The sequence below is a fragment of the Anguilla anguilla genome, chromosome 2 (genome assembly GCF_013347855.1).
Source record: "Anguilla anguilla isolate fAngAng1 chromosome 2, fAngAng1.pri, whole genome shotgun sequence".
Lineage (NCBI taxonomy): Eukaryota > Metazoa > Chordata > Actinopteri > Anguilliformes > Anguillidae > Anguilla > Anguilla anguilla.
Genome location: NC_049202.1, coordinates 49,091,460 through 49,235,638, shown reverse-complemented (window position 1 = coordinate 49,235,638; position 144,179 = coordinate 49,091,460). Strand labels below are relative to the sequence as shown.

General features: G+C 38.1%; 10 protein-coding genes across 11 annotated transcripts in view; 5 read left to right on the top strand and 5 right to left on the bottom strand.

Annotated features, from left to right (window-relative positions):
- The window catches only part of LOC118219766 (rho GDP-dissociation inhibitor 2-like), a 9,351-nt gene extending 5,715 nt beyond the window's left edge, over window positions 1-3,636 (bottom strand). Inside the window, exon 1 of the mRNA XM_035403156.1 lies at window positions 3,015-3,636. Coding sequence (XP_035259047.1) covers window positions 3,015-3,087 — 73 coding nt within the window. The 5' untranslated portion in view covers window positions 3,088-3,636. The remainder of the gene's footprint in view (window positions 1-3,014) is intronic.
- A 2,594-nt stretch (window positions 3,637-6,230) lies between these two features.
- On the top strand, window positions 6,231-20,198 carry rgs11 (regulator of G protein signaling 11). Its single transcript, XM_035403045.1, has 17 exons — window positions 6,231-6,338; window positions 6,917-7,013; window positions 8,193-8,243; window positions 9,895-10,001; window positions 10,238-10,289; window positions 10,421-10,479; window positions 10,928-11,004; window positions 11,329-11,410; window positions 13,584-13,652; window positions 14,457-14,480; window positions 14,671-14,732; window positions 15,904-16,017; window positions 16,436-16,551; window positions 16,734-16,821; window positions 17,069-17,207; window positions 17,936-18,018; window positions 18,251-20,198. Exons 1-17 carry the CDS (start codon window positions 6,276-6,278, stop codon window positions 18,423-18,425), a joined length of 1,458 nt encoding a protein of 485 aa, XP_035258936.1. The 5' UTR covers window positions 6,231-6,275; the 3' UTR covers window positions 18,426-20,198.
- A 2,772-nt stretch (window positions 20,199-22,970) lies between these two features.
- On the bottom strand, window positions 22,971-31,741 carry pgap6 (post-glycosylphosphatidylinositol attachment to proteins 6). The gene is made up of 13 exons (XM_035406021.1): window positions 31,503-31,741; window positions 30,392-30,569; window positions 30,039-30,243; window positions 29,781-29,914; window positions 29,393-29,664; window positions 28,586-28,920; window positions 28,103-28,196; window positions 27,874-27,997; window positions 27,634-27,770; window positions 26,996-27,174; window positions 26,640-26,786; window positions 26,352-26,468; window positions 22,971-25,218 (listed from the first exon to the last, which is right to left on the bottom strand). Exons 1-13 carry the CDS (start codon window positions 31,564-31,566, stop codon window positions 24,925-24,927), a joined length of 2,280 nt encoding a protein of 759 aa, XP_035261912.1. The 5' UTR covers window positions 31,567-31,741; the 3' UTR covers window positions 22,971-24,924.
- A 4,738-nt stretch (window positions 31,742-36,479) lies between these two features.
- Window positions 36,480-37,370, top strand: LOC118220368 (protein PERCC1). The gene is made up of 2 exons (XM_035404236.1): window positions 36,480-36,912; window positions 36,943-37,370. The coding sequence occupies exons 1-2, from the start codon at window positions 36,480-36,482 to the stop codon at window positions 37,368-37,370; spliced, it is 861 nt and encodes a 286-aa protein (XP_035260127.1).
- Window positions 37,371-43,195: 5,825 nt separating this feature from the next.
- On the bottom strand, window positions 43,196-59,914 carry LOC118221004 (H(+)/Cl(-) exchange transporter 7-like). The gene is made up of 25 exons (XM_035405547.1): window positions 59,672-59,914; window positions 56,803-56,877; window positions 56,263-56,328; window positions 55,464-55,529; window positions 55,114-55,246; window positions 54,890-54,999; window positions 54,483-54,563; window positions 54,136-54,198; window positions 53,960-54,043; window positions 53,747-53,840; window positions 53,191-53,255; window positions 52,896-53,012; window positions 50,712-50,766; window positions 50,311-50,371; window positions 49,546-49,687; window positions 48,911-49,004; window positions 46,998-47,170; window positions 46,847-46,898; window positions 46,612-46,739; window positions 46,128-46,213; window positions 45,829-45,961; window positions 45,372-45,431; window positions 44,892-45,068; window positions 44,527-44,607; window positions 43,196-44,384 (listed from the first exon to the last, which is right to left on the bottom strand). Exons 1-25 carry the CDS (start codon window positions 59,783-59,785, stop codon window positions 44,298-44,300), a joined length of 2,397 nt encoding a protein of 798 aa, XP_035261438.1. The 5' UTR covers window positions 59,786-59,914; the 3' UTR covers window positions 43,196-44,297.
- An 860-nt stretch (window positions 59,915-60,774) lies between these two features.
- On the bottom strand, window positions 60,775-67,284 carry LOC118221007 (pentraxin-4-like). The gene is made up of 4 exons (XM_035405549.1): window positions 66,852-67,284; window positions 65,968-66,042; window positions 64,508-65,315; window positions 60,775-61,565 (listed from the first exon to the last, which is right to left on the bottom strand). Exons 1-4 carry the CDS (start codon window positions 66,975-66,977, stop codon window positions 60,928-60,930), a joined length of 1,647 nt encoding a protein of 548 aa, XP_035261440.1. The 5' UTR covers window positions 66,978-67,284; the 3' UTR covers window positions 60,775-60,927.
- Window positions 66,594-74,531, top strand: pdia2 (protein disulfide isomerase family A, member 2). The gene is made up of 12 exons (XM_035405548.1): window positions 66,594-66,784; window positions 67,671-67,844; window positions 68,481-68,687; window positions 69,409-69,542; window positions 69,919-70,056; window positions 70,187-70,303; window positions 70,419-70,544; window positions 71,674-71,871; window positions 72,574-72,694; window positions 72,996-73,177; window positions 73,287-73,427; window positions 74,364-74,531. The coding sequence occupies exons 1-12, from the start codon at window positions 66,607-66,609 to the stop codon at window positions 74,427-74,429; spliced, it is 1,782 nt and encodes a 593-aa protein (XP_035261439.1). The 5' UTR covers window positions 66,594-66,606; the 3' UTR covers window positions 74,430-74,531.
- Window positions 74,532-76,810: 2,279 nt separating this feature from the next.
- zgc:136472 (uncharacterized protein LOC678514 homolog) lies at window positions 76,811-82,532 on the top strand. Its single transcript, XM_035402797.1, has 11 exons — window positions 76,811-77,056; window positions 77,826-78,032; window positions 78,153-78,286; window positions 78,612-78,749; window positions 79,193-79,300; window positions 79,420-79,545; window positions 80,023-80,217; window positions 80,468-80,588; window positions 81,057-81,238; window positions 81,625-81,714; window positions 81,872-82,532. Exons 1-11 carry the CDS (start codon window positions 76,855-76,857, stop codon window positions 81,938-81,940), a joined length of 1,572 nt encoding a protein of 523 aa, XP_035258688.1. The 5' UTR covers window positions 76,811-76,854; the 3' UTR covers window positions 81,941-82,532.
- Window positions 82,533-85,789: 3,257 nt separating this feature from the next.
- Window positions 85,790-107,046, bottom strand: LOC118220914 (ubiquitin carboxyl-terminal hydrolase 7-like). 2 transcript variants are annotated; one of them, XM_035405370.1, is made up of 31 exons: window positions 106,568-107,046; window positions 103,745-103,846; window positions 102,031-102,229; window positions 101,177-101,315; window positions 100,822-100,910; window positions 100,037-100,145; window positions 99,700-99,830; window positions 98,975-99,029; window positions 98,667-98,747; window positions 98,482-98,572; window positions 97,911-97,993; window positions 97,605-97,714; window positions 96,963-97,140; window positions 95,980-96,124; window positions 95,487-95,617; window positions 94,301-94,435; window positions 94,055-94,156; window positions 93,348-93,453; window positions 93,023-93,115; window positions 92,418-92,485; window positions 92,128-92,228; window positions 91,873-92,026; window positions 90,854-90,921; window positions 89,410-89,518; window positions 89,201-89,278; window positions 88,919-89,019; window positions 88,198-88,297; window positions 87,921-88,040; window positions 87,765-87,836; window positions 87,562-87,652; window positions 85,790-87,319 (listed from the first exon to the last, which is right to left on the bottom strand). In XM_035405370.1, exons 1-31 carry the CDS (start codon window positions 106,647-106,649, stop codon window positions 87,213-87,215), a joined length of 3,330 nt encoding a protein of 1,109 aa, XP_035261261.1. In that variant the 5' UTR covers window positions 106,650-107,046; the 3' UTR covers window positions 85,790-87,212. The 2 variants fall into 2 exon arrangements, with proteins under 2 accessions (XP_035261261.1, XP_035261259.1); XM_035405368.1 differs by having other exon boundaries at window positions 96,984-97,140; window positions 106,568-106,798.
- A 4,780-nt stretch (window positions 107,047-111,826) lies between these two features.
- On the top strand, window positions 111,827-116,812 carry LOC118221256 (UPF0472 protein C16orf72 homolog). Its single transcript, XM_035406147.1, has 4 exons — window positions 111,827-112,244; window positions 113,235-113,315; window positions 113,969-114,244; window positions 114,874-116,812. The coding sequence occupies exons 1-4, from the start codon at window positions 112,049-112,051 to the stop codon at window positions 115,116-115,118; spliced, it is 798 nt and encodes a 265-aa protein (XP_035262038.1). The 5' UTR covers window positions 111,827-112,048; the 3' UTR covers window positions 115,119-116,812.
- The last annotated feature ends 27,367 nt before the right edge of the window (window positions 116,813-144,179 follow it).

The following is a 144,179-nucleotide window of genomic DNA, read 5'->3' as shown; positions in this document are numbered from 1 at the left end:
GTGCAACCAGGAGCACACCTGTTTCTATTAAAGGCAATTTTCATGGACTGAAGCAGGCATTAGACTTGTTTTCAGCGCACAACATAGAAACACCATCTCATCTTGCCATGTACCTAAACAAGAGTTCTCCACTAGTACCATGTGTCTGAAGATACACCCAGAGCTAATTTAAAAGTGCCAATGGACTGTGAGATACTAAACAATGACATCATGCCTAAACAGGGACATTTCAATTCCCAGTGTGAATGATGGATATCCATGGTTACTGGGATGAGGTGAATGCACATGAACACATCCAGCTGTGGCAATCAATTTACAGGCTGTTTGAACAGAATTAGTGGCATATACAACATGAAATGCATGGTCACTGAACAATGTTATCATAATCTAGAATGACCTGGTTCATTAATAATGCATCCGTATCAAATAAGACTTCAATTGCAATCTGAAGACAAATAGGGTGCTTAAAAATGTCTTGAGCAATATCTTTTTTTGCAGTTAGGACTTTTTGAGGACATCCTAAATAAATAATATCTTCAACTGCCATCTGCATCAAAACATTAATTACAATTTGTGCTATAATGAAAAACCTAAGAATCTGGTGTAATGTATGCACAGCCAGATGACATTTTAGCTGCTGATATTCTGTACAAAGGATCATTCAGCACCATGACATTCCCTTTGAAAATGAATATTTAATGCTGGGGAATATACTAATCATATATAGCATGACACAGCTGAGCTTGCAGTTTCTGTCCTTGACCTACATAAACCCTTCATAAATTATTCCCTAACTATGTTCAAATTTAAAATTCAATTTAAGCAGCAGGTATTGGAGAAGACAGCTGCATTCCTGCTATCTTCATAATAGAGATAATTTTTAAAGGTTGATCCAAGAGTTGTGTTGCTTCAATGTATGATAGAACAACATCAAAATCAACCACTGCATGTTTTATCTTGGATTTAAGAGACACAACTTTTGTATTTTTATCATAAGAGCTGAAGATACATGTTTAGATGTGATATGTTTCAGGATTTCTACTGACCTCAAATATGACAAAATCATGATTTGCTGGAATAATTGTAGGTAAGAAACATTTTTTGCAAGCCTACATAGCTATGGGGTTGTAACTGTCTTTTATTCAGCAGATCTGTACATAATTACAAGTAATTTCTATTATCTCTTTTTCTTATGATGTTATTGTTTATTATTTTATTGTCCTTTTGTCTTTTAAACTGGTCTTTGTGTTTTTATTGTGTTGTTTTAGGGTTTTGCTATTTCTGATTGTACAGTACTTTGGTCAGCTGTTGTTTTTAAAGTGCTTTATAAATAAATGTGGATTGGATCTCTGGTTTGTTAGTTATGTACTATCAAAGTAGTACATAACTATCAAAGTAATACTAGCTATTCTAGCTAAAATTACTTTGATAATACGTAACTAACAAACAAAAGATAATAGAGCATCATGTAAGAATTAATTACAGAAAAAAACAAAAAAATAATGCAGAATCCAGTAAATTCATCATTTGTTCTGTCTTTTGCATTATGTTTACAAGGAATGTGGAATACAATCTATTAATTACCCTGCATAATGTAATTATAAATGCATTCAAATGTACATCCAAATGTGACAATTCCAATTTCAGTTATGTAACAATACAAACAAAAACATATTTTAAAAATATGATACAACATGCAATGTTGAGATGTTTACAGAAGTTTACAATTTTCCTGGTTTGTAAGGGGAACAAGCAACATGTCTGTCTTGCTAACAACCTTGTGCTTTAGCTACTAAGGTAGCTGTTAGGCCACTACAATACTTTCTACATTTTTTCAATGTAACAACACAGAATTGGTAACCACAAAAATGCTAAATTTTGATGAAATAATTAGTACTCAAGTGGTTACCATGCTAGCATGACATGGTTTAGAAATATCTGATCGTACTCTTTGTTTAGGATTGTGTTATTTACATTAAATCATTGCATTGATAAATATGACACAGAATACTCAGTTATATAGTTTTTAGACAGTGTGTTTGTGTTAGGAAAAACTTAATCCTAGAGTTCTACACTTAAATATTGATAGTTTTATCAGTGTGATTTTCACTGTAGCTTAGAAATGAAGTTTGTCAATGTTGAGGAATGCCCATACCACAAGGACATTAGATAATCAACAGTTGCTCTCCAAAAGCACTGGAAAGAAAATCTTAGGTACAGACTGTCTCCCGGACCTCAGACCTTGGGAATACTGAGAAACAGGCCAACCAATTATTAACACTCCTGCAATATTCATGGCTGTTCCCCAGCATCAGGTACCCCCAATTCCCTGACCTTTTCTGATACTAAGAATGACATCTTCATTTAACCACAGAGCATAGGCTGAGCAATGTAGAGGGGAACCTATGGATCCACCAACACCAACATCTCATCACATTTACTTCTTATTATGTCCCATGACACTGGCTCGGAGAAAGTCAGTGGTTTGTTCCAACAGAGACAACGGTGCAGGAAGCATCTGATGTACTGAAGCATGTGATTGTGCTGAATGTATAATTGGGGTAACATGAGAATTTGTGGAGTGCCGCCCTGATTCAAGAAGATACAAAGGCAAGCTAATACAATCCACAAGAAGAGAGCATACAGTCAGAAAACTGCCAAGACATAATTTCTAGCCTACTGAATTATATGCCTTCAGTTATTTTAATCATATTTTGAAATAAAACAGCTATACCATACTATCCAAAGAAATAAAATAGCTCTGAAAGTGTTTCAGTAGATATAAAACCATGCTGTCTGATAAATTCAAATTATACTGAAGTAGCTTTCAATTTAATGATGCAGTAAAGAAAGAAATGCAATAAAACAATTTAAAGGATTTAACTTACCAATTAGGTGAAAATTTCCAACATTTCAACTAAAATTGCCACTTTGTTAATAGAAACTGACAAGCGAATGTTACGAGTAAAATATTCATGTCAGTTACTGGTATCAGTTGGTTATGAGGTTCTCACCTTTGTAGCAAACTGTCAGCCAAAGCAGCTCAAGGATTTGGCCACCCAACTCACATACATCCAAGCCTAACATTCTGTTGTTCCTATCCAAACAGTGTCAGCAATTCCAAGGAAAAAACACTCCCAAGGGAAAAAAGAAAAAAACTTCTGTGGGAATAAAAAGCGTCACTTTCCAAGAAGAAGGCATACACTTGTTAGATGGAATCAGTCATGCATCACTGTTCATGCTAGAAAATAGTAGACAGAGAATCCTGGGTGGTGGTGGCTGCAATGGTGGGGGAGGAGAAAGGGTAGCCACAGTAAATGAACTAATGATCTGCTGGTAATCTATGCTGGGTAATTGCTACAAGCTAAAGCTCCTGCTGCAGTAAGACGCAGTAATGTGAAAACTGTATTCCTGTCTGCAGATGCTATTGATTGCCAAGCTAAAGAAGCGAACCCCCCCTTTCACATCCATGCGCTGCTCACAGCTCCATCATTCATTAGCCGGGAGACTGCGATGATCTCATCCTTTCTTCCGCTCTCTCTCTCTCTCTCTCTCTCTCTCGCTCTGTTTCACTCACTCACTCTCTCAGGCAGCAGCAGCATGCTCTGGAATACAAAAAGGAGCTACCATGCCAACTGCAGGTTCATCACATCATCAGCCCCCAGCCATCCCCCAAAATGCTTGTGGGGGGCTACCTTGGATTTCTGTCCCTGGTGGGTACCTCCTCCCTCTCTGATGAGGGAGGTCCTGGCTTAGGTTTTCCATTTAATCCACAGTTGTTTCTTATAAGCTCATTGTTAAATTATGTGTGCTGCACAAATACAGTATAGTCTTCTGAATTACTGAGGACCCTGCCCTTCAAAAATATGAATTTTCATTGACTGTCATGAGCAATTATCTTAGCATGGTTAGCTTAAAGCTCATTAATGATAAAGATGAAGGGTCCACACAACAAGAAACCTCAGAGTGCATTAGACTACATATCAACAAAAGTCTGTTTGTCAATCTGTTTGTTAGTGCATACATGAAAAATGCTGTATGTAGCCTACTGGATAAATGAGACATCACTGAGAAGTAATTAATGACAGTATGAAATATAATTAGTGTGTGCTCCTGTAATGTAACGTAATTCAGTGGCGATCTATTAGCTCTATAACTAAAATAATTCCATCTCCATTTATCTGTATTATCTGAAAAAATGCATTGATGAAAACATATTATAACATTTTATCAGTAAAAGTTATTCGGAAACAATTCTAGAAAATCTGAAAATAAAGCACTCAAACTAAAATACACTAGGTTATGCATTAAAATTTATTTTAAAATATCCCTTGCAGTTCATGGCTTCAGAACTGGAAATTGTAAACATTATGAAATACCATTTATCTCAATTCTTTCCAGTGGTAGTCACCTGCTCTAACAACTTTGTGGCCAAAAGTGGGATAATTCTGAATTAGCTGTGATACCCTGAAAGCTAGCAAAGCAACGTAGTTACTGCATTCTTCCACAGAAGCATGGATATCACATCTCTGTAACACATCCACCTCACAAATTGGCTGATGACACAAATGCTATCCAACAATGACCACTGAGCAATTATGTTGAACTTGAATAAATTTAACACCACTCTTTTACACATTTGCATTGTACAGCCTGAAACTTCAATAGATATCTAAAATATCCTTCATCTCACAGAAAAACTGTCAACTGTCAAACTGCTCAATCAAAAACATACACTAAAATAGAACTAAATTCTGAAATATCCCAAAAAGTGAACTACGCCTTTAAAGTCACACATCTTCATGGTCCACCCACTGCCACCTAGTGGTGGCCTAAAGCATAATTGGCTATGATGAATTATTCATTAATTATAATAAAATACTGAATTATATTAATCATAAGTTCTAATAGTAAAAATACTGATTAATTATTTTATTTTGGGTTCTTGGTGTCTTATTGAGGAAATAAAAATATCATTTAATTTATGTTTGGTGCATTAACACACATTTCAGTTACGTATGAAAGTAATAAAAATCATTATTAAATATTTCAATTGTCAAGTTTTCACACGTGTAGTCATCCCTGTTTTTAAAGACTTTACACAGGCTGTGATAAGTTGTGGGGAGTATAGGTATAGGTGTATTTTTCACTTTAGTTTTTGAGATATGGAGATAAGATGAGATAATTAAGCATTATTTTGTGTTATATTTCCCTCACTAAACAAGTGTTCTAAATGTCAGCAATAGGGGGGTTTGATCCATTTATACCAGATCCTCTGGACCACACCTGCTGACGTTTCTGCAGATGCCCGTTCTGCAGTGCCTGTCCAAGACAACTGCTCAGCATGCCCACATGAGAACTCTAGTCCTGGCACACCACTCTGCACTGCCCTGCCCCTTTTTTGCACCACTTTCCCTCATTACAGCCTTGCTCTTCTGTCTATAAAGGAGATCTATTGAAAATGTAAACAAAATTCTACAGTATGTTGGTCTAGTTATGATTGTCATTTACCAAGGGCAGAGCAGGTTAAATAGGCAAGGTTTTGTAGGCTCTATGTTGTAAATACAATCTATTGCATTATTCATTGAAACAACCTATAAAAGGAATCATAGTATGGTTGGAGTTTGCAATGAAGGGATAATCTGATAAAGCTGGTTATGGTTGGTGTATTACAGTAAAGATTGCTACAGTAATGTGTCTGAAAATTTGGAGTCCAAAGGAAAAAGCAACATCTGACATGACTACTATAGCCTAAAACTATGCACCTGCAGATAACCCCTCTGCTGCAGCAGGAATAATAAATAAGTGTGATTAAATTAAACAAAACCAAAAGGTTCCAATTACTGCTTTTCGTTAGACTGGTATCTTGCCACATTGTAATAGCTGACATTTGACAGGACTCCTCATAGAGGGTTACCTCCGTTTCACTCACGGATTCATTTAAGAGTCATTCACACCGAGTTAGTCACACATACTATCACCATTATCAACTTTAGTTTTTAGTCAACAAGTTTTCAGTTGGTGCAATTTTGGCATCAAGGAGATTTTATGACTTATTTTTTGGGAGATTACTTTAAACAGTGTATAATTGTGCAGGCTACGTCCCACCGACCATGCTGTTAAATTCTACACTGGGTACCTCGTACTTCAATGTCATTCCGCAGTGGGGCGGTAACAGCGCCTATTCGTTCAAAGATTCACGTAACTCTATGAAATCAGTCAGTCCCAACTTCAGAACGGAGTGCACTCGCACTGGATGGATCTATCCCGTGAGCATGACAATAAACACGCTCAATCAAGCCGGGAGCTACAAAGTACAGATGCCGTGCTTAACAAAGGTAGGTTTCTCATCGACACATATTGTGTTTTTGTTGATATAATTAACGTTTCTTAATGATAGTTTCGTACTCACGTCATTGGCATTTTAATCAGTGGATAGCTATTCGTCGCTGACTCGATTTGAACTATTATGTTCCTATTTAGCCCGGGACAAAAACGCACACTATTATCTTATATTTCAGATACTTTTGTTTTTCATCATTTGATTAGTACGTTAATACAACGTTATTGTGTCTAGTGAGTTTGTTTGCAAAACTGGAATTGCTGTGGGAAGAAGCAATATTAGCTTTAGCAATAGTAATTGCGCTTGTGCTTCAGGATTGTTACACATTTCAAAAGGTTCTCATTACAGTGGATCTCAAGACGATCTTCAAGTGTGGACAAGCATTCTGAAAGGGATGGATGTCATGTCGATAATAAGAGTTTTTTAGAGCACATTTTTAAACTACTGGCTGTACTGGACTGTACTAGACTGTCCACTTGCAGCAAGTCTGTGGATATGACACTCAGCTCTTAAGGCAGACGGTTTAAAATGTATTATTATTATTATTATTATTATTATTATTATTATTTCCAGATGGAGCGAGTTATTGTAGCTATGCAAGATCCTGATATGGGGATGAAGATGAGGAACCAGAGGCTTCTTATTACAGTCATTCCTCATGCTATGACAGGTGAGGCACATAGCCACTCAACTGGTTTTGTTTTTAACAGTGAATATATCAGATATTGAGAGACTGTGAGTAAATGCAACAGTCTGTTTCACAGACATTTTTGTGTGTGTTCTCTGCATCTCTGTCTCAGTTCAGCTATAAGCTACATTTCCAACAGCTACTGGAAAACTTAATCTAAGTTGTCTTTATGCTTAATCGGGTCTTAATAAATTAATTGTTCTCTGTTTTTTTAAACTATATTTTTACATATTAAATGATGAAATACACTATGCTCCAAACTATAAAATGTGTAATTCTTCAGGTTAATTCTTGCTGTGGTGGAGGAGGATGGATACATTTTAATCCTCATTTACCTATCGCTGAGTACTGAGTGCTAACAATATATCAGTGTGATTAAGTGAAATACCTTTGAGAAAGGATGATATGATCAAAGTATTTATAACTAGGGATCACATGGTAATGGGACAATGCTATAGGAAGGAAGAAGACAACACATTTCACACAGAGAGAATATGTCTTGAGTGTTTATTCAGGCAATAATAGAAGGACCTGCTATTTAGAAGGCGTGTGAGATGTGCTGAGGGAGATGTAGGGAAGGAAAGATGACTTGCTCAGCGTCTTTCTCCATGCTTCATTAATTACCTTTAGGAATAATGGCTGAGTCAGTCCATTTTGGGGGCCCTCTTATAGGCCTTAATGTAGCCGGGCCCCAGGGCATTTGGCTGCTTTTTATAGTGCTTTTTTTCTCAGAAATCATTTCTGCTATTAGAACACACGAGAGTCTATGTCGGGTGATCTTGTGCAGCTGAAAACTCAAATATTCTTCCAGATTGTATAAGCGGATGATGAAGCGGATTAATTCTTTACTGTGTTTTGGATTTCAACATGTACAGCACTACATATTTATCTAAGTACGCAGGTGTTTGACGGATACTCACACTGAGAGACAAAATGAAATGAATGGATTGGATGATGAACTTTGTCTCAGTGGCTTAATGCTGTAATGGTCATTTGGAAATGTAATACCTCACCAGTCCTGGGAAATGATGTGCATTAGGACTTCTATTGATTCTCTTATGCTCATTTATTTCCCAGTCTGCTTGTCTCTCCTTGATTTATGCTTCATTAGTGAGTTGTGCAAACTTAAATGGATTTTTTTTTCTTTTCGTCTCTCCATAGGAAATGATATTGTGGAGTGGCTGATTCAGAAATATTCCATCACGGAGGAAGGTAGGAGGGAATCTGCGCTATAATTTAGTATCTTATGAGGGAGATTAACATAAGATATGCGTCAGTGAGCCTGAGAGCTGACTCTGTAGTGCTTTTAGAGGCCGGGATAGCCAGATGTGAATTATACCGCTGGTTAATTCTGAATATAGGAATTAAAACACATTCATTGCTCACATAGATTAACAAGGGAGAGACTGAAGAAGAAAACAAAAAACATCTAAAGGGATGAACATCAATATGTTGATATTGACTGAACTCATGCGGCGTTGTGACACATGCTTTTATCTTCTAAATTTCCAAACCTAGTAAATTCAGAAAATGTGTTTATTTAGTGATGGAATTAAAGAGCTTTTAAAAATGATCTGTGGAATATGGGAGATATGGAATTGTATTTGTTTACATATCTATACTTTTACACAATTTCAAGTAGTCGTTTACAATTGTTAGAAGATTCTTACAAGGATCCCCTGTCCACATATCTTTTTCAAGAAGTCAGATGAATGCCTAATACTGTATTTTTGTGTTCTTAATCATTTAAAAAACACCCCGAAGTTTGCCTTTGTAACCCTGAATTGATTGATGTGATCTTTCTAATGTTTTGAAATTATCCAAAAATTGTGATTATGTGCAGATCTGGTCTAGCACTGATTTAGATGCGATGAATACAGTACATGATTGCAGGCATTACCTTCACTGACATTGTTTTTACCACTGCACCTATTTATCTGTAGAATGACTGAAATATTTCGTAATTAGTCCATTTGATTCATAGAGAGAGCTCTTTCATAATGGGTGAGGACTATTATATTTGGTAATGCCTTTTTTGGTCTGCCTGTAATAATAATAATAATAATAATAATACAACAACAACAACGACAATAATAATAATAATAATAATAATTATTATTATTATTATTATTATTATTATTGATGTGAGTGAGATATTAATGGCACAAGGTTTAGGATTCCAATTCGGAGAAGACTGAGAAGACTTTTATAGATGCACAAGGCAGAAAGACACGTCACAGGATTCAGAGGTTAGGTTCACAGTGAAAATAGCCACAGGCCCTGAGGTTAGCAAGTGCTTTACTCACAAAGTTCCTGGCTGTTTTCACCGATTGCTGCTTCACTGAGCGGTTTATTTCCTTGTAAACACCACGCAACCCCCAGCAGCCCTGTTGCTGTGCCAATGGGAAATCCCTCTGGGGAGACCTGCGTGACTGTGGCACAGGCTGTGTCCCCTCTTGGGAGTCGGGCCACACCCTCAAATGATCTCTCTCAGCCAATCGAACCACAGCCTGGCACCAGGTGGTGATTCCCCCATTATTTGGAATTAATACAAGCCCAGACTTGGGATGCTCTTCCACTGCCACCGTGGGTGTATGTCGACATATTTACCATGTGACCTAATAAGAGGCCCAAGGCAGACAGTATGGGAAAACATTTCAGAGGAAAAATATTTTTGTGTGTACAATATGTCCACATATTCGGATGGGATGTCATTTACATGAGCTTCCTCTAAAATCATCCATAGCTGTCACCCTCTGCCTTTCATAGTATTTCTAAAACAACCACATGGAAATACTGTGTTTTTACTTCAAACTCAAAATGTTGTTTATAAGACAGCTGTACATATGTAATCTATTTGCAGAGGCATTACATGTGGGTAACCTTATTGTGAAGTATGGCTACATTTACCCACTGAAGGACCCTAGGACGCTGGTCCTCACACCAGACGACTCCCCCTACCGCTTTCAGGTAATTCATAGTCCAGAACCCCTTTGTAAACAACTTTGACTGAAATATTGTACTGTGCTCAAGATGTCCATTGCCACAGCATAATGGTTCTTTTTCAAGAACAAAATGAGTGTTGTACTGGTGAAATGCATATATACAAAAAGACAAAACCTCCTTCTCCTTATTTAGTGATATCTTTTTAAATATCCTGATATATCTAGCTTTTTCTTTGCATTTCCTTAATTTTACTTGTTAAGACTCCATACTTCTGGACTACGAACAAATGGCCTGCTTCAGAGTTAGACTATGGTGAGTCCCTCCTTAAATGCACTTAATACATTTAATAGACATACATATATTCTTTGTAGTGAAATACTGTAATCTGATTTGGAGAAAGGCATTTCTAATTTTGCTGATCTGTTTTCTTGTGTGTTATGAAGCTATTTATTTGGCAAAGAAGAACATTCGGAAACAAGGAGAACTGATAGACTACGAAAAGGTAGAAGTTCTTATTTAGAATTTTTTGAGAGTTACCATTGCGAGGCACACAATGTTTCTACTCTAATGGAAACACCAATTTCTCACTTTTTCCTCTAAGGGTCAGACAACCCCTTGCACTTTCTTAGACTAGAAAGGTCAACTGATGTCAGAATTGTTTTATAATTATTATGAGACTAGGATGCCAGGAGTTTTTGTAACATTGTGAGACTGGATGTGCATGACTTCCAGGCGCCTTTCAGTGGTGCTGTGAGATCTCTATAGATTATCATGAATACGACTGTTTTCTACTTTGTAAGTGACTGCAAGTTGTTTCGTACACAAATTGGAATACTAGATGGAAGACATTTTCATAGACTGCTGGGTGAATCATTCTGCTCAGGTCCATTCATCACAGTGCAATCCTACTCATCTTAAAACTCAGATTGCTTTCCTTCTTTCTCATTTAGGACAATTACAATCTGTTGCACAAGAAGATTAACCATACCTGGGACTTTGTGGTTATGCAAGCAAGGGAGCAGCTGAGGTAAATGCTTTATATTTATTTATTTATTTTGCATTTATGATGCTCAGAATCAGTCCCATGGAAAAAGAATCTTGACTTTTTCAGTCAATGTTGACCTCTAGTAATTGCTGTAGTTCTGACATGTTAAACTCACATTTTTTATATTTATTTATTCAGACTCCACAATGAGTAGGCAAAGGTTATAGATAATGTGAATTGATATTGAAGTAATTTGTAGGATATTGTATTCACACAATAACAATTTCATGACAGGAAAAGAAAGTGACCCCAGTATGAGTTCATGCTCTAACAGACATGGAAAACCATGTGTTTATTTTCAACCAGGGCAGCTAAGCAGAGGCGAAAGGCGGATCGCATTGTTCTCGAATGCCAGGAGCAAGCATACTGGCTTGTCAACAGACCCCCGGTAAGTCCTACATCTTTACCTCTCCATCTGTCAACAGAGTCTGAGGGTGAATTTGAAACTTGTGGTTTTAGAAGAACTGATCATTACTGGCATGCAACTGAAATGTAAAACTATTTCTTTCTAGAAACTGCTGTTTTGATAAGAATTAGATTATATCATTCCACTGTCAAATGAGAAATCAGACAGTGGAACTTTTAGTGATAACTATCCGACTGCAATATCAGATTCTCTCCAATGCATTATTATGTGTACAGTATGCATTACCATCTCACTGCAGAGGTGGGAGCCTGTCCAGCTGGGTTCAGGAATAGTGTTCACTTTACCCCTGCAGTCTCCATTCAGCCTCTGCATTGACCCAGTACCCGTAAAAGGTTATCTCACTCTCTGTTTTAACTTCAAATTAAGAAAACATGCCAGATTCTTAACATTCTAAGGGTATGGCGCCACCTTTTTTGCCTTGTGTCATACCATAGTTATGAAATATTCAGTTTTTCAGTTAAAAGCATAACACACAACATCTGGCTTGGAAAAAATGAGGAGCAGGAGGGGGATGGGGGTGGGCAGAGAGTGGAATGAAAAAGTGTGCTGTGTCTCTCATACTCTCTCTCTGTATGGAGGCTCATAAATAAAGCAGGAGGATTGTATGAAATGAAAGGATGGTGGAGACAGTATAATGCTGGAGAAAGCTTGGCTCCGGGGCAAAGCACAATGCAGCCACTGCCTCCACCGTACTCTTTAGCCACCTTTCACTTCGGCACATGGAGACAGGCAGTGACCAGCTGGACCCCTGCCCGTGTGTGACATTTTTCATCCATATGTCCAAAATATTTGTTCTCAAATGCCCCAAGAAGGAAGCTGTGAGGACAGAGGATGCCAGCCTCCGTTGTGAAGTGAAGAAAGCCTGTCTCCAAGCTTAGGCATGGAATGGGTATCAGACAACCCTCTCTGTGTGCGTCTAGTATATCATAAGTACATGAAATTAAGGAGTCTATATTTAGCACCCAATCATTATATACATCAAGCTGAAAAATCTATCTTGCTCTTGTTTCTTGGCATGCTGAAAGGGAGGATATCACGTGAACTTAAAGGTTAAGAACTAATCAAGCCATTCTAGAGCAGGTTAAATTGATTTAAACAGCATTCATGTGACATTACCCATATCACATAATGGCTTTTGTCTTTCTGTTGCTCTTTAGAGTATGCATCTGTATGCAGGCCCTGCAGCAGTGACTCTGTTTATCAGCATCTGTTTTAAGTCAGTATAATTTCAGATGCAAAGCGAGCTTTTTTCAGTGGATGGGTCAGGCTGCAGACTGCGGGAGGAAAGAGGTTGTGGAGCGGACATACATCCATCCTGCCGCTGTAAGCCGGGCCACCACACAGCCCATTAAGCTTTTAGTGATCCCCGGGAAATATTAACCGTAAATCCAGATAAAGAGTGCCGGTTTTAAGCTCTCTCCTGCAAATCAGTCTGCATTTTATTTTCTTAACAATGTTTGGATGGTTTTGCTGAACGCATCAAACAGACAAAATGAGTTGGGAAAGATCTTACAAGATGAATATGGAGCGTGGTATACAAACCGCTTTGACAACTTATGTCTTCACATCAAGAAAAATCACTCTATGTGAGGCCAGCTTTCAGGCTTCCGTTGCACCTACTTTCTGCATTAGTTTAATTCAATAGGAAATCAGCTTAATATCAGATCAAACCAATTTTTTCTACAGCTAAATGCTGGAAGTGAATGGACATGATGAGCATAATTGCAAGACAAGGCATCATATACAGCAATTCAGCATTTTTCAGTGCTATTGTTGACTTTTGCGCAACATTAATTTAGCTGCATGTATCCAAGGGCTTCTCTAGAATAACATAAAGTGCATTATTTTTTTGTTGTGAGTAAGTACTGTTGGTTTCCATTTTGAATTGTCTAATTAAAATGCATTACAAGGTGGTCTGGGATTGTCATGAGTGATAAAGGTTCATGAGCGCCCATCCATCTCATTTTTTTTATAATGCTCTTGCTATTGCAGTAACAGCAGAATTTCCACAACCAGAAGTGATGATATTAATACTGCATTATTTACATCACTTAACAATAATCAATTAGAGATCACATTATTGTAAATATGTTTCGTGATTTGAGTTGGTTTGATATCATACATCTCTTTGTAGCCGGGGGCATTTGACGTCCTTGAACATGGCCCAGAAAGACGGAACTGCTCCAACTCACGAGTACAGCTGGTCAGTAAGAGTTCATTTATGATTCCATTTCAATGAATCACACCAGGATCAATCTACCATACTCATCTATGTCATATATTTCTGTCAAATATTGATATGAATTTAATTGAATTGAACCACACTATGGATGTGCTGATGTACACTGAGCTCTGTGTTCCTGGTTGCTTTACTCTGAGCAAGTATGATGCAAAACAAAGCCACATTATGACATGGTTGTTATGTAGAACATCTGACTATGAAGGTCCTTTAAGCTTGAGACTCAAACAATTTGAGGCAAGCACTGGTTATTCTGGTTATTTTGCCAAACATTGTTGTTGCTGATTACAATTCAGCAGTAAGTGAGGATCTCGGGTATCCCATATCGATGTACCATGATTGGTAGCTGAGGTGGAGAATTTGTGATTTTATAGCAAGGAGCCCCTGATAGCTCTTCCTCTTTGCTTACACATAGCTATATATAGCCCAGCACTCACAAAACAACCAAACATGCTGGAAAGTGCTACTTTGAATCTACATTACTGTTGTCTTACAGATTAAATTTAAAAAAATTTTTCAAAGAATATAGAGTACGAATAAGTAAAGTTTCATTTTGAAATGTACTCATTGGTAAAACTACTGAGTTTTATTTCTGTTTCTTTTCTGCATCCTAATTCCTTCAAATGTAAGTATACCATCATTAGATTCTGTTGGTATCATACGAGGAGAACGGGTGTTTTCATGTTGTGTTTTGACTATGACACTTAATTTTAAATATATAAAGATGTAAAAATATTTCTCTTTTGTTTGCTTCCTCTGGCAGAAAAGAACACTGAGTACTACAAAAAAGAGGTAAATGCCTAAATTTTGGTAGCAGTTTTAAGTTAAACAAGAAAAAGTTAATTGATTTTTGTAATTTAAATGGTTATATGATCATGCCTATAACTAAAAAATAAGTATATAACGACAAATATTTGACATGAGATCTAATTGCATGCAATTTATGTGTTTTTGTTTTGGCCTCTGTGACGGATGGCTCCAGATCGAACGCAACAAAAAATTCCTGTCACGAACTCGGGTTAAGTCCTCAATTTGCCTGGAAAGGTATGTCAGGCTCCCAAAAGCTAGCTGTCAGTATCACTACTATTAATTTTTTAATAGTCACTGACAGTGGCACTGCATATGAGGGTAGAAAGTTTTTCATTTGGGGAATTATACTGCAATTCCATTTCTTGTGTTTGTGTACTAATGCAACTAATGCTTATTCCAGGAGAATGTGTGTTGATGGCCTAGATTCTCTCTGCAACTCAAAGAGCTGCTCAGGCATGTTAATAGTATAGCAAATGGGCTTTCACTGACATTCACTTCCATAAAGCTTCCACAAAGGTCTTTCTGTTATTCACTTTGACCTTATTTGGCCTAAGTGCTTTTAGTATATTGATGCAGTAGCTTATAGCGCATGTACAATAGAAATCCCTAGAATGATTTTGTTCTATTCTACAATATGTTATGAAACAAAACAGTGAAAAAGTGCCAGAGGTTACATGACAGTTTTTTCACTGCTGTTTTTCCAGGGTATATGAACGGAACAGTGGACTTAGTTAGAATGCTTATGCATATTAAAACAAACATCAAAACTGCAGTGTACGCTATTACAATAGCAAAAAGAACGCTAATTCGATTTTATTTCTTTTTTTACTCAGCTGGTACCACATTGCTTGTGAAACAGTACATACTGTAGTCCACTAAATTTGCATCCACTTTGCAGATGGATTTGAGCAAAAAGCATAAATTATGTGTTGTATAATGAAGGTAGCCATAGCTATATGCTATTCCAAGTGCTTTATTTAAGATTTATGAAGCTTTTCAAACCTTGATAGGGGAATGATTCACCTCGAACAATGGTGACTTGATTTTGGCGTTGATTTGTTAATATTCTGCTGGTAGCAGGAAAAATCATTTGCAAACATGTATGGATCAAAGTTCAAAGGTTATTAACACACCACTACTGAGCAATCAATATATATTGCTCTGTAGTATTATTTTAAGAAGGCTGAGGATACTACTGTGTTAAATGTTTGTGTTGCTAATCATAATTAAATATTCTTAATAGCCTTGCTATCTTCAGCATATAGACAATATACATTTCTTTTAAATTTTTTTCGGAAACATTAACATCACTGCACACACTAAGAGGAGAAAAAAGCTTGAATATGTTTGCAGCAAATGAAACATGCAATGTGATTGTTGTTGGTGCTTCTGGTGTCTCTTTCAGCTATGTCAAATTCAGTGAGCAGTATCAGTCCCATGACCCCATCATGCAAGGCTGCCTTCCCAGCAACCCATGGATAACAGATGACACCATGCACTGGTCAATGAATTCAGATATGTGAGGGTCCTAATCATACCAATGAAAGAAATAAGGCAGATTTCTCTTATTGTGTTTTGTGTATTTTTGCTATACTAGACATGGCTGTATTCTTCAGCATGGCTCATTAGAGAATAACAGTGTAAGTTAACCCTTTTCATGAGCAAAGTTAATTAACACTCACTCCATTCCTTGCCATTTTTGAATAATGATTTTGAATTGCAGACACTCAGGGAGACTTGTGATGGCTTACAGTTTAACATTTTATACATTCTACCATCTGGACCAACACTAAAGCTGCAGAAAATTAAGTAGCCTTCTTAAAAGCTATGACAACCATGCTACCATTCTCGTATTCAAACCTACAACATTCAGGAAACAAATGTGCTTTGCAGTGGAAAGCATTTTCTGCTAATGGCTCGTCTGTGTTTCGGTGCAGGGTCGGCACCCCAACCAAGCTAAGGGTGGAGCGTTGGAGCTTTAGCTTCATGGAGCTGCTGAATGACCCTATGGGAAGACATGAGCTAATGCAGTACCTGATGAAAGAGTTTAGTGGTGAGCCCATACTGTACACAAACAACATCAAGGTCGGTTTGCATGACTCTCCTTATGGGTTGAGAACTCTTGCAGATTTGGGTTGCTGTGGTTACTGTAGCACCAATTGATGTTTTTTTTTTTCAATCTAAAGAGTTATTTCCACATTAATAATTGAAGTGTGCACATTTATTTTTTATCAGCGGAGAACCTCTGTTTTTGGCAAGCATGTGAAGACGTCAGACATGGAGAGAGCTCTAAAATTCAACAGAAAATTGAAGAAATTTACAAGTAAGCATGCTAAAAAAAACTAAAGAAAAGCAATATAACCATTATGAACCACTATGCTCTTGAACACAAGCTTGGGCTTGTATTATCTCAAATATGCTTGCATATGGCATAAGCATAAAGGCATTTCTTCTGCCATATTATTCCTTACTTTTATAAACGATTGTGTAGCACAGTTTTTGCTCACTAAACAATTAATCGTTCTAGCTCTCAAATATTAGCGTTCTTATGTGTCTTGGCTGTTCTGCAGGCAATTCCTCGCTCCAGGGGCCAGCAAATGGGTTAATATTGACAGCAAGACCATGGAGAAGACTCTACTGGGCATCCAGAACCCACATCGCTTTGTCATGGATGATGCCCAAATGCACATCTACTTCCTTATGAAAAAGGTATGAGAATTTCCTAACTCAGATTTGTGAGCTTTGGTCCATTCAAAGCCTGTTTATTTAATCACCTCGGAAACTTGCTTTTGATGCTTGAAAAAAAAAAAAAAAAAAAAAAACAGTATTTTTTTCACGAGTGTTAAAGGGACAGTTCAACCAAAAAAGAAATTAATGTATGTTTCCACTTACCCAGAGTACTATCATGGTCATTACCACCAGATGGTCATCACCACTCAAATTTAATACTAGTCTGCCAGCACGAGTCTCTGCTCAGATATACACCGTTAATAGAAGTAGTAGTTCTCGATGAGAGTGAATTATCATCAAGATCAAATTAAGCTCTGTGGACTTTTGTGAGTACTTATGGCATTATGTTTGGAAAGAGATGTTACTGTTGAGTTTTTCACATTTTTTCAGATTTTTGGCACATTGAGTGCAACAAAAATATGGGTCTATAGAGGTCAGTTGTATCAAGCTGAACTGTATCTAGAAAACTTTCAAAATATCTGGATGGACAGATAGTACTCTGGGCAAGTAGAAACATACTTTAATTTAATTTTTTAGGAGAACTGCCCCTTTAAATGAGAGAGCAGAGAGTTTTTATTCTGGTAGAGAATTGTTATTATGCTGCAGTATGCTTACCACAGAGGTGTTCCTTTTTAATGGCAGATTTCCAATTGATCCAATAGATGGCCTATCTCCTGTGCTGATCTAAGTCTTATGCCCACCTGCAGGACTCCTATCCTAGATACCTAAAGTCTGAGCTGTACAAGAACATGCTTGCCAAAGCCATTGTGCCACAGGAGACAAAGAAAAGGTAAAAATATATTTTTTAAATTCTTTTTCATCTTTCGTATGAAAAATACAATCAGTTACCAAAAATATAAATGTATCCATCCATTTCCCTGGGAATTGATGTACATTATTTGCAGGAAAAGTTTTCTTTGGCTTGCTGAAAAGCAACTGTTAGTTCTATTCAGTTATTAGTGGTGTTGAGAATTACTTGTGAGCAAGCGTGCGCATGTGAACGAATGCCCTGCTTGTCCCAGTGTCTTCCCCTTCATGAGGCGCCAACGTCATTCAAGCCCTAGTCCAGCACTGGCCTCTCACGCCACCACAGAAGAAGATGGGAAAGCAAAGCCCACTGGGACTTCTGGGGGTGCCGGTGCTACAGCACCAGCAGCACAAGCAGCAACCTGCTCTGGAACTGTTTCTCAGGTGTGAGAACACCCGGCTGCCCTCCCTGACTTGGTTTGTGGAGAATGCTTTTCTGATCTTTGTGTGGAGTGTCCCAGATCTTACCATACTCAACAGTTCTGTTCTTCGCTTCATGCACCACTGCATTCATTTAGCTCAATTTAAATTCAGTCATTTTCAGCAACGCATTTTGGGAAAAATAATATTGGTTGAGTGTGAGCGATAACTTCACCAAGTTACTTCATTTTGTACATACTGTATGCAAGGAGGTGTTTTTTCCTGTAGTTAGTTACAGTTTGTTTTTCATGCCTGTGATGTACTGTAGGGGCAAGCAGATCTTAATTTGTGGACTCACTGAAATTTAATTACCCCAGTACGCAGGTATATACACCACACAATGAAACCTCAAATATTTGCTTGAGAGTTAACGCTATTTTATTTTGTACTGGTGTATTTATCTCTAAACATGTTTCTATTGAACTGGGAATCACTGAGAATTATTTGGTGATATTTTTTTAAACAATCAATTAGACCAAATTACCATAGGCTTTTTCTCCCATTACAATGTTTCCATGTACATATTTGGATGCATGGATGGACTCATTGTTTATTGTTCATCTGCATGTGTATCACTTTATAATTCAGGCAATGCTTTGAGTTGTAAATGCACTGTCATCCAACTGATTACAATAAACCAAGCAACTTTGTGCTGCATGGAATTTTCACTCTCAGACACTTTCAGCATGCGTAATGCACTACTGGATCGACAAAAGGTATGTATTGTTTCTTCTCCTTCACCTAAATGACAAATAATAGCAGTGGAATGCATGACGTCTGAAGGTAAGCTTTTTTCAGCTTTTGTGCCAGAGAAGCATCTGTGAAGCTGTGTCACATATCTTACCCCACTCTCAACAGCGAGGCCCTAGTTACACAGCAGAGGGAGCCAAGCAGTCAGTAGCAGTCAGTCATTTTGTCAGGCTTTTCATGTTATAGATAGGTGCTTAGACCAGACTTCTTACTCAGAGCTCATGAACCCTCATGAGTTGTAACCTTTGTATTCCTCTCTGCCTCTTCTCCCTGTGTTTCTTTCTCTCCTCCGTAACAGCTTTGTATTTTTTCCCACCCTCTGGTCATGTTATCGGCCTCCTCCTTCCCTCCGGCCTCCTCAGACTCACCTTAGACTCCCGCACAGCTTCTGCAGCACTGAGAGGTTCTTCTTCCTTTCCCCTGTGTTTCTGTGCCATGCTTCATTTCTTTGCTGCAACCTTTTTACACAGAGGGATTGTGTCTTCTTACTTTTTCCAATACGTACTTTACAGCAATGCGCACAATATTCCAATGGGAGCTTTCTTATTAAAATAAATCACAGGGGGAATCAATAGCGCCTTTATTTGTAATTAATTGGCTGAACATCGCTTGTAACTGAACGAAATGAAATAATAGGTGTTTTGTTGATAAGTGTGGATGATCTCAGGATGATTTTTTTCTGCCAATCATTTTTGTCTTTGGTCCCTTGGAAAGTTTAACTAAGCTAAACTAAGCCTTCTATTGTGTGTTTATCTGGAATTAGTCTGTTGGGTAGGCATCTGTCACATACAAGTACAGTTTAAAAAACAAATCACCTGGGCAACAATAATTTTAAAGAATCAATAAGAACTAAGGGCAACATCCATGAAATGACTGGGAAGTTGGGGCAATCCAAACAGGGTGAATGTTAATTGTGTTGCTGGCACACATTCCAGAGCATCTGTTCTCTCATTATGTAAACTGAAAAAAAGAGTCTTTGGTCCTGATGTAACACTGAAGCCCTTAACCTCGACCACAAGGATAAATACTGCACCTTGTGTTGAAACTTAAGGAGGTGGCTGCAGAAACACTGGAAGTTTATGAAGCTAACACATTCAACTTTGCACTAATTACCAAATCAAACCTCTGGTTGGCTCCTCTGACACTGCCTTTATGTCTATCCACATAATTAATATCTGGGCACTTAATTTCATGAACGTGGATCACATCTTTTAACTTTATAAAAAATAAAAAAAACGCATTTTGCAGTTGACTTTGATTACACGGAAAATGAGCACATTTAAAATGTATGAATCTGTAAATGCAACAATCGCTAACTGGTAAACAATGCATTGACCTGCTTTGGAGCGTTGAAATATTAATGCTTCTTACCATGATAAATACCTCAGAATGTGGGTTGTGCTTTTACACACGCCATTGTGTAATCCCTCAGACAAAATGCACTTTAGCTGCAATAGTGTTGCTTATTTGATACCATCATTAAAGCTATTTGCACTGTTTTAACAAATCATGATCCATTTGATCCTTTTTAATATAGGCTACCAAGTAATCTCACATAATATTGTAAATATTTTTATGAAAACCAAATTGCAACAGTATTACATAATTATATGTGCTTTCAGAAACACACTGAGGATACATTTTCCAACTATGCATTTCTCCATTGCTTTATGACAACCTACACAGCTAAATTGTTAGCTTCCAGTTATTAAATTGTTTCAAACTAAGAAACCATTAATACAGCTTGTGAAAATGTTTTGATCAGGATAAGTATATAGTGATGTCAGTAGTATAATGAGAAAAATTATTTACATTATAACATATTACTTGACTATTTTGAAGACCACAGGCTGTGTCAAAGCTATTTAACCCCTCTAACATGGTGACACATGCCAGTGTGGCACCCCTGGGAGGGAGACGCAGCAGTGCTGGGGAACACCGTTGTCTGTCGCAAGGAGAGAGCGAGAGAGCGCACCTACACAAACATGAAATAAAATAAACGGACACCTTCACCCTTCCCCCTCAACAAGCTAAAATAACGAAGACAAAAGAAAGTAAAACAGAGCGACAACTATTTCAGTTTTCCGCTCTGTAGCTGGACTGCTTTCCAGCAGCAGATCTTACGACTTTTCAGTGGGGGTTCACTGTTCCTCGTCTTATTAAAAGAAACAAAACTGAAATTAAACAAAACTCAAATAAAGAAACTCGCTCTCAGTCTTAGCTCCTGGTCTCGCCCCCAAACTGTTGAGAGAAGCACACCTTTAGGCACCTGGGCTGATTAGGTAACGCAGCCCAGGTGCGTGTGCTCTCTCCACCAGCCAGCGCAGCCGAGACCAATCCGCCTCACCGGCGGACAGAATGCCACACATGGGCTGTTAGTTTGGCCAGACAAAATGTGACGGTGGCACTGTGCCAGAAAAGCACTCTGACTCATTGCATGGGTCCCTTTGCTGAGGATTAAATATAATCTGCAATATTATATTAAACCTGGCCTGACAGTCTTCACTAAACGCTCTATTAAGCAATACTTCATTTGAGGGATGGAAGCCATATGTGTAGGGAGTGAAGGATTTTGATATATTTTGGTCACATCACTGGAGCTTCAACTAGAGCAGCAAACTAAAATACTGGCTACAGTTTAGACTAGGCATATGTTTTCCTAATGTAAAGTAAAACTATTCATGGTCTTCGACCCCTCAACAAAATGGAGGCTAGGTAATGCAGTGAAGGAATTGAAAGGATTGGTAATATTAAGATGTAAGACTATATTATATAATAAAAACTACTAATTTCAAGGTATGTTTGTTGTCCATTTACCTGCTGGCTCTGATTGAAGTCAGCTCACAGCATGCTGTTCATTTCAGCCGTTGAACACTCACAGTGAATATAATTTATGTTAAAATAAAGCAAAGGTTATCGCATTCATGTGTAGTGCTATAACAGACTGAAGCTGAAAACTGCTGAAATGGTTTAAACAGCACAGCGAATAAACCTGTTATAGAATAAAAAACATGCTGATTATTCTAATACTGGATGCCTCATAATTGTTCTTGTACTGCATGCAGACTGCATTCTGTGTTTTATATATTAATAGTCGATCAATAAAAACACTCAGAGGGCTGCCAGGTGGCTCATCCGGTTAAAGTGCTGTTCTGGTGCTGAACCTTCGAATCCTGACTGTGCCACTGCCAACTGTGGCTGACAGTTCTGCAGGTCGAAATGAAAACACAAACTTTTCCAATTTCAATAATGTAATAAGTTGTTTGTCATCTATTGTTTAGCATGAATAATTTATTATTATACATTATTTATTTGACAATATGTGGCTGTAGTTGTGGTTAGAACCTAAATTGGATAACTGATATTTATCATTATCATGTTGTGTAGTACAACACAGGTAAAATTGAAAATTTGTGTCATCAACTTGCATTTTGTCTGATAAAAAGAGAAAATCAATTCAAATTAAAACAGTATGAGAACTGTATTAGGTGAAGATATGAATTTTAACTGCATAATAGTCATAACAAGATGAGTAAAAGGTTGCACGTGCATCAGAATTCAGTTTCAGGGTTGCAACTAGATTAAGCAGCCAATGAGCAAGGGACCAATATCACCAGGGACAGATAGTGCTCAAAACCCCTCTGCAGAGCACAGACATTCAAGCCACAGCTTACAAACTCCCACGCGTGCAGGCACGCACATGCGCACACGCACACACATACACAATTGCGCACGCATGCACACACACAACACAGAACATAATAATTCAGAAGTATTTATGTATTTATTACTAGTGATTGAAACAGGATGAACAAACAATGACACACAAAAAAAATCAACAAGTAATGAATTAGTAGTCTTTATGCAAAGCAGAATCAGAAACATCTTTCCACATTGTTTGCACCGAAATTTAAAAAACATATAAATGAAACCAATCACAAATGCTAGGTAGACTCCACAGGACAGTGACAATCTCCTAAATACATAATGAAGCCACCTTTAGTAATGCCAGAACATCAATGTTGGTGAGTACAATTAAATGAAAGCTAAACGTAGCTTTGTTTGGCCTTCAAAATTGAAACTGAAACATTTTGTCATAACACAACAACAAAGATGTTGCAAAAACAAAAATACATACACTGCTTCCATTAACATGTTACACATTCAAGGTCAAACTTTTTCACCCTTTCATTAACTTGGCCCCTTTATTTGCTTAAAGGAATTGACCAGCAGACAAGCAGGTCATTTACACACCTTAACATGTATATGTATAGTGACAATGTTAAATCAAACCAAAGCACAATGATTCATTTTAAACTTACAAGTGCTTCATGTTTAGAAAATACACTTATCAGGATACAATAATTTAAACCAGTAGTGTGCAATATTATACTGCAAGAATAGAAGCTCCTATTGAAACCATGCAAGATACCACAGCCCCAGAAAAACAAAGAGCCATTTCTTTATTGCTTGTGCAGAAATGAGGTCCTCAGAGATGACTGATCACTTTTTATTACAAGGGAATACATATACTTAGAGACATTACATTCTTTCCCATTATGGTTTAAAGGCTCTTAGAAACTAATAAAATGTTTCAGCTTTTGCATTCTGAAAAACTGACAAGAAGATAAAATGTGTGTGATAAAAACTACAGACCGTGAAATCGGTCAGCAATCGCTACAGCAGTACTGTATCAGAATAATGTAAAAAGGATGAACGTAGCCTTGTGGACAGACCCTTCAGCAGGAAATGTTGTTCAACAGTGTAAGTTAGCAATAGTGTACATTCCTTTTGAAACACAAGTGCAAAATCTACAACAGAGAAAAACAAGTACAGTCGTCAAAATAGTTTAATATCAGCCTGTGGCGTAGTAAATGTTTAAACACAGAACCTATGTCTACTAACAGAGTTTCCTCAATATGAATGTACCTCAAAAGTGACGTAAAATGTATCCCTTGTATTTCATGACCCATGAAACAGGTCTATAAAAGTGCTTAAAGATATTCAAGTCTTGACAGTTCTCTTCCCAAAGAAAAATGAAAAACATTAAAAATGATTATAAATCTTGTAGATACATTGCGCTGCTAAGTCTAAAATATATACACATATTGTTCTGACTGTGAGATGCAACTTTCCTTTCCTGTGAATCGCAGCTGGCCTTATTTATAAAAAAGACTCCTTGTAAATACACAATTTGTGAGTCAAGTGCTTTACAGAAAAAAGGGAAACCTTTGTCTGACATAAGGACAACAGAATAAGTAATACATTGATTCATCAAAGACAATTAACGTGGTAAAGTAGTGATTTGGCAGAGTGTATTGCACATAAATTACCTGTACGAAGTACTGGAATTTTGCATAGTAAAACAGCGAATTATTTTAGCATTGTCTTATCACATCTCTTATTATTCTCTGAAGTGTAAGTTATAGTCGAAGTGCTAATAACGATCTAACAACAACACAGCTTTTAAATCTGAAACAGGAATTGTGTGCTTGACTCAAAAGAACAGCATGCACCTTTCAGATCAGTCATGGCTACTGCACTTTAGAGTATCAATTAATCTCAGGGACAAAATATAAAGACCAGAACATACAGTACGCTATAAACAAAAAGCTAAGTGCACAAAATAAACCCTGTGTGATAAAAAGCTCCCTGAAAGAAGGATAAAGACAGGGCCTTACTGGTGATTCAGGAAAAGGGAGGCTGCATCTCGGAGGCTCTAAGTGACCGTGTAGAGCTCCTCCTTCTCGTTCTTGCAGATCTGGTAGCCGCACAGCTTCTGAGACCAGCCCCAGGGCTCCTGGTGCCGGTCTCTGGGCGGCAGCAGGAAGACCACGCTGCTGGCCACCATGATGTGCCAGATGCTGTGCGTGTAGTAGTAGTTGTCGTCCGTCTCCGTGAAGACGTAGACGCACAGGCCGACGATGGCGGTGGCCAGACCAGGGATCAGGTAGAACACCCAGCGCTTCCAGGTGGTGGGGTAACATTGCCTCCGCTTCACCCCTCTGTATACCTGCAGCACGCACACACACACGCACACATGCACGCACGCACAGGCACACACGCACACACACACACAGTACAGGGGTTTGAAATTAATACTGTGCAAAACTGTAGTCCTTTCTAGAGCTTTTGACACCTCCAGTTTGGTGTAAGGTTGCAAGCATCTCTTCAAACAATTAATCTAAAATGTAATATAACATCTTTTTTAAATTACCATTATCATTTTTATATCTCATTAGTTTAATGCAATGCAAAACTACAACTATTGTGAAAAACACCATGTTTAGTTTGACTCAAAGTCCAGTTTGACTGCTAGCTACCAGCAAAGATGGAATCCAAGTCAGAGCCAGCTTCAAAGAAACCAAAGAGACTAAGTAACAAGAAATGTGGGAAAAATCATAGATCCACACTTCATGTGACTGCAAAACAAAAGCTTTTTGTAATGTCTGAAGAAAACAAATCAGTGTGTTCCATGGCGGCAAAACAGAACAAAACCACCATGCTGGTGGGAATCTGCTCGTAATGCATTTTTAAAAGTCAGAAAACAAATACCCTTGTCACTGAAATTTCCCACTGAATACATTAAATTACAAAATAGAAATGGTTCAGAGATGACCCAAATTGGTTTCATAAAAGACATGTTTCATTGAAATTTCCTGATAAATGAACTGGTTCATGCAGTACCACTGCTAAAGGTACCAATACCACAAATATCTGTGCTATGACTGCATGGAGCTACTTTATGTATCTTATATATATTGGTGAATGCAAAAATGAAAATTTTTGCATTCACCAATACACAAAATGTATTAATTTTGTTTTAAGCAGACAGAGTATATGTATTGTACATCTAACTTTTTGCTTTGAAATGTTTTGTATGGAGATATGTTATTTTAAGAAAACATGCCATATGATAGTTTTTTGGCAAAGTGATCAGAGGGAACTCTTACTGACAGTTAAAAACCTCAATGCTTTAAAGGCTTTCAGTCAGCCAATTTGTCTAGCCTGAGATTTGTAACATGTGACAAGTTTAACTGTGGAGGACTTGCCCCGATCTCACACTAGCAGCCTTATTAGCTACATACAAACTCTGGGGTATGTCATGACAACATAACATAAAAAACAAAAGAGGATGACTCTTACCCAGGCTGCTACCAGTGCCAGCACTGCACACAGTATGGGGCCCAGCATGTTCCACAGCCCTCTGCGATCCAGCTGCATCGACATGGCGATGATCAGCGTCCCGAGCATGAACAGCATCTGCACACACACAAAGTCGGTTTAGCGAGGGCCCGCTCAAGACCCGCCACCGTAAACACGGGAGCAAAATCACACCAACGGCCAGGTCTTTCATAATCCCGCCGGAACTGCAAAACAGGAAGGCCTGGTTTGTCCTCCCGCTGATGCAAATGGCCATGTTTGGAGCCTCACATATTTAAAGGTTTCCTTGACCCGGGACATGCAGAGGATGGTGACCCATATGGAGGAGACGGAGCCCAGGAAGTCGCAGTACTGGAGGGTGTCGTAGTCCATGATGCATAGTACCGTAATGCCCGGCTGGTCACAGGCGTGGTAGAACTGGCACGCAGAAAGGTGGAGGATGACACAAAAGAGAGGTTTGTGAGACAAAGGTCACCTCTGCACGGCTTAAAAAATAGATTTAGGTAATGCGATACATTTTTAGACCATCTGAGGCAGGAACAGGCAAATATAATCCAGGTGTCACAGGCAAACTTATTTTAACTCAAAACCAGGTCAGGAAGAGAGAGGAAGAGAAAGATATGTACCGTGGAGAAGAACATAGTGAAGAGATAGACGGAGGCCTCCACGATGTAGCAGCGGTATACAGCCACCACGATGGGCGGGATGAACAGCAGGTTACTGAGGGTGAGCAGGAGGGCGGCTGCCATTTGGCGAGCGTACGTCTGCGCGGTCCCGTTATCTGTGCAGCTCCAGCCACGCCAGCCTGTATGCGCAGATGGAAAACCTTCATTCAAGGATCCTCAGTTCAAATGGTGTTTCATTTTGATAGTAGGCTAACATTCATCAATCTGTACTGCACATTATGAAGAGCTACAAGCAACCAGCTATGTCAAACTACCATTCTGAGCCTTGAAAGTCTGCACTCAATCTTAAGACGCCACTGCTAAATATACATATGTACATAACATACTAAATCCAAATGAACAGTCACAATACTGGTCTAACTGCATTAACTGTTGATCATTACATGTACACGTACACAGAGATCTCAATGTAATTGGTCCTGCATTCACTATACTGCATGTTCATGAAACAAAATTCAAATTTACCATTCAAAACACAAAGTGCTGAAGGTCAACCATTATTTGAGGACCCTCAACTGACAGCGTAATCTTTTATAAATTTCATTTTAATGGACGTGAATGCAGCTCCCCCCACATACCGGCTTTGCAGACACAGGCGGCATAGAGGTAGCTGTAAGAGCGGAGCAGCCTGCACTCTCCGTACGTGCCGCAGTCGTCAATGCAGGCGCTCAGGTAGACCGACGTCGTCACCGTGGCGGTCACGTTGCACAAGTCACTTACAAAGAGCAAAAACACGTCATCGTCCGTATTCAAACAGGCAGGAAGTGGAAGTCTAATTTCCCTCCACTCATTTCCTTCCTCAAATCTCACAGTCTCACCTGGTGTTTGCAGGACACACCGTCTGCAGGGTGAGGTACCACATGGCAGCCTCGGGGAAGGGGATACGCAGAATGGCCTGAGGCAACGTCAGATTCAGGGTGAGGTCATAGCCCTGAGACAGCCCTGTGCGGGAGGAGGAGGAACACGCTTTCATCAAGCTGCGCGAGATCAGCACACTGCTGTTCCAACAGTATGCGATATCTCATTCATCATGCGGTCACAGTGTACCTGTAGCACAAGTCTGTGTCCTGTTCAGTGCCAGCACAGGGGTCCTGGCTGTCAGGCAAGCAAACACACTGGCATTCCCATTAGTTAGATTTGTCTAAAACAGAGAACACAAAATGCTGAAGTAATATATCAGTAGAAAGAGATGTTTTAAACCACATATGGCATAAAACATAATTTTCAAAATACCCATATAGACATCATATGGAAAACCGATATCTTATGCTTGTAACTTTTGAGCATACACACATAATGCTATACATACAGAACACTTGCCACGGAAGTTCCTGAATGAAGCAAATACTAGTAATTCTTAGGTGATGTAAATCATTATGAAACATCAGCAGTAACATTTCAGGTTTGACTTGTTTGGTGGGAAGTTTTAAATGTTTTTCCCTCCAGTTATATAGAGCACCACAGTGAACTTTAGTTCTATTATGCCCTGTTTGCATACATGACATAGTGCATTTTTTGGCAGTTACCCACTTGATTGAGCTTGAGGTCAAGATTGAGTGTTCCACCACTGTCGGTGAAGGAGTTAAGGTTGAGAAGGAGTAGTGTTGGGGCCATGGAAGAGACGGTGACATTGGCCCCATTGATCACTGCAAAGCGCACAGAGACCACGTCCAGCTCCTCTTTAAACACTGGCTGGGTGTGCACACAGGCATTGTCAAGGGTGTCCAGGCTCAAAGAAATGTTCCCCAGGGTACCGGCGTCCCCTGTAGGCACTGAGGAGTTGCCTCCCAGCATGCTGCTGCCATTGACACTGGCCCGGGTGAAGAAGTCTCCCGTCAAGCCAACGCTTTTAGGTTTACAGCCCACTATAGGGAGGAAAAAAGACTTTTCATCCTAGACAATTATCAAACAATACGAATGAACACTATTAAAACAATATGCTTGTGAGTGAAATACAATGTGGAAATAATACACGTCCACACTGTTGCAAAAGCATTCTTTGTAGGCCTATTTGTTTAAGTGTATATGTCTTTATTGTATTAATATGAACCCAAGCCCAGATTTTCCTCAGTTTCGTATTCTAATCCTAAAATCAATCACTGCATGCCATCCTGGATTTGTGTGTATGCTGAACAAAAATAACAGTAGTGGTGATCATTTTTAGAATTGCAATTCAAACATCAAAAGCAGTTCAGGAAAAGCACTTTTGACACATCTCCAGTCACTGTCATCAATACTTGAGAGTATATTGCAGTTTACTGACTATTACTGAATCCAGCGATAAATGTCTGTTCTGGTTAATCATGCTTTTGAATCACGTTTTAATAAGGCACTCACCTGTGATATTGGCTAAGATGGTGAAGGCTGTGGTCAGGTTGACGTAGGTACTCTCCACAGTGACTCGGACCCACGTCTCCCATGGCGGGGTGTGCAGCGGGATGGCGCAGGTCACCCTCCCAGTGCAGTTGACGGTTTTCACTGAGGAGTGCTCAAGTGTTGCAGACCCCAGGGTCAACATGAGCGGGCACTCAGCAGACATATCAGCACCCTCAGTGACGCAGCGTGAGATATGGACTGTAAGCTCTGAGGTGTATTCTGGTACAAAAAGCCTGGGGCGGGGAAATAATGATTGAATTAATTGAATGATTTTCCTATCGATCTAAAATCCCTTCACTAGAAATACAATAAATACGAAGTCATGTTTTTTAGTCTATGGTGCGATTACTTGAGAACAGCTGGATTGTCAGGGGAAGACACGGTCTGATGCAGCTGAGATTTTGACTCAAGGATGGGCATGTCCACAACTCTCCTGACAAACATTTGAGGCTGAAAGAAGTAGGAACATGAGGACGAGAAGCCCTGTGGGAACCAAAAAAAAACAAGCCGTTGTGAGCAGGAGCAACAACATTTGAAAATAAAACCGTAAATACAATAAAGTTCACATCTGCTGGTAAGAGTCACTATGAACATAAGCGTAACTTACCTTTTGCTCTATTTTGCCATCGTCTTTGGGAAGATGAGCAGCCACAAACCAGTCCCCGGGAGCAGGGTTGGAGACATTGAAGAGGGTGATATTTTGGCCACTGTCTATCAATAGACTCAGATTCTGTGCAGGTAAGAAGGCTGTGTTGTTTGGAAATTCTGTCTGTATGGGATTTATGACCGGAGGGGCACCTGAACGCAAGTGTCTGTGGATGAGAACATATTGTCTTGTCATGGAACTACTAAAACAGAGTTTTACCATATTAGATTCTACCATAATCAGTTATTAAACTGGAGATAAGCATGGAGAATTTGTAAACAAAGTCAATATGTTGAATGGAAAGTGTCACTCACATTGTGATGTTGTGGGTTCCACAGTTTGACCCCGATCCTTTAGTCACAGTTAACAGCCAACGGGCAAGCACTGTATCTTCAGGCACTATGAAATGGTACAGCCGAACGTTCCCGTACCAGCTGTACTTTGACAGCTTCTGTGGTGTCTTGGAAAAGTACCCAGAGATGTACGTTAAATCTAAAAAAAGAAAAAGAAAAAAAAAATACGGCAAGTTTCGAGATACCACGCACCAATAAATAGGAACTAATTGAGAATAGCAATTATAGTTTGGTCAACACGGACTGCGCGAGGTTTCCAGATCAACGCGTAAAGCAGTTCACAAAGTATCCTCGCAACGTTCACATTACAAGTTCACATTACAAGTTACAAGATTACAAGTTACAAAATCTATAAACAACCTACCTTAGCTACTCAACGCTACACCATAGGTTTTCTGTTACGAAATTTTATTGACACTTCCGAAGATTCCAACATATTCAGAAACCTATCTTTTACATTGATTTTTTTCATAACTAATCTACTTAAAGCTAAAAATAAATTAACATAAATACTTGGTAATGTTTCTTAAGTGTTCAAAGCTAAATGCTGTGATCCCAGTTCTGAAAATTATAAATCAAGAGTTGGACAATTAGCGTTACCAAAACAACTAAACAGCATGCCAACATAACAGATCGTTAAGGTAGTAAATTAATGTAATAACTAGCTAGCTAATAATAGTATAAATTAACCCAACATACTTAAGAATCGCTTAAATAAATTCAGAAAGCACTAGCTTGTATTCGACATGTCATGGTAGCTATGTAATCTACGAGGGCAAGCGCAGTTGACTGATGAAGTGGTGCAACCCAGCTCCGAATGGACAAGACTCTTTTTTTTTTACTTCGCATTTAGCACTATCAAGCTAACATACATCTTAAATCGCTATGCTACCTATTAAGACAGGCTTTCAGTAGTGGAATGTAGCTAATATAACATGGCTATTACTTCACTTTAGCAATCTATATGACTGTCAACTACCAACGTTAGATAGCTCACTTGCTTGACTGGATTGTTGTCATTAGCTACCTGACCTAGAAATCTATCTTGGCTAGCTGCTAAGGCTAAACTTACCATCCCCAGAACAGTTCTTTATTAACATGGGAAGCAGAAGGCACAGGATTGCAAATCCGTCCATTTTATTTTTTCATTCCTTGTTTAAAAGCTTCCCTTTTGAATTCGCTGTCATCTTATTTTCGAATGATTAACTTAACATTAAGTTATTTTCGATAAACTGTGTTTATAGCTGCTGCTAAACGACTCGACAGCTGCGCTTTAGCTAGCTAGTTTATATTGATATTTCCTGGTTTCCTACACGTAAAACAGTGAACGTAGTACGTCATTTTCTATAGAAATCTGATTGGCTTGAACTAGCCCATGAACGCAGAATAAACACGGAACCGTAATCTCAAATGCAGTTTTGGAGAAATGGAGGGTAGAAGTCAAGTACATCAGCAAATGAATAAAAAATTCAGTTAAATTTAGAATATGTTATGTATTACCAAAACCTGAAACTCCGCATGCCGTATGTAACACGAATCTGGTCTGTCCGTAGGTTAGATGTGTTCCTATGTTTTTGTTGTGCTTCAAGTGTTATGCAAAAAAAAAAAAAAAAAAAACTCCAATGACTTTAAATTAACGCGTTAAACGTACCTGTCGTCACAGCCACAAACCAGGCTGTTGTTAGTCTGCAGCATTTTCGTCCCTTCACACACGCACATACACACGTACACATGCATTTGAATAATTGTAACTACAAAACACTTTCATTTTAAAAAGTAATTGTATTGTTTGTTTCTCTACCGAATTAGGTTAAGGAATTGTATGTCAGTTATTCAAACTCACAGGAAGGAAGTTGGTTTGAGAAATCGTGTATATGGCAGACTGTATAAAAATAGGTACATGAAGTGCTTATACATTATATGACATTTTCAAAGAAACGCCTTCAAGTGTTTTAATTGAAAAAAACAAAAACAAATCAAAGTTATAAACCCTCTAATTTAGCCTAGTTCAAAGTGACTAAGTAATTTCCAATCCAACAGGCACAACTACAAAATTGGTTTTGTTTAGTTAATGTTTAGTTAATCTGGCACTGCTCCCCATTTACCTTAAATTAGTACTGCACCATTCAAACAATCTGATAAATGGGTAGGGAAACTTTGACAAAACTGAGCTCCAGCTTCGCTCCTGATCTACGGCAAAGTTGCACAATTCTGGCATATCATCTATTTTTATAAAATAACTGGTGTGAAACTGTTAATATTGCTTCCACACAAAAAACACCCTTGGAATTAGCATCTTCAATAATTTGTAATAAGATGTATAAATAAGAAACAATGCTGACAAGGAGATCTAAATTTGTTTGTGTATATACCAAGTAATATTGGCATAAACATTTCAGATCCAAACTTGGATTAAATATTTGCTCCTGTAAGATAATACATAAAACATTTATCCATGACAAAGTTCTTTCATCAAATGTAAATACATACAGTAAATCTGCATATGCAGACACACACTCCATTGCTGAAGTGGTCCTCTATGATTTGTAACACTATTCACTTTCTTATGAGGCACTCAAAAAATGTTCTGCTCAAAAAAAGTTAATTGACAACACTGCATTTCCTGTAATAACTTATACATGAAGTAATTAAAAGTACTGAAAGGGGTCCAAATAGGTTACTGTTACTTGCTACCATCTCATATGTTTTATGCTACTCTATTTCTATAAGGAACATAAATTCATAATGCCCTATGCAGAGTTATATTTTTAACTTGCCCCAACCCATCAGGCTCTTGCCTGTCTGTATAACTGCAGATAGGTAGCTTGATGTCTATTTAGAAGTCAAACAGTGTAGAAACAGTTTACTCACTACTCCCCTTGTGTGCGTCTGTGCTTGTGTGCCTAATGGTGCATATAATTTATTGTCTCTGCACTCAAGAGCTGACATATTGCAGGTATTGATTTTCATGCACCCAAATCAATATTGGAGTGTTTGTCCCAGGTATGAATTATATTCATTGGAGGGAGCACCTCTATGGGGAGGCAGAGGGAAGAGGGGAGCATGTGACTCTAAGCCAAATGGGGATGCGCTGATAAGACACGGTGATGGACACTGCTCTGCTTTTATTATAATCAATGCATAAGAGCCAATTTGTTAGAACATATGTCGGGACATATGCTCTGTCCTACTGCGGGGAGTCATTAGGGACTTTATTATTCTAAGGTTGGCTAATAATCACCCCATCTTGTTTCTGTACACCCCTGTATTTCAGTCCTGAATATGTTAGAAATCTGGAGACAATCTGTGAGGATTGTAACTACAGCTCTTACATTCTCTCCTGTCTTACTTCGCGGGTTTCCTGCCTGGTTACAGATCAACCGTAAAATATGTTATAACATGAAAACAATAAATAAAGAGGCTATTTAGGCTATTATAGGTTTGTGTTGCTGATTCCACACGATCCTGTTTTTGTTTCCCAGGTAAATACTTAAAGCTGATTTTTAACCGTGTCACAATAATTATGTTTCTGGCATTACAAAAAAAAACATACCTGTCTGCATATTAGAATCCTTATTACAGATCTTTTCTTTGGCCAGAATACAAATAAAAATGTGTCTTTTGTTTCCACTGGCTTTGAAAAAACCTGGACCACATTTCTTCTCATTGTATTCAACTATGTTCCTTTCTGTGCTTTTATTTAAGTTAGCAAGTGGTGTAAATATCTAATTACATGGTGGCCTGCTCACCTTCTCCATACAGTGACTTCATGATAAGCTTGATGTTCTTTTAAAAAGGGACCTACTCCAGAAGTCAAAATAGCATATGATTTGATTTTATGCCTATTTAGCCCCATCCTTGACTGGACACGCAGATCAGAGAGAGTGATAACGCACCCATCACCACCAAGCTGGTTGGCATCTGTGACTTGAGGTTTAATAGAGGGATGTAGTGGAACAACACTCCACAGTCCCCTGGCAAGAAGGCCATTAGGTGTTGTCTGTCTTCCCACCCCCCTTGCTGTGTTTCTTCTCTACTCTCTGGTTGCTGGGTGCTAAAACAAACCAATGCTCTATTTGCCTAGTCTACTATTACAATACTGACTTCAAATATTTGTAAGGGAGGTAGCCCCACACTGTGCTATAAATACAGAGCCAGGTAAAGACACACAAAGCTTGTAACTGGGAGCTGTAACAAGAAGCACTTCCATAATACAAAGGTAAGAGCCATACACTTTTATGCCAGTTTTAATCAGCAGACATCTATATTTTTTTTACTGAAAATATATACGAGGGAGAAAGTGCATTTATATACTCAAAGGCCATGGAGCCACGGTGGCACATTTGACATAAATTCCCCAGTTTCCCATTTTATGTATGATTGTTGATTTGCATTTTTTATTCATCTTTTTTAAAAATAAAAGCATGTACTTTTAAACAGCGACCATCATAACAATACTCAAGATTATGCAAAGCTTAAAACTAAGGGAAAATAAATTTAAGAGTAACATAGGTATTTGTAACTGCTTGCCAAAGGTGCATCTTACTTACTCATAACAGTTAAGTTCCTTATGTATTTACTCTTGTTAATACTAAGAGTTGTTTATATCAGAAACAGCGACATAAAAATTATTATTCCGCGAGCCAATTGTTAGAAATCCACATAGATGTAACTTGGAGAAGAAAATATCAGGATCTACATGCTTAAATACACCATGATTCATACAACAGTGTTCTCAAGACAAATGTACTTTTTATTCTTATTGTTTTGTTTTTTCTTTTTTTTTTGGGGGCATGCTGGAATGAATCTAGAAAAATGTAGTGAAGTGATGGGTAAATGAAGTAAATCAATTTTGTTTCTTCAGGTAAAACATTGTTAATGTTACATTGATAAGGGAGTAACTGTAATGATCAGTCACTTTTTCAAAAGCAAGAAGCTGCATTGAAGTGCTGCAATATTTAGAAAAACAAAATATTCCCTGTAATCCTCTGTGAAAGTGCCTGGATTTGTGTGTCCCTCTTGTCTTTGGTCACTGAGAACATTGCTTCTCGTTTCATTACTTCATTTAATTTGAACACTTATCTGCATGCAGAAATATTGGACAAAAGTAACTAAAATTAAAGAAAAATTTTAAGTTCCATTTTTAATAACTAAGGGAACACTATCATCAAATGAGAAAATACAGAGCACAGAAATTAAATGCATTCTCACTTTCTTCTACTCATTCAAAATGCTCACTTGTTTCTCAGAAAACACTCATGGAGTATTTCAATCTAACGGTTATGGTGCTTGCCCATAGATTTGTATCACAAATCTAGTGAAATCTTCCATTTATATAATTCTTACATGGCATATGTTGCTTATTCTGGTCGCTGCCAAACATTTGTTGAATGAGAATAAAATACATATACCGTAATACCTCACAGTTCAGACAAGACTCATATTTTCAAACTTGATATGGACTTATTGTCATAAACAAGATATTAGTAAAAAAAATGACAGTTCAAATCTTGCAACAGTATCCACAAAGCAAGATTGCTCAACAACGGTACTTCATGTCCCAAATTCAAAGTGATGTCAAAAAGAATGTATACACCTTTGAATTATAATACTGGGGGGGCAGGAATTTTATTTTTAGAATGTAGTTTTCATATGCATTGTCTCTGAGTAATTGAATATACTACCAGTTTAAACGCTGCATAAAGATGAATCATAAAGCCACTTAAATTTTATTTCATAAATTCAATTTAATCATTTAAATTATTCTTCAATCATAGACACTTCAATCATATTGGCAACATATATTTACATTTTTTATTCCCTGACTGGGTTGTTTGATTCCTTATGGGAACGCATATTATATACTTCATCTACTGTGACTCATGAAATATAAGAGGATTCATAATGAAACAAGCATGGTTGGAAAAAAAATTCAAGCAGTTCAGCCAGCACTATCGTATACTATATTGTGAACTTGAGAGAATGCAGTGAAACAGTTTTAAAAATGCAAATTTGCTTTTTTTTTCTTAGATATAGACGAGCTCCAAACATGGCTGCCGGGGTGATTAGAAATCTAAGTGACTTTCGGCTTGCCACATCTTTCCAGCACGCTTTCTACTGCCCATTGGACATTCAAGATACTTTAATAGAGGATGAGGAGGAAGAAGAAGACGAGGAAGAGGAGGAGTGTTACGGGCAGGAAGGGGATGAAGAGGGCATAGTGGAGAGTCGGAATCTATCATGTCAGACACATGGAGGGGAGAAGGAGTGGACTGAGGAAGGCTCCACCTCCATCAACACAGAGACTACCTATCGCCTCCTTCGCTTCGTTGACCTCATCAACAGTGACATCCAGCGCTACTTTGGACGGAAAAATCGAGAAGAGGACCCAGACGCCTGCGACATTTATGAAGACCGTACGTTTTTGGGGAAATGCGGCCGTGAGCGCTACTATGCTGACCTAGTTAAGATGGCTCAGACAGGTGGGGGTAGTGGGGCAGCAGGCGGGGCAGGGCAAGAGGAGGACCAGGAGTCACCCCCTTCCCTGAATCTGCCCTGTGAGACTAACTGCCAGGCGCTTGAGGAGATTTGTAGCCAGGAGAATGCCCAGCAGTTGGGGCCCTTAGCTGAGCTCTTTGACTACGGCCTGCGTAGGTACGTGGGCTCCAGTGGAGGAAGCAAGCAGGTCGATCGTCAGAGAGTGGATAGGAGACATGGGCATATTCTTCCCATGTGCAAACGCCGTCTGCCCTCTAGTTTCTGGACAGAACCCGCGCCCACCCATTCTGTCTGTATGCTCAGTACCTCCAACACCCCCGATTTCAGTGACCTTCTAGCCAACTGGACCACCGAGAGTGGCCAAGAGCTGCAGGGTGGAGTCAGGGACTCCCCTCATGAGTTGACTCGGCAGGCACTTGAGACTGATTTCAACATGGCATAGCTGACTGGAGGCTTCACAATGCAGCTGTCTACCCTGTCGAACAATAATCCATTCAAACACATATTAGTCAGGTAAACCTGCAATGGGAAGTTATGACAATCGGAAAAAGACAAACGATCACCAATTTTGAGAGCACATATAAGTAAATAAATATGTTAATCCCCCCACCCATTGAGATGTATATCGATTTTGGCTAAAGCATTGCCCATTCCTGTTGTAAATATACTTTTTTGTAAAGATATACACAGTGTGCTGACATTCCCTTCTTTGCTTTGGAAACTGTGCGAAACTGTACGAAATGTGCATATATTCTCTGTGTAACCTCCAAGTGATGACAGAAAATAATTTACATGTGGAATGATTACTAATGAATGTCAAAAAAAACAACACACTAAAGTATGTTCTGACTGTTTGATATTTACTAAAACAAAGCGGCTGTTTTCTATTTCTATTATATACTGTAGGATCTGTAAAATAAAGACCCCTCTTTGGCTTTCTTTGAGAGCAAAATCCAAAAATTAAAATGTCTGATATGTGCAATCTTTCGAAAGAGGGATTCCCAACTAAATGCACTCACAGCCTGGTTAAAATAAAACAACTGATAACTGTGCGAGAAGGAATCTGAAAGCATGTTCAAGGCACAAACAAAGGTGAGATAGTCACAGGAATTCCAGAGAGACCTGCATTATCCAGGTAGTGTGCTGTGAGATGACCAGGTAAAGGTTTTCTTGAGAAAGTGATACCAGGTAAACAGCCCTCCATTTAAAGGGAACAAGTAAACAGTCCCTTCAAGCAAGGACCCTTTCTCCGTCAGCCGAAGAAGGAAGAGAGGATAATGATTCATGATTAGATGAGCAAACAGTGGTCTGTTTACTAAGCAGAGGCAGGAGGGGGGCATTATTCCACTGTTTCTCATTTAAAAGCCTGAATGGGCTCAAGTCTTCCACTCTGAGGAAACAAGGCAGAAACGCACTGACATCATTGTATTTTATAGCCCAGTTAGCAGCTATTTGCGCTGGGTCTGCCAAACCAGGACAAACAAAGAAACAGGCAATGTACACAGAGACAGTGCATCCACAGCTAATGGAAGATGGTAATTCTCCCGTTATTTTCAATTTGCGTCTTTAGCTCAGTCATGCCTTTTGCATCCCCCCCAAGACATTTTCAGTCAAGCCTTTTTCAGTACTTTACTGTAATGAGTTGCCTGATTCTTGGAGGATGCAGACTAAATTTTTACTGATACTGTGCCATTAGCCACATGTTCAGCAAATGTATTCTGTTTTCAGTGAAAACTGCCATTGAAAACCATACAAAACTGAGAAATTCTTACTTTATAAGATCTCTAACATCACACTCAGTTTCACTGTCATGGTCTCAGAATTAATTGAAACCTTCCTAGCACATTACTCCTTTGTCCGAGTAGAAATTATAAACTGCTGAAAAATACCTGAGACACCATAAACAGCATTGAACCTACCAGTAACTGTAGAATCTGTAAAATGTCATACATTTTGAATCATTTTCGCATTGCCAAACATCACATTTAATTTCAATATAAATGTAACATGCAACAGTGCATTTTCTTCATTAATTTAAACTGAGTATTCTATATTCATGGCCCTGTAGCAAGTGCTGGACAATGGAGAAGTTCAAAATCCCATTCCACGATCAAACATTAGGCAGCATAACTCCGCCTCCTCTTTCATGGAAAGCTCTCAAAAAACTTTTTTTGCTTTCAGTCTAATCTATAAGACGGCAAACATTTCTATACCATGTGTACAAAGGCATGCCAAGAAAGGCAACCTACAAAAGTCAAAAAGATATGCAAGTGATGATGCACATTTACTGCCACAGTACCTGTAATGGAGTATAAAAACGCAAATGCAAAATGTTACCAATAGAAATCAATCTCTAAATGGCCCATAAAATATCATTTAGGCCTATTGGTAACACCTTACAATGAGGTCACATGAATTGCCATTAAAGTATTGTAGATAACATGAATTAATCACATACAAATACGTTACGCATATATGTATACCCTTCTTTAGCAAAACATAGGATAAACGTAGTTAACCATTTACAAATACGTGAACTGTATTTTATTCCAATATAAACTGGTATTAACTAATGTAGTTGTTAACATTAATGATGAAATACATTAACACAGGTGTACAGATTAACTTTCAGTAGTTGGTAAACAACTACATTAGTTAATGCCATGAACAATCATTGGCTGTTTACTAGAATACCGGACAGCATGACCATTTTTAAATGGCACTAAATGTATGCATTAGGTAGATATGGCCAGGAAGCAGTTGTATTGACAATTCATACCCTGACACTGAAGGAATATGTCACATCATTTTTGTCCCTCTGCCCCTTCAAAACGGATGTAATTTCTCTCAATGGTTCTTGTTAATTATTGTGCAGATCAGGGTGGTAACAGCCCTTGCTGTGTAAAACACCATAGATACTTGGCAGCTCAGCAATCTCTGTAAACAGCTACTTGTGTCTTCCTAGTTTGTATCGATGATTTGCAGCTTGTACTAACACAATCCTCTCTGATACTCACTGGACAGATTAAAGATCCACAATCACTATTTACAAAGTGAAGCAAGCAGTATTTTAGGAATAGGATTAGATGTACTCAGTATGCATGTTACTAACAGAGCAGTGCCAACAAAAACTGATGTTACACGAGCAACAAAAAAGAAAAAAGCATAATTTTTTTACTTCTGAAACATAATGGTACAGTATTATGGGTACAAATTAACTAGCCATATGATATTTTCCCAATATCTCACAGGCCTCTAAAGTTCCTCACATCATGAAAAAATTGAGCAACAACACAATTCATTGTAGCCATTTAAGCTAATCTAAACAGGTGATGGTAAGACTGATAAAAGTGCATTTGCTTCATAGACTCATCAATGTTAAATTACTGCATACACAAACATGGGTGACAAATTAAAGGAAAAACCAACATGAAGTGTCTCTGTAAGGTGTTGGGCCACCACGAGAACCAGAACCAGACAGCTTAAATGCGCCTTGGCATAGATTCTACGAGTCTCTGGAGCTCTACTGGAGCCAACACCATTCTTCCAAAAGATATTCCCTCATTTGGAGTTTTGATGATGGTGGTGGAGAGCGCTGTCTAACACATCAATCAAAATCTTCCATAGGTATTAAATTGGGTTGAGATCTGGTGACTGCAAAGCCCACAGCATATGATTTACATTATTTTCATACTCATCAAACCATTCAGTGACCCCTCATGCCCTGTGGATGGGCATTGTCACCCTGGAAGAAACCACTCCTATCAGGATAGAAATGTTTCATCATAGGATAAAGGTGCTCAGTCAGAATAACTTAATATTGATTTGCAGTGACCCTTCCCTCTAAGGGGACAAGTGGACCCAAACAATGCCAGGAAAATGCTAACCACAGCATAAGAGAGCCACCGGACCCCCTCACTTTAGGGGTCAAGCATTCAGGCTTGTACTGTTCTCTTGGTGTACATCAAACATGCACTCGCCCACTCAAACTCAGTTCTGGAGTGATAATGTAATTTGGAACTGATCTCTAAAGGTGCTTGCTACTTAGGAATTACATTTTCTGGTATGGCACAATGAAAAAGGAAAAAACTGGTAAAGTAAAAATTTATGTTCAGAGTTAAAAACTCAACAACACTTATATGCTTCAACTCAACCCAACTCAAAAACTGGCCCATGACCATCTCTTTTTGCTTTAACCACTCAAGCCAACATGATTAGTAGCAACAGAATGTTCAAAAAACATTCCACAAAGGAGCTCTCAATGAGCACAATTTAAACGGTCATCATTGGATTCTATTCAATGACAAAATAATGCTTACCCCTGCAGTCTCTAATACTTACGTTTAGCCTAATTATTGTGTGTTTTACATAGGAAAAAATAACTCCTTAACTCACCTTAACTCTGAAGTAGATTCATATCGGACAAATTGACCCATGTAGACAAAGCATTTCAAATTTAATTTTATACCAGCATGTACATATGCCTAATATACAGTGTGCAAATGTGTTTGTGTGTGTGTGTGTATATATATATATATATATATATATATATGTACAGTACAGGCCAAAAGTATTAGGCCACCTGTGGTTAAAAAAAAAAAACCTAAGGTAGAGAAGAATTCAGTTAATATAATTATTGAATAACAGACCAAAGTATAAACATTTTTGTCTATTTCTACCCACAATAACACAAAAAGATGACTCTTACTTAAAAATCATCTTAGACATGCCTTTCCGGAAATTAGTCTTTGGCTTTAATTACAATTAAACTAATTATTGGAAGTCTATCCAATCATTTTGCAAATGTGGGGTGGGAGGGAGGTGGAGGGAATAGTTGAATTGAGTGAAATCTTATCTACCTTAAGTTTTCTTAAAACCACAGGTAGCCTAATACCATTGGCCTGTAGTGGCACTAAAGCATAGGCACTAAAGCTGCAGGGAATATGGCAAAGAAGGAGTTAGGCTTAGACATGCAGGGCCAAGTAAACATACTGTTGCAATGTTATTCCCAGAGACAAATTGCAAAGAAGCTTAAGATTTCCAGGTGCAGAGTTCAGTACACACTCATAAGGGTCCAGTTGATGGACAGTAATGTTAACAGGGGAAGGACCAGGAAGAACAAGAGGCAGTAGACAAATATCTTGTGGTGTCTAGCAAAAGAAACCATTGTAAAACTGCACAACTACAGGAAGAATGCAATGCAGCTCGAGAGAAACAAGTTCCCCTGAATACAGTAAAACAGCAACTTTGATCTGCTGGTCTAAAAGGATGTGCATCTGCCCTTTCACAATCCTTTTGGTGCAATGTTGATGGTGCTTGGCCCACTGTCAATTATTGTTAACAGCACATAGGAATAGCATTTTCACGGATACACATCCTTTTAGACCAGCAAATTGTAGTTGCTGTTTCACTGTAGTCAGGGGAACTGGTTTCTCTCTAGCTGCATTGAGTTCTTCCTGTAGTTGCACTGCAGTTTTACAACAGTTTCTCTCGTGAGACAACACAAGCTATTTGCCTTCTGCCTCTTGATCTTCCTGGTCTTCTCCTGTTAACAATACTTCCCAGCAGCTAGAATCTTCTGAGTGAGTACTGAACACAGCATCTGGAAAAATTTAAGCATCTTGGTAATTTCTCACTGGGAATAACCTAACTTGCCACAATGTATACTTGGCCCTGCAACACCAATTTTACTTGCACTACAGGCTAAAGTTATTTATAATTACCTCTCCACCTCCCACTTTGCAAAACAACTGGATAGACGTCCAATAATTAATTTAATTTTAATTAAAGCTAAAGGAGGCTATTCCAAGGAAAGGTGTGTCTAAGATTATTTTTAAGTAAAAATCACCTTTCCGTGTTATTTTATGTAACAATTGAAATATAAATGTTTGTACTGTGCATTGTTATTCAATAAATGCACACGTATTAACCAAATTCTTCTCTATTTAAAGTTATTTTTTAATACAGGTCACCCAATACTTTTGGTCTGTGCTATATATATTTTTATTTATTTATTTATAATAATAAATTTGCATCTACAATCCAACCAGAATTATGAATGCCCAATTTGTGGACTACGTTCAAGACTGCATATACACACCCCCTGCTGTTGGCTTGAGAGAGTGAAGACAACTCGAGTTTCTCCTCCCAACCACACAGTCCCAGCCAGATGCTTCTTTTCACACCTCAGAGCCAAAACGTCACGCAGAGCGGAATACATATATATGTATATACATACACACACACACACACAAAAAAAACAAAGTGCAATTTTGGAATTGAGTGATATTTCAAATAGTATTCACAAACTCTATACAGCAGTATGTGTTCAAAGAAATGGCAATCATTTTTCAAAAACAAGGATAAGCCTTCCTCTCCAGCAGAACATTATATTGTATAAATGTTTAAATTAATATTGCATATAATTCACAACTGCAATATCTTAACAAAACAACTGAAGTATAATCCTCAAAACATTCAGATTAAGACATTTAAATAACACATTAAGAACACTATATTATTTTAACAAACTTACATGATTATTAGAAAAAGAGGCAATTTGTACCCTTACAGCAGATTGTTGTCTGGAAAATACCAAATAAAAAAAATATGGTACAATGTGTGAAAGGGTCATTTCTCAGTGCACAACAGAATCCTTATTCATAAATGGCTAATCATTATTTGCAAACTATTTATTTCAAACTGGCTACACAGCAGATTTAGACAAATATAAAATCATCTTTACAAACTATAATCAGTCATAAATCACTAATATATCCTAAAATGAATATTATTTCAAGGTCAGTTTTGGGACTCTTGGCCTTCTAAAGAATATCCAAAGAATTAGAATTCACCATGAAAGATCATCCTCATCATCTCTTTTCTCACAACAATTCCAAATCTAAAACCATAAAGAGCAAAAAAAAAAAAAGATTGTAAACAAGTCATTGCCGTTGCTAACACCTTCAAGGCAAATCCTCATACATTCACACAAGCACACACACACACATATACCCACCTACTGCAAAGGCATGCACACACGCACACGCATACAGAACAGCTGGTTGGTCCAAACACTTCTGAACCACCACGGTACCTTTTCATAAACTCAAACCTTCTCAGTGCAAAAATAAATGAAATAAAGCTACTACAATATAAAATAACACTGAAAAACAATTTTCTTTAAAAGGAATGAACCCAAAATAATGTTATGTGTGGTAAATGAGGATTTTGGAGTGAATATTTGGCATCTGATTATTTCATAGCCCATGTCAGCACCTGAGTTCTTGCAGTGCATAGCTGGCATGTTTGAGGCAGGCAGTGGATGACCATTGTAGTCCCTACAGAGAGCCCAGCTACTAACACCTCATCACATCTGTGCCAGCTGCAGCTCCTCCAGCCCGTGTTTGCCCAGGTGATACCGAGCCAGATCTTTCCTCGTCACAAGTCCAACAACCTGACAGAAAATCACACATATCTTGTTGGGGGATGTGGAAGTTTCCTGGCAAAATGTTATTATAATTTGTACTGTAATGTAATAGTATATTAATGTCATAATGGTATATTAAACAGAAACCTTGCTGATTTTAGAGACATACCCTGTTTTCATTGTCTACCACGACGAGATGCCTCAAACCAAGAGCTCGGAAAAGCTTGAAAACACGAGGAAGAGAAGTCTCCTGCAATCCAAATGCAAAATAATTATATCACACCAAATATCTGGACATGCCTCCAACACACAGAAAGGCACAGATCACTCTTCTTCTGTCCCGCAGTTTCCATATGGCAACAATTCACTTTTCTTGTATAATCTCTAGTACAGGTTCTACAAGCGTGTGTTCAAAACTTGTATTCGGTTTCTCATATGATTGAAAATGAGGGTGCCGTCTGGAGCTGCATGATATCAACGATCTTTATGGAGTCTGAGGGGTTGACAGGTTCCTGCTAGAACATGACTGGTCACCTGCGGTACGGCGTATGGTGTTGGGTTCATGAACTCTGTCAGGTCCATCATGCACTCCCTCTCATCCTGGGACACGTGGATGGACTGAATCGGGGGGAAGCGGGGGTAGGCATCCCGGAAATCCTTCAGCTGAAGCTTCCGCTGGTGGAGGCGAGAGTGAGCCCTCTCCACAAAAACCTGAATGACAGGCATGGTGTGAATCACAGTGGTGCACCCTACATTTTCAAATTTTAAACACAAACACTCAGGTAAGGTTTTGAATTTTTTTCCAGTTTACAATATTATCAGACATTGAATTGTAGACTTGATTTTGTTTTCTAGTCAGTAAATGTGAAATATAATGTAAATTAGCATTTCAGGACAATGTAGTTGATATTGTTCTCAGTGTTTTATAAGCATTTCAAAAATGTGAACATGAAATTCCTTTAGCTGCTAGTGACCCAATTCTTGAGTTCAGTCAAAAATCCAAACACACTTCACCTTGTGTTTCAGGAGGACAATAAGCTGGGATCGCAGGATTAACCCACATATTTTGCCAGGCTGAGAGAAAGGGGAAAAAAGAGACATTCATTAAATACAAAATCAAATCCATCACGTACACTGTACATTCCACCTGAAAAGGTTAGGAACAGTGCTGATACTAACCAGAATTTCCCTCATAATTACTCTATTAGTGTCCTGCTCATAAGATGAGCTCGCTCAAAAGTCAACCAAATCTTTTAAGGTGAAGGGGGCATGTGTGTCCCCCCAAAAAAAAAAAAAATTCAACTGTAGCCTTTTTGCTAGTACTAAATGTACTGTGTCCTCAATTTCTACTTTCTAATTTTAATTTCAATCCCCAGCAGATATAATGCAGATGACCCGAATGTAATTAGAATACATGACGTATTTGTTGCATTGGAAATCAAACTGATAGCCTGCAGTGAAAGAGAGGTACCTCGTTAATATCAATGAATTCATTCACAACCGGGAAACCATTGTGATTGGTAGAAGTGTTGCTGAGAACGTCCACAATGTTCCCAACTTTCTCTATCCTGTTGAAACTTGTCACGGGTGAGCTCATCACCTCCCTGTGTGGAGAAAAAGGAATGAACAGCAGTTAAACACCACACTCTCAGCTTTTCACATTTATAGCCCAGTTACCATTCTAAAATCCAAGTTAGCGGGCTTGACACGGTTCTCCTTGCTAGATTGCTTTAAGGCAGCCACCTGCAGGTGAGAGAGGTGAGATATTACCTGGCTGTCAGAGAATGAGACGTAGCTGGGGCTTCCCAGTGAAGGAAAGGAACGCTCTGCAGTTTGATGTGGATGTCGTACAACCCCTGTGAAATATAGACAGGCCTCAAAATCACTATGCAGGGACTACAGGAGCTCTTACATCCCCAATAGTGATACAGACATTACACTCCAGTATCACTTCACATTGTCTAGTGTGTGGCACTTCTATTTGCAGAGCTCTGTGGTACAGAGCAGTAAACCAGTGATCTGGGCCAATTTCATAACGAAAAAGGAAGTGGCTGTTTTAGAAAGTAGGGCACTAACCAAGCAACAGTGCTTAAAATTTTGTGCAGAACCAAACGAAATGCCCATTTTCCAGTGGGATGCATGAAGAACACAAAGCCTCAAAGCAAAACATTACAAACAAGGGCACCGTTTGTGACTGGGACTTTATTTTGCCTGAATGTTTCTTTACCATCTCATACATAGTTCCTCGACTGACCTCTACAAAGTAGTCACCGACAATCTTTGCAGTCATCAGCACAAGCATGATGGGGAGACCATATGTGACATTGCCTGTGGCTTCTACCATGATAACCGTCAGGCTCAGAGTCATTCTCACAATTCCACCTGAAAGAGACATGACGTTAGTCTAATCAGAACAGAAATAATATATTTAAATGAGCAGATCATGTTAAGGCAGAAGGCCTGAGTACATGCTCATAAATATGACTTACCAAGCTGTGCTGCTGCTCCAATCAGGGCATATTTTCCTGGATCTGCCCAATTCTGCAAAAGAAAGCAGAGTTTTACACAGATTCTTCCAAGTTACTGAACACGTGCATTGCCATTTCTACTGCCTTTATCATGAGACAGCTCGGTACTTACAGAACCACTGTTGGTGATGGTAGCCAGGAGGATTCCGAAGAGGCGGCCCCAGGCTGCCCCGATCAGCAGGGAGGGGATAAAGACCCCGGCTGAGACGGTCAGCCCGTAAGTCCAGCACGCCAGGAAGAAATAAGTCAGCGTGAACACGCCCAGGGTCAGAGGGTTAAAGGAACCTGACGGAAACCACAAACAGGTACACCTGAGTACGTAAACGCCACTCAGTTTTCACATGAAGAATACTACTTGCTCTTTGGTCCAGCAGGACAGAGCTTGCAATTACAAGATGATGATTTTCATAACTGGAAAAAATGACCAAAAATATCTAATAAAAGCAGAAAATGCTACTAACCTTACTTAACCTAACCTCATCGTAAAGTTCACTTCGCACATATAGAAATCATATAAAGCACAGTAAAGATTTAAGGTTTATTTTATTTAAGAAAGGGACAGTGCACATTAATAAACATGAGAACTTAGATGCACCATGTAAAAGTGCCACATTTACCCATACAGGCTAATTTTCATGCACATGGAATGCACATCCATCTTGCTGGGTAGACACCAAATGCTGTTGTGTAACATGTGAATGTGGCTTGACTGTTTGCAAAATAAAGTCCTATTTTGCCACCAGAAGATAGAGCTTCCTCAAATATATTGAGCAAGTGATGATTCATAGCTAGTTCCCAATCAAGTTAGATCAAATCTCCATTTGCTGCCGGTAAGCGAGCAAAGTTGAGTAATGTTACAAAAAAAAGGCCAGGGACATGTTGGTTGCAGAATCATATAATTGGAATGTCAGTGCAGTAGACTCTTGACTGTACCTCATGTTTCTCCAGTGATTAGTAAAGTAGGCACTTTCATAGGGTACAATCCATAATTATCATTCACTACTATTTATATAGTGGTCACATAATTGTTTGTAATAGATTTGTTTCCAATCAATAAGTAACACATCAATAAGTATATTCACATTTACTTTCCTTTTCTAGTTTAACTGTCAATTCTCACTTGTGCCAAAATTACTTATTACATTACATTATTAAATTACATTCATATTTCATCTGTCCATCCATCGTATTTCATATTTGTAGATGATGTTATGTAGCATGACTGCAATAAGCTATATGACTATGCTTTGATAAGAAGCAAAGAGAACACAGAATAGCTGCAAACAAATAAGCAGAAATTGTATCCTGGGGGCTGCTAAACATTAGCACATTAGGACTGCTGCTGTGCAGCAGCTTGTTGCTCCAGGGCTGGGAACCCTGAATGCTGTGAAATATAAGCATACAGCAGCAGCACAGGAGCACAGAGCGAGGCGGAGTTTCTGCACTCTTCCCAGCTGGGCGCTTGGGAAACCAATCAGGAGACCCTGGGCAGCGAACAAGGGTTTGGGCTTTCTGAGTGCTCTAACAGCTGGCAAACATCCTGTAGGTTTAAATCATCCCATTACTTTATCTGGCGTATGAATGGTTGGGCCTCTGTACTGCAACCTCAGAAGAAAGAACAATCAGCCTGATGGGGCGACGAGGCATTCTGAAACATTTCGGTGACATTTAACGTGTTCCAGCCAGCGGCAGATTGGGCTCCCCCCTCTGTTCTGCTCAAGATTTTCTTCCTTTTACCAGCCACAGAGTTTTTCCTTGCCACTGTTGCCCTAGGCATGGTCTTGGGGGGGTGGGGGGTGGGGGGGGGGGTGTTCAGGCTCGAAATTCTGTAAAGCTGCTTTGTGTCAATGCCCTTCGTGAAACATTCCCTTACTTTCAGCTCTTAAGCCATAACTGCAGTCACCCTCAGCCTATTATGGGATCCGATCTCCCTTTTTAAATGTAATAATTGTCTGGGACTTCAGCACAGACTGAAAGAGGCCCGTATGTTAAGCTGTGATCTGATGGGAAAAACAGTACACAAACCTGGCGGGTTATGGAACAGGCTCCTGACGCTCCGCTCTGGCGTGTTAAAGAAAGTTGTGGCCATAGAGTTATATTCCCCATCAGCACAAAACAGCTGCAGCAGAGAACAAAGGCACTGTCAAAACCACATACATTTAAGGAAGTCCTTTCGTTGTATGTGTTGCATACAAAGCACATGAAAAGCTGCAAACAGTAGGTGTCAGAAACTCAGGACTGCCAAACTTTCTCCATCTAAACCTTTATTTTATACTGGGGCTCGAAGAGGTTTTATGATACCTGCCACTGAGTTTATTAGTGTTAGTGTGTAATATATGTGTATACTGTATCACTTCAATACAAGCATTTATAAATGTATATGAAGAGTGATGCTTATAATTTTTGAAAATTCCCAAAATGAAATTACAGATTAAGGCAGTTACATAAATAAGACCAATCAGTCCTTACTATCTAGATTTGCTTCCAAATGAAGTAATGACCAAAGCATTGTAGATAATGTATTTACAATCCTTCCCAGAGGATGCTTTCTCATTTGCATAGTTCTGTTAATACATGCTAGCCAGTTAGCTGAGAATTGTTGAAACTACCCTGGATCCCCTTTGGGCCTCAAGGTCAAGGTTGGGGTGCCGTGTCTGTACCTGCAGGGGATACTCCTCTGATTGGTCCTCCCCCAGGGGCTGGCAGTCATTGGAGAAATAAATCATGGTAAAGGAGACAGTGGCCGTTACTGCTGCAACCAGCATGGCCTCCATGACCTGCAGGCATGGTCGGTGGACGTACCTGAGGCAACCCATAGGGAGATCATATTATCAGTCCTTCTCCACACAACCACATAGTCATTTAAGTTACAATTCTGCATCATTCTGCATATGGTAACTCAAAGTTGTACCTGATCTATGATGAGTGGGTGAATGCACATGATGAGAGGGCAAAACCATTTATCAGTTCATTACAAATAAAACAAATGGATCCAGGGAAGATTTTCTTCTGTTGTTGTTATAATGCTTATTTTAGCTAAATACTAGCTGATGCTTCAGATGAGATTCATTTTGAAACAAAGAGTATACTATATATGTTGCAGTCCAGTGTGAATGCTGTTTATATTTCTGTGATGTCTAGACAGAACCATAATGTTTTGGGGGTGACATTATGTTTCAAGAATCAAACAAGCAAATACAAATGACAAATTAAAACCCACCATGACTATTTTTATTTTACAATAAATAAATAAAAATTTTAAAAATATGCAATGGCTTACTATCTTTAACAAAAAAGAATAGAGAAAACTGAAGTCTAATTTGGTCTTTTTTTCCAAATACTTCAGATATTTTGAAAATTAAAATTAATTCCAATTCCTATGCCGTTTAAATATATGTATTTGCACAAACAATGAATATGCATACCTCATTCTGAAAATTGACAGCCAGTAATTTAGAACATTAAACAGTGCTCCCAGAACACCACCTGGTACAAAAGATATAAAATGTTCATAAACGCAAATGTAAAAAAGCAGGTCATAATTCATGTGAAATGGTACATTAAGGTTTTGACACATTGGATGTTTAACATGGCTTTGCAGTGGCTCTTATATGACTAATTGCGGGAAAATTCCATATAGGTCTATAAATATTCAAGTTGCACTTGTCATTCCAAACAAAAGTAATGTATTTGAATGCATTTCCATGCAAATACCATGTATTGGTAAATGCTGTACTTATAAAACACATACAACTAAACTGAAACTAGTTTAATTACAATATTTCAAATATGTTACCCAATATGTGAAAAAGAAAGGTTTCCTCACCTAGAGCTCCCATTATAATGAAGATGGGAATCTCATAAATGTTATAGGTCACACTCTGAAAAACAGAATGAAGTTGTCAGAACTGAAGACTATTCAGACGAAGTAAATATTAAAAGGCTATAGTTCTTTTTTAAATTGCCTATTTTACCATTTGTAACCATGGCATGCATGATATCAACAGCCATGCGCAACAATTTTCCCTTTAAAAAAAAAATTCTTTAAAGTAATAAAACATTAAATTAAAAGCAGTCCCAGATGTTCCTTTAACCCCTTTGAGTAAGCCCCCTAGCGGCCAGGACGCTGGTGTCTTGATATTGCTCACCTCAGACATTCAGTGCTCCTGCAACCAAACTATGAATAGAAACAACAAACTCTGTGTTCTAGCTTTATTAGTATATTATACAAAACAACTATGCCAAATACAGAGATTATAAGTGGCACCATTGTCATGTAGTTTGTCCATTTCTGCACCCCCTCCCTGCAGTGTAATTTTTGCTATGCTAATTGCATTTATGGCATTCTATTTCTACCTAAATTATGCATATAATATAATCTAATATATAATAATAGTTAGTACTGTAAATGACACAAGAGTCTCCCTTTAAGCCATTGAGTCATAAAGTCTTAAATAAAACACTCCCTAAATGTGTGAGAATTGGTGAGATTTAGCAGCCCAAAGAGGTCCCAAATGGGACAGCTAAAAAATAATGAAAGGAAAGCTTTCTTTCACTTTCTGCTGCTGAGTAAACTGAGGCTAGACAATGGCATACATGAAGGCAAAGAGCAGATCTTTTCAACATATTTTACAACTCTATTTCAAACCAAATTTAAAAACCAATTTAACAGCAGGCAAAAGGGGAGAATTCTGCTGAGACATTCCACTTCTCAAACTGAAATAAAATAATCTGTAAAAGCTAAAATTCACTGTAGCAATAAAAATAAACCAGGCCTACCCAAACATACTTCAGTACAAAGCACATACTAGATTTACAGTTTAGAAAGATTCAAAGTACACAGCTAGGTCAAAGACGATCCAGAAATTTTTAAAGGTGACCTATTTGGCTTGCTGGCAGAAGTTGAAGGATGACAAACATGGTAATTATACAAAATTTAACATGTATTGCAATAACTCACTGTCTTTAGGCAGTCATAGCTACAAATGGAATCAACCATAATCTCTCATTGAAGGACTAACTACTGTGCTTAAATGTTAGCTCTCTGCAAGAAACGCACTGCACATTCTACTGACCTCTCATTTGGACAGACTATTTGCGTTAATGAGCAAGCGTACCTAATAAAGTGGAGTGTATATTGCATAAACTTTTTTTTTAAACTGTAAAAGCAAAGAAAATTAATACAAAAAAAGAAGGAAATAAAGAGAATAAAAACAGGAACTTTAAATTCAGGCCAGACACTCAAAATATCCTTATGTTTCCATCATTTCCATGCTGACTTCAAATTTGTCATAGCACACAGATGTCCCCAAAACAAATTCAGTAGCTTTGTGTGAGGAAGAATCATTGGGGAAGCCAAGCCAGGGGGAAAATTCCACCAGTGATGATACAGTGCATTGCTCTATATACTATCCAAAACATATTGATTTATTACTATATTCATGAAGTAAAATTTTTCAAAATCAGAATTCTAATCCCTTGAACAGCACAAGAAGAACTTCACTTTTATTTCAAATTTTATTTTGGATTTATTTTGCAAATCAAAACAGCCAGCGTAAAACCAATTATCTTATTGTGCCAAATTATTCACAGAGTCCATCATTTCATACGATAATAAGACCCCTGCCACAGTTCCTATGGTGTATACATTAGAGTGGATATTCTGAGGAATAAATTCCACATCACTTTTTTGAGTCAGAGACCTTTGCTTTAGCAGGAAAGCAAGATTTTAGTGGTTCACAGACTATAGCCAAATATTCCATCAAAACCCAACATATTTGTGATATTTATTTATTATGACTTTCTATATGTCCAATAACCAAACAGCGTTATAGTTCATGTTATATAGTTTAGTTTTTTTCAGATTTGGCATTTTTGTGCTGCCCACATCCACCCCAATTTAGATGCAATTCAGGCTATTAAAAACAGAAATGTACTTAATATTTCAGTCTGGTAGACACGGTGAATAGAAGCACAGGTACAGAGCTTCAGGACCCAGCTTGATACTTACATCACTTTCAAAACGGCCAAAGTTTATAAGACCAGGGTTGGAGAGATCTCCTGGCTTACTGTGGTAGATGCTCAGGAAGAAATTCAGTGTAAACGTTGACATCATGGAGGCAAAAAACTGAAAAGGAGATAATAAACATTTGAAAACAAAGTAAGATTTGTTTTTGTGCATCCTAAAATAAAATGAAGATTCCACTGGGTGCAATTACAAGGTTACTACCGATTTGTTGTTCTTAATAATTAACCTTTTGAGCTCCTTTCATGTTTTTTTCAACCTGTTATGGCGCTGTACTCACAATTCTCCAGGTCAACATCTGGTTCCAGAACGAAGCTCCTTCCTCCAAGCTGAAAAGGACGCCACCTAGAACATTCAAGTGCAGGCTGAACATCTACATGACTGTGTGGTATCACACTGGAATATGCTTGTAAACATCTAACTCAGAAATCTACAGCAAGTGATAAAAAATGTAACCTAAATTGTTTGTTAAAGATAAAAGAGGAAATGCAGACAAGATAAATCTGAAAATGGATTAAGATGACTTCAACAGTCACAGTGCTCCCCTGTCCATGTCTCTCTGTGAACTAATCATCCTGTATAAAATATGATTGCTAACGTTGCTTCACCAAGTCTCAGTTGTTTTACTGTACATCCCTAGGATCCCAAACTTCACACACTTGCTACTCTTGTCCAAAGTAAATACAATGAAATATAATGCACAATTAAATTCAAACCTCCTCCTCTGCAGAATAAGATCAAGCATGACTTCTGCTATGCTAGCCTCTTCACAGACGCTATAATGCAGACCGCTGTTCACCGCTGAAATGCCGGCGTTTTTTGGGAACAGACCTCACCTACTGGAGCCCCAAAGGCTGCAGACACACCAGCGGCTGCCCCTGCAGACACAAAGTCCCTCTTCTCTGTGTCTCTGCGGAAGTATTCGTAGATCTGCAGGATAGCACAGCGAGTTGACAAAATTAGCGCTCCACAGGTGTATAACCAATCACTCGCACTAGTTCTGCCCAGAATAAAGAAATTCAGATAAAATACTGACTAGCCCTACTGACCTTAAAGTCTCTTTTCAGCGAGGTGCTCCTGCCCTGGGACACCCCAGCTGCCACAACAGCCCCGGAGTGGATCATGGGTCCTTCCTGGGAAGACAGGAAGATCCATTTCCAATTTAGAATGAGCAAAATAGCTTCTATATCAGTATTCAGAAAAAAAAACTAATTCTGTTTCTTACCTTTCCGACAGCCAGGCCACCAACCACAGAGCAAATCACACCGCATACTTTCACCACTAGGGTCTGGGGAGGAGATTCAAGCATTGACAGGGGCCATTATTTTATTACGGAACATCAACAATGTTCAACATGTTCAACAAACATCCCAGTTAGTAATATTGTTTTGAAAACAATTGTGTACTATAACAAGTTGCTTTGTATTTAATTCAATGCAGAAGACAGCAATACATATTGAGTACTTCTGTGTATACAGTATTAGTGTCATTTACATTCACACAAAGCCTCAGCATACAGAGGATAAAGGGCAGACAGATCTGACCAGGTCATTCCTAAATGATTGACATTACCTTTAGTCGTACCACACGGGGCATTTTCACTCCATTCAGGTAGCATTTAATTTGTGGGATCCCACTACCAGCAGCAACGGGCTGTAAAGAAAAAAAAAGTATATTTTCTTCACAGACAGATTGAAATCGGTACGCGTTTTCATCAGAGAGAGCACAAACTCTACACACGAGTATGTGCAAAATGATTCAGTATGCCTCTTGTCTAGAAATAATGTCCATTGGGCAGTATATATAGCTATGAGGACAACCAAAGGGAACAACTACAGATATATATGACCAAGAGCTGGAGGGGGGGATGTACACACAGAAACAAAATGCTGTAGAGATTCAGCTAGACAGCCCGCACAACCACATGAAGAAACAGCAACAGTAACAAAGATGACACTTATAGTAGAGATCATCCTCACCTCAAAAAAGGCCACGATCACAGCGCCCACCATAACAAACACCGAGTTCAGCACCGCCCAGAGGATCAGGGAGATGCAGAGTCCTCCGGCTTCTGTGAAGTTCTCAATGCCTGGACAACTTGTTCAGAAAAACCCAACCTTTTCTAAAACACAGTAACCCTACGCTGTATAGCAATTAGCCCATGATCAGACAGACCTATGCATTTTACAAAGATGAAGGATACTCTGTTTGATCCCTTGGTACTTCAATCCAGCCAATTTCTCCACCACAATGTCAATGAAACAGGCAATGAGGCCTGTCAAGAAGCCGATGAGCCCACACACAACCCAGCGATTGATCTCCAGACATCGGAAGCCCTGCATGAAGACAACAGAAAGAAAAAGACACAGTCATCTCAGTTAACTCACTTACTTCTTATTTGGCTTTATTACCAATGGACTAATTGCCCAAACACCTACATGATTCAGGACAGTAATGCCTTCGTTAGTTTAGCTTCGCCAAATATATTATAAATGGTAGCAGTTGCAGGACAGAAAACACAGCCAAACCGTGTATATCAACAGCTGGACTGACCATATAACTCATTCGCCTCTCCTCTTCCAAAAAAAGCTGGTTCTCACTGTTGTCATAGTCAAGGCTCTGCAAGAAGTAAAATACAGATAGTATACCTTAATTTACAGACATACACACACCATTGAAATTTCATTTTTCAAATCAGCTACCGTAAACTTACACATTACATTACATTTATTTGGCAGACGCTTTTATCCAAAGCGACGTACAAAAAGTGCATTTTCATGGTCATAGACAACTGCTAAACACAGGTTCAGTAAGATACAATACTTATTTTGTACAGCTATTTCTAGCCAAGAACACAGTTGAGTTCACACAGTGAACACTATTCAGACCTAACCTCTGCAAAGCCAACTAGGCAGAAAAATAAGCTACAGTATTAGGACAAATACAAATTACCAAAGAGTGCCGGGATGGGGCAACATGTAACAAGTGTCATGAAAAAAAGGGGGGGGGGGGGGGATTTAGAGTGAAATATACAGCGTGGTGGTGGTTAGTCTAGGTATAGTCTGAAGAGATGAGTCTTCAGACCACGGCGGAAGATGGGTAGTGAGGGGGAGGTTCGGAGAGGGACGGGGAGTTCATTCCACCACTGGGGAGCTAGGGGTGGAGAAGCTCTGTGATCCCTTTGGTCGGGTGGGAAGGGTTACAAGGCGCCCTGCTGCCGCAGAGCGGAGTGGTCGAGCAGGCACATAGGATCGAATCATGTCTTGCAAGTAGATGGGGGCTGTCCTGTTGGCTGCCCTGTTATACAGACACACACGGCTCATGGAAGTGAACATTCATTTGTGTCACTTACCTCATATTTCAGAGACAGCAGTTTCTCATTATGCGGAATCTCTTTAGGCCAGCTCAAGACGCCATCCTTCATGGGATTAGACGGGGGGCAAAGAAATCAGATATTAAACTCACTGCTGACCTCATTTGAAGCAAACAGTGATTACCGGTGTATGCAATTGAAACACGCAGCAGACATGACCTCATTCCACTACACAACTGCCTGTAGCATGGAGCACTCTGAGCATGGTCATATCAGTGTGAAGGGCTCAGCCAATTAAACTACGAGCAGTCATTGCCATGGTAGGGAATCTTTTTTATTTTTTTATAAATTTGTATTTAAATATAATAAATTGCTTGAGCAGGGACACTGTAATAAAAATCCACCCGACTATCAAATAATGTTGAAGACTGCTTGTTTCACTAGATTCACGTAGAGTGAACTGTATTGCAACTACTGTAATGCAACAACTGTGTCAATATTCTGTGTCTACTACTCTGTTTGTTGTGAAGAGAACATAACATGCAAGTGAAATACCCTCAGATGGTCAGTGACAATTACCTCCTGTGTGGTTATGTCTTCTTCCAGGTCCACTGTACTCAGCCTCCCTATATGAAATATACTGCCTCCGGAGAACTAAGAACAAAGCATGACACTTGTTTCTCAAAGACAATTCTTATTGAAACTTTTTAAAAACTTAAATCCATCAGGTTATTATGTTTCAGGGAGCACAGATGACTTGCTATTTTGTAGAAATTATAGGCTACTTTTAAATGAAAACTCCATTTTACCAAATTCAATTGGAAGAATGTTTTTCAAGACATTCATTTTTGATGTAATTAAATCTTTTAAAACTACAGTTTGATACACCTTTGATTAACTGTGTCTATTGCATATATCACAACACCAAAAGTCACAATTTGCTAAATACATATACATATTCATGCAGTGAAATAATCAGGAATGGGTTTTTAATTTTACCGTCTGAAATACTACAAGCAGGTGCAAAGTCCTGACATGAACGAGTTAATCAGTGCAGCATTTCTGCAATTCTTCCAATCATGCCACGAGACACAAGCCACATTATTACTGCCATTTACTAAATATGAAACCGGAACCATTTCCCAAGCTCAATAAGTTAATTTCCCCAGACTATCAGTTCATTTTCCATTCATTTCATCTGCACAATTATTGTAAACAGTAAAATACAACGGTAAGGGCTGTCTACGTGTTTATGGAATACTTTCAGATACCTCTTCAGTACGGAGTACGAAGAAACAGGCTAAATAGAATATTTTCTCCCCCACACTCAGGATGAAGGCCAAATAAAAAATGTGGACACTGATGGGATAGAATGAGAACACATTTTATGTAGTTTTATATCTTTGCAGCCATGACTTACAGTCACTGTAATAAAGAAAGGATTCCAGAGTCTGAACTCTGGTTGCCTTCTACTCTAATGAGTGCAATGACTTATCATGTGATCCAAGCATTTGTCTGTCTCTTGATGCGGAAAAATCTGCCAAAAATAAATTAACTAATGGGTGACACATGGGCTGTTCGACTAATCGCTGTTTCCTCTATTTAATATTTTTCCTGGAATGATGGTTTTCATGGGGAGCAGAGAAGATTCATTCCTATCTGATATAAAGTAGGAGTTCACATTCAGCAGCATGAACACAACATTTTACTTATTCATCTCTGCTATGCTGTTTTTCAATTAAAATATTGTGCCTTTACATGGCAGAGTAACCACAGGGGCATTGCCATCTCATATGACCACAGACCACCTCCATCTTAAACCAAGAGGTCCTGTACACACACACCTTTATTTTTTTCTGCTCATGCATAGATAGTTATAAGACTACCTTATATCTATTGAAACAGTGCTTATCTTATTCCTACCGTATAGGCCAACAATTCTACCCAGATTCAAAGCCACCCATGAAGTTAGGCCTATTTACTGAATTAATATCCTCATATAATAATATTCATGTGTGTTCAGCTGCTTGCTCTTTAACACAAGAAAACTAAATCACCTTTTTAGTTTTTTGATTGCAAATCAATTCTCACATCCTATTATACTTATTAGGTAGTGTATTATTTCAGATATCGGCCACAGCTGCTGAGGTTTGAATGGAGGAAATTCTAGGATGGGATAGGCTATATGATTTGTAAGGGCACTGCAAATTCAGACAGGGTAATCCCACATTTGCTCAATATGCTGCAGTTTTTTTTCTTTTTTTTCAGCAGTTCCCAAATCTTAAATCTATTAAAGCTCCTTCCTTTGGCTTCCTGACACTTGAGGATATTTTTAAAAAAGTTTTGCAGAAAGAATAAAAAACCCATTTGAAGTTTTTCATGTTCAGTAACATTTCGGCCAATACTTCGATTTATAGTCTCGGTCAAAATGCAGGAACATGGTTGTGTAACAGAAACACTTTGCAACAACAAAAATTCCATTATTTAGCAGGGTTGTCATAGACCCACATTTTCAATATAGGCCTAGATAATGTAACATTCTCAGCAAAACTCTAAATTGGCAATGTTAGTGAATCTACAACATCTAAACTATCTTACAGATACGAAAACACTGAAAATGAGCCTCAGCCATGTTTTTGAGTTAATGAAACCGACTGCACAGTCACTCCTTGGTCGTGAGAATTACTTTATGAGCCCCAAAACTATTTAAAAAATCCATAGTGCATTATGCTACCTTCTCAGCTTCCTAAGACATTAATGCTCAAACTTATTTGAAACTTTTAGTATGCGAAGTATACTCCAGTAGGCTACAGAAAATGATATAAACATGCTGTAACATTTTAGTTTTATTAATTATAAAGTGAGCTAGTTCATTCCCAAAGTTGTCAGACTAGTGGGCCTATGTTTAAATCAGACTAGTGGGCCTATGCTTAAACTTCACTTGTAGCCTAAGGTTTTTTTTTAAATTTATTTATTTATTTACTTATTTATTGTAAGGGGGTACAACGCCATATAATTCCAATAAACTGGCGTATACGCTCAAAAACTCTTCACGGCAAGAAGAAATTTTAGGACAGCGCTTCCGAAATTTCTCGTTTCGAAAGTGCTGTGACGAAAACAGGGACAAATTCACTTTGCAGTCACATCCGTCCAGACTGTAAACAAGTTAGCGATTCTTCACGGTAAGAAGAAATTTTACAACAACGTGTTCCTTTAGTCAATGTTAACGTTAGTTGGTTAACGTTAACCAACTAGCAAACGAGCAAGCTACAGTTTATGCTCTGATTGACAACCTAAAATTAACATTAGGTAAGTTAGTTAACTCAGCAATGAATGCAACTAGCACTAAGGTAGCATGGATTACATTATTTATAGTCGAGGGGAACAAAACTTCATGCACAACGTTATGTTGCCGTCATCAGATCAAGCTAACGTTAAGTGTAGTTACCTGTCTGGTGTATCTGGCCGCGCCACTGGCTCCGTTCAGAAGCGGAGTACCCTCCCCCTGGGCCGGGTCATCATCCCGGCTGGACCACGACACTTTCTTGGTGATATTTGCCATGGTGCCCAGGGGTAAGGAATCGCTCCTGGTGATTTTATCTATAGACCTTTCCCGTTTTGTTCGAATCTTCCAGCTCTTCCTTCTTGCCGGTTTTCATATGACTATCGTTGTGATCCCGTGACCAAGGACTGTCTACGGAACGTTTAAGGGGACATACGCAATATGAATGAAGATTTATGGGAAGTGTAGTATTTTATCTTTTTTTTGTAGCTACGCAGGTCGTATTTGAGAACGTGGCATCACTTTACTTACACAAGTAGCCTGATACCATTGGCCTGTTGTGTAAGTAATAACCCTGAAAAGTGCCAAACTCTCGGTGCTGTATAGGTATGGGGCATGCCCCCGCCAAGGCGTAACTTGGCGGGATGGCATACCTGCCATCCCAATAGGCACTAAAGGTGCAAGAAATATAGAAACGAAGAAGGCGGTTTAGTTGAGTGTGTATGTGTGTGTGTGTATATATATATATATATATATATATATATATATATATATATATATATATAAGCAGCTGATTAGTTTTTACATTAATTAAATTTTATCTCATAGATCTGCATTTGTGCACACCAGTCACGGCCAGCGGTGGCTATGGGCAGGGGTGGGCTCAGCCCACCCAAACGTGCATCTTGCCCACCCAATCAAAAGTTAAGAAAAAAAAAATGTTTCTTTTTTTTGTTCAGCCAATGGAAAAATAGCACAGAAAATACCAGTACAGTTTCGATTTTGTGCAATGTTTTGTGCAGAGACGGGTTGAAACATCTAGTTTCTCTCCCCCCACCGTCCGCCCAGCTGTTTATGTTTTGGAAAATGGCAGATTGATGACAACTGTAGTTCCCTATCAACATGACAAAGATTCTTGGTATACAAAATCACGTGTTGACAATTTGAACTCACGTTTCACCATAATTTAAAATGATCAATTGTACAATGGGATGGTTAACATGAGGTCCAATATTTTTCCAGTTCATTTTTGGTTGAATACTGTTTATTAATAAACAATGTTTCTTTCACAATCAAAATAACATCTAAATTACTCAAATTCCTGGTACATTTCACATAAGCTAAAATCATGATCATTGTGCTGCCTGTTTGATGAAAGTTCAATACTCTGGTTGTAAAATGACTGCCTTAGTGATATATGTTTACATACACTGTTCCAGGCACCCGCAGCTCACATGGTGCACTGAGCCATTCAACTGGTCCACATCATCCAGGGAAAGGACTGCTCCCCGGGGAAGCCCTTTCCCTGTTGCGATCCCAGATACCTCGCCGGGACTCAGCATCCGGTTCCACACAGTAAAGCCTGCCATCCTGCCAACAAAGGCCTCGGCCTCATCAAAGCCCCCTCCCAAGGAGTCTTGCTCCTGTCCGAGGATGATGGAACCCCCCCCTGGGATTTCATAGCCCTTCTGGAAATTTGAACCAGTGGAGGTGAGGCGGCGGTCAGTGTAGTGCCAGAACCTGCCTTCAATAGAGGACCAGATGACGCAGAAGTGATGCCAACGACCATCCAGAATGGTGTCAACCGGTAGTTCCCGGTATGCTGGGTCACCAATAACAAAGTCCAAACTGCTCAGCTTGCTGGAGCGGCCATACAGGACAAGCTTGTTGTCGTTATCCTCTGTTGCGTAGGACAGCAGCGTGCCGACATAATCCACTTCTACCTTCAGCCAAGTGCAGACAGACATCTCATGGATCCCATTTAAGAAGCTCTTCTTGAAAGTGACATAGTTCTCAGTGGAGGAGGAGGGGAAGTGTAGCATGGAATTCACATTGCAAACTATAAAATATATAAAAAAATATGAAACAGTAAAAATCACATACAGAATTTCAAAATAAAAAACTGAAAAATGTTGCATTTCAGTACAGCCACATGCACCACAGAGACAGCTATTTAAAGGTGCGGTATGTAAATTTGTCTTAGAACACTTGTGTTCATATTTGGTTAAATTTCCTTCATCCTGAAAGATATCAAGAAATGAAAAGCTCTAAGAAAAAATGCTGGTCTCTCTGACTGCCCCAGGCTCTGAAATCAGCTACGCCAAATTTCACTGCACCTGAATATTGACAACCAATCAGGACCGGTCTCTCCAAAGAGGCTTCCCTACCTGCATGTCAATCCTGCTGCACATTCACAGCGCTGCCAGAGCAGGCAGGGTGGGGCTACACAGAGAAAAGCAGAGCAGAGACACTCCAGAAATAGTGCTAAAGCTAGCTGGCTAGTAGAGTACAATAGGTTGAGATATATCTAATGCAAATAATAAATCATCAAGTAGCTAGGTAGCTACTAGCTAGGTAACCTACTTACTTGCAGCTGCTGCTTCAACAAAATTGATGGGTGAAATGTGCATAGCAAAAATAATATGTAATTCAAAATAAAGTTTGGCCATGCAGTATCGCTATCTTTCTTTGTTAGCTTTGTCACCACAGCCAGCTAACGCTAAGTCTACCGCTATCTGGCCAGCAATACTGCATCAAACTCAATCATTTTTGCCAATAATATCATGCTTGCTATAGCCCATAGCTGTAAATAAAAACTATAGCTATGTTCATTGTCTATGTTCATTATGATGATGTTATGTGTTTTCTTTTCTACCTGTGAATGAGACATGATGCGCTCCACTCTTCTCTCTACTTTTCCGTGCTCTATATGTCCTCAGTCTGCAGTACTCAGACATCAGACAGTGTGCGTGCACGTGTTTGGAGGGAGGGATTTTGAAAGGAGAGCAGATGGGAGGTGGTGGAAGACTGTTTTTTTCTAAATCTAGCTCTCTCTTGATCGTTTCTCCAAACATACATACTGCACCTGTAAATTCAATCTATGGATTGCATCACAAAAGCAGGTGAATGCAAGCCCACCTAAGATATTTTTAGTTGCCCTGGTTTCCTCTGGTGCAATTTTTTAAACTAATTACATATGCCTATTAGATGCAAAATAAGTTTTTTCCTTAAGTGTGAAATGATAACATCTTTTAAATGAACATAACACAGTTCAGTCTAGGGTCCTCAGCATTCCATTCTTACTACAAGTTTAATAAATAACTAGCACATCATATTTTCAGCAGGAAATATTTTTTTCCAGTAGTGTTTACTAGGTTCACTAATGCATGATTAAACCCAAATTTAAATATTTTTCTATTTATTTTTATTAAGTGAAATCTCTTGATATGGAAAACCACATTTTAACTTTTCAATAAGTTCAATCCTCCCAGTGCTAAGCCCTACATGTTACAAGTGCAACATGTATCCCATGCCACGACCAGTCAGCATTACATTTTCAGCTTTTGCATAGTCAAATGTTGTTATCGGGTCCCTCTTTGCCATCTCCACAGTGTAGCCTATTAGATAACAGCAGATATGTTTATTAAAGTGCTGTTTTTACAGGTCTTCCAAAAACGTCTGTTGATAGATTACATCTTTTTTCAAAATGTAAAGAGCATTAATCGGGACATAAATGAGAGCTCACATCCCTCCTGTCCTTGTTACTCTATATTTGCTACCCATGTCTCTTAGAATTTATTTTAAAGCTCTTTTTATTGTTTTTAAAGTGGTAAGTGGTTTAGCCCCTATATATTTCAGACTATTCATGCAAATATGTCCTCACTAGACCCCAAAGGCCCTGGCACTAGCACTGGCCTTCTTAACATCCCAGGAAAGCTAGGATGTGAAAAGGCAGCCTTTTGTTCTTTGGCTCAAAGCTACGGAACAGTTTTCTAGATCATTCCGATTTGCCACATCACCTGACATATTTTTAAAAAACAGCTTATATTTGTTTCTCTATTTTACTGTTCTTTTTTCATTAATTATTTTAAAGTGAAGCAATTTGGGCTGGAAAAATTTGTTTTGAAAAAACTGAACTCATCATCTTGTTCAAAATAGGACAGTCAAATTTAATTAAAGGTTATGACAAAGAGCCATTGTAAGCTCATATTGAGGGCATGCAAAATACTGTTATCTTTACTTGTGGCACCTGGTTGAAATTATCCATTCAAATATATAAAACAAGGAGCAATGAAACTGTCAGCAGTATTGAGTACATGGTACATGCATTTTGTGATGTCTCGTTTAAAAATTAAATTGAAAGCGCATATAAATTATGAAAAAGATGCTCATGAATTGTTACCATACCTCATTCATATTAAGATAGTCAGAATGCTAAAATCGGTACCTAATATTTCCTGGAGAATCTGTGATATACTATTAAAAAATGAATAGTCTCATCACCTTCATAACAAGCTACCTTGCTGACTACCTCAGTTCAGCCATCTAAAATTGAAACTGTGATTGACTTGTTATTGATCACAGCAAGATCATGTTTAGGTTACTGGTTATACTGGTCATTCATTTTTGTTCTAATGGTATTAATGAAAAAATGAATAGCAATTTTGGCCGAAACAGATATAGGCATTGCCTGTGACTGTTAACCAATATCCTCAGCAAATAACTGAGATGTTCAATTATTTCCTTTTTGGCATGAAAGTGATAAAAATGGAATACCATTTGTTTTCCTCCCTACAATGCATATTTATGCTCCCAACATTTTTTTATGCCTGCAGGCTGCAGGTAGCCTATACATTTCCATCCGTCCACTTAAATAACAACAGAGCACCTTCCAATATGGCTGTACCTAGTGACAAAATGTCAAACACAAATCCCAAATACACAAACATCCCAGCTATATTAAAATATTAGTCACAGAGAGAAAAATGAGGGGAAACGTACGTGTGCCTGTTTTCCTTGGTATATGCTGCTGTTGAGGAATCCTGTGTCTAAGAGGAACCTGGGCCAGGTCATGTACATCTGATTCTATTTGCTCCTCAGGTTTAGGCTTTGTCTGGGGCTGGTTCTGGGTTCTCGCAAGCACCTGAGTTGGTCTGGGCAAGGGCAATTTGTTCCTCATCCTCATCTCCTTGGAAGGCTTGATGTGGACTTTATTCCTGGCTGGGTGGCTTCTTTGGCTGTGCTCCAAGCCTGATGTGTGGATCCTAAGAGCAGGCTCCTGGGGCGTACGGTTGGAGGTAAGAGACTCTCCAGAACTCAACGATACTCTGGAAGAAGGGGAGTTATTTTGCAGCAGGGTGTTTACCTGCCCCTGCAGTCGAGTTGTAATGTCCACCTGCTTTTTAAGGGCATCCTGGAGCCCCCTAAACCCTCCCTGCAGCTCACTCCGGTGTGCAGAAATGGATCCAATCCAACTTCTGTGGTCCTGGAGCTGCTGAGTGAGATTAAACAGGAGAGACCTCTGCTTTTTGCTTTCCTTTACACTCAGCTTCCTCTGTTCGTGCAGAGCTATCTCCAGAGCGGTTACTTTCTGGTCCAGTTTTTGGGTCTTCCTCTGTAATTTCTTGGTCCAGTACTTCAGGGTGTTGAGGTCATGAGCTGTTCTGTCCTGGAAGTCAGTAAGCAGAATTGAAATGTTCTGGTACTGGTCTGTCAAAAGCTGGACATGGCTGTCACTGTTGTAGGGGAGGTTGTAGTTGTCGGCAATACCCTGAAGACGATGAAGTGTCTCTTCTTTGAATCTTCGAAACTGTGGAATAGATAAATAAAATATTCTTGAGCTGATTAACTACAATTAACAATTGGCAACAGGTTTCAATTTGTTTTCATAGATTATATGAATTTCATCATTTAAAACAATGTCAAATGTCTTATGGTTCCTATTGAAAATGACTCGATAAATGTTTCAAACAGCTTATTTTGTAAAAATCCTGGACCAGTCTGATTGCAATAAAGGCTGCTAATTTTCCATTTCCAATCTTTTATTTTTTTACTCATTTGATTTTTTATAGGTAACATGAGTTTGTTACTTCGATTAAATGTAAGACTTACAAAAGGCAATTTCAAAAAACTGGATATCGGTTTATACATTAGTCATGCTAACAGACTTTCCTGACAAAAAAATAACAGACTAAAAACATTTCAATTCAATTTTCCCTATGGAATGTGCGAGAGGCAGTGGAAAAAAAGATATAAAAAACAGATGGCATTTGCACCATAGTTCCTGCACTATACTAAACCAAAGACGAAAACACTGCTACAAGTATAATACAGTGTAGAAATATAAACATGAATTAATTATTTAAATGGTGAAACAGCCACGCTACTATTGACACATAAACCAGTTGTGACTGCCATTTAACATTTACATGAGGACCCCAGTGAAACAAACTGATACTGACCTTTTCATCCAGCCTTTTCAGTCGGTCAATGAAGTTCTTTGGGCTTTTCTGGGCCGCTACATGTCTAAAGGCAGGCTGTGTGTGGAGGTATATCACAATAAGGAGAAAGCCCACACTTGCTCTGCAACCACTCATGGTGAAGAGGGGTCTATGGCTGATTTTCCTACTCAAGCTTGAACTACATGCACTTCATACTTGGCAGTGCTCTGTGAGCTGTGATTTACCACCCTCCCATCTCTCCCAAAAGGAGCTGCAGGATAGACCGAGGCGGAAGGAGGCAAGCCCAGAATTAGATGGCTTTAGCAGACTCCTCACACACAAATGTGCACATATGTACTTACAAGTCTGTATTCAATGTAAAATTTTCCCTCTTAGACATTGATTTTCTTTCTTTTTGATAATGTTTTAAACTTACTTTAACTTACGTATTTAAAATTAATTTTATACTACCCTGAGAGATGTTAGGCAAGATGTAGGGCTACCAAATGTTCTGTTCCCATAAAGATGAATTGCAGGGCCTCTTATCTAGTTTTGCTGCTGAATGAATAATCATTTGGTAAAAATGTTATCTACTCATAGAAACAACACTTTAAATCACCGATACAAGTAACAAGGTAAGTAGATCATCGTTCAAACAGTATGTTGATCCCTGCTAACCTTCCATTGCCATATTCCCTTTCGCTGAGGCCTAAACCACAGCAGAACCTACGCATAGACCTACAGTGTGATCAGACAGCAGAGACTAAAAATTGCATCGTAAGGCCAAGAATTCTCACAGTCACACACGAAATTGTATCGGAAAGAAGAATTCGCGCTGGTAAACGTGTGTCTTAATTCTGTTTCGTTATTATTATTTAGGTATTAATTTATTTTGTTAACGTTACCGTCGCGCCGTCAACGTCGTACAAATTACAAACAGGCGCCACTTCTTCGTTAACAGGACTATGCGTGAGATTATAAAGTGGAGAAGGCTGATATTTTAGGACTATTGGCTTATTACTTAGAAACATGAAATGGCAATACTAATATAGAAGTCATCGTTTTATTCGCAAAATATATCAAATTTAGTCTGGGTTTTAGTTGGTGGCCCAGGCTAAGCTACACTTGCACTTGTTCCAATGTCTGAACTAGGTGCGCTTCCCCTGCAAAAAAGTGTCACCAACCACAAATTGGAAAGTAACCAAGTTTAGGATGCGTGTGCAGAGAGTAGTAACGCCAGATCTATTTCTTTGCCAACCACTCATGTATTTTTTTCACCCAAATATGTAGTCGATACAAATAATTGCAATTTCTTCCCTGCACACTAGGGCAATTGCAAGTTTATTGCGCTTATCTGATCGTTTACAGAGAGTGCACCCCCCCCCCCCCCCCCCCACAACAGCCATAAAATATACAGAAACAAACTTATGCTTATATCACATTTTGACCGTTTTATTTGGTGTATGCTAAATAACTAGAACGATATTTTGTGCGCTTGATTCCTCAACATGTGGTTGGCTTTTCAATCACCGATATTGGCCAGAAGGGGTGACCTCGCTGAAACCAGTAGAAATTCTACACGCATGTGTAGGGACAGCTCGTCATGGATTACCCACTCTTTATCAGCACCGTTGCCTATGGAGAGCACCAGTTCAGCTGGAGTGAGTGATCTGCAACAATGAAGTTCCACCTGTTACTGCTTACTCTGGGTTTGGCCTTGTCAGCCTATACTAGGGCTGAAGAGGATGCCGAGGAAAATTTGGAAGAAAGTGAAGAAAACTCTTCAGAGATCCACGAGAAAACAAATGAGATCTTGGAAGAAAATGATGTAATCGTTCTTCATATAAATAACTTCGCAAGAGCGCTCAATGAAAACAAGCTCCTTCTTGTAGAATTTTGTAAGTATCTTGTGTAAAAAAAAATGTATTTACACCAGACACGTTGAACATAGTGGAGAAATAGTTTTGTTGTGTGTGCTTTATTTGATAATGTAGTTACCTTTGAACATGTAAAGATGACAATATGTGCTTAGGAGAAGGTTAATGTTTCCTGACATGTGCCTACGTGTTTTTAATATATATATATATATATATATATATATATATATATTTATTTGCACGATCATGAATTTGGTTGTTAATTTTAATTTGAATTCCCATTTTAATGGTGGTCTAAAATAATTGAAGCCCCAAACATCACTGTGCCATAGAGCACTTATCTACTGTGACGTGTACCTTACCTTCACTGGTGCAGCAGATGCAAATTTTCCCATGATAAGATTTCATATTAACGGCCCTTTATAAAAACTGAAATACTACAATGGCTCCTTTCAATAACATTGCATTTTGATCTTCAACTTGAACATATCACAGATTAGCTTTTGGTCAAGCATTATTTCATGAGCAGTATTGGAAGGTTTAATGGACTGTTTCTTACATGAAGTGTATTGTGTTTTAAAAATGTTTTAAGAATGTTAAGCTCCTCTGCGATGAAACAGGAAATACTCTCTTCATTTTCAATGTGTATTTTCTTAGATGCGCCTTGGTGCGGACATTGCCGTGCGCTGGAGCCAGAGTATGCAAAAGCAGCAGGAATCCTGAAGAATGAATCATCCGAAATCCGATTGGGCAAAGTGGACGCTACTGAGGAGAAGGAACTTGCGGAAGAGTTTGAAATTGGTAGTTTTCCTACATTGAAACTCTTCAAAGACGGGGAAAGAGAAAATCCTATTGGCTTTAGTGGTATGTCTGCATTCGTCTACCTCATGTTATAGTAAGCTTGCTCTGAGTAGAGGAAAATGTAGATACAGGCTAATTGGATGTAGCGTATACATTTGATTTACATATTAGGTAAAAAAAAGGATGTTATTAGAGGAAAACGAGGTATGCATAGTATACTGGAAGTTGGTGCTTCTGAAAAGGTGTACTTTGTGAGCTAATTAAGAAATTTACATTACAGCATGCTCTGATTTTGTATAGAATGCTGGACAGGCACAGTGGCCCAGTTGACCTTGAAGACCTCATTACTTTGGGCTAACTATGGTCAAAAGTGCAAACTCCTCAACCATGATGTCTGTGCATTGGTTTGCGACAAAACAGACAAACATGTTTGAATCAGTGGACTGCAAAGGTCAATCTAGGGTGCAAACTGACCGTTTCCTCAAGAATAGCCCATTAACCCGCATTGATGGGTATTGTGGTCTGTGTTTCCTTTATTTTGGCAGTTACCTGTAGTACACTGTATAATGATAAAAGATAATACAGCACATACAGTGATGCTAGTTCATAATATATTTTTTATCTTTTGAAATGTATTATCCTCATTTCCCATCCAAAGTAAGCTATGCAGGTTTGTGTTACCAGGTGTATTATCTCTCTGTTACACTGTCCCTTTTTAAAGGATTGAGTCTTTTTGTTGGATTGTGTACAAATATAGGATAAAAATTCCTCTATGTTATTCCAGGAAAAAGGAATGCCAAAGGAATTGTTCAGTGGCTGAAGAGACGGAGTGGGCCAAGTGCCACAATTCTAGAAAATGAGACTGATTCTCAGGAGCTCATTGATGCACATAACGTTGTTGTAGTTGGATTTTTTTCTGTAAGTGTACTACATAAAAATGTGTGACAAGTATTTAAAAATAAGCAAAATTCACTTTGAATCTGACTGTAGCAGCAGTAGTATTGTGAAATGGTTGTGGAAATACTGTATGACTCCCTGTTAAATAAGTTGCAGGTTCAAGTCCTAGGTGGGGCACTACCTAGGTACCTGAGGACAGTATATCAATTTGACTCTCTATATTAACCTGCATGTATGAAAGAATGTCAGATTGCAATTTAGAAGTATTTCCTCATTGATTTTATTAAGAGCTTGTTTTTATGAAATATAATTAAATTCTTAAACTTTATGCTTTAATGGTATTTAATAAATCAAAATTTGAAGTTTGCTTTGCCAAAGACTCTCATTCTGTTTCCAGGACCTTGACAGTGAAGATGCAAATGTTTTTTATGGAGTTGCAATGGACTTAGTAGACATTACATTTGGAGTCACCACAAGCCCTGATGTTTTCAAGAAATATAAGGTGGAAAACAATGCTGTTGTGTTATTCAAAAAGGTAAGCAAATTTGCTATAATAATTGATTTTGCAAACTTTTCTTGGACAAGAAACATATTTGTCTATACATTTAGACCATGTTAAATAAATTGTATGCTTTGTAAAATACTGTGCATCCCTGACTTAACAGTTTGATGATGGCCGTGCAGACCATGAAATTCTGGAGGACAAAAACCTTGACAGAGACGAGCTTACAGCATTCATACAGACCAACAGCCTGGAACTTGTCATTGAGTTTAATGAACAGGTTTGTCACGCAGTTTCCCTTTAGCTTTTAATTTACACAGCAAGGGTCAGATGTGCGTATGTTCACAGTTCTGTCAATTGTGGAAAAGGTCTGACATACAGCTTTCCTTTACCAGAATGCAGACAAGATCTTTGGCTCCAAAGTTCAAAACCACTTATTGCTGTTCATCAGCTCAAGTACAGAGGCATCTTCCCAAATTCTGGAGACTTACCAAGGAATAGCAGCAGAATTCAAAGGAAAGGTATGGAAATAGGAAAACTCACACAATAACAGGTTGGATATTTTGTACCATATCTCTTGTTTTTAAAATTCATTACAACGGAAGTACATCCACATGAAAGAAAAAAAAATTTGGCAGAACAAAAAGCACTTATGTTTCAAGAGAATGAAACAATTATCAGAAAAAATTACCCACAAATGGAAAAAAGCTGTTTTTACTATCTGAAGATGATAATACAAAAACCCAGAACGTGATACCCACAATGCCATGCTCCATAGCACAAAATAAATTACTCAAGAAATAGTGGGGATGAACTCTGCTCCTATTTAATTGTAAAAGTACAGTGCTCCCATGTTATAAAAAAACCAATGACTAAAGCAAGAATTGGCAAACTCAGCTAAGGGGTGGGGAAACTAGGGATAGTGTTGAACTTTGAAATGAAGTTTTATTATTTCATAAAGCCACACTGTGCATCATATTTTAAATAAATATACCACTGTAACAGGGCTCATCGTGCTGACATATATTTTATTCTACGTTTCATCAGCTCATAAAGCTGGGAAATGGTGAACAATAGGGGGCAATATGGCAGGGTACAAATGCAATGGTTTCCTTTCAGAGGCCTTGATAATGAGGAAATGCTAGTGGTGGTAGGCAGTAGTGGTGGATTAACTAGGGGTGGTATAGCAGAGAAGCACTGTGTATATACAGTGCCTTTAGAAAGTATCCACCCTCGAACATTTTCACATGTCCTGTTGCACCTTAAAATGCATTGAAATATTTTTTTCATCAACACAAATGCAATACTTTGTAGATAGATCTTTGTAGATATGGGTTTTAAAATCTTCTATGCAGTACTTGTAATGTAGTTAAATTTTATGTGCAATTAATAATGGCAATTTTGACAAAATGTGCTGGTGTTACTTTTTATAAATAAAATGAGATTCTGAGTAATTTAAATGTAAGAAATAGTCCATTAAATTGTAAGTTTAAATCGTAATTCTCTCCCATTTTCAATTAAGCGGAATATAAGTGCTGAATGTGGCTTAATATAATATGATTAGGTTAGGCAGTGAATGAAGAATAAATGACCATCTTCGACAGCATTTTCTGGTTCATAACTGATTTTTTCTGTTTTACATTTACGTAGGTTTTGTTTGTGCGGATTGACGTGACATCTGGTGCTGTCTCACATGTACTGAAGTACTTTGGTCTAACAGAAAAGGATGCACCAACTCTTCGACTCATTAACACAGAGACGGTAAAGAAGTATGCAATGGATGGAGGGGACATCACTGCTGAGGCCCTCCGCTCCTTCTGCCAGGGTGTGCTGGACGGGACAGTGAAGGTAGCCCATCCACGTTCCCTCTTTCTGCCTTTCACAGTCTCAGAACGCTACTTCGATAAAATTGGCAAAATGCGGTGACATCTAATGCGATAAATATCACAACACCCCCTGTATTTCCCCACAAACACTGCAGTCCAAAATGGAGGAGAAAACCACAGTAGCAGTTTCTGACAGCCCAGCTGTATTTCATTCATCAAATTACATGTACCACAATTTAAAAACCATATTCACTGTCTGGAAGAGAGTCTGTTTCAAAATGTGATTACCAGGTTAGTTGGATGTACAATGCAGTACCTAAGTATTTGGACAGTGACTGAATTTTGTTGTACTGGCTCTGAAGGCATTGCATTGTGTCACTATAATTGAGGCTTTCTACAGCTTTATAGGTTAAGTCTTAATATTAAGACTTATATAGTTATGTCAGTGCTACTGAAATATATAGTGTTAAAACTACCTAACTATGGGACAGGGTATCAACATGTTTCATGAGTTTACCATATTTTTGTGTTGCATTTATAAGTCACATGTCTGATTAACAAGCAGCAATTCAGATGGAGAGTATTGTGAATCGGGGACTGTGCAAGCAGGGCTACTTGTGAAAATGATCCAAGGATGTTTGTATGATATTCCATAAAGTGGCAGAGTGGCCTGCAATCAATGGGAATGCTCCACAAATGTTTTTTCCATTTCTTTCCCTGTAAGCCCCACATGATGACTCAAGAGATTCCCGAGGATTGGGATAAGAACCCTGTCAAGGTCCTTGTGGGCAAAAACTTTGAAGACGTGGCCTTTGATGAAACCAAGAATGTCTTTGTTGAATTCTGTAAGCCGAGCACCTCCAGTATATACATTTTTACAAAGCGTAATAGATTCATAAGTTCAAACGCTCAAGTGAAGACCTGCACAATACTGAATGTAAATGTTAAGAAGTAACTTTCTCCAACAGAAGGAAATTTCTTTAGTGTTGGACATCTTATGGGATATTATTGAAGGACAAGATCAATGCCTGTCCAAGTTGTCAATGTGACAATGTGACTGCAACCAATATGACTGCAGTTCAAAACTCCCATATTAAAGCAAAACCATGGTAAACAACCTCTCTCTTTCATTCTGTCCTGTGAAAGATGCCCCATGGTGTGGACACTGTAAGGAGCTGGCACCTATCTGGGAAGAACTGGGTGAAAAATACAAGGACAGAGAAGACCTCATCATAGCCAAAATGGACTCCACTGCCAATGAGGTGGAATCTGTTAGCGTGTCTGGATTCCCCACTCTTAAGTACTTTCTGGCAGGGTCAGAGAGGAAGGTGAGCAAGCTCTTTGGAAATATACCTCTTGATTAAAAATGACTAGGAAAATATATGGATTTACATTCATGTACACTCATCATAATGTTTTATTTTCTATCTTTGGCAGGTTGTTGACTACAATGGCAAGAGGGATTTGGAAACTTTTTCGAAATTTATAGATAATGGTGGAGAGCTACCAGAGGAACCAGCTGATGATGATGATGATGATGATGAGGAGGAGGAGGAGGATGATGACGAAGAAAAAGAGGTAAACAAACTTTTGTGTTTCATCGCTAAATACAGTATAAATAGTATGTGGAAGTCAAATCAATGGCCTGAACTGCACTAATGCTCCGCATAGAAATGTGAATGTTCTATGAAGCCCTAAACTTCAGGAACATAATTACCATGATAATGGGAACAATTCAGAGCTCTTAGTAATACAGCCAGCCCTAGAAACATTATCATACAATGGTTGCATATGTTTTTAATGAATACTATATTGCGTTGGTGATAGTGTGAGCTGTACATATTATATTTGTACAGTTTAAGGGCCATATTTATTAAGAATGCCGCAAATTGCAGGTTGCAAAATTCTGGGTCGCCGCATGTTTTCAATTTTAAAGGGTATTTACTAAGACTAGTCATGTAAATGAGCTCAGCCACAGCGAGGTCATTTAATTGCACTGCCAGTATTTAAGATGTGTCTTGCATATGGCAGGAAAGCAACATTGTTGTGTCGCTCCATCACTGGTGAAGTCGGGTTTTGGACAAGTGTCACGATCCATGGAAACAATGGATAGGAACAGTCACCTTTAAATTTTAAAATGTCTCATTAGTAAAAACTTCAGAACACAGTTTTAATATTTCAAATTATTTAATTTTGTACCCAATAGCCAACCAGCTCCAGAGTCACTTCCTCTCAACTTCTCTAACAGGCAACTGTCCTTAAAGATGAAGGAGTCATGTGTTTTAAAAAGATTTTTAAAGATTCTCCCTTGTTTTGCAAATGTAGGGGAGAGTTGCCGTAAATGTAATGCTTGATACGCTACATGGCCAAAAGTATGTGGGAATTAATATGGAGTTGGTCCACCATTTGCTCCTATAACAACCTGATCTCTTTTGGGAAAGCTTTATACTAGATGTACATTCATACTCCCAAAAATGCTCAGACTTATTTAAAAAATGTATTCGTTTATTCTAGCCCACAGAGGAGTCAACTACAGAAGCTCTGAAGAAAACTAATGAGACGGCCAAGGATGAACTCTGATCTTTATTTGAAGACAATCTCTTCATCTTACTTACAAATTATTATAGAAAACAAAAGAAAGGGAACTTTGAAAGTCAATAAAGTTTTTTATTAAAAAGTGAATGTTTCATAAAGCATTATCAATCCTGTAGCGTATTAAACTAAACACATATACCATTATCATTTTTATTCATACAATATGTTTCGTTTTACTGTATACCTGACAGAAGGAAGTGCTCTTCAAATAATCAAGTGAACCCAGTAAAATATATTTGATATTTGTGCTTCATCACACTTATACAGTATATGCAGCTCCCCCTACTGTTTATACAAGCAGTGGAATACAAAGAGTTCTGTGCTTTCTTTACAAAAGACACAAATCTGTACTTGAAACAGCCTTTACCTGTAGTATTGCTGTTGTGGAACTGTCGGATACTAGAAACAATTCATTTGTCTACAAATTAGTTCATTTATAAATCTATACATATTAAATTACTTTTTTGCTTAGCCGTTACTCACATCTTAAACAACACAACACAGTTTACGTATAATACATTTTTGCACATGGATATTTTAAGACAAACAGCTAGGTTAAGTACCTGCTCAAAAGTACAATAGCAGCTGGTATTTGGACCTGAAGTGATAAGTCAGACTCCCTAACGACTTTATTACCAGTTTGTAACCACTGCACTACTGCTACCCATGTCACCAATGAAGAAGAAATCACTAAAGTAAAACATGCATGTCCAGACCACAGATCTAAATTGAATCATAAAAGAATGCCATTTTTTCATGATTTCAGAAGCTTGATGAAGCTGAAGCTCAGGAGGAAGGCTCACATCTTGTTGTGTATAGCACCATGCCTAGTCTCAAAACACTCACTATGCCACATTCAACATTTTATTCCAATGTGTGCGCTCCTCTACCTTCCTATTTGTGATCTTTATTTGTGGGATTTTTTTGGACCTTTATGTAAATTCATCATAACCTTTATAGTCTCCATTTATTCAATAATCCATCTTTATATCAGCATTATCATAAGTGGAAAATAAAGGTTCAGAAGGTGAAAGTCCTCCCCAGTATTTTGTTCCAGTCACCTGGATTTGCATGATTCTTCAGCCAGGAGGTAGAACTAATTGGAGAAATAAACTGTCAGAGTTCATGGATGGAAGAAACACATGGCAGGACTTTTACTTTCTGACCCCTGGACTTTCCACCTCTGGCATTAATGTAACTCTCCTCCGAACCAAAACTACCATGTCCGTAACAACCACAACTTCCAAAATTAAAATTAATTCATACACCAAACTCAGCCTCAGCTCATTCGCCAAGCTCAAGGTTAACAAAGGGTATTTAGCCCATCCACCAGTTGACTAATGAAAATAAAGATAAATAAAGTGCAAAGTAGCAAAAATGCATTTAAAAAAATGTAGTATGTGTCTCTTGGGAGATAATTTTACACTTTGACGAAGAGTCATATCTTTGGCCAATGACATTGAAAGGTCATTCACAGGAAAATAAAAACAATTCTGATGTAAATGTAAATTTGCCATTAAAACTCACACAAGCTGGAATAATCTGAAATGGAAAAGTATCTACATGGCCATATTTAAATGTTTAGTCACATTCACTGTAATGGAGGACTTTTTAAAAGTGCTATGTACACTTTCCCTATTGTTGTTATTTCCTCAGGCTCACTGTCATCCTAGCTCTGTAATGGAACCTGACCAAAACCTACGTATTTTGATTGAATGCTAGTGCTAGATGCTAAGAGTTCAGATGGTAACTCTAACCTGCAGTAATAAAATACAGTGTAGTGGTCAGAGTGTTCATGGTGCAAACCATAAGGGGGAAAACAAGCACATATTAAACAGGTTGAAAATAGCTCTAGGCCAAACAACATTTGACTAAAGGATTATTCATAAGTAGCTTGCATCAAACACAGAAACAGAAAGACACTGCAGAAAAAGTAGCTTGTTACACCATTTATTTATAACGTCAGTTGAGTAACAGAGAGGATGGAGAAGAATCCCATAATGCATTTAATCTAACCTCAAACATTGGCTTAATCCATGGCACCCAAGGTTTATTTTTAACGCAAGCACATAGGCAACACCCCTCCCCCTCAAAAGAAACTTGTCAGTTTTTGTTCACTGGAAACTACTAACACAAATGTTCAGGGTATGTACATGATAACATTCTTACAGGCCCCTCTGCAGTCACCTTGCCTTTCAACTCAGCTTATTTAACCTTGCACAGTAAATGGTGTCGCGATAAATTAAGTCCATTACCAAAGTACACACTTTTATCAGTGGCAACCTCAGCATTACCACGTGACCACCCAGAACAATCAGTGAAGCCCACGTTCTTTCATTTTATTATTATCTTCCCCGCCCATGACTCCAAAAGGTTAGTGTGTGAGGCTGCTCCCTCAGATTGCACCACAATGAAGGAACTGCTGATTTCTCTGATTGTTGTGGCCTGGCTGTGCGGAACTGCTGCTGTCAATCAGACACAAGACAATGCAAATGTAAAAGTCAAGAAAACCAAGACCAATGCCATTAAGGAGGAGAAAGGAGTTTTGGTCCTAAAGAAAAGCAACTTTGAGCAGGCACTTAAACAGCACAAGCAGCTCTTGGTCAATTTCCGTGAGTCCCAGTAATTTGTAAATGTTTCTGTATTTTTGTGAGCCCTATTATGGAGGTTCAGTTACAATATACAAAAGTATGAAATATATCTGCTGTATGTGTATCTTGTTTTCTGAACGGGGTCAATTCTTAGCCTAAGTGACAGGTATGCAGAAAATATTCAATACATATTTTTATGGAGACTCTTAGAAACCTAGTTAATGTTTTGAGAGCACCCTTCATAAATTAATATACATTAGTGTAATTGTCTCTGTTACTGTTCATGTATTTAATATCTAGTGCCCAGTTCAAATGAATTTCACAGATTAATTCATGGAATAATACCACAGGAAATCAACCAACCTCTGATTTCACTGAGATGGGCATTAGTTCATTTTGGGGGAATATAAAATGCCATGTCATTATGACTTGTCTGCCTAGTTCCTCTTCTTCTCTTTTGCAACGTACGCCTGTGCTTCCTTTAGACTTCAATCTAGTTTGGCTGTAGTTGGAAGATACAGTAGCTCCCCTCACACTCACTCTTTGACTGACTGCATGAGCCACTAATGAAGCTTGACTACTAGTCTTTGAAGAGCAAACATGCCAGCAGATTGTAACCAAAATAAGCAATTCCTGGGCAACATATACTTTGTACACAAATGTTTCTGCATAAAAGCTGAAGCAGTTGGAAGATATGGGGGTAACTACAATGCAGCTGCAACAGAAACAGAAATATGTCCAGGAAACACAGTTTAAACACTGCTTTGGTGTGTCCTTGTTTGTCCTCTAGATGCTCCGTTCTCTGGAGAGTCCCAGAGCTTGGCAATAGAGTTCACCAAGGCAGCAGAACAGCTCAAAGCAGAATCCTTCAAAGTACACCTGGGAGTGATTGATGTGTCCAGTGAGAAGGATTTAGCCAAAGAGCTTAATGTTACAGCATTTCCGTCCCTGAGGCTTTACATTTCAGGTGACAAACAGAACCCCGTTATCTGTCCAGGTATGTATTATGGGTAGCCAGTGGTTTGTGGTTACAGTTTGTGGTTTTGGGTGCTTAATGGGGGTGGGGGTGCTTATTGTCAATTCCAATGTAAGTTGCTCTGTAATTGACTCTCCTCAGTTGTGAAAACGGCCTCTTCCATTATCACCTGGCTAAAGCGGAGAAGTGGTCGCAGTGCACAGCTGATCAAAAATCTCGCCCAAGCAGAGATCTTTATCACTGTTGAGGATGTGGTGGTTCTGGGCTTTTATGAGGTACAGCTCTCGTAAGGTTACTGTCCTATGAAAAGAGTGTTGGGTGTTGATGTGAAGGTGTGTTTTCCCCACAGAAAATCAAGCTCCAATTACTTAGCCTGCATAATTATTGCACATGGAATTATTTTTCCTGTGCAATAATGTAAACATTTATTTTTCAAATAATCATTTAAAAAAACAAACAAACAAACAAACAAATAATAAGATTTTCTCTTGCAGGTAATTGAGTATTTCAAAGGGAAAAAAGATGACTTAAACTCCGTATTACATGGTGTGTGTCCTTGATTGCCATTCCCCATTATCTCTGATTTATTTGGCACTACAGGATCTTGAAAAGGGTGGTGTGGAAGCATTTTATGCTGCAGCAGCAGATATGCCTGATCTACCATTTGGAGTGACTAAAAATAAAGAAGTGTTTTTGAAATATGAAATTACAAAGGATACAGTGGTGTTGTTTAAAGCGGTAAGTGAAGATTCACATAATCCAGTAATTATTTCCTTTGTTCTATAGGTGTGTCAGGAAAGTGAGGATTAAGTAAAAAATTTTTTTATCTAAACACTAGATATTCAACATTTGGTATATACTGTACATCACTATGTTTCTCCTTCTGTTCTCCAGTAATGTGATGGCAACCAATACACGTGTATTATAGGGCAGTAAAAATATGTATTTTATCTGCATTTGTAATATTCTAAATAGTAAAATGGTAAACTGTGAAAAATTAACCCACTGAACAGTACTTTCATGGTAAATGTTCATGGTAGTTATTTGTGCTCTCATTCATTATCAGTTCATCTCTGTGCAAGGCCTTGACGTTTATATTTAAATTGACACAAACATAGTTATGAAGTCAGTAAAAGTATTACATTATTAATTGTCTTTGGACTATGTCGTTTTTACTCCAGTCTAAAAAGTCAGAGGTCTATGAGGTATCCAGTGAAGTGTCAAAGACGGATCTGATACAGTTCATCAGAGTGCATGAAATGGATCTGGTGACAGAATACAATGCGATGGTAAGTATTAAACATGTTCAACAAAACTGCTAGATGAGACTGAAGAATCCATGACAGTGTTTTACATTTCTGTCTCATTTATTTCCATGTTGGTGGGTGTTGCACATCACTGATATAAGACATCAGCAAAAATATTGAGCTCTGTGATCACCAACCATCTCATATTGTTTGATAATAAAAGTGAAGAAAACTTCGGAAAAAACTACGAAGCCTTCAAAAATTCTGCAGCCGCATTCATAGGCAAGGTAAGACATCTGAAATTCTAATATAGATTTGTTTTTTATTTTGAATGTCACTATTTTTTAGGTCTGTCTGAATTATACATAACCATGTATGAAGTTTACGTATCTGTGCTGAATAACACTGAACTAAACCCAGACTTTTTTCAGCTCTTGTAATTTTCCTAATAAACGTGCAATAGTTCAAAGATTCAAAGGCTATGATACAATAAGTTCCCAGAGCGATGAGGCCCAATGAGGCCATTGAACCCAATGAGAACATTGAGATTTTATTGGATGCACCAAGTGTTTCTATATCAGTTTTACAAGCGCCATTTATTTGGAGTTCTAGCAAGAAAACATTGAAATTAAGCTGACTAACTAACATGTTTCAGGAGTTCAAGTTTTAAGTTTTAAATAAACTGCTGAGGAGCCTTGAGGCCTTGTCACTTTCAGCATTGTGAAAGGCACACTTGTGCATGTCTGTGTATTTCCCATTGCCAGGTTTTATTCGTGCTCATTGATACAGATGAGCCCAGAAATGGTCGGATTCTAGAGTATTTCCGAGTGCGTGCGGTGGAAACCCCCTCAGTGCGAATGGTGAATCTGACTGATAACATCCAGTACCAAATGCAGTCAGAGATCACATTGGACAAAATGACGGCCTTCTGCCAGAAATATCTTGATGGAAAAGCAAAGGTAAAGTTTAATGATTTAAAGTTTGCCAGATTAATTCACTGATCTCATTACTTAGTTTACTTGTCACTTCTTGGCTCAATATACTAGCCAATGAAATGAATTGAAATATTGTTTTGAAGGTGATTTCTTTCCTGTGTTATACTGTATCAAACATTCTTAACATACTTGTGGCTTTTTCTTTTAATATTGAGCAGGAAATAGATGGTGAAGTGACAGACAGTTTTTACATGGTTCTGTTTAATATTTTCAGCCCAAGTTGCAAAGTGAACCAATTCCTAAAGACTGGGATAAGCACCCAGTGAAGGAGCTTGTGGGGTCTAACTTTGAAAAAGTGGGCTTCAACGAGGAAAGGAATGTTTTCATCATGTTTTGTACGTACTCCAAATTAATTCTTATTCTCCGTACTTATTTTGCCATACTGTAATGGAATGTTGTACTTCAACATAATTTATAACCATATGGTTTGTATCCCAAGTAGGTAAACATATTGTATATTAGTATTACATATCAATGAAAATGATAACTTGCCATAAGAATAAATATTCTATCCTGTTTTAATGAGATAGTGAAAATAGAGAATATTAGTTGAAAATGGAGGATCATAACATGAATGGATTATGTGAAACCTACAGGTCTTGGAGACAAATATTTATTATTTTACTGAATTAAACTAATGTTTCACTTTGAACAGTGTGTATCCTTCAGAGTGTGGTGCGTCCGGTCCAGAATTTGCATACAATCCCTTGCATTGGCAAACCTTTTTGTACTACATTAAAAGTGATGATAGTTTTCTGTCACACTGTTGGAAACTCACCCTGTGTGCATTTTTACATGAAAAGATGCTCCCTGGAGCAAGGAATGCCAAGCATTATTTCAGCTGTGGGAGAAGCTTGGGAAGGTGTATGAGAAACATGAGAGTGTGGTGATTGCCAGAATAGATGCCACAGCAAACGACATAAACATTCTCCTACAGCAACGCTATCCCACCCTCATGTTCTTCCCAGCGGTGTACTCTGAGAAGGTGGGTCAAAGCCAATTCAGATATAGGGTATTTCTACAATGACAAACTAATGTTTGCATTCCTGCTTTCTACACTTTAAGTTATATATAATATATTAGCAATGTGTGATCCGAGTTGTTCTAGCTGAAGAGTAAACAGAAAAAAATACAACCCCGTGAACTCAACATGGGAGCAGCCATCTTCCAAAGGATCTGTGCTAAGCATGACAACCAATGGCAATTTTATAATGGCAATGTTTTCACTTTGTAATGAGTAACTTTTTTGTAATGGAAATATTTCTGAGATAACAGCAGATTAATCATGATTTTAAAATACAGTTTTAATGAATGGATTTATTTAAACACTTTAAATACATAATTTTGATTTTATTATGTTTTTGACTGCAGGCAATTCCTTACTTTGGAGAAAGAACATTAGAAGCACTGGTGGAGTTTGTAGAGAATCAGGTTGAGTTAGCCAAAGAAGAAAAGGCTAAGGTAGGTGGCAATTAATAGAAACACCATTATTTGTATGTATTATTGCATTCATATTTTCATAAGTAAATAACATATTAAATAAAAGTAATACACTTTTCAATGAAATTAAATAAACTGTACCTGTCCATTAACAGGGTTTTTTTTCTCTGTCATGTAGGAGGAAGAGGAGAGGAAAAAATATATTGAGGCTCAAAAACTAATGGAAAACACAAAAGAGGAACTGTGATTTTTTATTGGTGAAGCTAAGATTAGTCACATTTTGACTGAAAACTGCAGACCTGCTTTAGGAATGCAATGAAAAAATGGCTTCAGTAATGGAATGTTTTTTTTAAGGTGTGCTGCAAGCTTTCTGCTAGAACTGGTCTTGCTAACATGCATTGAGTCCTGTCACATGGTGCATACCTACCTAAAATAACATCACCACATCATTTCTGTCTATTACCTTATTACTTAACACCTGCTCAGCTATCTCCCACAATAGTTTGGGCAGAGGACTTCAATCACTTTGTTTTGCAAGTTTTACGGTTCGTCTTAATGAGCCATTGGATTTGAGCACTGATCATAAATATCAAAGCTGACTTACAGTCCAGCCGAACACCCAACACTACAATATCTTCAAAATTATAATTTAGCAACAAAACCCATCAGTTTCACAATTTATTCAGGCCCTTGCAAGGTATTTATTTTGTTTATTGAGTTTTTTCCCTGCAAAAATGTAATCAATTGAAATATTAATGGCAGAAAAACATTGCTCTAACAATTGACTGTGATTTCTGAATTCAAACATGATAAATAAATAGTAGAACTGGATAAAAATATCTTCCCTTTTCCTTGTCCGAATGTTCATAGAATCATGGTTATTTATGTGACTGTTTTACAATAATAGATTGTATATTTATTATATATTGTATATATATATATATATATATATATATAATTTTATCCTAACTAGATCTCTTTTAGTGTGAGTGAAATAAGCAATGGATTTTACAACAAAAAAAATTGATCATCCAACATCATAAAAATGTACACAAACAATTCACATAAACTATATACAGTGCTGTCTGTGTGTGTAGGAGTCAAAATAATATGAACATATAAATATAATTATGTTATATATAATATACCCATATTTACAAATATGGTTGAAAACGTGTGCTGACAAGATGTGTTTATAAACACTTCATTGGAGTTTGTGTTTTGGTTTATCTTAATATTACTTGTTGAAGCAATGGAAAGGAAGGAAACTCATAATATTTTTTAGCTGGAAGCTGCCATCTGAATTCTGTAATGAGCAGAGGTAGAAATCACAAAGTAAAAGTCCTACCATGTGTTTCTTCTACCCATGAACTCAGTCAGCTGATTTCACTAATTAGTTGTCTGACAAATTGTGTTAATTATCAACTCCAGATGATTGCAACAAAATATAGGGGAGTTCTTGAGTAGATATTCCAAGGTAGCACCTGCTTCAGATTGAACCATTGCCACAGACACCTGTAGTGGCTCTGGCACATCTGAATGATTGATTAATCACATTTACTTGACATCTCTGGATAGGTGATGCCTAAAACAATATTGATTTCGTACCTCAGGTCTATGGGACTTTTTCCCATTACTACTTTTCGTCCTGAAAGCCAAGGTGTTTCGTGGCTTTTGTGGTTTCCTTTCCATCAGCAGCCAATTTAGACTTTGGACACAAGGTGTGTGGAACCTTTAACTATTCAATTACTTTAAAGAATTGCTGAAACAGCAGGTGCTCTGACCTTTTGGGGTTTTGAGATATACAGAGATCTATCAGTTGCAAATACTCCTGTTGTCATTCACATGTATGATTTGACAATACACCCAGTGGTGAGTATCAAAAGAAATAAAAGGGCCATATATTGCAATGTCACAGGGGAGGGCAAGAGATTTAAGAGAGTATGTGACATATAATTAGGCTCCATCAACACCTTTGTGAAACATTTTGCGGTTTGCTTGTGTAAGTATTTAAAAGGGCATGGCTGAGCCAGGAGGATGACAGATTTGTCAACTATACATGGATCCCAGTAATTGTTCAGTAATGGCACACAGCTGTTAATGATTATGCTGGACCTCCACATTATCTTTGTGTGAAGACTATCTATCTTTCCCAAACTGGTTCATTGTTAGGGTAATAATTTAGCAAATTATTGGGAGCTATGTGCAGCTGACAAATCATTTTTCTTCCTCGATCAGACACACCCCTGTTTAAAGACTTTCCAAAGGTGAGTGAAATTAAGAGGTCAGTTTTAGGGTCAAAAGTTTTATCTTAAAAGTAGTTTTCATCTAACATTTCACTGTATACTGTTTTGAACCTATAACAAAAATGCTGTGAGTCTGCTTATTAAGCACATATTCGAAAGTCTGTTACATGGACTTTTTAAAAATGCACATTTTGCTCCACTGCAATTGGTGGCATGATAAAAATTAAATATTTTGGTTAATTGAAAATTTACATTCAATGATCTTAGAGGAACATGAGTACTGAGGGGACCACAGCAGCAACCACATCCCGTCCACCTTATATTAAAACAGGTAAGATCATTTTTGCCTCTTGCCTCTGTGTTAATAAGATTAGCTCAGGTGCTTTATGTGGACTGCATTGTGGAGAATGGAAGTCTGTATTTCAGTATGGTTAAAGAATCTGAATAATATGTGAGACTTTGAAGAACAGTGGGGAGGAACTGCTTTATTTTGGAATGTTTCTAAACCTACCTTTTCACTGTCATTTTAGTTGGTGGTGATGTTGAAGAAGTGAAAGTTTATCATTTGCACACAGTGTTCAATCCACCCACATCTGCAACAGAGGAAGATATTTTCAAAGTTCAGGCACCTGTCCCTGGTGAGCCCTTAATTTCTGAACTGATTTACAAAATGTATTGTCATTTCCATCATGTGTAGGGCCCTACCAAATTCACGGTCGTGAAAGTTGAGTCACTGTGAAATTGGCTTCTTCCTGTCAAATCGGTCTCCTGTGTAATTGATCATTTTCTATGAAATGCTGTGAAATGTGCCTTTTTTTCCATGAGTGATGGATATTTTGCATACAAATGTTTCTGACCAGCCGTATTTACGATACAGGGACAAAGTTGAATTTGTTTTAATTTTAATGTAAGAAAATGCATTTCTAGTAACTACAGGGCAGCTTGCACATATAACCTCTGAGGGGCTAATATCAGTGTGCATGTTAAACAAATGCATATAATCATCTTTTTGGTTTAAATTATTTTCTATGGTAGGTACAACTTGAGACTGGGATACTGAAATGATTTAAAAACGGATATGTTTACCAGCTCAAGCTTGATTTATATGCTATGCCTTTCCCACTAGTCTATAGGTCCTCCCCACCCACGTACAAGTTTGTCAGCTACGAGACTGTACCGGGACGATCCCCAGGGGTGACCACCTGCACTTCCTGTCAACAGCAGGTCATGACAAATGTCACCCACAAAGCTGGTGCTTTTGCTTGGCTAATGTGCTTTGTCTTCATTTTCTGCGGGTAAGAAGGTAATTTCTTTCACCAGCCATCTTCGGCAAATGTTTTTAGAAGACCAACACTGTAGGTTGAAAAACTTTGTCTTCCAGATTGTTTTTTGGCTGCTGCCTCATTCCGTTCTTTGCCAAACGCTTCAAAGACGTCTACCACTCCTGCCCAAGGTGTAATCGGATTCTTCATGTTGAGAGGTCATCCTGCTGTTGACCAATGTGACATTACACAAAGCACTTGGTGTGAAAAAGAAAAGGTTACACCTTTGCAGAATTCACTACTTTTAGACCCGCAAATTCAAATATCAAGCAGCGCAGTATCCTCTACCCTTGCGCATGCAGGTTTGTAATACCCCTGTATAACTCATCCTTCATGTTTCCCTCATTGCCATGGTATTAGATTAACTAGATTATAGCAAATGGGGGGGTGAAATTGTTCGATTTTCAATGTGTACAACAATTGGTTTTATGTGCAATTAAATATTAAAATGTGATGTGAGCTGCTTCTTTGGGCATGGATCCATGTGACTCATTTTCAGCTTCACTTGGATTTTTGACTTCACTGACGCATATTTATACAAAACTTTATTCAACATACATTTTCCAGCAAAAAAGCAATATACAGGAAGTTGTACACTGCTGCAACATGGAGGAAATTGGACAGAAGGAACTGACAGATATTCAAGGGCGTCTTTGTACTGCACTCAAGCTAGACATAGTGTAGTGATTGCTTAAAATGAGAAATGAAATTGTGAAGGAACCAAAAATATACAATGAATATGGACATCTGAATTGATTTGTATCCAACAATTCTTTTTTAAAATATTACAAAGTCAATAGCTTACTATACACTAGTGGGCACTCCTGTGCGAAAGGGTTGCATTTCAATTAGTCTACATCCAAAACCAGTCAAATGCATTTGCAGCTGCTTGCTATGACACAGCAACACTTCAGAAGTCATTAAAGCCATCAAATAATCCCAACATAAACCCACGGCAAAGAGGATAAGGGGAGGAGAACAAATCAAAACCAAAGACTCCTTTTAGTAACAAAACAGTATCTTAAGTGTGAACGTGCAAAAATGAAGTAGACTTAAAACTTGCCATTTGTTTTGTAGATTTGTTGAAAAATTCTCCAATTATTTTTTTTTTGACTACCTGTGCTAAAGTCAGGAAATATTAACCACATTAGGCAACCAGCAAGCCTGTTCCCTAAGACTTTGCGAAGGGTAGAAGAAACGCCAAATTTTCTTTCCCCCATTGCTTCCTTGTTCTTGTGCAGCAGCTTTCTTGTCATTATCAACTATTAAAAATACACTGTATGACCAAAATGATCTAGACACTCCTTGGTCTGGTGCTGTTTTTCATGGTTTTGGCTAGGCCCCATAGTTCCAGTGAAGGCAAATCTTAATGCTACAGCATACAATCACATTTTAGACAATTCTGCGCTTCCTCAACAGTCTGGGGAAGGTCCTTTCCTGTTTCAGCATGACAATGCACACAGCGAGGTCCATATAGAAATGGTTTCTTTCGAGAATGGTGTGGAATAAATTCACTGGTCTACCCAGAGCCCTGACCTCAATCCCATCCAACACCTTTGGGATCAATTGGAAAGCCAACTGCGAGCCAGACCTAATCGCCCAATCAGTGCCCAACCTCACTAATGCTCTTCTGGCTGAATGGAAGCAAATTCCTGCAGCAATGCACCAACATCTAGTATTCCCAGAAGAGTGGAGGTCGTTATAGCAGCAAATATACGTACATACTTTTGGCCATGTAGTGTAGGTACATACTGTCCACACCACTGTGATAAAATCCAATCCATTATTCTAAACCAAGGCAGTCAGAAGACACGGAAGGCCAACTGAGGGGAAAAAAACCCATTGCTGCAAATCCTTTCTGAGAACACTTGTACCCAAGCTGTTATGTGATGCACAAAATGGGTTTGGTTAGTCTTTAATCAGGTAGGTTAGGCCAAAGTTGTGAATCTTGTCAGTTGTGAATCTTGATTGCTTTTTCCAGGTATGTGTAGCGGCTTCTCTTTGGAGCCTTGTTGAAATGGTCAAGCCCTAACCACGGCCGAGGATGCGACATATTCCCTGAGGATGATAAGTTTCATTTTACAAAATGGCTTTACACAGAATGCTTGGATATATTGCTAGAGTATACAACTGCATGAAAACAGTAGATTTGATTTAGCACCCCCTCCCCCACAGTTAAAAACCACATTAATTATAAAAATGTCACACTTACAATATTAGACAGTATCCATATGAAATTTTGTTTTCATACAATGACAAATGAAAAAAACTGAAATCAGGAAATTCACAAAATAATATACCTGGCTGAGACTCAAAGTCTTTCAGATTTACTTCATATTCATCTTCGTTGATGTACTGATGCCGTCCCATCATCACAATTGCAAACTTAAACTAAAAGAAAAACGGGAGGAGAAGTTGATCGGGATGATGACAATTCCAGTAAATCTTGACACTCGAGTTCTCAACAATGTCACACAAGAATTGCTGGACAATTAATTGTCACCTTTTCAAACTCTTTCTCCTGAACATCAAGCATGGTCTGAATTCTCCTCATGACCTCTCTGAAGGGCTCGCCCTACAACAGATAATATGGAGTCAGAGCCTGTCAGCGGATCATCAATGTGCTCAGGTCTCTCTCAGATTACATACGGACAAGTACCTGACGGATTTTCAGTAAAAACGGGATACCAAAAGTTCCAAAAACTTCCTTGTGGAAATGTGCAACAGGAATCAGCATTTCGTTTTCCTTATCAAGATCTACTTGGTCCAGATGAATTTCCTATCACAAAGAAAAGTTAAAAAAAAAAAAAAAAAGATTAGATTTTTCAATATCACATCCATTTTCACATTTCATTGTGGTTTATGTGAACCAACATTTGACACAACTGGCTTTTACTGAACCAGCCACATAATCTGCAAGCTGCTGGATGACAAACCTCTATTCTGAATGTCCGACTTGCAGCTGGAGATAAACATTCTAACAATTCATCTTCTTGGTGGACCCCAATTATTTTGTAGCTTACAATTTCGAGCAGCCTATAGGGAAAAATAAAAACAATTAGGAATGGCAAAATAACAGATAACATTGCCTTCTACACAAAGAAACATGGCTCCTGGAATCAATTTAGTGTCTGTACTTCACTGCATGTAGTCGTTTCAAACGTGCCCTAATTCCATGAGTCCTAGTGATATTCTCCATCCAGTAATGCCCCTCTTTGAGGAATAAATACTTCCACATTTCAGTGTAAAGTGAACAGATTTCTACCAATGCTCTTTTGATCTGCAAAACCTAATCATAATTTAAGCCATTTTCCAAGTCTCCGTGGTGCTCACATCTGGAGTTATAAGGTATAAACAAAACACCCCCCAAAATTGGTGAGGACTGGCCAGATTTCTCATCTGCCCGAAGGGGTTAAAGGTGTATAACCACCACCCTTAGCATTTAGTACTTTTAGTATTGTTGGGGATATACCATCCTCGGTCAATCATTTTCTTAATTCATTCCTTTATTCATTCAATACTTCACCACAAAATAAAACATTCATTTTGAATGGCTAAAGTTGCCAGAGAACTGTCAGTAAATATTCAATGAACAGCGAAAACACCATGTTAACTGTGTTAAGTGGTGTGTTGTTCTAGTGGTAAATACTGCATTACCTCAACTTTTCTGAGCCTTTTTCAGACAGTTCAACAGCTTTTTTACACTCTTCCAACAGGTCTTGGACACAGCCATGCTTGTCAGGGTAGAGTGTTATTTCCTACAAGTGATGAAACAAATCCCACATATATATATTCTCATGCATCCATGTACCAGATCCAAAGTCATCATATCTCAACTGCAAATGATAATACATCCTTGGAATTGCTGTTGATTACCATGTAATTTAAAAATGCTCAAAAATTAACAATGGAATAATGCAACATTGTGTTTTCTTTTACCTCTTCCCGAAACTGACTGTTCAGCCATATGGACTTGAAACTCCTTCGGTTTTCAAAATCTGTGATATTCATCTTCAACTGAGGAGAAAGTGCAAAATGAATCATCAACAACTTTAATCCAGTTAGATAAAAATGTGCAGCATGTCTGACTGTTGATTGACATGTTGATTCTAGCAGTTTCTAGCTGGATTTCTAGCTGGATTTCAAACCTGCTGATAGAACAGCTTCTTAGGTTGCCTGGGCTTGAAGAACTGCAGCAGGTCTCTGAGAGTGCCTTCATAATTGTGCCGGAGAGGGTTACCAGGTCCATCTCTGTATCTATCATGTTACAAAGAAATTCCACAATTAAGATAGTGCTGTGAACAAGTATTTTACCACCTTCCTAATTTCCACTGTTATTGCTTATTTGCACATATAATATTAGAGAAAAGGAAAATGAGTAAACATAAAACACATTTAAAACAACTATTATTTCATTTATTTAATGAAAAAAGGTATCAAACACCCATGTGAGAAAGTAATTCAAGGAGTAACATGGTGTTTGAACGTGACACTTCCCAGTTGTCTTTAGGCAACAACAAAACAAATGTGCATAATTTTTTTATTATTCAGTCATTTCAATGTACTTTAAAACGTATTTTTCTAAGCCTAAATTTCCCACTATAAAAGTTCACCCGAACCGTCTGGGCGTGGTAATGAGAACTGTCCGTGCCCCGTTACCATAGCTACCCCCATGATACGCGCTCTTTTTGGGAGACTGAATTATCACAAGCTAGCTAATTTAGTAGTATATCAAGTATCGATAGATAGCTAAGGTAAGGACGTTGACTTATATCCAGTTATAATTTTTGCTATCTAGCTAGCCAAGTTAAGACAAAAGCACAACTATAACGTCCTCATAAAAGCAAACTAGCTAGCTAACGTTATCGATAACATTGCCTTATGAAAGCAAACTACCTAGCTAACGTTATCGATAACATTGCCTTATGAAAGCAAACTACCTAGCTAGCTAACGTTAGCTAGCTAGCTAAATGAATATAACCAGATAATCTAATAGTCCTTAAAAGGCACTCTAATTTAAGTGAACCTAACGTTAGTCAAATATTTGCATTGTCTTGCCTGTAAGCCAGCGGCGCAAACTATGGGTCTCGAGTTATCCATGGGTTTATGGGGCGTGGAAAGGGGAGTGGTTACTGTATTTGTGACGCACCAAGTTGACAACTTTCTCAACCGGTTGAAAATAGGACGATACATTTAAAACGCATATTTCTCCAAAAATACAGAACGGACATTTAATACCTTACTCATTGTGTTTCTTCAATGCCTCTTGTGCAAATAGTACATAAATCGAGAAAGTGTGAAAATCACCATGGTACTCCTTTAATCTTAAACTTCAAAACCGATTGCACCACCTTTAGCACCAAAAACTTCAAGAAAACCCTTCCTATACTTTAATATCAGTCTTTCACATTTCTGTGGCTAATTCAGACAATTTGGTAGGTTTTCAAGCAAGAATTGCTCGTTTCAGGTCCTGCCACAGCACCTTTATTGGGTTCAAATCAGGACTTTGACTAAGCCACTCCAAAACTTAAATTTTGTTTCTTTTCTGACTCCAGATATGTATGTGGTCTTTCGTACTTGGCGAACACATACCCTTGGGACTTGAAGAACTGAAGCAACATTGGGTCAGTGTTTAACCTCTGAGCAACAGTTTTAGCCACCTGCAGGAAACACGTTGGCATCAGAAATGCACATGGATTACCAAAGCAATATATCAGGTGCTTCATGAGAAATTACTAAGGTAAATGACACTCCCACAATATAATTTTTGCATGGATGAGCAATCAATATTTAAGTAGTCTAAATACAAGTGTTCTGAAAATCACTGAAAGTAAAAGGTATGTAGAACATCAAGCTGCTACAGGGTAAGTACATTGCACTAATTAGCATTGGGACTATATTCAATGGAGGATAATGATAATCCCTCTATTTCGCTAAATGCATATGTTGTTACTTATGCTCACTGTGGTTGTAACACACACCAATTACAGCCTAATTATTTTTCATAAGCTTGAAACATAATACTTAAAGTCTTCTGATGTGGCATTGTAACCATTCCAAACAAGTGTTTCATTAAAATCTCAGACATCACATGGGATCTCTCAGTATTTCATTACAAACTAAAAAAGAACAACTGTTTTTGCCAAGATAATTGCATTTGTGGAACTTTATGTCTAAATAAATTATGTATATAAACTAATCTATGTTAGTTTTGTAAATGGTCTCTGTGATGCTCACACCTGGGGTTATAAAGCTTTAAATGGGGCACTCCCTAAATTGGCAAGGATTGGCCAGATTTGGCATTTGTGCAAAGGAGTTAAAATCAAAGATGATGATAATAAAGTTCCTGAAAGCATGAATGCTATGTACACGCTATCGCTCCAACTGTGTCTTCAGGATAAAAGCACCATCTTACACCAGTAAAAATTTTGTACAAATTGTATCATTTGTGTAGGTGCTGATATTCCAATGGGTCTGGCTGACACAAAAAAAAAGACAAAAAGCTGCATATTTTATCCGTCTCATCTGGGAGAAATGTATCTAAGTATGGCAAGCCAAAAGTTGATCAATGTCAACTATAAAAACAATTATAAAAATGATAAATACATTACCTGGAAGTAGTTCATTCTATTTGAGAGTGTCACCACAAAGCCTGGGTCATTGAGGATTGTTTTGTCACAGAAGATTACATCAACACGGTGGTACAGGTCTCTGAAGTAGTCTTTTGCAGTTGGTAATTCACTTGCGTCATTTTCAGGGTCATCCCTATCATGACACAATGGAAAGAATGGGAACGGTGTGAACTCAAACTAAAAAATAAAAATGAAAAAAGATATTTTTAAATAAACGGCTTTAGAAAAACTTACTTCTGAAACACTATTATATCCCCATCCATGAGTTCATCGAGAGCTTTGTCTAGGGAGACATCATAGTCTTGAATTCTCTCTGTTAAGTTTGGTTTAACTTCCTTTAAATAAAAGAGAAAACATCACTTGATCGGAAAAGCCAGATATGCTCCGAGATCTGGATTTTTATTGTAATTGTATTGTTTCACATACATATCAAGGATCAATGATACCCACTTTCAGTATGGAAATTCAACTTTAATTTTAAAGAAAATACCAATTCTTTTGCAGCAGTCCTGAATAAAACTTACCTCATAGAGGATAAGGCTAGTTCCTTGCTGGTATCCTGCTCTTTCACACATGACTGGCAGCAAGTCTCCTATATAAAGATAAATGGAATTAAATTTTATTTCTTCTTTTTTGAAAATATTTGGCATCTCCAATCCCACCAGAATTTGGAATGTCCAATTTGTGAACTATGTACAAGCATGCTCATATACGGCCCCTGCTCCCGGCTCGGGAGAGTGAAAGCAACCCGCGGCTCTCCTCTGAAACACGTGCCTGCCAGTCAGCTGCTTCTTTTCACACTGCAGCCACAAGCCGCATGTGCACAGAGCAGGACCGGAGGAGACCCATTCAGAGAGAGCTGGCCACGAATGCCCAGACAGCCAACAGGAGTCACTCAAGCAATGAACGATACTATATCCCTACCAACTGTATCCCTCCCATATGCCTGAGGAATGCGAAGGGGCTGCCGGCCACAGTCGGCACTGGCACGGGTCGGATTTTATCTGGTACTCACTAACACGCCGCAAGTGGAGATTTTACCGAGCGAGCTACCCAGCAGCCCCCGAAAATTATTTTAATGTGAAAGTGTAACATACATTTTAAAATAACAGTAAAATTATTTACTTACTTATTTTACAGGATATAGGAGTGTAGATATGTCCGCAATAATTTAAGCTGCTAGACTTTGGATCGTACATCTTCAAGAACAACATGACATCATCTAAAATAAAAAAATAATTCCTTACATTATTGCAGTGGTTAAAATGAGATCAAAATACAGTGGACAACATTATTTACAGTACAATACATGCCAATCATAACTGAAAAAAGTAGCATTTAAGTGCTAACAGAGCACTACCAATACAAATTCATATCAAGAACACACTTCATTATACACATTCTTCAGTAAACATCAGCGATACTAACAGTTGGGTCTATCTGCAGACACTCACGGTCTTTGTCAAACTTGGGTAAAGCCACACCAGTGGCCGCTATTTCTGGATCGACCGTTTCCAAAAATATTGTCCATGGGTTTTCATTGTCACTCAAGTCAATCATCTATATGGAAAAAAGAACAATAACATTTGAGACACACTTAACACTCCTTAACATTGTTCACTGCATTGGACAAACATGACAACAAAGGCCTTCATGGCTAGCAAGCCAAGTTTGTGAAGAACCTTGATATGATTCATTTGTAAGTGAAACTCTTGGGTATGACACAGGTTGCATTAATGCAGGATTGTGTTTTTCATGGAAAACAGATGAAAACACAAAATGTTAACTTATGAAAATGCAGACTACTGCATTATTTGTGCAGTTCAGTTTTAAGATGAGAGATGTATTGATTTTCAAAATATGTACAGATTTCTAATATTCTGAGTGTACCACCAGTTGGGAAATAGATGGATTGACAATGCTTCACAAAATACAGCATCACCAGCCAACAAACAGCAACAATGTTCCTGAGCTGAATTGAAGTTGCACTTGATGATTTTTACAGAAGTTTCAAATAACAAGTTTTGAGCATTTCAGCAACTTTCTGAAAGCTAGTGCAACATGCATGAGGAGCTTATACAAAGATCAGTTCAAACATCTTCACAATGAAACCGCAAAACAAAGGATGACATCTGACAAATAATACACGTTACATACTTACAGACTTGCTGCAATCAGCGTCATAATCCAACATGGCTGGCCTCTTTGTACCATTACTCCTTGCCTGCATTGGCCATAACCGTATCTGATCCTGAGGGAAGCCCTGCAGCAAATCATCACAAGCCAAAATGCATTTTTAAATCCAACTTGAACATAGCGACAGATTATTCCAAATTAAAAAAAAATAAAAATAATAAATAATTCATACTGTAAAACTGGAAAATTTAGAATGAGCTATGAAGCTTACCATTGTCTGGGAGAGGTTCTGGACAAACTCTGCAAGCGTAGAGTTCTTCAGGAATTTGAACACTGTGTACTTAACTTTTTCTTCGTCATACATGTCATTGCCCTGATGTCCACAGAACTGATCTTCTGTTACAATCTAAAACAAAACAATGCACAACAGAATAAGAGATATTAAAACACCAATAATATCAGGGATGGATAATAAGGTACTTTAAAAGACTGTATGTTAGCATGAACATGCAATGGTCCATATATCCTTTCAGGGCTAGGACAACTGAGTCCAGGTATTATCAGACGAAAATGATTTTTACAAATATATTAAAGGAAAAGTTATACTGTATTTGAAATGAATATATTGAAATTAATATTGTATTTTTATTATCTGCAGAAACCTGAGTACAATTAATATAATGTTATGTCTGATAAGCAATGCTCCTAAGACCAACCAAATAATTAATGACTTAGGCAAGACAACCCCTGCACTGTCATTATCATAATAATTTCAAAATCAATCATTGATACATAGGTGGATACTTGTTTAAAATTAAATGGAACTCGTGTTTAAGTAGGACATTACAATCCTTTGCTGGGAAAATTTAGAAGAAGGCATGCATGTGTGCTATAGGCTAGGTGTGCCAAGGTATCAGCAGCCGTGAGTTGACAACAAGCCTTCAAAGACGTGACTGTATTACTTAAAACTGACCTTCACTTATCTCTCTGTGAGATTGCTTCCATCATTTGTGAACAAAATTCTATTAACCAAAATCCTTTATTGTTGTTAGCTGTTATCAAACTAGCTAGATAAACCACACCACACCAGGCTCAGAAAATATAGTTAGATTGCTATTTATCCAAACTTTTGATTTAAATTACCAATGAGAACAAATCAACAGCTAGACATCTTGTGCATTACAACAGTAAACTAAAAATGCTGCATTTGCCTGCCTATTTTTATTGTTTTGAAATTAAAAAGATGCTAATTGCCCTTCATATCAGTTGTTAAATGTGAATGTACACGCTAACATTACATTTGAAAAACAATTGGCCTAAATGCAGTTCATATCCCACAGGTTATGGTTTTTATAGTTATATAGTTCGTTCACATCGTCTTATAGATCTTGAACTCAGAAGCATCAAGCAAATATCAACAATGAACCATGTCTGAAGAGTAAATGTAGTCTGTGTACCTGCACTTGCATGTACAGATGAGCCTCCTGCCGCTCCTTCCTCTTCTGGGCTTCCACCCTCTTCTCTTCCTGGAGTCGCTCTACCAGCTGCTGAGGGATGTCGAGGTCTGTAACAGGCTGCAACACCTCACCTTCAGAGAAAACTTGGTATTAACTTCCCACTTCGTAAGACTCTTCAGTACAAAATGCAAACATTTTTTGTTAAATAAGTCCAGTAGGGGGGTTCTGTTTATTAGGTTGTCTATCACATGTATACTTGCAAATACTTATTACAGAAGTAACACATAACACAGTCCTCCAGCTCTACTGATCATAAATATTTTACTTTACATTTTAAAAAATTGTATTATTTTCCTGTTTATACATATGTAAGGTATTTTTTGTCATGGCTTAACCAGCGCTTTTTAAGTAAAAGTGATTGCACAGGGTCTTTAAAAAATTAGCTCACCAATTTTAAACGATCTGCAATGTGAAATAATATTTATTTGCTTACTGAGTTTGGATTCTCTAATGTACACCAACATGTATGCGTTTGTACAGTGACGCACAGATAAGTCATCGTCATGCCCTCCGTAGTTGTGCTCAATCGCCTCTTCTTTCGTACATCTGGACACAACATCGTCATCAAATTTGCACCACTGAAAAGAGAGGTAAAAAATGTTGGACTTCATTGTTCATTTTCATCACAGCTATGATCATATGTATGATAATCAAACCCATTTTCAATGTCACCATTGTTATTATTAGCACTACCATTTAACAATGCCTTTTTCAGCATGAGTTGCAATGCCTCAGACACCCATAATTCCTAACAACATCATAACTTTATGAATAAGAATAGACTGAATAAGCATTTAAAACACACACTAGAGCATCATTTTAACAACTACTGCATTGAAGAGGGAAGGCATGTGACCTCCTAGGCCACTGGAATAGATTCAAGCTCAGGTAGATCTGTGGTATTTACCCAAAACACTGGGATGTGGCCAGTGAGAACATGGTAGAAGCATCACAATTTTAATGTATGTGAAATATAATATTTATGTAGTCGATATAGAGCCGATTTAGTCGATTGTTTACAAGCTGTAGGGTGAGACTAAGACCAGATCAGAAAACCCATGGAGAACAATGAAAAGAGCTGGAGTGTGGGCAAAATAAATAACAGCAAAGTAACTGCAGCCTAAGCAGAGTTTTGGATACTTTGTTCAGCGAGAAAGTCAACACTATCAGCTTCTTGGACATTTCTGAAGTTCTAAGAATTTATTGGGATTTCTATAGAGTAACTGAGGATCTACCACATAAATACAAGCAGACCTTTCCCATAGCAACACAACATTTACGTTTTATGACAATGCAATACATAATGCATTAAACGCCACATAACTAATGCAAGGCACATGCCACTAAAACATTTGCTCAATTAGAGTCACTCAGCACATGTTGGGTAAATGTAAGGCAAAAAGAAAGGTTTCTCACTATTGGCTCCTTGAAACTCACTTTTTCCTCTCCTCTGGGGTTGAGATAGACCACATAGTGCCCGCCATGGTTATCCCCACTGTGAACCAGCACTGCGTGGAGAACGTAATTGGCAGGGTCCTTCACATCTGGCTTCTGCAGAAACTCATCGAGAGGTAACTGTTCTGGGAACTCAAATCTGAAAGAGATGAAAGCCAATTAAGTTGTACTGAATTGAGTTTCCAATTAAAAGTCCGTAATGAATTCAAATGCACTTTTTACCTCAGTTCAAATACCTTGTATGATAACTTTTTGAGTAATGTGATTATTTACATATGTAAAACTTAGATAAAGTAACCTGATTTGCTTGTGGTAAATCCACAAATATAGCACAAAATAGCAGTTTAATTCTTGTGAAAGAAAGCAACAAGCCAGCAAAAACATTATTACTTCGCTGTAATGTTTGCTCTATGATGTCACTATTAATATGCAAAGCTTTTTTGTAGAGCTCTAACATTGTGTTAACTAGCTTGCATTCTTACTGTTTAAAATGCATCTCAATGAACAAATCGGAAACAATCTCAGATTTCATCCTTAAAAATATAATGAACAATACTGAATGGTGAAGTTTTAAATAAATTATTAAAAATCTGAAATGTTTACCTGTCATTGATCTTTATGTTTTGGTCTGTCTGGGGGTCATACATAAATCGCATGAGCTGCAAGTGCAGAACCGGAGGCAATGTCAGGAACTTCACCCCTTTTTCAGCTTCCTGTTAAAACACAAAATTTTACATTTTATTTAATTAATTAATTAATTTATTTATTTATTTTAACAGTTGAAATTTCAAAATGTTCCTAATGTAAATAACTCACTATACAACTACTTCAATTGTAGCCATTCCTCTGTAAACAAACTCCGGCTTTCATGTTATTGAAATCTGCACTCCACGTAGGGTGAGAACTCACCTGCAGACCATGCTCTCCAGCATCATATTTGTTGTCCCCATCCAGCTGTTCCACTGTCACGTAATCTTTGAAGGACTCAAAGACTCAAGAGAAAATACAACTTGTTGCAATTTTTTTACACAGGTTTTCATGAATAAACAATTTCTATTCAACATGTAGAGTCAATGTGTTGAGTTAAAATTAAAGTGCAATTATTTTGTTTCTAGGGAGTTTTTGATCCTTTAATTCTAATAGACTCACATCAAAAATGGATTGCAAAACTGCATGGCTGCCAGTATCCTTGTCACAATATTTCTCAAAAAAAAAAATGAAATTAGTAAAAAAAAAAAAAAAAAAAGCTGTTTTTGCCAATAACATACTACACAAAACCAATTTCTGCCTCATTATTGATTCTGTTATTTAAATACAAACATAATCAAACTAATTTATTTGTGAAGCTTTTTAAAAAAATTACAAACACTGTGTTGGAAAAACCAGGGCTATAATCCTTAGAAAGGATTATGCAGGTCAACAAACACCGGGAAAAATGTATCATCAATTTGGAAACAGAACAGGCAACATTTTTACTTACTCTTTTTCTTTCCCTTTATACTGAGCTGGATATCATAGTAATCTTCTATTCGCTCAGATATGTAGTCCACATGCTTACACTGGATATAGGACTGCAATAAAATGGCATTTAAGAAATTTATTTAAAAATAAACATATTAAATTTTAAAATTATGATAAAGATAGATTACACAAACGTGAGCTTACCACCATCTTTCCCCTGAAAAGTTTAGGAATAGTGCCTTCCACACAAGTGCCTTTCATCTTGTTCTCAACATTGTCGAGAAGCTAAAATATATACATTTTGTTTAGAAAATTGGTCATTAGCCAGACAGCCACATACAGTAAATTTACAATTATGCTGCACAAATACAGAAAGTAGTACATTTGAAACATTGTTGCCTAAGCACAACACACAATAAAAGCAATACATGCATTTTTTTAGTTGCAATACAATGTCAATCAGTACTATAGAACTCTGAACTTCGAATACACATTAAAAAAGGAATACTTACCACTCGACAGAGTTCCTGCACATCGTGCTGCATGAAACTGTCTAGTGTTTCCCACCTTCAAGGAAAATCAATTGTTAAATCCTCTAAAAACACAAAAAGAAAAATCAGGGCTGGGTGGTATACCCTATTTTTCAGTATAATGATATGAATTCACACAACGGTATGTGATTTTCCGATCAGAAGAAGGCATGCATGGAATGGAAGTTGCAAGGCTTTGATGCTGACTGGATGTCATATCAACACCCAATAGACAGGAGTGTTTTCTTTAAAACCGCAGAACCACTTTACATGGCCTCTGAAGTTTGGATGTTTACAACCGTATCAGGTATAATTAAAGTAAAAAGACAAAAGAAAGTCAATACGCTTGCCGGATGGCAATGATTGTCATTTTGTTAATCCTTTTGATAATCGTCAATATTATTATCACCCAGCCCTAGCTTGAAGTAGCATTCTTCATGTTTATTATCCAATTTTTGAATGTTACTCAATATTTCACACCGTATCATATTTTCATTTTGTTTACATCTTGTGTAATTGGTATTGGAAAATCAAATGCCATTAATAAAATGAAAAACATCCTATATATGACATGATATTTTGGAATATCATATATGATACGATATTTTGGAATAGCATGTATATGATATGACATTTTGGCCATACTGCCCAGCCCTGAGGAAAATACAACAAAAAGTTCATGAGTAAACACACAATGTAATACCTACCCAAATGACTTTGTCAACTTCTTTGTTCCCACGGGCTTATCACTATGTTGAAGCTCATAGAAAACCCTCTGTAGGGCAAGCGGCACACTTTTGGAGGAATCATCTCCTTCTGTAGGCATCATATACACAGCCTGAAACAGGAGAATAATCCATATTATTAAAAAGAATTTGCAAAATGAATTTTAAAGATAGTAGAGCACAGGAGAATACCAACAATTACACATGGAATAAGTTTTAATGCCAATTTAATGCTAAGGTTTCAACTAGAAAGGCAATTCTCTAGCGTTCATACTAGATGTATCAACTCATTTTATCAGGCTATACAATGCACGCTGACCCGCCGAAGCTGATTTGTGAAGAACAGTGTCTGTAATAAACTGTTCATGTAGCATGTCGCTCCTTGGTTCTTCAACCCAACATAGCCGGTGTGTTTCTTTGAATCCCACCTGCAAAGAAAAAAAAGTATGATTAGATCATAATTCTGATTTGGATCAACTGTTCTCAAAGAGGAAATGATCCTCCATAGTACAATAAAGTCAATCAATCAGAATAGTCAGTCAGACATATGGTGCATAATGCATTTGGATTTGAGATCAAAAGACGAATGTGACAAAAGTACGGACAAGCAGCTTTTGACATTGGTGTACTGCAGAATGCCAGGCTGGTAGTTAAACATGTAGCCTTTCACCACGGAACCTACTGGTAGAATTCTAGCAGCGTTGTAGGCTAATTTGAATGCAATGACAGTGAAGTGTATGCTGATTAAGTGATAACGGTTGCTATATTGACTAACTTGCAACATTTTGTAATGCTTCTGCTTTGACTCAAAACAGTCAATACAGGCACCTGGACACTTTGGAACTGGCCACTGTCTTGCCATTCTGGACATTTCACAAACAATACAACAAGAAATTCAACTGATGAGTGCTTGGGACAATAAAGGGCAAGTAAATCAAAGGTAACGGTCTTTCATGCCCCTGGGGGTGTTTAATGCATCAATCAAAACAGTTAAACACATGCCGTCACCTGATGAATGAATGGCTGACAGGAAAACGCAAGTCAGTGAGTGAGGCTAGGAAAGTGACTGAGGTTTAGGTGAAAGAATCTGAAATGAATACTCACGCCACTCCGTGTGGTGCATCAGCCTGTACATACACTTCAAAGGACACTTTGTCATCTTCAATAAAGCCCCTCTCTGGATCAGTCACATCCTGAAATTGGGCAACATCATTTTTTGTGTTACAATGTAATAATACCACTGCAGGCAAAAACTGGGATTGTAAACGTAGTTTCTTTCTGTGTGTACAATTTCATGATCAAGTGTGGTTACACTATAGTATCAACTCTGCGGGCATAATTTAGAACCCATGACCAATTTAAAAGAAGTACATCAACTTCCATTGAGTCTTGCTCTTAGAAGGTGTTAATGCTTGTTATGCAAACGTATAATACATACATAAATGGCAACAAAACTTACACTCCAAGACATGAAGTTGGAAAAGCCCCAGTCATTTTCCTTGTGAAAGAAAAGGTGGCTGATCCTGCGACTGAAAGATTTTTCATCATCTTTAAAGTTTATGATTTTCAGCATTGCCTGGGCATGACATGACCATGACCTGAAAGTAAAATAAACACACATTAGATGCAGAATATATAAGCATATCAGGGTTTGAAATTAACTTCAGCCTGTATTTCACAATTTTAGATTTGCAATCAAGCAATTCACATGTGGATAAAGAGCAGATTCTCAGCTTTAAATAAACCTCAATGACCCAGTGCAGTGACAGGCACACTGTATTGTCGGAGATGGTGTCTTTCGGATGAGACGTTAAACCAAGGTCCTGACTCACTATGGTCATTAAAAACTCCATGACACTAATCACAAAGAGGCAAAATTTCCAAACTGACTCTCAACCTGCCGCCTAATTATCCCAATTTAATTGCCTAAAAATTGTTCTCTCCCTCTCCACCTTAACCGATGCGTGGGGAGCATTCTGGTGCAAAATGGTTGGTGTGCATTACCCAAGTGGGTGCTACACATTGATGGTGGGTGAGGTGAGATTCCAAGTGTAAGAGAGATTTCTGTATGTATTGATTCTAGGCTTTCGATTGTGTTTGGAGTCCATTTTTGGCATCTGTAAACAAGAGAACCAAAGTTGTGCCAATGAAAGTCAAGGAAGCCATTATGAGGCTGACAAATAAAAACAAAACAGTCAGAAACATAGGTCAAACCTTAGACTTACTAAAATCAACTGTTTGGAAAATTATTAAGAAAAACAGTACTGGCGAGACAGATTTGCCCTCCAAAACCAACACAAAGGTTTGTCTTACGTGGATTCAGACTCTGCATTGCACTGAAGGAAGAAGCCCACACTCTTCTGGTGTGGCCTGTCTGGGTAGAAGCGAGGCATTACCATGATCTTCCAGGGCAAGTTCCTCACAAAACAAGGTTGGCCAAGAACAGACTCGCTCAGTCTGCTGAATTGCTCCACTACAAAGCGAAAAGTAGCTTCTGATCGCCAACTGGTGTCTGAAAAAGAAAAAAAAACAAGAGGTCAATATAGTTTGGTAAATTCTGGAGGTTTTGCTGTGACCACACTGACCAATCATTTTTGTTTTGAAGAATGAATTAATTTGTCTTTCAGAGCCCCCCAGTGATATTAAGAGTTAGGTCTCCACAAATAGAAATGATCCTTTTGAATTCTGTTGTGCTCACACAATTGCACAGCTGATCCGTTTACCAGAAGTATTGGTCCACTGCATCAACAAACCTATTCATGAAAAACTGCTAATACCAGCCTATACCTCAAGACCATCTCGCACAAGTGTATAACCTAGATCAAAACATTAATGTCTATTGTGTGAACTGTGCATGCGCATATGCTCACAAAGCCGACTGAGAAATTTGGGACAATTGTACATACATTTTTTCTCTGCTGCAGTTTACTTGTGCTTTAACTGGGTTAGCTAAACAGATAGTAAGAATGATCACATTTCATCCAAAATAGCTTGTTTGCTAGCTTGCTAACACCAGCTCTGCTGTGACCAGATACAGCAGACAGGCTGGCTAGCATGGTGTTATTGACAGCAGACACTGACAGCAAGCTAGAAGTAGCTAATGACGGTTCATTAAATAGTTGCTAACTTTCCAACAATTGAATGCAGTTAATTACATTATAATGCATTCAGTTAGCTAGCAGAAATACTTATCTACATCAAACTAGCCAACTGTTACAATGCAAGAGAACATAAGCTCCTATCAGTTAACTGTTAAAAAAAATATGATCCCATTATTTCAAAATATTTGTTTATTCTTTGATTTGATTGAGCACAGCTCTTTTGCTGCTACATAAAAATGGTAGCTCTAAATTACAAGGTTTGCTGGTCTGCTCCCTATTTTCTGTAACTTAAATGCATTAAAGACACTGGGCCTCATACAAAACTTTTCTTAACTCAATCTTACTTTTGTTCTTAAAAATATTTGATTTATGACATGTGTAGACCTTTGTTTTTGTGCATATCCCAGGTGAATGAGATGATGAATGCTGACGGTTTGTAAATTTTATGTGTAGTCCTCTTCATGTGATTAGCATAAGGAAACAGCCATGTCTAAAAATATGAATGCTGAAATGGTCTTAAAAAAATTCTTACACACAGTTTACGAATCAAATGTAATTGTACACATCTTCTATGAAAGAGGGCCATTAAATCCAATCTCAAGTAATAAACCACACGCAATGCTTTATTTGGTCAATGCTCTTTTTATAGGACTATTGTTTTCTTTTTCACTGTTTTACATTTCTGACCATTCTTTCATTGCCCAATACAAAAATTAGTAACAACCCTCCTAGTTTACACTTTTAGTCAATCCAATCCCTAATAGCCAAGTTAGTAGTATCACCCCAAAACTCCCTGGCCCATTGGCACTGGCACAATCAGAATTCTATCTGGAGAATGAAGCATGACACACAAAGAACGATTCTGGCAGCTGGACACAGCACAGAAGTGTTCTACATGAATTGCAATTGCAGAATTCAAACCTTACCATCCTCCATGTCTTCCTCTGTGTTATGTCCATCAGCCATGGCTACATTCCCATTGATGACAGGATTCTGGGAGATCCTCAGGGGGTTGTCTGCATCTCCAGCTATGAAAAAAAAACAACACCGGTGTTTTGAAATTCATGTGTACATTCGTTGATCAATACATTAAACTGAAAAAGCAATTGTATGGATCCAGGATTCTAGAAGTAATCAAATTACACTCCCACACATTGTATTCTTGCAACAAAATAATTTACTCAAGTTACAAACCTATATCATGTGAAAAACCCATACTGTTGCAAGGTGTATGGAAGTGTTATTTCATTATTGTTAAAATATGTTTATTTCTTCTATACAGGCAACAGATTAACAACATTTTTAGGTGTGCAATATATCTGCAGACAAAATCATTTTCCAATAATTTCACAGGAATAATGTTTTGTAATTAAATGGTCAAAGTAGACATATTCCTTAAACAAACAGAGGATGTACATATATATAACTTTTTTTATACACTCTGTGACTATACTATATGAATAGCTAGGTTTTCATCAAATTTTATGATATGTTTACTCAATTTTAATGTATAGAATAATGCTCTAGTAGTTTATTGTATGTATTTTATGGTTATATGATTTTGTGCTGTATGTGTGTGTGTTTGAAAAGCCCATCTAGGGACAAGCATCAGAAATTAGAATATCATATAAATCAGTGGTCTCCAACCCTGGTCCTGGAGAGCTACAAGGTCTGCTGGTTTTCATAGTGACTCTGCACTTCATGAATCAATTAGAGCAGTTGATTACACAGTTAACTCAACTCACCTGGTGTCTTGGGTCTCAATTGGGTGCTGATTTTAAGGTGAAAACAAAAACCAGCAGATCCTGTGGCTCTCCAGGACCAGGGTTGGACAGTGGAGACCACTGCTATAAATGCTGTGATACACTGCATTGGATATTTGTTTGATAATCTATGTTTAAATGTATCTTAAATGTAACTAAATAAACTAATGGGCATTGACACCAAATCTGCATGACCACATTCATCTCTTTAAAAAGCTCCACGCATCAACCCATTAGCACTAGACTAACCAGAACAGACAAACCAGAATACAATGCCTTATGATACAAGTGAGTTGAGACAAATTGAGCATGAGTCATTCCAGAGAAAATGAGCATTCGAGAAGACAGAAAAGAGAAGCCCCTGTCTTCACCATCCAGAGTAGGCAAACAACGTTTAGGACAAATTTTGGCATTAATTTACACTCTGAAAACAAAAAGTGTAATAGTAATTAGGGATGCTAATTTCTCACAATCCTTTTAATCGACTGTCGATACCCTAAGGTTGTACCAAAATCTGCAACGTCAGGTTGATAGATGAAAACATGACCGCTATGTGCCAGTCAAATTTCAGCAGCCCTCCTACACTCTTGTGTATGCCAAATCGTGTTTAAACTTGCCACCTTTGTGTGAGTATTACAGTTCTCAGTCAGCCAGAGCCTGCCGGGTCCCCAAGAATTTATGATGATAAATATGGGGTGGGGTCAGGTGTGGTCAGTTTAAAAAAAATAAAAAAGTTTGTCTATGTATTTAGCTCTGTTCACAAAACCCAGTGCTCTATAGTGCGACCATCAGATCAGGCATGCAACATCTTTCTATTCCAAGATTAATCAGAGCCTAAGCTAGGGAATACCTTGTCAAATTTTGGGACTGATACTGATTTTATTTATTTATTTTTTTAACCATTCATCCAGTGTGTCCTTACAAACTTAAAAATTCATAATTTCCGTATGCTGCATTCGTTTACATGACGAGTCCCTGGCGTATTCTGTGATTCTTCGTATAAACCAAATCCCATCAATGTAGCCTACAGTTGGCACGAAGCATATGAGTAAGGCAGTTCATGTGCCTGGGGGATTTAACACAAATCTTAAAAAATAAAATAATAGCGTTACACCTTAGAAATATTCAAAATGATTAGCCGCGTGTTTTCCATTTACGGAGTCTGGACAACCAAGTGTTGTTGACAGCTAACTTGAAAGCTATGCTGCCAATTCTGAGCTAAACTACGAATTTCCAACAATTTAACTTCTTGACAATCAAACTGCAACCTTGAAGGGATTGTTACAAATTGTTATAAACTTATCATTGCAAGCAATTTACTTTTTGATAATCAACACTTCCTGACAATCGAACTAATTTCCCAATTTACTAAACTAATTTATTAGGGAAAGGGTACGGTTAGCTAGCTAACGCTGAGGACAAACATTACCGTAGCGTTAGACTAGCTAGTCTACATTGTTAGTTAAGTTAGTAAATTCTGTATAGTCTATGTTCTGCGTGGAATCGAGACAAACTATCTTTTTTATTGTTAGCTTATTGTCTACTGTCAGGACGCAAAGTGTCGCTGAGTCTGAGCTAGGGAAGTAGCTATTCCGCATGTTAGCAACTGATGGTAGAAAAATATTTCCTGCTAACGGTTACCTAACATACGCATTCAGTAGCCGAGCCTGTCGTAGCTAGTCTAACCTACGAAATTAGCAAACGACAAACAAATCAAATGCTGCGTTGCTAGCCATCTCTCCCTAACTAGATACAAAAATGAATCATTGGATACGTCAGATCGTTCATTGGGCAACATCAATGTATGCAACTTTGATAGCTAGCCACAACTATAATTTAAATTGATATGACCAGCCATCGATTAGCTATAGTTTTGGTCTTCGTGATGAGCTAAAAAAATAAAATGAAATAAAAAACAGTTAGGGCGTCTGATTAACGGCAAGCTAGACTTGTATCCATTTTACACGAGGCCTTCCATAACTTTACCTTCCATCTCCATATCCTCGGGCTCGCTAAGCTGTTGCTCGCCGGTTTTTTGCTGCTGTTGCTGAGTGTGGTTGTGGTTCATTTTGACGATTGTTGTGGTGTGATGCCTGTCGTCTTCGTTCCCCTCGCCCTTTCCTGATGCTAGGTCAGAAAGGAACCCGGTCCGAGAAAGGTGTATTTGGGGAGGTGGAGGGGAAGACAGGTCGAGCCCTGGCGGTTGGGCCTGTTCTGCAGCAACCTCGACCTTTCCAGCTCTCAGTGCTGGGGGTTGTGGAAGGGAGATCGGTGGGGGAGCAGGCAAAGAAACGCGGACGTATTTGCTCGCTATTCGCCCAATCTCGGCTACTTGATGGGGTATTAGCCGCTGACTTTGAGGGATAAAAAGGACTCCAAAAGGGAAGCCCGTTAAGCAAACCAGTCTTGCGCTCCCCCCCCCACGAAAATGGGACAGGAGGCGAGGTGAGAGAACTAGCTTGCTAGCTAACTAGCCAGCCACTCTCACCCAAAACTGCGACCAGTGTAATAAATGTCTTGTTTACAACTGTGCCAAGTTAAGTTTTCATTTGATTAATATAAATTTATACATAATTGGTCATGCAAATGTAAACATTTTCCATGCAGAATTTCCAGTCTGTGTTGGGCTCTCCGATAGTCCCTCTTCTGGAGGAGAGCAAGTGAAAATGTGTCCATTCAAACCCGCTTCTAATTTTGAACCAATTCAGAAGTTTATGTAATGAATCTCGTCGAGCTCGTGTTAATTTTCTTGTAAACAATCTTCGTATTGATTTCGCTAAAATAAGTGGTAGTATTGTACATGTTCAAAATGTCTTTGCTTTAAATAATCTTCAAGCTAATACGACTCTCTTCCTCTAGTATTCAATTTGAGTCTCAACTCAAAATGGCGACCGCGCTCTATGATTAATGTCACATCCGCATGGACATAGCGCTACCCAGCAAGCCAGCTCAGGCTCTTGCACTTGCTGAAGGAACGCGACTAGTCAGTCAGTAGGGTGGATTCAGCTAATGTGGGACACTTTTTGGTAAATTCAGTAGGAGACTGTCAAAAACTATTTTACTTGCACCAGTGATGTTTCTATGAATTGTTATAAGTCTTAACATCTGTGGAAATTTTATTGTGCGTTTGTGTATAGAAAATAAACATAGCATGATGGCACCCTCTTTCACTCAGTCGGAGTATTCAGCTGCTATAGGAGTACTCAAGTAATGCGGGACAGCATGGTAAAGTGGGACAGTCATTCAGACCTACAGCTCCCTCCTGTGGTTAAAACTAGAATAACATTCATTTGAAAGTATTGGCAGATTAAAATCAAACACAACAATATTAAAGGAAATAAAAGTAAATTCATTCACTAAATCACAAAAATGTGACATACATTTAGTGGACGGACGGAGTGTGGCACAGTGGGTAAGGAACTGGGCTTGTAACCGAAAGGTCGCAGGTTCGATTCCCGGGTAAGGACACTGCCGTTGTACCCTTGAGCAAGGTACTTAACCTGCACTGCTTCAGTATATATCCAGCTGTATAAATGGATACAATGTAAAAAATGCTGTGTAAAAGTTGTGTAAGTCGCTCTGGATAAGAGCGTCTGCTAAATGCCTATAATGTAATGTAATGTAGTGGGTGTCACATTTATACAGTATGTTTCTAGGTAATACAAGTTTTTAGAGTTTTGTTCACTCACTCACAGATCCAGTGCAGATATCTAGGGCCAGCAGCTCAGTATTTTATTTTATTTTATCTTCATTTTAATTTTATCTTGATTTGGTTCTTGACTCTTACTCTTACCTATACCTCTGCTGTGTTTCATTCTCAATGCTGTTGCTGCTATGACACCTGAATTTCCCTCTGGGGATCAATAAAGTTTATCTTATCTTATTTTGAAAAAAAATATGCTCTGAGCAGGGCTTAATCCCACAAGCTAGTCATTACACACTAGGTGCCTCTACTCATTACGCTATCTGCATCATGATGATATTCATTCATTATGATTATATAGAGTCTGTTGAGTAACAGTAAGATGTGAAGTACTGACAGACACCAAATAATCATCAGTATGGTTTAAACTAGCATGTAAGTGTATAAAACTGTGGTTAATTGTATTATTACACCAGGACTGATTAAAAATTGTCCCACATTACTTGAAAAACACTGTCCCACTTTATCTAACAGGTTCAGCAGAAGTGGGACAGTGCAAAACCCCCCTTAATCATAAGAACTAAAGACAATATGACAAAAAATAAATAAATTGTATTTTGACCAGTGTCTTAGCCACTATATTGGAGATCAAAAGAGGACGTTTTTGACTCGTTTTTATTAACCTAGTAACCTTATCATTCGTAAGTGTCATTTCGCATGCCGGTCCACTTACTGTTCACTTGCAATGATCAGTCTTAATTTGACGGCTGACCACGCCCACTGTAAAGACATCAGTTCAATAAAAAACAATTGTTGAATGACAGTAACTATTGTAGCAACAATTCAAGAATGTTTTTTTTTTGACAAGGCTGTTGATTTGTACATAGGAGAGTAATGCAAAGCTTAAGTCCCACTTCTGCTGATGTCCCACATTTACTGAATCCACCCTATATATTTGGCTATAGTTCTCAATCTCATCGTCAAATGGAATGTAAAACTGTGGTGAATTTCAGAAACATTTAAATAATATGAATGGCATGCTGCACCTTAGAAATAAAACATATCTTAGTCTGTGAACTTTTACAGTATCATTGTAGTGATTAAGGACTGGAAAGCGAATAATGCATTTGTTAAGAATACAAATTAGAGTTATGACTATCCTGACACCGAATATGAAATATCTCAAAGCTGCAGAGAACATCAGTCTGTAACAGGAGGTGATGTCACCTGGTGTGCACAACAGTCTCATATATGGAAATTGTAGTATCACCGTGAGATGATTAATGGACCATTTTAATTGGTGCACCAATTGTTTCGCTTTCACAGCATTCATCAAAAGATTACTTGATACATGACTGACTTTAACTCTGTCAATTTTAATTGCGGGATAAACAGAGAGGCTGGATGTTATGGACGCACGGGCCGTTCTAATTTAGAAGCCAGGGGATAAAGAGATTTAAGATGTTGTGGAAGGATTCCATTTATCTCGCACACTGATAGACTAGCACTGCTGGAATCACTCAACCCATCTAATTTCATCCATACTATTTTAAACAGATATTTTATTAGAGGTTTAATAACACGCATACCAAATTCATTTAAAAAAAATCTTATCCACGTGCAATCTCACTGCATTCGTCACAATGTTATAACCATCAAATTAAGACCGACTATTTTTATTATTTTCTTTATTAAATATTCTCAGTTACATAGCGAGGATAGGACCCTCATTAATGGTGCTGAGGTGTAATAATAAAAAAATAAAATAAAAAGATTTAAAAGAAATGAAAGAAAGGCAGGCATCAGTTAAACAAGTTACAAATCCGAATTAACAAGATAAAGGATATAAAATGTCCCCAGTGCTACAAAATCATTTATTTCCAGTATTTTTTGCAGTTCATTCCAGGTATGAGGGGAACATCATTTTAAAGTAGTTTTTACTGGGTCCAAGCTAACTCAAAGAACATGGAGAATTATCCAGTCCTGAGAGTGTGTGTAGTGTGTGTGTATTCCAACTAAGAGTGATGACACAAAAAGGTAGTTTTTATAATGCTGATAAAACCAATAAACCAATGCTGATCTCTCTTCATTGAAATGGAGAGCCAGTCTACTTTTATATATAAGATGCAGTGCTGTGTTTTGTAATCACCACTAATAAATCTAAGAACCGTCTAGTAGACAGCCTAGGCTTGAGAGCAGTTGCAGCTGCATGTCTATATATGTCTGTAATCGAAATCAGAAATAAAAATGGACTTGCAATCCTCTTTCTAGTGAATATAGGACTATAGGCTTTATTTCCAAATAAGTAGCCAATTTTCTTTCTTGAATTTTTAACTAGGTTGTCAATGGGGTTTTAAAAGTGAGATTTCCATCTACGCAGGTGCCCAAATATTTAATGTGGGGGGCTTTTTATTTATTTATTTTTAATTTTTTTTTTTTAGCTTTGCTTTTAATAACCTAAGGCACACATCTGCCACTCTTTGCTCTCACACCTCACCACATTCACTATCAGCAATCGCGGACCAGACATGTAAAAATATAATAAACTAAATTTGGTAATGCAGAATTTGTGCAATATATACATTTCTTCATGTTGTTATGTCACTTTTACTGAACTGTGAATATCTATGTTATGATTATTATTCAGTTTAGTTTCAATTTATTATTTATTTTGCCTACTTAAGTAACTTTGATAAGTTTTGTCCTCCACAGGTTTTAGGACAAGGCACACACAACCTCAACTGCATGAATTTATAAGCAACTCAAAACGTCCTCATTAATTCATTTTCTTTTGTTTGGTTTGTCTGCCTTCATAAAACCAACACACTTGTAACAGAAAGAATTGTATGATAATGTAGATGCTCTTGGCCAGAGCAATATTATGTTTTTCATACAATAAATTTATACAGCCAGATATGTTACTTACACAATTCAGATTAAGTACTTTGCTCAAGGGTACAATGGCAGCACTCTAGCTGAAGACAAATCCACAACCTTGGAGTTACAACGTACCCAAACCATTACACTATACAGCCCTGAAGACTGAAATGCTGTTAGCTTAATAGAAGAAGGAATTTCAGGATGTATTAAGTCTTTTTAATTAATGAATTCAATTAAAACGAATTACACATCACAAGTAGACTGTGTGGGTGTGTTTGCAGGTGAGAATGCGCGGACCAGATCATAATCTAATGATCGCAATGAGTATTTCAATGCAAAAGTATGTCTTCTCTCACAAGAGAATTAAGCCGTGAAAATTCCGTATAAAGGAATGCCTTTATTCAGAAGGATCTCTTGTTTATGAACGTGGCAACGCAGTCAATTAAAAAAACTTATATTATCCCTTCCATTTACACGTGACATGTTTGTTTTTGGTTTATTTCGGGGCGTGTACCAGACCGCAACGTCAGCAGCTCACAGCTGTTCATCCAATTGCTAGGGGACAGAACCGCCTCAAACTTCTCTACCAAGCTGCAAGGGTTTTTAACGTTGTGACATGACCTTCACTTAGCCAATGAAATCTCCAGAATAATTTAGAAACGCAGACTAGGGGCCTCTGTAGCCAATTGCTGTTGTACTTCATTTGAACAGGCGGAGTTTTGTGGCCAGCAGGGTAATATGTTTTCAGCATACAACGGGTCAGTGTCGTATTAGGTTCAGTTTGTTTGGCATTGCAAGCGGTTACGAAGTAACTGCGTGTAAGTGGGAAGTAGGAATTAGCTGGTTAATGTGCCCGTGACGGATATCTATTTTCCTTACTAACGCGATAAGTGTCACCAGTACTGGAAACATATTTTATATTTAAAAGGGGATTAAGTGTTGTAATGGAGGATAAGAAGGAGGAGGGAGAAGCAGAGATCCAGGAACATGGCCCCGAACACTGGTTCACGAAATGGGAGCGGCAGTGCTTGGCCGAGGCCGAACAGGAGGAGCCGAATGAGGAGGAGGCTGATCAAAGCCAGCAGAAACTGTGGCACCTCTTCCAGAACTCCGCTACTGCGGTTGCACAGCTCTACAAAGGTCCGAATATATTAAGAAGCTATTTTTTTGCTCATCACCATACGATATTTAGATTAGCTCGCTATGTAGGTGTTTTAACTTGGCATGTTAGGTGAACAAAGCGACACGGAGCAAGTAAGCGAGTCCAGAAAACATGGGTAACGTTATACTTGAAGTAGCTGGTTTGTTTAGCAAGCGTCTTCGTGTGGCTAGCTTTGGCTATAGCAGTCTAGCTAGTTATAGATCGCTGGCATTTTCTTGATAACGTTGGCTGTAGAACTGGGCAGTCACCATCTGGCCAGATATGTTGGCTGGTAGTCTAGTAATGGCTGTGGAAAATATTGCTTAGCAAGATGCATAGCTAGCAACCTAGCTTAAAAGGAACAAAATGGCGAAATCCTGGGAGGAGTTCGATGGCTAGCTAAAAATATCTAGCAACAATTCACCAATAGCCACTAATTATTCCCTGCAAGTTTTCCACATACTCTAAGATAGCTGCGTGTGTATCTAGTTGGCCAACCGTACTCTCGGGTGAAAACTCTGATACATATCCTGATGAAATGCAGTTCTTTAGCTAGCAAGCGAGCCGAATTGGAAAAAAGTGACCTGACACAAAACAAAATGGCGTAGACAACATCTAAAAATTAGTTATCAAAGAGTGGATAACTGATTGACGTGGAGGATGTCATTAAGCGTTAACCTCAGGAGTTGGTTGAGACAATTGAAACGCTAAAGGCGATGTACTACAGATTAAGTAAAAATGTGTAACCAGAATTGTGACCAAACAAGATGGCGTAACTTGGCTATCTAGCAAATACAGCTGGAAATCTGGCCTGCTGAATTGTGTATAAAGTTGCTGCCGATACTGTTGTGTGTTAACATGATGCTTTGAATCTATGAATCCCACTAGCTGTCTAGAAACGGACAGCAATTCAGTCATCCATATACTGTTTGATCACTTGTGAATGCCTTGCGTCAGCATTCAGAATTTCCTGTTTTCCCTTCCTATAGACCGAGTATGTCAACAACAGGGACTCTCGCTATGGGTACCGTTTCAGAATGCGGCAACAGCTGTAACCAATCTGTATAAAGGTACGTTTTAGACCTATAAGTGCTCTGTAGCCAACTTACTGTCTCGTGTTCTCTTATTAAAACGCTGTACTTCAAATGGGCGGCAGAGCTACCGTTTCTACCATGAAGCGTAGTTTGCGTGTTTGTTTCTTATGACATTGGTAACAATTGCCAGCTTACTTGCAGGTTGCTAAAACACGTCCTGATCGTTGTAGTACACACACGGATCAGAATGTGCGCTCTCTTGTTAGTGTGACATTTTATGCTTTTTTATGTCTGATTGACTCCAGAATATCTGAATTTGTCAGTTGGACCAGTCGTTTTAATAGATACACTTATTCTTGTACTTTAATCTTTAGTTTTGTATTGAAACTATAACTTGTTTGTTCCCAGTGTGAGTTAACAAACATATGAGGTGTATTCAGTTGGTGTTTAAAATGAGAAGCCACAGCTGAACTGTGTGCCCACCTGGGCATAATTTAATTCATATTTTATCTTTGAGCAATACTTGAATATTCACTTTTCCAGAGTACTACATTATGTAATTTGTATATTGTCCCTCCATCACAAATGCAGCATTGATTGTGATAAGATGCATTTACTATTGCATAATGTATCAGGGAACTGTCTTGTGCCCATATAATTTTCCAAATTACTTTTTTCTTGTTCAACAGAAAGCATAGAAGCTCATCAAAGAAGTTATGACCTAGGAATTCAGATCGGCTATCAACGTCGCAATAAGGATGTTTTGGCATGGGTTAAAAAGAGACGAAGAACGATTCGAAGAGAGGACTTAATCAGTTTCTTGTGTGGCAAAGTACCTCCACCAAGGACTTCTAAAGCTCCACCAAAACTGACTGTTATGTCTCCGAACCGGGCACCTTCCTCTGAAACTAGCTCATCTGTAGAGACTGATTTACAGCCGTTCAGAGAAGCCATTGCATTGCACGGTAAACCTGAGCCTTTTTTCCCTCTCTGCCTTACTTAACATGTGGTTGAACATTGTAGCCAGTTCTCAGAGGCAGTTGCTTATAATATATATATATATAGCTGTAAGATATATACAATTCTAAAGTTATATTCAAATAAATCAAAGTTGTCAAATTGACAGTGCCATATTTGCCACCTGGAGTGGCTGGTTCATAAGAAACAAAATGTTGAACCTGGCAAAAATGTTGAAATCCCAAGCAAAAGGAAGCACAAGAAGATTGCCATTTTCAATGGATTTCACACTTTAAACATTACATTTGCTAGACTGCCATGGGGGTAATCTCTTTAGGTGCTGTGGCATTGGCCACATTGGGAACTGCAGGTGAGGCCTAGGTGATCCTAGTTTGTGGGAAGAGAGCCTCAGTACTTTGTATGTTTAAGTTTTAAAGCCATGAATTTGAACTAGGAAATCTATATTTGGGGTTCAAGTCCCTTTCTTTCCTTATTTGACCTTGGTGAATATTTAGTCTGCTTGTGCTTGCTGGCAGATTTTTCACATTTTAAAATGAACACAATTCAAGCATGTTTTGAAGTCTGATGGTGATCCCAAACTAAATTTAAATGGCTCCTTTTTCAATATATTTTTTAGGTCTAAGTGGAGCAATGGCCAGCATAAGTGTCCGTTCCAGTACTCCTGGGTCTCCTACTCATGTGAGCAGCAGCTCCAACCCGAGTCGCAGGAGAAATGGACTCCATGATGTGGACTTGAACACTTTCATATCGGAAGAAATGGCACTCCATTTAGACAATGGTGGCACTAGGAAGCGGACCTCAGCCCAGTGTGGCGATGTCATCACAGACTCGCCAACTCATAAACGCAATCGAATGATCTGAACTGATTTTCACTGTACCGTGCTGCTTCAAGTAAGGAAAAAACAAAAAGCCACTTACTCTTAAAAAAAACATCTTTTTTGTCAAAGGAACCATTGCCATGGTAAAAAGAAACCATTTATTCAGATGAGTTGAATTCATGAATGATTCCCTGTGTCAAACTGCTGCAATTGGTATTTCTTGCTAATAATGGCTTTCTGTTTTCCTCTCAACTCTGAGATTTGTCTTAATACTGAGCAAGATCATCATGGTAACATTTCCAAGCTTGAAGGCTGAAGTGACCTTACATGTTCCCATGTATTGAAGGGATTTAAGATCTGATCAGTTTTAGCATTATTGCCATATTTCCAATTGAATATACTTATATATACTTGTATATATATAAAACCAGTTAATAACTCGGTATATATATATATATTCATGACATTTTGTTGCATACGCAGCTTGCAACTTGGAATTTACTTTTTTCACGCATTAGTCCTAACTCCAATAAAATGGCAATTTTGAATTATAAGACTATTGGATTTTAACTACTTTAAAGCAGCTGCTACTTCTGGTGATTGTATGACATAGCAGAAAGGGTGCTGAGATGGTCATGCACTTAATGCCTAACCCTGAGTACAATCTTTAAATGATTCACTTTTTAATGCTACAGCGTGACAATGTTGTCATATGTGTCCCCTCATTATCACTTTTTGTCTATTTTAACATTATCTAATGTATATACATTTAGGTGCTGATATGGTACATGTGATACATATTGTAAAAAGAAGTGCAAGCCATCAAATAGTTATTGTATAATTATTATTGCATTAAAGAAACCAAGCTTTTAACTATGGGTGACTTCAGGTATCCTTTAAACTTGGTTAGTGTCCTATCATTGATCTTGCACATTTGCCGTTGAGGCTCCACAGTATGCAATTCAGATTTCCTGATTTAAAAGGGTGTATGGCGGACAAATAGATGGTGTGTTCCTATGATTCTGATTCGATGCCTGGAAAGCAGTGCTTTCTTTTTATACTGATGCAGTATGCTGTATTGCTGACACCCAAGCATTTGTGTGTTAGTCTGGCATTGGGCACATACAAATATAGGAAGACGTGCACATGGGATAATGAAATTGGCCATTGTGTTTTCTTAAAAGGAAAATGAAAAGTATCATTGAAGTTTGCATTTTCAAAGCTTGACACCTATCTGTATGTATATTAACATTTTAGTATAATTTCTTACATTGGCTATGCAATTGGCAGTAAATCAATCATGTTCTTTGTTTTATTCACTGTCGATCACTGCTGGCAGTCATAAGACAACCCCATCACTGCAATTACTTGCATATAGTCTGCATGAGTATTGCAGATTAGTTTTCACGAGCTATGCCAATGAATTTCAGCAGTCATATGTGATTTCTGAAGAAATGCAATTTAAGAAATTTAGTTATGTTGCAACACAAATGTTCCCTCTAACTTATAAGAGGTGTGGAGTTTTCAAATGCACAAAGTAGCCTACAACTTGCATACATTGTTTTTGTTAGCAATTTGAAACCCATTAAATATCTGTTCAATTGCAGGGAATATCTCATCAGTAAAATTCCCCCGCAGCGGTTTCTGAAGTTGACCATGTATGAGTATTTTGTTCACTGTGTAATGGAATATTTCAGACAATAAAAGGTTATGTTCATTTAAATGTAGCCTAAATTACACTGGCAGTTAGGTCTTGGTGGCTTTTGGTTCTCAACATGTTTGAAAAATGTAAGCATTTCCTGTAAATACTTTCAGGGTACAAATTTGACATCATTGCTTGAATGCATCTCTAAGCATCCCCTCATTAGCATTGAAGAATAGCTGCATACTTTGTACTGGGGCGTTCTTTGGCACAATGCTGGTATTGCATTGTTCACCAGATCTACAGTGGAGATGTTTAAATTGTCATACTTCAACCTAAACTTTGGTCTTGATTTAAATAGAAAAGGTTAAAGATTAATTTGTCCTAATGCAATATATTGTGTACAGTACAAATGCAGTGAACTTCATCAATATATCACATTCCATCCACTGGGTGGCACCATTGTAAGGGTATTGATGTGACGGTAACAAACACAAAACCATGTAAACAGAGATTTGTAGTTTTCAGGGAGGTACCAGTTCTGTGAAAGCTGAAACCCTGGCCACTGATTTCAAACACAGCACTGACACAGATATATACAGATTTCAGGGATGAATGTAGCTAAAGGTCCTTGGCTTGAATATCTGGAATTTGTTTTACCTTGAATTGTTCAGATATTGCTCCTTAGTCTTCAATACTGTTACTACTTGTGCCATTCTAAATATAATGCGATTGCATTATCCAAAGAAATCTACAATTTGTAAGAACATTGTATACAGGTTTAATCATATTTAATGTCTTTGCCACTGCTAGCCATCCCAAGTTAATGGCGATAAGTGTTCTGCCAATATACAATTTGTACCACTATGAGTGAAATTGTATTTCCATGGTATTTTCTAGTTCCTCCCACATATATATTGACATGTGATCGTAAGTTTCAGGAACAGAGCCATTAGCTTGACGAGGAGAAAGTGAAAGCAGTGTATTATTGTTTTTCGTGTCCTGTTGGTCTTATATTTGTTGGTTAAAGTGTTGTCATTTTTTTTTATGTTTGGACCCAAGCACCTCGCACCTAACAGTAAGAAGCATCAGGGGTGTGGAGGACGGGAAATATCACACAGAATTCTCAGGCATATAGTAAAAAATACTTATAGATTGGCAGACTTCGGCCAAGAATTTGCACTGATGCAAATGGGTAAGTCAATGAAGAACTTCATTTCTGCTGTCTAGAACAAATATTTCCTTCTAATAGTGCATCCCAATTTGTTTTAAATATTTTAAAAGTAATTACTGGAGCATGAAACAAGCCCGCCTGAATGCACTTCCCTTGAAACTGCACTTTGGATAGAAGTACACATAGGGGCCTACATTAACCTTTGTGATATGAAAAAAAAGAGAAAACCTGATTTTGAATTTAATCTACACTGAATTATTAGTCAATCCATTATTTAGAGTAGGGACTGCTCAGATAATCTACAAGGCATATTTAAAGCTATGGATCTATGAAGTCTTGGTTAGAATGTATTAATATCCTATGTACCTCACTGGCCAGTTGTCTTAATTCAGAAAGCATAGCCTGTTGGTTGCATCTGATAGCTTTACATTTTACTAGCTTTACATTTGCTAATTTCTGAATTTGTTTTTCAAAATTACATTAGCATACAGTAATATAGATAATTTTTATATGATATCAATAGCATTTGTGACCTACACATAAAAACAGCTTTAAATTGAGAAAGCAATGAGGCTAATAAATTGTGAACAATGGATTGTTTCAATTGATTTTCCCTCCCTTCATAATCTTATCAATGAATCCAACAATGGGTTGAAAATCCTGTTTCTGTGCTAAATGTGTTTGGAAATAAAAGTAAACCATAAGGTACTAAGAAGATTAATTGCTCTATGTTTGAGCGATAACAAAATAAAATGGCCATGGCACATTAGGTGGCTGCATTGAGCTTCTGTGCCTTGATCGATGTATGATTCTGCCTCTGGCTCTGTTTCCTCTCTGGAAAAATTACACAAAGAAGAACAAGCACAAGAAAGCCACAATATTGCAATGCTTTATCAATTTAAGAATGAAGGGAACAGGATAGATAACTCAGGCAGTGTTATCAGAAATCACCATGTGCTGTTTAAACAAGCTGCTCCATAGGAATACACCTTCCATGGATCTCAGAACATTCTGTCCTCATGGTGCAAACTATACTATAAATATCCCCATAGCACCCCTTAGAGAGCCCCAGTAACAATGAATAAGCTTACGTTTGTACAATAGCTTGTTGCACTTTATTTCCTATAACCAACTGGAAAACCTATATAAAAAAATGACATGTTGGCTAATGAGAGATATGCACTGCCAGAAGTGACAGTTTACTAAATTCAATTTTACACTAGCTTTCTTCCCTTGTTTGACACAGATTACTGCATTACCCATTGAAATCTGTATTTAAAGAAAATGCTCTCAATATCTCAGAATGAAGCTGGAAGGTCATGAGCAAACTTCCCCAGTTTGTCTGTAAGGATATCACCATAGCAACATTTTCTGCCTTGACCAGCAATATTTATCCTGACCTGAACAACTGCGCCAAAAGGAAAACTGTGTGACGCAATTCCTAGAAATGGAAACGCCATCATACCAGTTGCTTCTTGAGTTTTTTTTTTTTTTTTTTGAAAATGAGAATATCTTACAGCCAGGTGGCAGCAATGCTCCAAACATGAACAAGCTCATTGTTACCCACACTAATGCTACAGGGACATCACTATCAGTGACTGCGGGAACATGACTGGTGTTGTTTTTATACAGAGACAGAGGAAGAATGTTTTCCTGCTATATCATGCCCTGTCTCTCAGTTATACCCAGCTACCACACACAGCCGGGCATAAAATGATGATAATACAAAGTAATTCTGTGCATGGATGAAAAATATACAGTATGTTATTAAAAAGAGTCAAACAAGCTTTTGACAACACAAGCTTCAAATGAAACGTGAAAATGTTTAATTTCAACACCAATGGTTACTCTTATCACAATCATTAAATACTAAATATCTATCATTGTCTTTTGTACTTGGGGTTAATATTAGTAGAAAAATCCTTTAACAATGCATCAAAGCTTACCTATTATGGGCCTGGAGCAGATTTTAAAATGTCCAGTCATGTTTATCTTCAAAATATAATTTTGGTTCATGCAATTGGTATAACACAATATCCCTGTGTAATCTCTTCTACAGCATCTACTATTAGTGCAGATCTAGGAAAAAATATATTTTGTATTTATTTTTTTATTATTATTCTTTGCCAAAATTGGGGATTACAGCTGAATGAGATCTGTCACTATTTAACTACTTTGCAAGAGCTGTAATGAAAGGAAAAAGATAATGCTTTCGGGCATAGAGAGAATGCAGCGACTCGGCATTTGGTACGCTAAATGGCACATGCCTGTGAATGAGACAGGTGTCAATCATTGGCCAGAATGCCACAATAACTCTGAAAGTCCCTCTAGGTTAGGCAAATCCTAATCACAGCCTACACAAAATCCAGGAAAGCATTACTTTGACAATGAGATATATCAATTAGTGTTAATTTTGTGAAGATTATGAGCCTGCTTAAAAGAATCCCTTCGGGGCTACTAGGTGGCTCATCCTGTTAAGGCACTATTCTTGTATTTGATTTGGCCAAATGGTTTGGCATTGAATCTGGACCAGAAACTGCCAGTATTGACTGCAGTTTCTGTCCCCACAAGGTGACACTTATTTGGCTCTATCATCACCCAGGGATGGGAGGGATTCAGCTGGGATGAGTGGTTCACTGTGCACTGGCAACCCTTACTGATCAGCTGGGTACCCATAAGCCTCACATAAAGAATGCTCTGACTCATGCCCTTTTCCCCCCACTTGGAATGCTCAGTCATATGTATAGTCTTATCCCACTGCTGCCACATCTTCCACCAATTCAGGAGAATACAGACTAGCAGACGTTATTGCAGTTTTTCTTGATGGCTTGAAACAGTATCTACATTTCAGGACCATGAATGGCAACCCCACAATAGTTAGCCCGGTTTTCACCAGCCTCTTAGTCATTGTGTATTTCTACCACATGGTCTGGCACAACAGGCTAAACAGTAGTAACGTTTCAACTGCAAAACACTCATAAACACAAACAACACATGTTTAGCACATTTAAAAGTCAAAATGACATCAAACAATACAACAATTCCACACAAGTAACAAAACCTATTTTCCCCAAGAAAGATGTGTTACAATTATTTACGCCCCTAATCATTCTTTTCAATGAATTCCTACAAAAATAAATCTGCATTAACATTCTTTTTATTCATTTTAATCTTTCAGCAAAATTGCAGTCCTGGGGGGAAGAAATCATGGACCTTCCATAATACCTTGGCAGACCCCTGGTTGAAAACCCAAGTGTTAGAGCATTAAACACAACTAACACAAACAGTGCCGCATAAGGGGACAATAATAGGTGTAATTTTCAGAGAAAATGGCAAGACAAAGAGGAACATGTTTACCAAGTGCTTAACTGTAGATATAGGCATTCCCAGCAATGGCACAATATGTAAATTTTCCCAACTCTATTCTATATTGTTATCTTGTGAGATAGGGATATGGGGAGGGATTAGCATATTACCAATAGGAGAACAGAACCAATTTCCTCACAGGTCAAAGGCAGATAGGCAGTAAAAACTGATAATTATGTTAGTAAGAAATTATGTGTCTTCATGTCTTACCAGAAATGCCAGAAATGGGCCATGCCCATGAATTACTCCCTGTGGTACCCCTGTGGCAAGGTGTAAAGCGACATACTGTACAAAGAAACTAAAAAAAAATAAAAAAAAATAAAAAGTAGAACAGGTACAGAATGAGAGGACAGCCATGGATCAGCAAAGTCATGGGGACTAAACGAAGACAGACTGAAATGCAAGATAGAGAAAGTAAGAAAAAATAAAACCATCTTAAAGCAAGTGCAGGGCAAACAAATGTTTGGTAAGCCTAAGATTTGGCCTATGTCTCTGACTTTTTTTTCTTCTTATTTCTCAGCCTCATAATGCCTTTCTTGACCGTCATTGTTCTTGACCTTGATCTCATGTTGACAAATGCCAATAACAGACTCCAAAGACAATCAAAAGCTTAGAATCAAGACTAGATACTGACAGCTGTTATACCTGCATTAAGAATTGAACACACCTGACAAATCAGAAGAAACTCCTGTGAAGTCATTTGTCCAAAAGATTCCCACATCATTTGCAGAACCCCAAGCCATCCAGCTCATCCCAGTTCTCTTCCTCCGCTGACTTCTCCAGGGCATCCCAGTCATGGCCCAGGCAGGATCCCAGCTAGAGAACCCACTGCTGCTGACTGCAGGGGCTCCACAGGACCGGGTGGCGGACAGACTCCCAGCTGGTGCAGTTTCACAGCTCTCGCACCATGACTCTGGCCAGACTTCTTCATCGTCTGGGACATTGTCAGGGTGCCAGACGTGTCCCAGGCATCGGCCCAGCTCCTCTGGTGGCCACACCACCCGGCCCCTACTTGGGGTGGGGTACGCCTCAGCCACCAGTGTTAGGTCCCCCAGCTAGTCCAGAGAGTAGGCCTCCACATCTTCTCATGTAAAAGCCCCTCTATAGGGCAGGCAGGGAGGCCAGCTGGCTCGCTGCGCCTTTTCTCGATAGTGCCTCTTCCACGGCATGGATCACCAAGAAGAATTTTTTTTTTCCAAAAAAGTTCTGGGAAAAGTGTTTTCTTTTTTTTTTGAAGAACTGTCTGTCCACCATTCTCCACCACTTGTGATTCATGGCTGGGGAGGGCCTTGGCATCACGTGGTGAACAGATACAAAGTTGGTAATTTTGGCTTTCTGCCTTTTAATGGTCTTTTAACTGAAAAATAATAAATCCATACAAAACCAAGGGAAAGGCCAATCTGGCAACCAAAAACTCCATAAAGGAAAGGCAAACAAAAGTTGCAAAACAGCCCCAAAAGAACCACAAACCACCACAAACCACCATCATGCACCACCACCATGCACCACCATCTTTGTTTCTTCATGAAACAATCTTCAAACAATCCTCCCCTTTGGCCTCTCAACTAGGGCCTTATTAGGCTGAATAACTAGGTAATGGGCCACAGCTGTAGTGATTACGGCTAAGGCCATACTTGTGAGTAGGGCCGGTGTTGCCCTCTAGTGGACAGCACCCCAATTTCCTTCTTGGCACCACTATATATATATATATAGTGGTGCCAAGGGGGAAAGTCTTGCTAATTCTGTTATTCTGTTCCATCAAATCCAAACACTTGCACTGCCTGCAAAAAGCAATACTCTTTCCATTCTAGCTCTTGCAGCAACTGCTCTGCCAATGAACCCTTGCCTGATTGTGTCGATTGCTTGAATCGAAAGGGATCTGTTGTGCAGCTCTGTATGTCAGACACTGGATACTGCAACACTTCTTCTCTTGTGCATGGCCGTGCAGAGAACTTGAGGGGCAGGTTCTCAAAGTCAGAATCTAGAAAAGAAAAATGTTCTAATTGTGGTGTGCAGAATTATCATCACATACTTGCTATATATTTTTAAGAACAAAAAACAGCATCCTACCAAACACAATCTACTGTATCTTCATCTATGGAAGGGATTAGAAATATGGTAACTGAAGGAATGTAAGCAATCTGAATGTGGTGGGTCAAGGGATTTTCAGAGCGTACATCTCTTCAATAACAACAAAGCTGCCAAGTATTCCTTCTGTGAATTACTGGCTGAAGACCTTGACAGCTGAATTAACCAACAGCCTGCACTTCCAGTACTCATGAAATTGACAACTACACTTTCAGTGCTGGCACTAGGGCAATTTCAAAAAGTATAAAAGGTTGAGATGGCTGTATCCCAGGTGATCGTGTCAAGGTACTTTGCCCAATTTTTTGCTTTCATGATAAAACATGCTTCAGATTGCCACATTGCAGACAATAGGTGAGTTGTGAGACAGCGGTCATATCGAATTGCTCGGATTCCAAGCATAATTGGGGCTATTGATTGCACTCCTGTGTCAATTAGGGCACCCAGTGAGACTGAAAATATCAACCAAAATGGAAAACAGTAGCAGAAAACAGCTCCAACATACAGGTGGTCTGTGATGCTGGCCTGGCCTGCCGATCACCAGTGTGGCAAATACATGGGTTCAGACCGCACCACCTTCCTTTCACAGCACTCCACCCGTTTAATCATGAATAGCTAGTGGGTAAGTATCTTAAAACTTGTAAATGTTTTCATGTGTGTGCTTCCAAGCCATCAACATATTGAGTGACAGCAGGTCATACAGGTACCCTCTCCTCCCTGGCTGATTATGCCTTTTCATTGTCCTGCTAATCAGAGCCAGACGTACCAGGAGACTCATTTGGTGGCACCCTGTATCTTACCTGGAAGGTGCGCCGCCTATTTCTAGTGTGAAATGTGACAATAACACAACACAACAATGCAACAACATGTCCTACTAGCTCTGGAGCATCAGGAGGATAAGGGCGAAAAGGCAGCATGTAGGAAGCATGGACAACTGGTGCGTCGTGTGTTGCCCAGATACAGATTTTTCCTTAGCATCCAAAAAGAACTGTGGATTCATTAAATTAGTGAAAATTTAAATGGAAAATTGAAGAAGCTGTGTCAGTATTGTGCCCCCCATCTACTGTATGTTGGTGGAAATGTGGAAATGATCTGTGGCGCGAACAAAACAACCATGCAAACAGGAAATAAAAAACAAAAATGATCTTTGTTATGACAAATTCAATGTTCCCTTGTAGAACCTGCAGGCAGGGAAATACTGTCGTCTCCAGGGTACACGGCCCCATACTTAAATGAATCGAGTTAATACTGTCCAGAAACACTACAATCGTAGGCAGGAGGTTGTTGCTGGCTTCTATTATCACCATCCACTCTACAGGGTCTGCAGTCTGAACCACGGCCAGTGGAGTCCAACAAAGGCCCCAATGGTGCTGTGCCACGACGGACTCGACCAGTGAAGCACCTCTACTGTTCTTTCACAAGTGACACCACTCCAGCCTCTGATTCCGGACCACAAACTGTAATGAAGCATGCATATTCTCAGTCTTGGATTCACCAACTGCTTCGTTTTTCACAGGTAGTGCTGAGACACATCCAATTAAGACAGATGGAACCCCTCGTCCCTTCTCCAGGACCCACCAAACACCCCCCAGGAGTACTGCACCGCAACCCAACGATGGACTTTCTCTCGCAAAATAATCTTTCTCTCAAAGCCCCTTGAGCAGGCCCACCGCACACTGTCTTCTAGACAACACATGCAATAACACACCACACTCCATTTTATCGATCTGCTATCCTCTGTAGTAGTGCTTTAAAACTATTCATTTCGATGAGCTCCCAAAAATGAATGGGAGTGAATAGGGGGTTGGACAACCGAGAGGAATGGTGATGCTATTAACAGTCAACAGGGACAACTGATGTTGCTAGAATTCATGCTATGCAAATACAACGGGTTAAACTCAAAATTACTTGTGTTACACCAAAGTGAAATACCAAATATACTGTATCTGCTTCCACACCAGTCAAAAACAGTCATTTTTATTAATATCACAGACTTGCCTCCTAGACATGCAAAAGAGACTTGAATCCATTACTCCCATACTTGAGCGAACTAGTCAAATTTATTTAATCTTCAAAATCATCCACCTGCACTCTTGACCCCATACCCACGTAGCTACTGAAGGAGCTATTCCCTGTTCTTGGCAATCCAATTACCAAGTACTCATATAATTAAGTCTTCATTATTATCTAGCTATGTTCCCAATATCCTTTAAGATGGCAGTAATCAAGCCAGTGCTCAATAAATCAAATTTGGATCCTACAGACCTTGCTATAGACTATAGACCTATTTAAAATTTCCCATTTCTATCAAATATCCCTGAGAAATGTGTGGCCCAATAGCTCTCTTCTTCACAGACCGCTCCAGCCATGTTTCCTCACCCTGAGTTCACAGATCGCTCCAGCTCTGTCCCTGCTCCATGGTCACGAACCACTGCAGCTCCGTTCCTCCCATGCCCATACCTTGATGCAGCCTGGAGCGATGATGTGTCACCTGGCCCCTCTAAACTGCACTATACTGAACTATACAATTTGGACTACTATTCCAGTTAGTTTATTAACTCAACTGTAACCTGCTCAACCTAATTTAATTGCTGTGATAGATCCATGATTACATTTCTGTTACTTTCCATTCTATCATTACTTTACACTAGACTGGACAGTGGAGGACAGATTTTCTCTCCATAGCCAGGTTCCTCCTAATATTTCCGTCCATCAGGAAGTGATGTCACTGGAAGTTTTTTTTTGTTTGTTTGTTTGTTTTCACCTCTTGTGCTTCCTATTTAGGGGTTCAGGCATTTTCTTTGATCTTTTGCTCTGTTTCTTGGTCTTTTTTATGCTACTCTGTAAAATATCTTTGTGATAGTTCTCTGTAAACAGCACTATATAAATAAAATTGTTTTGATTTGATTTTAAATATCCCTTTAATGTTTGTTTAAATTGTAGGGGAGACTGGGGTCGGTTTTTTTTAATTTTTAATAATTTTTTTTTACAACTTCTGTAACATCCTTCTGGGTCAAGGCATGAATGGTAAAACTCAAAGAGTATCTCTTTCTTCTCACAAATCATGTTTTACATCATCACTATTTTTCAACTACCATCCTCTGTTCAGCTGTGACTTAATCATAACATATATTTTTTTAAACTAATCAGTGGACTACAGATTACAGTTTAACCCCTGCCCCCCTTTTTCTTTATGGCTTTTCATAAAAAATTCATGCTATTTCAATGTGCCGAAGCTCCCATTTCTATTGTCCTTAAGATCTTCAGCTGCAGTCCTTAAATTATAGATACATTCTTCATATCTGCTCTTTACTGTTTGAGCTCAGAGTGACCTACCAATCTCTAATTATTCAAATTTTTCTATTTTGCTTTCAGGTCTGTATCTAGCTGCCCTTCCATCTCTTTTTATTTCCCATTTGTCAGGGTAATTTGCAGAACTCATCTGATTCTATGGAGTGTACATTTTAAGTTCTGTTTTGTTCTTGTAAAAAATGGTTTGTGCTTAATAGTAATTTATTAACATAATGCACTAAAATGAACTACTAAACACAGTTTGTTTTTTATGTTACAAAGGTAGCCAGCTTGTCTCATTTATTTGAGTTAGCTAACTGCTTAAATAATAAAATAATAAAAATGTATGTGCGGGTACTGAACTGTACATACATAATTGCATAAATACACTAAGCGACCACTAATAACAAATGGATAAATAGAGAAGCATGAATAAGTCAATGGACTGGGGTCTATGAACCACTACACTAATTTCCAGCTCACATATTTTTTTTTGTTTTCTAGCTCATTTATTTTCTAGTCTCTGAGGGTCTCTGGCTGTCTCAGTCTTTCTTGTGGATGTACAAACAAACCAAAACAATGACAGCTTAACATGTATAACAATCTTGCTGTAAGGAAACGGCCATGGACTGCTTTTTAATCACCCTTTCACCTGGAAAATTCTTCTACACATTTTCAAAATGTGATGGTAGCTTTTTTGTACCTTTTTGTATTGTAACAGCACCATTCTTCCACACATTATTTAAAAAAATATATAAACATGAGTTTATTTTCAACTGTAATTTTGATTTCATACAACTTGCTAACTGTAAGTTTTATTAACAGCAGTCTTCAGCCTTAATTATCCAGACAGCATGCATATTATTAGTACAAATATATATGCATACTTTCCGGTTGCCAAAAGAGCCCCTCTTCGGTTCACTGTCTATTTACTTGTATGGACATGTGGAAACAGCAAGTCACAAGACATACTACGGCAATAGCAAGTGTATTGCGGGTTGAGCTTCAGAGCTCATTCCCAAATCATTTAGCTGCTTTACATGCAATACTTGAAGAAAACATTCTCTCTTGGCTCATGACTTATTCGCCAAAAATATGTTTCCAAAGCTTGGAATGTTGTCAGGGACCCATGCAGTTAAGGTGACATGTCACAACATGCAAGGGCAACCATTGATTGATGTCTGGAGGGTCAGGATCTATTGTTAATTGATCTTCCCTGGATTTGTTTGGCTGAAGGTTGTGTCATCTTTTGTTGTATCTATATTATATGTTGCTAGATAGCTTTTCTGACATCAGGAGCTAGATTATAAAGATTAGAAGTAATGAAGCTTTGTTTAAAGTATTAATATAGCAACTATCCACTACCTGTAGAGTTCTTTACCTTTTTTTTACTTACATACAATGCAAGTAAACATATTTTTAATTCCATATTTCCTCCCCAAATTTAGTAATTAAACCAGAATAGTAAGTGTCTCATCACTGCAACGCCATTTGTCAATTCTAAAGGATATGCACTAGCACACATTTCTTCTAAAGCCACACATTTCCTCTAAACCTGCCACCATTGCTTTTCAATCTATGGTCCACTAGCTGTGATGACTCTGTGCTGGAGGACTCAATAACCTGTGCAGCTGGTAAAGGCAGATTGCAGGCATCCTATCATTCAGAGGAATTGAGGTTGTGAAGCAGAGACTGCCATCTAAATCCCTCCATTCATCACTGGGCCAAGGATGCTGTGCCGGTTTTACAGTGCCCAGAGGGAGCTCTGGCTACAGTGAGCACTGGAACAGTCATGATCTGATCTGAATAGCCTACATCGCTGCATTAGTGCCACAGCTTGGGAGAACTGGTTCCTATGTACAATATACGATATGTCTCCACTGCAAGACTTGCAGTCCCAGCAACATTTGGCACTGGTGGTTCACTTTCAGAGAATACTTTCAAGCCCAGCTCAGCTCCAGTTAGCAGTTATGGACTCTCTAATGGAATGTATTATGCTCAAGCTTGTCTGAGCTTATAAAAGTGTAAATGTTTACTGGGGAATATATATAAATGATTGATTAATGGAGTTGGAACTTTGAGTGCTTTTAAAAATTGAACAATTACATTTTCACTCCCGGTGGGAACTTTGCTTTAAAAGTAGATGTTCCCGTCTATTTGTTTTCTGCAGCTTCTTCATTTTTTATGCAGCATTGTTGAGTCAGGCTGCTATCAGTGTCAACATCAGAAGTCAACAGCATCAGAAGAAAACCGTGTCTATTAAGTATCATACAGAACATCTGCAAGAGACAATAGCTTTATTTCCACTGACCCACCTAAGCTGCAGGCCAGCCATATCATTTTCATTGCAAAATGACCTGGGCGAATTATTAATACTAGCCTCATATTAAATGGCAGGTTTTTGCCTGAGCCTAGATAAGCCAATCAGAAATAAATGTGTTTATCAAACAAAATACCATAGTAAGACAGAGGCTTTAACGTTGTTTGCTCCTAGCTAGGTCTTATTTATGAACACTGATAGAACACACTTGTGTATATATATACACAGTTGTTCATGTGCTGGTCAACATATACATTAATTGACATCATTCAGCACAACCTCTCTTGTGATTTCATATGTTTTTATGAAAATGACAAATTGTATTGACCTCATTAATTTATATGCAAACACAATGCATATAGTTCAGAGAAAGTAGCATGAAGAAGCTTAGTTAAACTTTAAATATGTTATTGAGTTTGCTGTGCCTGAGTCGTTGCTGACCCTTGAGCAATGTAAATCACCATAGAAGACTGCAGTAGAACATTGCGCATGCCATGTCAGGAAAGGCGGGCATAACTGTGCTGGGACAGGTGAGCTGACGGATTCCTCCCAAACGTGCAAGAAAAACTGTCAGTACCACAGACAGTGAACATCACAGCTCAAAAAGCTGCTGGGATGTATAACAAATTACTTTAGTCCCGATAGCAGTGTGCTCATCAAGTCGTTTGTCTAAGCTCCTGTTGAGCACAATTGCAACGTGCTTTAAATGCCAAATATAGAGTACTAATGATGCAAATTACCTAATCTTGCTGTTGAACTGGTTTTATGTGAGATTAAATGTCGTTGATATGGGAAAATAACTGAAGTTCACAAATCTTTGAACTTTAGCCATGTATTTTACCACACGTCAATAATAACTGTATTTGTCCCCATGTACTCATGAAAAATGTTATTTTGGTTGATTTTTAAAATGAGTAAGTGCATTGTACACTGTACTTGTTTTAAAAATCAAATCTGTGCCAGCTTAAGCAGAAAACATTTCACCCTCATTTTATTTCATATTTTTATGTTTTGCTGCTTTATCAATCAATGTTATGGGTTCTCAAGAACAAAAATAGCATTCAATTTTGAATGACATCACTGTTACAATATTTACTGGCATCAGTAAAAATATACATTGTGTACATTAATAATTAATATAATTTAGAATTCTGTATTCAACCAAAGGTTGGCTGCGTGGCTTACAAGCCATGGCAGTACGTTAATTCAAAACTGACTTGCAATATTTAAAGGACAGTTCATTTAAGTGTTTGAAACCACACTTAGTTGGATAGAAATGTGTCAGCGTATCTTCACACAACATCTTAGATAATAGTACATTGATTGGAGGACAATTTCAATTGATTTGGGATGATAAACCATGCCCTGAACCGGCATGTCATATTTCCATGTACTTTATCCACTACAAGTGCTTGTCATAATAGCCTACAGTTCTCAATAGCTTGCTGATCATTCACAGCGTCAAAGCAGAGAGAATAATTATTGTTGTTATAGACAGATAATGCGTAGATTGTATTGATGTTTTGTCATGAATGTTAAATCTTGAGAGCAGACATGTCAGGCAAATTGGGCAAGCCAGGCAGATCATGCAGTGACACTGGCAATTTACATTAACTCAGCTTGTTTTTTTTTTATCCCTGAAGTTGGTTGGGAAATCATTGAATCTTCTCACCATTATCAGTATATGACACAATGCCATGACCATAACTGTCTGCATTATGGCTCTACTAATGATAGTGTAGAATGATCCCATGATTTCAAGATTTAAGGAGCTGTGTTATTATATATTTTCTTTATTAACTAAGCTTTATTGTACAATTACAGTAACATATTTCTTTCATAAATGTTGCCCCCCACCCACTATTTCTGCCTTGGTAATGCCTGGCTTCTCCATAAAGGTTAAAGTATCTTAAATTATGAAGTCCTCCTTAAGTCTCTTTAATTATTGGCAAGTTATTCTTTCAAGGCTAAAGAATATTTATACATGTCTCTCATTTTTACTTTGAGAAGATTGAGGAAATCGTGAGGAATTTTCCCACACATAAGAGTGAATTTTCACTGTGACTGTCTTTATACAAACAGCTGCTGGCCTTATTTCCCAAATGCTGTCTGACTCATCGTGACTTGCTTAAATGTGCTTACTACAATTATTGCTTCTCTGTTTCCATTAGAATGGCAATAGAATCTAATGTGCATTATAGGATAATTGCCTGTGGTCAAAATACACCAGTATCAATTACACCAATTCAAATGTAAGTGGACATCAACTAACCAGTTAATAAAAGTGAATGAACAGCTGTTAATAACAATATAATTTAAATTGATCATTCTCAATGCTTGGACACCATGCACAATCAACATACTGTAGAGAATCAGCTCAATTTTGCAAGGATAAGCTGTTCAGTAATTAAATTAAATGTTAATGTTTAAATTAAATTAGATAAGCTGGGAATAAATGCAAAATCATAAAATAAAACAAATACTGTATTTTATCCAATAGTAGAGTTTTTAAATAGCACAGTTTTGATTTACACATATTGGTGTTTCACAAAAGACAACATAGGCCCATGCACAACTATGAGTATAATACACATATTTATGTGAGCAGCAATTGTTACAAGCATGGTTATGACATACATTCAACATACCATTTTAATCCACCTGCTCTCATACATTTTAGGTTTTAAACTCCACTCACACAGGTGTTCTACATTTAAGCTGTGAATGTCTGTATTTTTGATGTTTGCATGTAACTTTTCAGTAAAAAAACACCCCCAGAATTTCTCTGGACAGCATATTTCAATTTTTTCATTCAGTTACCAGTTGGAGCCTGAAGGGAAATTTTCCATTTATGTTTTTAATGTCGTTTTATGTCCCCTGGTTCTTTTCAGCAATGTTATTGTTTTGATAATGAAAGTTACAAAATGTTGAGAAAATGGCCTTCAATAGCAGAAATGGGTAAGACAGGGCCAGATTTACTAAAGGACTGCTTTTCTGACACAAAAGCAGTTGCTACAAGGTTGCAATGTCTACTTCAGACTCTGACTAAACGGTCACAATGGGTCGCTATTATCAACCACACCTTTATTTAAACCTTGGAGAAGCATTGAGGGAGAGCATCTCATAAAATACTGCTAAGTTACAAAGACCAAAGAAAAGAACTACGAGAAGGCACCACGTAAGACAATAATCAAAGAATAAATAGTTAAATCATTAGTTTAAAAGATTATAAGAAATAATTAAAATGCTGAATAAATAATGCAGTAATAATACAGTTAATTAAACAAAAATCAAAACAATTACAAACAAAATCAATAAAATTCCATATTAGCTTCTGCAAGTGTATTAAAGGCAGAGTCTAATTTAAAAGTTGTTTTTGTAAATTGTTCCAAATATGAAGGGCATAAAACAAAAGGCAGCCTGTCCTAGGACAGACTTTGTCTTGGGGACATGGAATTCAAGTCAGTCTTGTGAGTGTGTGTGATAATTCATAATGTTCCAATTCAAAGGACAGTGAGGATAGATAAGATGGTAACCTACCCAGCAGGGCTTTATAGATAAAGCATAGCAGTGCTGATCATGTCTCACAGATAGAAAGGGGCAGCCAACTTTTTCATAAAGAAGACACCATCAGTGTAGCAAATATATCGCCTCTGATGAATCTTATAGCCAAGTGGTAAATGACATCTAGAGGTTTAAGTAGGCTGTGTCAAACTGATTAAGTTGAAGATGTCACATGGCTTACTTATTTGTGTGAAACCACTGGCCATCATTTTATTAAGTAAATCCAACAGTTTCCTTTTTGAGTCTACTTAATATTGCATGCAACCACCATCCAACATTTTTAGTGTAAAGTGTTCTATCTATCTATTTATTTATTTATTTACTTATTTTTTAGTCTGGCTTTTAATTGAGTTTTATGCATTCATCGGTTTTTTAAGACAGTGTTTCCTCAGTTACTGTTTTATTGAATGCTGTTATTATTGAGTGTTTTATTAATTTACAAAATCATTGCTTTGAGTACTTTGTGAGCACTTTGTGTTACATTTAACTTGAATGAAAAGTGCTATACAAGTATAGTCTGATTGATTGATTGATTGATAGTGTTGGGCAGAGCTATGAGCTTAACTACTAATTTTTCAGTAGCCTACCATGTGTATAGTTAAACTATGTTCAATATCACATAAAATTGTACCTGCATTGGCATAAAAGTAAAATTATTATACCACTATTATATCTGGACATAGAAAAATCCAAACTTTAGATTTAAAACACCATTATCCATCGAATATTGAAAACAAAATTCCCTGCTGAAAATATACAATATTTATTGTGTCACCACCACAGTTGCCCTGCCCTGTTACTATCACATCACTATCACAAATATAAGCCAAATTGTATAGAAACCTATATTCGAAAAAAGACCTGCATCATATCACGAAAAAATCCCATCTTGAGATTTATACCGTTATCCGACAGATATTAAAAGAGGAATTCCCTGACTAAAATTGACCAGATTCATCGTGTCACCACCATGACTGCTCTGCCCCATATAAAATGCATTGGCAAAGTAATCGTGTTACTGTCGCATACAATTTGACATTTATGTGACCATACCACAAAATTCTATGCACAATTGTGTCTATGAGATGAACTGGCATGCTTAATGTAACAAAGTTCTCAACAGCAGCAGATTGCCCACATTTCATATCAATCAAGTGTTTCTACCGATCTGTCAAGCAGAAGCTGTAGAAAAGTAGGATGAAAACAGGAAAAATTGGGCACCCCTGCCCTAGAAGCTGAATGGAATATATAACTGGGTCTTGAATATGCAGTAATTATAGCACACTGATGGAAATAATGCTTGCCTGTCTTGTTGATCTCTTTCACTCCCTGATGTGACTAGCCTGCCACTACTTGAAGAATTTCACAGCCATGATCGTACAACCAGGAGTGTGGCCTTTCTATCTAGATGATAATGTGATGTCTGGTATTTCTCGGGTGATAAGAGTTGTATCCATCTGAGTCGTGAAACTGGAGTGTCTAGCTTGTCTGATTGGTGCATGGACCAATGAAGCAGATCCATCTGCTTGAGACCACAGCAGTCAGTGCACCCATGCTTTATGCTGCCAGCGATATGCTGTGTTGCGGAGACCAGCTAAATGTATCACCATCACCAGCTCTTTAATGGGACTGGGCCAGGCAGATATAGGCTCCTTATGAAGCTGCCTCTGACATCAATACTGGATATATCCCTGTAAATCAGAAAAAAATACAAGACAATTACCGTTTATTGCTTTTTAGTGAGCCTGTGCGTGGGTCACAGTGCATAAATCAGTTTTGTCTGTGGAATATGCAGACTTTAAAAGGCACATTCAATACAAATTACAATATAAGAAAATAAAATCTTTTTATCACAATATTTCAGATGAAAAGGGCAAGAGGGATTGCTTAGTTTGTATTCCCTTATTGTTTAAGGTTTTTTTTCCTCATATATATAACATGAATAAATACTAAAGCAGTAGCCATAAGTTCACAATGACAATTCAGCCTAACTGCACCCAGATATGAAAAATTAGTTGAAGCATAGATATGATGCTGAATTCATCATGTAAATAAATTTTAAAGAATAGAAATAGTCTAACCTCACCGTACTTTCCAGAGTTTTTCTTTCTAATGATTTTACAATAGTCATTTGCAGTCTTTCAGACATATTGATTTAAAGACAGAATTATTTATTGTTCTACACATATTAATGGCTGTAGGAAGAAACCTTCCAGGTAATTTTTGTATAATCCATGTAAAAATGCAGCCAAATCCAACTCACACATACAGCACATTACCCCAAATCACACAGGCCCATAACTATAACTAAGTACCAAGTCACAACACACTGTCATGTTTCAAGTTGCTTTTATGAGCATACATTCCTAAGAGACATGGGTTACCTAAATCTCTCATCATTTAAAAACATTTTTGCACTGAAAGATACAATATTAAGACATTAAAGACAATTTTATTAAAACATTTTCATGCCTCTTGATTAACTGACCCATAATATCTGTGTAATTACACAGGTACTCTCATGCTATATAATATTTATAACTTTTGTGGCAATATTATGAAAATATATTCCACCTGATTTAATTTAATTCATTTTCATTCCCATTTATTACAATCAAAATATGGTCTTCTTAATCGGTCATGGCTTAACATTCAAATGTTTAAATGTAGCTTTTCTCTTAAACCTTTTGGAATTGTTTTCTTTCACAACATATTTGAAGTGTTTACACTACCCATCCTGGAGACATACGAGAATCTCTTCTCTCATTCAACGTTAATTTCAGATTTAAAATGATATAGGCAAGCCGTTGGCAAAAAAAAAAAAAACCACACTGAGATTTGTTACAGATACTATACAGTACCCTAACACAGCACCCACAGTACTTTGTGGATGGCTTGTATGTTCCTTGGCCTGTCTTCCTCTGACACTATGCTTAATGACTTTGGTACTGACACAGTTTCTCGTCTCACAGAAAGATATCTCTTACAATGACACCTTTAGTAGTGCTGAGAGGATGTTCCAGATTCAGAATTGGAAGCGTCATGTAAATGTAAAAAATAAAAAAAACTTTTGTCATGACTCAAAGGAGCTCTGACCCCTAGGAACAAGACTCAAAAGACTCATTCTTCTGCTGTCTGAAGAAGAGAAATGTGATTATGAAAGAAGCTCATAGTGAAGCTAGTGGTTACGCCCCTGGGCACTATGGGCTAAAGAAATATAGTTGGTTTCCAAAGTGCTAATTACTGACATAAAGCAATATAAAAGGAGCTGTGTCATAAGCTTCAGAGATTTAAATGGTTTTACCAGCTACACTGCAGAAAATGTATGGGCAGACAGAAATCAGACTTCCTGCCACGCGTGACATGTGTCAATTTCAAAAATCAGTGCTGTGTTGGAAATGAACATAATTTCATGCACGAAAGTGTTCTTGTCCAGACACTTGGCATAAATGACCAGACATGGCCGCCCGCGTCTCAGGACACGGGCATGAAATTTCAGTGCAGACGTGTCGATGCATTAATTGGCAATTTGCCATGGTTCCTGCTGTTCATCAGCAGATGGCAGCCTAGCGGGCTTTGTGTCCTGTATCTTTCATGTGATTGTTTCATTGATTGTTTCATTGATTAATGATTTTTGTTAGTTGGCTCACCTGTGTCAAATTTTATTATCATGCCCTTGTGTTTCCCTGTTTATTTGCTTGGTCTTAGTGTTTGTTTTCCCTGCCTCTTGTTGTACAAGCTTCTCAAGTTTTCTTGTGTTCCTGCCTCTTGTTGTACTAGTCTCTCAAGTTTTCAATGTATAAAAAGGCTCATACAAAGCACTTTCTACAGTATAAGTCCTTAATTCAAACGTGCAAAATCTAGGACTGCCATTAAACGTATTTATATCAAAATTAGGCGAAGTTACAAGAAAAAAAATTGGCTATCTTAGCTCACACAAATTAAACGAGCTGTATTCCAAAGCAATGCAACCTAATGTTTCCTAGATTATTTCAAGTAACTTGGTCCAGTGTGTACAAGCATACAGTACATTAATGCTGCAAACATACACTACATTTCCAAAAGTATGTGGACACCTGAACATCACACCTGTATGTACTTGTGGAACATTTCATTCCAAGACCATTGGCATTAATATGGAGTTGGACCCCCTTTGCTGCAGTAACAGCCTCAACTCTTCTGGGAAGGCTTTCCAGTAAATTTTGGAACATGGCTGCAGGGATTCGCTTCCTTTCAGCCACATTAGTGTGGTTGGGCACTGATGTTGGGTCTAAGGCTATGCTCGCAGTCAGCATTCCAATTCATCCCAAAGGTGTTTGATGGGGGAAAGGACAGGGCTCTGAGCAGGCCAGTCAAGTTCTTCTCCACCCAACTCAACAAAACATTTATTTATGGAACTTGCTTTGTGCACGGGGGCATTGTTCATGCAGAAACAGAAAAGGGCCGTCTCCAAACTGTTGGAACAAATTTGGATGCACACAATTCTCTAAAATGTCATTGTATGCTGTAGCACTTCTCTTGAACTAAGGGGCCAAGCCCAAAACATGAAAAACAGCCTCAGACCATTATTCCTCCTCCACCAAACTTTACAGTTGGCACTATTTGGGCCATTACAGTTGGCACTATGCATTTCCACCAAACCCAGATTTGCCCAACAGACTGTCAGATAGTGATGTGTGATTCATCACTCCAGAGAACGTGCTTCCACTGCTCCAGAGTACAATGGCATTGTGCTTTACATTTTACATGCCTGGCATTGCGCATGGTGATCTTAGGCATGTGCACGGCTGCTCAGCCATGGAAACCCATTTCATGAGGCTCTTGATGAACAGTTTTTATGCTGACATTGTTTCCAGAGATAATTTGGAACTCTGTAGTGAGTGCTGCAACCGAGGACAGATGATTTTTACGCACTACATGTTTCAGCACTCAGGGCTTCCTTTCTGTGAGCTCATGTGACCTATTTTACAGCTGATGTTTGTCAATGGAGATCGCATGGCTATATGCTTGATTTTATGCACCTGTTTGCAATGGGTGTGGCTGAAATAGCCAAAACTGCTAATTAGAATGGGTGTCCACATACTTTTGGAAATGTAGTGTATATTTAAAATTTACAGGTGTATCTTTTCCCATAAAAAAGTAGTGTTTTTTGTTCCATGTATTATTTAATTTCGTTCTATGCTGAGTTCTATTATTTTGTCATGGTCCAGAGGTAGCTGTCACGGTCCACAGGTAGTCTAAATTAGTGACTGGACTCTAAATTAACACTTGGCCAAAATCTGGAGATTATTTTTTTACTGTCCATTCCTTGAGTATTTGTCAGTTACTGATGCTACCGATACCCATCGGATGCTTTTAAATCTGTTCTTCACCATTCTTTAGATAAACAGCCCCTCAAAACCCATATCAGTAGCCCAGTTTTTTTCTCTGTTGAATGCTTATAATACCCTTGTAAATGATGACCCTCATGTAAGGTTAATGTGCCTGCACACCTCTTTCCTTTCTCCTTGTTGCCATTTGCATTCAAGTCCCTGCACAATGTCATGATTGAGGTCAGGAGCTGAAGAAGGTGTTGCAGTTGCAGGGCCAGAAGGGGAATGGTGTAGTTTGTTGTTCTCCTAAGAGGTGGGTGGCCTCGTTCTCCAATGCATCATTGTAACCCTGATAAAACCCTGGGTAATTAATGCAAAAAAGAAGGAAGATGGAACCTTTAATGTTAAAACTGGAGTTCACTCCAATTGCACATACAGCTCTCAAAACTATAGAATACAGTGACTTGGCCCAGTTGCATCTATCACATTTAGACAATTAGTCTTCTTACTGAGGGACTGTGGGATTTTATTGTAGGCAGAAAAAGTGCAGGTTACCCTGATTGATGTGGACGTCAATTAAGGTGGTATGTCCACTAAAGAAAAAGGCCAAGGGTACACATAAAAATCGTTATCCGTTTTGTAAAACATATATAAAAATGCAACTTCTGTAAAAAATTAATAAAAAAACAGCATGGAAGGTAAGGGACTGCAAGAATACATGAAATGAGACAAATCCAGGCTTCATTAAGACCTGGGGAACACTGTCTATTATTGTGAATCTATCTATCCATTTTGAAACAGCTTACCACTGGTCACATATACTGTTAAGCTGTTTTTCAAAGCACAAAAAACAAGTACAAGTCTTTCCTTCTGACAGAGTGTTCATGTTCCTGTACACATGCATGTTGTGTATATATATATATATATATATATATATATATACACACACACATACACCCACACAATATGCAGGCCATTGTATTGTCAATGACTCATTTGACAATGACTCATGAGGAATTTGAGAGTGAATGATTTGTCATTTTTAGAGTTTTAAGAAAAATGTATTTGTTACATCTCAAATCCACCCGCAATACAATAACAAGGATAACAAAAAATTTTAACGTAACACAAAGCCCCCTTTGCCCAAAACAAAGCAAGTTCAAAAGAAATGTCCCCAACATACTATAAACAAACACATTTATTATAAAGACATGCAAAACGGAAACCCAAAAACTACAATGTGCAAATAGTTGCACATGTTGGACAAACAGGTCAGGCCAAAGAACGGCCTACTAACTACTAACCCTGGTCAATTATAAATAGACTTCTTCCTCCTGATAAAAATAAGTGGTGAGTCTTCAATAAAAATGTGCACATAAAAGAAAAAGAAAATTCCCTATCCAACACCACACAAAAAGAAATAACCAAAACAAAGCCACAAGTCTGCATCATGGTGCAGCTAGCCACAAAACTGTTCAGCAAAAGCATCTCCTCTTCCTCAGCTGTGACAGGGCCTCAGGCAGGTGAAGCCAATCAGGCAATCAGCAGCTTGTTAAGGTTGAGGAGAGAAGCACAGATCACTTGCAGGGGGTTAGTATAATCACCAGCATATAACTGTTTTAAGAGAAGGGACTGCCAAAGTATACCTCAGACCTGTCCCTGAAGTTGTTTGGCTTCTATCTAGTAATGGTCAGAAAGGTAATATTGGTGTAACTCATACCAGCTGGGGAGTGTTCTCCATCCATTATCTGTACCCACTTATTCCTGGTCTGGTTCGAGGGGGGTTCTGGAGCCTATGCCAACCTGCAAGAGGCAGGATCACAAGCATGCATGCAGGAGGAAGCAGGGTTAGACTGGCAGCATGCAGCAAGCATGCATGCAGGAGGAAGCAAGCAAATGAGTAGGGAGAGGCCATTTAAATAGACCCCCCTGTTATTTGAATGGCCTGTGATAGGTGAACATCACTAATCAACTGAGCCATCTGCTGATTCAGCCGGAGCCGGGTTTGACTCTTGTGGCCTGGTAGAACTAATGTGTTACTTGATTTCAGTCAGGACCACTGTCATCAAAGAATCTTTATTAACCATCTTATAAGGCAGTACAGTTATGTTTGGCAGTATGGCTCTGTTCTGGAAACCCTCCCAGCCATCCACTCAAGCATGCATGGAGGGCAGAAGCAACCCCCACCCCAAAACAACCATACGCCAACACACTGCTAGTAAGGTGGTCTCCAGTGGACATGATGGACTATGTGTAACGACCATTTGGCTACTGGAAGTACTACCAACTAGCACAATGGTTAAGTAGTATGATGGAATGATATATGTAAAGCAGGCATTGATGGAAAGAAAAGATTGACTGTTATCAGAACTTGTTGTTTGGCTTTGTGGATCAAGGTAGCTGCATCGATGCTTCCCTTCCAACAGGACTTGGGCATAGTGGAGGAACCAGGAAATCTAAAATCTGCTTATCATTTATTAAATAACGTAATTTTTTTTCTTTTTTTTAAAGGTGTATAATTATATTGAAGGTTGAAAGATGTCATATCTTACCCCTGTATGGAAATAAAATATGGGCTTTTAATAAGGCCCAGAGGGAATGCCTGTTTCTTCAAAGGATCTAGGCTCCTGTTTATTCTCTAGATGGCAGTGATGTGCTTCTACTCAAAATGCTTTCTGGGCTGAAATTCAGAAGCATGTTTGCATTTGGATTCCAGAAGGACCTGTAGCCATTAATAAGTCTCTGTTACACTCATTGGCAACTGAATGACTAAACTACAGCAGAGAAGGAGGGGGGACACTGGGGTGGTGTTTATTACATACAAATTCAAATCCAAACTTTTTAATTGAAAGTGCATAACAAGCAGTATGCATTCCTTTGATTCTTAGTCAGGGTGACAAAAAGGAATTTCTTTATGCAACAGAGGTTAATGAGAAATAACTGTGAGGCTGAAATGTTTTTCATTTAAGCAGGATAATGGTAATATTCCAGGTGTTGTACAGGAATGATAAACGAGTGAACAGTTCAGCTGATCTTAAATAGAATCACTGACCTTTTAATTGTCTTTGTGTGAAGTGGTGAAGGAGGTGTTTTAAGTTGGTACTCTACAGGACTCTGTCAAGGGAATTTAAGTGGAACAGTTAAAATGTATTGCTGACATTGATGAAACTGACATAGAAATAATTTATTTATTTACTTATTTATTTATTTAATTTGCTAGTTCATACATTTAAAATGTGATACCTGCTATTAGTTGAGGTAGCACTTGGTAGAATGCTGGATATTTGTATATTTCTCCAGTAAAATGTACAAACTGCTGGATGAACTGTATGTTACCTGGCATACACAAATTTTGCGCTAGTCTCATTGATCAAACGCATCCATATGAAACTTGCTATAGTATCATTATGTGAATTGTCTGACTGAATGTAAAATAAATGTATAGTTTCTTCAGGGAATCAGTCAGCTTTGATAACTGACCTTGGTAAAACCATGTACCTGTACACTTGTAAAGGTAGGTCCGTTGTAGTTCAAATGATGAAGACAGCACTTCAAAAGATATGCTTAGCACAGTTCCCTATTAAAAGGACCCAGGCATACTCTTTTTCTGTCCCTAGGGGGTGATGTCACTTCCTGCATGCAGCCTTTTCACACTACGCCCACCCCCACCAAACTCCCACACAACCACAACCACAGATTTCTATCAGTCTACATTTTTCAAGACATAGTACTTTTGAAATAGGAGTAGGTCTGCTGTGGAGTTGAAACCTCAGCCTCTATGAAGAGCTATCTTACTAAGCTAAAAACCCTGTCTTATGGACTCACAAACTCTTCAAATCATCCAGATCCCCCTCCTATTTTAATGCATCCATTCACACAATGTCTATATATTTAAGGGGTTTTGTACATTATACATGCTAAAAATGTGAGGTCAAAATAAATGCATCTTAAAATACAGAATACTCTTCTACATAAAACATGCTCTCAACAATAGAAAACATCCTAACTAGGCATCTGCAATTTATAAATAGCATGCAGTATAAAATAAGGGACATTTTAAACTTTCATGATTTTTACCTTCATATACAGAGAAGTAGACTCTAGAGAGGGCTGCAGAGCACCCTTAGAACTGGCCGACAAATACAGCAGGGTGATACTGGCATTCAATCTAAAATGCACAATACAGCACCACAAAGTGGAGACCCAGACTATGCAGTTAGGTATGTTCAGAATGCCAAGATATCACCATATAGCAAACCAACACTTCACATTCTGGAGTGCCACATACCAGGCTAATGACTTTCAGGCTATTCGTGTCTACCAGGCTGCTTTGTCTAATTTAGAATGAGGGGGTGAATAGTGCCGTCCAAAGTATGGTAATGTTAAAGTTTGCTATTTTTGCAATGTAATTAAGGAATTTCAATTTGAGATCAAAAGATTATTATGAGACAAAAGTTCAGATGATCAGCTTTTATTTCCTGGTATGTACAAGCATATATGTTTTACCATTTTACCGAAACTGCTGTTTTTATGTTGAGCCCACCCACTTTCACCCTTAATGAGAACTGTTGCTCTTCTAGACTCTGTGTTTGCCTCTTCCTCCATCCTGAGCCCCACCTACACCTCCGTTGTGGGCACACCCTTGGGCGCTACAAGCAAAATGTCAAGCAAAGAGATGACATAGAGATATTGAAAATCGTATTTTTAACAACATGAATGATTCCACATAAATGGTAACAGTAATGAGGCACTGTCATAATGATCTTTTACACTGAGTGCACCCCTTAACATGTGAGAATATCGTATGGTTCTCCGTAGTGCAGCTATTTTGTGTTTCCTCGTTGGTATTAAGCTATTCTGGACATTTAGCTAGAACTGGGATGTGAACATTGAATCGTGTGTAGAAAAAGCAATAACATTAGCAGATCATGTACATTACTGCTAGTGAATACACTTGAAAAGTGAATGACTATTTCACAAATGAATCCTATTCAAATATTAGCCTCTTTCTCAAATACAACATACTATGTATTTGTTCATGGCTAAAGACAACTGGTACTTTATGTGAATTGTAGTTATGCTGTGTTTTATAATCAGCTAACGCTGATGAGGACAAGAGACCTTGTTTGCAACTTTGTTAGCTTTGCTACTGAAGTAGGCTACGTGTAGCTAGATAGCACACATACTGTATTGAATTCAGTTTCCCTAATTGAAATAAATGCAGGTGAACTACCAATGCCTAGGCAGTGTTGCTGCATTTTATCATCAGGGAATCCTGATGAGGATGGGGAGTCTTTGTTTGCAACTTTGTTAGCTTTGTTAGTGAAATTGGCCACACGTAGCTAGATAGCATGCAATTGAGTTCCCAATTGAAATAAATGCTGGTGAATTATCAAGCCAGTTAAATTGCAACTATAAACATTGAAACTATAACTGCAGTTTCCAAAGGGAGGAAGACAGAATTCAATACAAAAACTCCCCAACCTCAGGTATCTAGCTTACAAACATGACTAACTACCTAAAAGAAAGTTCCTTACAGGTTCAACAGAAAACAGGCCAACTCCGCGTTGCTTTTCATCCCCTTGGAGAACTTCACTCTAGTTATTGAATGAGCACTGTCAGCTTGTTGTTTTGCTTTGCTGTATCTAGGCTTCTTAGCATCAGTCATTGCAGCAGCTAACAAGCAGCAAGCACTTCTGGAATATAATCCCATACCACAGGCTGTGCAGCCACCCCTTATCATGGTTATAATATTTTCAAGTAAAAATAATTCCTGCATTGTCTGCTTTTAAGACCAAAGAAGTAACTATGGCTGAAAACCAACTAACTGGTAAGTGAAGAGAACAGAATTAAGAAGAATTACGCATAGAATTCTAAGAATAACATTCATCAATGGGGAAAAAGTGGAATGTTTTGGACTGGCCAATTCAGTCTCCCGATTTAAATCCAATCAAGCATGCATTTCATTTGTTGAAGAGGAGACTGAAGACAGAAACCCCCAGGATCATCTGAAAGTGGACCTGGAAAGAAGATGCCAAATGTTTGGTGATGTTAATAGGACATTGGCTTGATGCGTTATTGCATTTAAGGCCAAATATTAGGATTTATTGCTTTAAGTTCCATTGATCTCACATGCAAATGCCTTGAAATAACAAATAACTGCAGAAATAACAAATCTTTATCTACCATTAACATACTTTTGGTACTGTATATTTTCTGTGTCTTGGCATATGAATTTTAAATTTTATTTAACCACTTTGTTCATAGTGATTGGATATGAAACTCACACATTTAATTTAGATCTGACTGTATGGATCTTAACATTTCAACAGATGAAACTAGGCACTTCA

What these genes read in the sequence shown, in the direction of transcription:
- rgs11 (XM_035403045.1), top strand. Translation starts at nt 6,276, where the DNA reads ATGACAATAAACACGCTCAATCAAGCCGGGAGCTACAAAGTACAGATG. An exon ending in CATTCCTCATGCTATGACAG is followed by an intron (nt 7,014 to 8,192) that starts GTGAGGCACATA and finishes GTCTCTCCATAG; the next exon opens with GAAATGATATTGTGGAGTGG. An exon ending in TGCTTCAGAGTTAGACTATG is followed by an intron (nt 10,290 to 10,420) that starts GTGAGTCCCTCC and finishes TGTGTTATGAAG; the next exon opens with CTATTTATTTGGCAAAGAAG.
- pgap6 (XM_035406021.1), bottom strand. Translation starts at nt 31,566, where the DNA reads ATGGACGGATTTGCAATCCTGTGCCTTCTGCTTCCCATGTTAATAAAG. An exon ending in CATCTTAGCCAATATCACAG is followed by an intron (nt 28,921 to 29,392) that starts GTGAGTGCCTTA and finishes TCCTCCCTATAG; the next exon opens with TGGGCTGTAAACCTAAAAGC. An exon ending in GTGTGTCCTGCAAACACCAG is followed by an intron (nt 27,771 to 27,873) that starts GTGAGACTGTGA and finishes GCTCTTTGTAAG; the next exon opens with TGACTTGTGCAACGTGACCG.
- LOC118220368 (XM_035404236.1), top strand. Translation starts at nt 36,480, where the DNA reads ATGGCTGCCGGGGTGATTAGAAATCTAAGTGACTTTCGGCTTGCCACA. An exon ending in AGTTAAGATGGCTCAGACAG is followed by an intron (nt 36,913 to 36,942) that starts GTGGGGGTAGTG and finishes CAGGCGGGGCAG; the next exon opens with GGCAAGAGGAGGACCAGGAG.
- LOC118221004 (XM_035405547.1), bottom strand. Translation starts at nt 59,785, where the DNA reads ATGGCAAATATCACCAAGAAAGTGTCGTGGTCCAGCCGGGATGATGAC. An exon ending in GTGGCCTGGCTGTCGGAAAG is followed by an intron (nt 54,044 to 54,135) that starts GTAAGAAACAGA and finishes CTGTCTTCCCAG; the next exon opens with GAAGGACCCATGATCCACTC. An exon ending in CCTGTTCCATAACCCGCCAG is followed by an intron (nt 47,171 to 48,910) that starts GTTTGTGTACTG and finishes GGTTTCCGTCAG; the next exon opens with GTTCCTTTAACCCTCTGACC.
- pdia2 (XM_035405548.1), top strand. Translation starts at nt 66,607, where the DNA reads ATGTTGATCCCTGCTAACCTTCCATTGCCATATTCCCTTTCGCTGAGG. An exon ending in TCATTGAGTTTAATGAACAG is followed by an intron (nt 70,304 to 70,418) that starts GTTTGTCACGCA and finishes TTCCTTTACCAG; the next exon opens with AATGCAGACAAGATCTTTGG. An exon ending in TGGCAGGGTCAGAGAGGAAG is followed by an intron (nt 73,178 to 73,286) that starts GTGAGCAAGCTC and finishes TATCTTTGGCAG; the next exon opens with GTTGTTGACTACAATGGCAA.
- LOC118221007 (XM_035405549.1), bottom strand. Translation starts at nt 66,977, where the DNA reads ATGTTTCTAAGTAATAAGCCAATAGTCCTAAAATATCAGCCTTCTCCA. An exon ending in TGAAAAGGCTGGATGAAAAG is followed by an intron (nt 65,316 to 65,967) that starts GTCAGTATCAGT and finishes TCTATTCCACAG; the next exon opens with TTTCGAAGATTCAAAGAAGA. An exon ending in ACCAAGGAAAACAGGCACAC is followed by an intron (nt 61,566 to 64,507) that starts GTACGTTTCCCC and finishes TATATTTTATAG; the next exon opens with TTTGCAATGTGAATTCCATG.
- zgc:136472 (XM_035402797.1), top strand. Translation starts at nt 76,855, where the DNA reads ATGAAGGAACTGCTGATTTCTCTGATTGTTGTGGCCTGGCTGTGCGGA. An exon ending in GAATGTTTTCATCATGTTTT is followed by an intron (nt 80,589 to 81,056) that starts GTACGTACTCCA and finishes TTACATGAAAAG; the next exon opens with ATGCTCCCTGGAGCAAGGAA. An exon ending in CAGCGGTGTACTCTGAGAAG is followed by an intron (nt 81,239 to 81,624) that starts GTGGGTCAAAGC and finishes TTTTGACTGCAG; the next exon opens with GCAATTCCTTACTTTGGAGA.
- LOC118220914 (XM_035405370.1), bottom strand. Translation starts at nt 106,649, where the DNA reads ATGAACCACAACCACACTCAGCAACAGCAGCAAAAAACCGGCGAGCAA. An exon ending in TATAAAGGGAAAGAAAAAGA is followed by an intron (nt 97,994 to 98,481) that starts GTAAGTAAAAAT and finishes TTTTCTCTTGAG; the next exon opens with TCTTTGAGTCCTTCAAAGAT. An exon ending in AGAACCTCTCCCAGACAATG is followed by an intron (nt 94,157 to 94,300) that starts GTAAGCTTCATA and finishes GATTTGCTGCAG; the next exon opens with GGCTTCCCTCAGGATCAGAT.
- LOC118221256 (XM_035406147.1), top strand. Translation starts at nt 112,049, where the DNA reads ATGGAGGATAAGAAGGAGGAGGGAGAAGCAGAGATCCAGGAACATGGC. An exon ending in GGTTGCACAGCTCTACAAAG is followed by an intron (nt 112,245 to 113,234) that starts GTCCGAATATAT and finishes CCCTTCCTATAG; the next exon opens with ACCGAGTATGTCAACAACAG. An exon ending in TGTAACCAATCTGTATAAAG is followed by an intron (nt 113,316 to 113,968) that starts GTACGTTTTAGA and finishes CTTGTTCAACAG; the next exon opens with AAAGCATAGAAGCTCATCAA.